The sequence below is a fragment of the Calypte anna genome, chromosome 2, assembly GCF_003957555.1.
Source record: "Calypte anna isolate BGI_N300 chromosome 2, bCalAnn1_v1.p, whole genome shotgun sequence".
Taxonomy (NCBI): Eukaryota; Metazoa; Chordata; class Aves; order Apodiformes; family Trochilidae; genus Calypte; species Calypte anna.
The window spans coordinates 122763491-122907669 of record NC_044245.1 but is presented as its reverse complement, the minus strand read 5'-3'; the positions used below and the strand labels follow the sequence as shown (position 1 = coordinate 122907669).

The 144179-nt window shown below is 41.3% G+C and overlaps 1 protein-coding gene across 4 annotated transcripts; it reads left to right on the top strand.

Annotated features, from left to right (window-relative positions):
* The first annotated feature begins 23493 nt into the window (after positions 1 to 23493).
* On the top strand, positions 23494 to 129052 carry PAG1 (phosphoprotein membrane anchor with glycosphingolipid microdomains 1). 4 transcript variants are annotated; one of them, XM_030445341.1, is made up of 9 exons: positions 23494 to 23564; positions 48945 to 49004; positions 90140 to 90201; positions 115212 to 115423; positions 117436 to 117487; positions 118031 to 118127; positions 120933 to 121528; positions 125952 to 126011; positions 127851 to 129052. In XM_030445341.1, the coding sequence occupies exons 4-9, from the start codon at positions 115299 to 115301 to the stop codon at positions 128199 to 128201; spliced, it is 1281 nt and encodes a 426-aa protein (XP_030301201.1). In that variant the 5' UTR covers positions 23494 to 23564; positions 48945 to 49004; positions 90140 to 90201; positions 115212 to 115298; the 3' UTR covers positions 128202 to 129052. The 4 variants fall into 4 exon arrangements, with proteins under 4 accessions (XP_030301201.1, XP_008491738.1, XP_030301203.1 ...); XM_030445343.1 differs by lacking the exon at positions 23494 to 23564 and adding an exon at positions 24084 to 24162; XM_030445342.1 differs by lacking the exon at positions 23494 to 23564 and adding an exon at positions 24100 to 24122.
* The last annotated feature ends 15127 nt before the right edge of the window (positions 129053 to 144179 follow it).

Here is a 144179-nt window from a genome sequence, read left to right as displayed (position 1 = left end):
TGTTCACTTATTGGCATCAGACTGCCAACCTCATGATGATTTGTAACAAATTCAACACCAGCCAGCCTGCCTGGGCTGGTGCTGCCTTCCTCCCACAGCTCCATGGAGATAACATCTTCATGTGCACAAGCTCTTCCTTTAGTCCTTGCACCTCAGGTCTGCAGAGTAAAAGGACCAGGGGTGACTGCAAAACATGAAATCAGGGAGATGTTAACAGTGGAAATTCCTCAATCTTCAGAACCATCCTCTTCAAGCTTTCCATTAGTGATGTCAGCACAGTAACTAAGAGCACTGTTGGTGAGATTTGTTAATGCCATGAAGCTGCATGTCAACATTAAAAGAGAGGAGGCTTGGATGTCCTACTGGAATTAGCAGATGAACCTCCATACTGCAGTAACAGAGATGGGATGAATTTCAATAAAATGAAAGACTATATATTTGAGGATGGCAAAAAACATGTGACTACAAGGATCTTATTGTTGCTGGCCAGAGAGAAAGACACATGTTTACCAACTGACTGGAGCATGACTATGAACCACCATGGGAAAAAATCATAAAAATCAAAGGATGTTGCAGGAAGTGTTTGTGGACATGGGGCCTTATGAAGAATCATTCTTACTGGGTGGGTCACTGGTTGTGAAAATAGGAGAAACAGGCAGGAGGGGGCAAGAGAATGGGCAATCTCTTTTAGGAGAGCAAGCTGGTAGCCTTCAACTTGGTCATCCTAATATCAGGGAGGGTAAAAGGGAGACTACACTTGTTGCCTATGATTGTACAATGGAGGTGGAAGGGGAACATTTCAGAGAAAGGACAACATTGTCACAAGCCAATGTTAGCACAGTTGATATAAATACATTTAGTCTGGGAATTAAAAGATGTTCCTCTTTTCTCAACCAGTCCTCTTTGGAGCAGCTACTAAAGCAGAGCAAGGATGACGGAAAGGAAGAAAATTTTAGGCTGTGCTTATTAAGTTCAAAAGCAGAACAGCATGACATGCCTGGCTGTGAGGGCAGGGAACAGGGCCTGGCAATCTGTGTTTCCACTGCAGTCCTTTTGCCCTAAAAGCAGCAATCTGTGCTTATGTACCTCCTTGTGCCTGAGACCTGAGGAGCACAGAGAGGCTGCAGCCTGTATCAGCTGTCTCTGTGAGCTCCCCTGGATGGCCTCCATGTCACAGCCTGCCCCAGCAGCTCCTGCCCTTTAAGAAACTTTTCCCAGCTTACATATCTTTCACATGCACCAACATCTGCATAAATGAGAAGAAAAATTTCAATTTACTGTGCCATATTATTAAAGTCAGGGCTGGCAGTGACAGAAAGGGACAGCAAGGAGGAGAACACATAACCAGAAAGATTTAGTTTGCCACGTCAGAGGGTGAAGAAGTAACACAGGAACTGCATCAAGTGCCATGTGCACCACAGGAGTAGGAACACCTGGATGTGACCTGCAAAATTTGACATGCCTGTACTACATTACAGTAGCACCAGTTTGGACATGAGGATTGGTTATGGTCAGCAGCAGGGAAAATTGCAGGCTGTTTAGCTGATTTGGCTGCAGAGACCAGGGAAGATCCTACATGGAAGCTGCAAGGAGAGAGACTTCTGGCAGTAAGGCTCATGCCAACATTGGATGGAGTTACTACAGTAAAAGCAAATAGGAAAAACAGCTCTCCCACTGGTCATCTCTCCCCATCAGAAAAGAACAAATCTCTGAAGGCATAATTAAGAAATGCCAAAAAACCAGCAAAGCCCCAAGGCTTGTCAGTATGAAGTATCATTAACTGATACAAATTGTTTGTTAAGGAGTGACTCATTTGTCACGGCTTGCACACTGCCTTGAATGAAGAAAATCTTTAAAGACAGAATAAAACCACTTGATGTAGTTGTGGAGGAGTCTCTGGAACAAGCTGCACATATGCTTTCTAGCTCGGCTTGATGCCTGCAAGAGCAAGGCTTTCATCATTCATTTTCTGATACTAGGATGGATCTGAAATGAGCAACCATCACAGTTGGCAACTGATGCCAGTTCCGGCTGGGAAGGATTTGAAAAGCTCTACCAGCAGAATAAGGGGCACGTTTATTGAACCCCGCTCTAACTGGTAGATACACAGGTCCTTCCAGAGGGCAGTGCCACAGGGGGTCTGCAGAAAAAGAGAGGGAGCAAAGGGGTGGGGGTGAAAGCCCAGGTAGGGTGGCACTGAGGGGATGCTGACTCCCATGCCCAGCAAGGAAGTTTTAAAATTTCTATTTGAGGTCCACTGAATTGAGGCAACCGGTAATGTAAGTTTTGTTACCAGCTTAAGTGAAGCAGGAGCAGGTATTTACGTGGGATTCTGCTCTGTTCTTGCCAGATTGTCACCAGGATAAACTTGCATGCATATTTCATTAATCTGGAACCTGCTGCTCCTCCTCTTTAGCTGCTAAACTAGTTTACAGAGCCTGTTTTCCCAGAAACTATTCTCTCTATAAGAGCTCTCTTTTTTTTCCTGTGAGGGATTGCTTCCTGTTTCCCAGCAGAATTAGCTGGGTCTGAAGAAAGAGAACGGGAAAGAGCAGAACAACTGAGTGGGTCCCATACCATTCCTTCTGTAGTGAGACTGCTGCAAGCAGTTACATCCTCCCCCCCTCAATCTTTGCACTGTTGTCCCCTCAACAGTGTCACCACAGGCATGGATGGAGCAGGTGGCCAGGAGGACCAGGGAAACAACCAGAATTTAAAAAAAACCTTTTCCCAGTGAGACTGTTTCTGCCACATCAGCTCACACCATCCCACTTGCTGTCATGGCCAAGGATGCCTTTTCAGTCTGTGCATGGCCACACATGCCCACCCTGCTGTCACCAGCAGTTGTGCCACCCCTCTCCCTGCCCCCAGCACTGCCCCCTCACCTCTTCTCTCTCCTTGCAGCTGGGGAATGACAGGATGATGGGCACTGGGCCATGGGAAGGAGTTGACAGAGCCCAGCCACTGTTTTTCCTTCTTAGAAAGTGGGATGGGAAGTCATGGAGAAGGCCACAAGTAAAATGGAATATAGGCTGATGTTCAGTTTAGACCCCTCAAGTGAAAAAAATATTGCAGTTTTTTGGCAGGTTAAGACAGAAGGTGGGAGTGAAAAGGTTTTTCCTCCCCTTTGCTCACTGACCCCTTTTGTGCTGTGTGTATCCACAAATATGGCACAGGAAAAAATTTGCTCTTGGGGTGAGGCAGGCGTCACACAGTGTAACTGGGACTGTGCAATAAATGACAGATTTCCACTATAGATCTCTTCTGGGTAATATGTACAAGATAATAAAGCATTTCACAGATTTGTACTTTGCTGGTTGTAAGAAATCAGCAAAAACATGTCATGGCCCAATATATTCACTTGATCTTCTTTTTGTGGGTGAGGCCAAGATGCCATTACTGGTGAGGAACAATTACTGCTGCAGAGGGGCAACTCATTTCCACCTACAGAGCTCTGTGCTGTTCTGTTAAGACAGCAGTTTGGACCTACATTGAGCATACCAGTGAGAAACATGTGTTGGTATAATCAGTCTGTATAAGGAAAACAGAAATTATTACAGCAATTTTTAAAGTAGCCAATAATATGAAAATATTACAGCTATGAAACTGCAGGTTATAATTACTGGTGCTATCTCAGTGTTATATATTCAAGAAGTTCCCTGTTCTGGACTCAATTAATGAATATTGATTTGGAGAACAGAAAAAGAACTTCTCAGTATTAAAAGCAGCTTAGCTGTGTTTAAACCAAGAGTGTTCCTTCCTTTTTTTTCTTCCTCGGCTGCATCTTTATACCCCCATCTAACAGCAGCTGTGATTTATTTTTAGCTTTTTTTCTTTGCATATTTAAAAAGGGTGTTTCCATATGGTGTGAAGCATAAGCTAGTGTAGCAATTAAGTGGCAAAGAGACTGAGCTTTACAAATCCAAACAACTCAGGAATTAATTTCTGCTACATATCAAAGACATCTACACAAAGCTCAGAGTATGCCTCTACTGTACAAGCATGCTGTAGATCCATCCATTCTGGGGACTCAGTGGAGTATTACAAACTGAATTCAAAAGGGGACATCTAGCAGTGAGTTTAAATGCCTACGACACTACAATACTAGCTCAGTGCTGCTGGATTGTCTTTTAATTCATATTAATATTGCAGAAATCAGCAATATCCTTTCAGAAGCACTGCCCTGTTCATCTAATGGAGCCTGACCCAAAGGCTACATTTGCATCTAAATACAATGATCCATGCATAAAAATTCTGGCTTTTGTTTATAAATGACAATGAGCTTTTATTTTTCTACTCAGAATAGTTCTCAGAAAAGGGAGCTCCATGTTCCAAAAGATGGTAGACAACTGGTCTCATATTGTTTGGATAAGGTAGTGATCTTGCCAGTCAAGACACATTACACATAGGAAGTTATAAAACTGTGACTATATAAATGGTTCTGTTCTGTCGTTCTGAACTAGGGAAACAGCCTTCAGTAAATAAATTATGTGGGTACAGAACAAACTCTTTTTACACTGCATCTTAATTAAGAATTAATTAACAAGTCCTCACAAAGAAATGATTTATGGGTCTTCTTCACTTTTTTGCGTTATTGTTCTAAACAAATATCTGGGGTTTCTGCTCTAGAGACACAAAAACCTTCACAACTAGAGAGCATCCTGATCTCATATTTGTGCACATTAGAATTTTAACTATAAATCACTGTATTTTTTTCATTCACATAAAACTCCTGGTTCGGGCAGTTATCTTCTGACCTCTGTGTCCTCATCAGTGGGGATGGGAAAGAAGTGCTTTACTTCACTATTCTGTTTTGCTCGTTTATGCTGGTTTAAAAGGCAGGCACTGTAAACTAGCTGAGCATCTTCTCAAGCTCAACCAAGACCACCCTAGGTCTTCTTCAAGCCTTTCCAAACAGAGCACCCCTTTACCCAGCCAATTAATAAATCAGCAGTGAAACCTGCAGAGATCTGGCCAGACACAGACACCTGCCTTCTTGACTCGTGGCACTATTTCCACCCAAGCTCCCCATGCCCTCAGCTATCACTTCTGCTTGGCCCTTCTCCAGGCTGAATTAGATACACCCAGCAGGGACAAGCTGTACCCAGCCAGAACCCCTGTGCTGCTGTCTAGCTCACAAAGGGATGGAAAGCCCAGCTGCCTGCAGTGCTGAAAAATGAGGAACATGTCTGGGAGACACCTCAGAATATGCTGAGTTTTAAGCAATTTCCCAGCATCACAGGAAATCTCTGGCATGTGGTTTACTTCATCATCCACAACCACTCCTCCTTTTCCTGTTCCTTGTGAGTACGTCTGCATTGCAGTCCCTGTTCACAGAAACACTGCCAGACTGGGTTATACTCACTCAACTCCTGCTAACTGCTGCTGTAGCAGAAAAAAAAAAAAAAAAAAAAAAAAGGCCCTGTTGCAAATTCTGCTTCAGCAGATTTTGCATGGCTTGGTGTTTTAAACTATCTGCAGTGCAATTAGTCAGAACTTTTAAAAGTGACAGTTCATGGTCTATCAACCAGGCTGAGCACCCAGGAATTCAGAGGATCAGCCATTTATTTAGAGAAGCTTATTTCAACATCTAAAAAAAGCAAAACAGTAAAATTTTGTGAATTTCTCTTTTTGAAAAGGTAATAATTATATTTGATAATTACATTCTCATGAAAAATACTGTCTTTATACTTATCTCTGCTCAAATACATTTTTGTACACAAAATGAACATCTCTAATCTTTGTTCTCTCAGTAGTTCCCAGTATCCACCTTAAAGGATAAAGGCAAATTTGTACACAGCTCTCTTCAAGGTCTCTTTCTCTGCCATGGCTCTGTTTATCCCAGGCTCTCCAGGGACCTGTTCCCTATTTTACTCTCAGCAATGCCTCTCTGGCAGTAGCAGGAATGGGAGAAACTCAAGGGAGGGAATCGGGATTTGCTACCCCAAAGTCAGGACAAGTTTTGATCAAGCTTAGACAACCCAGGACTCACTTCCCACATTGCAGGGGGAGGAACCCTACAAATTTGTCTAAGTTCTGCAGACGCTGGGGTTCCCACATAGTGCTTTCCATCTCTGGCAGATTTATTGTGTGCTGAAATTCCTCCACCACCCAGTGCTGCATCTGTGCCACAGGACAAGCAGCACAACCTCCATCCACAGCACGCTGGTGGCCTGACTCACATGCACTGACCTTTCATGCATTCAGTGTCTTCCTGACCTCCATGCAAATACAAGACATGAGCATGGTGACCCTGCAAGCATGAATTATCAGGGTACCACAAGCAGATTCCTGCTCTGCATTTAGTGTTCAGTTTGTTTTCATAGCTTGTTCTCCTCCCATCTTTCTCAATACGTGCAGTCCTTCTGGAGATCAACCACTGTGTGCAACAGTTAGAAGGGACCACTGCTCTCTTTTGTCTTTTTGTGAAAACAGGCATTATTCAGGGCCAGATGAGGACACGGAGGAGGAGGAGGTTGCTACTACACTACATGATTAGGAGCACAGCATGCGACCTGGTACAGGGTCTGGCAGGAGGACAAGGAGGAGGGGCATTCCACCCAGCTTCCTTGGTGAATCCCAGTCAAATGCACATGCATCTTCATGCCAAGGCAGATGCTACATATCAGCTACTTCAAGTACTCATGTCATCAAATAAATGATGTCCTGATGGATTAAAATCATATTTGTGACATGTATGCCTGGTAGCAACCTGTGTTACATGGTATAACTCATCGCTTCTGCTCCTTGATGATATGGCCAGAGCAGAGAAAACTGAAGATTTTTGGAGAGCAAAGGGAGCCAAATTCCTCTGCTCCTCTACCAACCTCAGCTTCCCCCATGATGTCTGTGACACTGGTACTAATGTTGCTGTTGCTATGTACCGATGGGCTTGCTAAGGAAATGAGATCTTTGGACTGCTGAGAAAGCTTTCATTGTTCATTCTTAGGTGATTAACTGCTTATATAGCTATCAAATTGCCCTCTGAGGGTGTGATAGGAAAATAAGTCCCAATGATAAAGTACACTGTCAAAATTGTCCTCATGTAGTTTTAATTACTTTGGGTGTTTGGCACAAACTCTATTCCAGCAGCCAATTATTCCACATATGTTTTATTGCAGATCTAGATATAAACATAAAATTAATTGATTCAAAATAGAGTACACTGTTTTGACAGCCATTTTTGTTAAAGAAGTGTGCTTCTAGCATTAAAGAAAGGAATGCAGCTGAAGTAATTTCTGAATGACAGCTGGAATGCAGTATTGAATAGCAATGTGCAGAGTATGTTAGATATTAAGAAAAAAAAAATTTATCATCTCTCCATGTATAGGTGGTGGCACTGTCGGGAGCTGTTCTTTCATCCTTGCAGGCACAAAATTAATATGTGAGAAATTAATTACTATGTTGTTAACACAATTTCATCTGTGGGAGAGCCTTTGCTAATGTAATAGGAAAAGCTTATCTTTTTGTGTTTTATCCATGGCTTAGTCTGAGAAGCTGAAAATTACACTCGTTCTCTGTGCACTATGCCCCTCTCCACAAAAAAAAAAAAAAAAAAAAAAAAATTCCTAAGGTAGTGATGCTAAAATACATGCCCTTGTCATAGTAGACATGTCATACCCATTCCAAATCTTGTCAACCTCTGGAGCATGGCTTCTCCTTGGTGAGGTGTAGGTTGGTCCCAAGCTACTGCCATCTTTGTTGGGTTTGTCATCTTCCAGCCTCAAAGGTAGCATCTTCCAAACATCACCCTGGACATACAAGTGACCATGTTGGGCCAGATCAAAGGTCTGTGTAACCCAGTTTCGTCTCTTAATCAGGGACCAATAGCAAGTGCCAAAGGAAGGCAGGATAGAAGGACAAGCACATAATGATATTTCTCTGAAAGTCTCTCCTAACTTCCAGTGTGTTGTGGCTCAGAGACATCCTCAGCCAGGGGTGGAATTTTATAGCCTATTAAATGTACGCAGTGGTAGGTATTTAAGAGGTAGCATGTACTTAATAACCCTGAATAGATCATTCCTCTATTCATTTATACCTGTTGTTTTTTTAACTCATGTACATTTTTATCATCCCACATTGATTTAGCAAATCATCCAGTAGTTTAAGCAGAAAATTATTTTTTTATTAGTTTTGAATTTGTTGTCTGCTACTTGCATTTCTTGTCTCTTACTTCATTTATTGAAATAAGGAATGATGCCTACTGACTTTCTTTGTGTCACTCATGACTCTGTAGACTCCATTGTTTCCCCTTTAATTTTTCTTCCCTTTCCCTTTTCCTTTCCATTTACCTCTTTTTCCCTTTCCCTTTGTCTTTCCCCTTCTTTCTATCTTCCTTTTCCCTTTTTCCCTCTGAACACCTTTTTTAGCTCTACTTTATAATTATTGACATAGAAATATCAGACCTGTGTACAGCATTCAAAATGAGGATTAACATTTTACATAATGATAACTTCTGGTTTGTTCTTTATTCCTTTCCCTAGTAATTCCTAACATTAGACTTTATTTTTTGATGTCTACTGTGTATTGAGCTGACGTTTTTTGAGAATTATTTATTCTAAAATCTCATTTGTATATCATCCAACTATTCATAACCTCTCATTGTGTACATAGAGTGGTTTTTTTCCATTTTTCTCACTTTATATTTACTTACATTGAATTTCATTTTTGTTTCATTATCCCACTTAATCATTCTGTATCTATTCAGAGTTGGCCTTTTTCTTACCTTGGGATCATCACACAAAAATATCCTACAATTCATCAGTCATCTCAGAATAATTAAGACAATCTTGAGCAGCACAAGCTCTCACAAAGATCTTCTTCAGGGCTCTATCTCCCCAGAGTGACCTCTCCCTTCTACAAAAACAATCCCTTTATTCCTAACCTTTGCTTGTTACCTTTAAAATAGTCATTTATCCAGGTGCGAATCAACATTTTCCATCCCATAATAGCTTTGGATTTAGGAGCTTATGTTATAAAGCTCTTTCAAATAGGTTTTGAAAATCTAAGCAGGACATATAAACAGTGTGAGTTGTCCAAATGCTTGTTGACTTTTTCTCATGCTCTGGTACATTCTGGAGATGTGATTTGCCTTCCCCAAATGAGTGTTTATGCTTTGTACCACATAAAACTTTCTGATGCATCCAATGATTCTGTTCTTTGGAAAAACTACTACAAATCAATTTTGGTGACCTATTGTGTAATTTCTCCACAGGCACAGCAGTGCCATCAGCATAAATCTGTGATTTTCCTTTGGGTCCCTTGCATGAGCAATGAAATAGTTGTTAAAACTGGCAGCTAAGCATTGAGCTGGACACCAGGATGTCTCACTGGCCTATGGATAGTCATTTCACAGAACAATTTTTCCAGGTTTACTGGAGATTTGCACAGGAACCTTCGAAATGACTGCAGCCACTTCAACTCCTTCGGACTTCACTATGGCCCTACTAAACATCCAGCTTCCCCCACACCCATTCTCAGATTTATGCTGGAACACACACTACTGCATTTGCTCTGGGCCTTACGTATATCACTCCCTTTTCCAGCTGAATCTGTGGGTGGGTGTGATGGCAGTGATGTGCTGGAGGGGATTTCTGCTGTGGGCAGTGGTTCAGAGCTGAGGGCTTTGAACACACCTCATGCAAGTCACAGTATCTGCAGGGCCCAAGCTCAGGCTGGGGTCATAGAGCTCTTCTACTTCCACTTCTGCAAGAAGATGCTGGGACAGTGGCTTAGTTACTCCTAGCTCACTGCATTCCATCATAATTCTATGAAGAGCAGGAACTGCTTTTTGGTTGGTCTCCTTTTATAAGCAAGAAGGAGGTAGGTCCCTGGAAAGTCCCTTCCTATAAGAAAGACCACCAGGAGCTGTGGACTGTGATATTAACACTTTCTAGACTTACCTCCATTCTCATTAATAGATCAAATGTTCTCTCTACATCTCCATAACTATAGATTTTTTAGATGTAGACAGTGATTAATTTTTTCTTTCAGGCTTTTAAGAATAACTTTCTCCACAACTCTACCAGAAATACCAGTAACTTATGGTAGTGTCTACACATCTACATTACCATTACAGTTCAGAAGGAAATCTTCTGATTGCACTCACACAGATGGTTTGGGTGTTACTCTGGAGTGGTCTTGGAGAGCATGAAATGAACTCCTTTCAGGTGAAACTAAAACAGATGATACCTAATGTGCTCCAACCACAGACTGGCATTCAAGCCATAGGACCAGAGAAGATCTGGTCCAGAAACACTCCCTGAGAGATGCAAACTTCTGGTGCCATTAACCTGCAAAAATATAGCTTCCTCAAATGGTACAGACACTGGGTCTCCAGCACCAGCTGTTTTGCTATACAAATCACTCTTACTGACTGACCACAGAGAATAGAGAAGTCAGTGGCAAATCACTAACATCTGCTGAGCTCAACTGGCTGAGAGAAGAAAGGGAAACAGAGTAGAAAGAGCCCTCATCTTCAGAGCACTGAAAAAAACCACAAAAAATGATCCTGAATTGCACCCACCCAACCACTTATTTCACACCCAAGCCTGGGCTGCCAGAACACAATCACGTGGCAGATGGTGTGGTGATGCATCTTCCTCATACTGAATGCAAGTCTGCAGCAGATGCTCAAGATCTATTCAATGCAAATGAGGTTTAGGCAGGTGGATTACCATGGACACTGTGTAGAGATTTATGTTTGCAGGCAATGATCTGATGAAACCGATGAAAACCAGGAAGCTCTGGTGAGCAGGCAGCTGTTACGGTAAAAAGAGATTTTTAAAAACACACAGACGAGGGAAAGATCAGGTAGATCTGCTTCTTGGTGACCAAGGTACACTGTAGGTGGTGGTCACTGGAGTGTTTGCTAACTGGGAAGAAAGGAGGGGAAAATCTCTGCTCAATGCAGATACACATTTTTTCCTACTTAATACCTCTAATAGAGAAGGATAAAATCCCAACAGCAATAGTGTTTACATGTATTTAGCCACATATTCAGAGGTCCATAAGAAGACTCCTATATTCTAACCTAAACCCAGTAACTGGTTGGGTGCTTCTCCCAGGCATTGCATGCACCAGCTGATGCATGTACATATAAATAACTGTACATATAAAATCCCTCCTATAACACACAGACCCCCTTTGTCTGATGCCATTCATTCTGGTAACCATTCCAGGTCAACCAGACAGGTGTCAATCAAACCAATGCCTCTCAACACAAAGCCAATCTGTCTGTGGTTGCAGGGTTTGAGCCAATTTAATTTAATTTATTAGAGTTGAAAGGAGCCTTTGCCTCTGTGACAATGGGTGAGACAGTTTGTAATGATTCTCAATTAATTGATGAATATAGAGTTGGCACTTGACAATTAACCAGACGCATTAAGGCACTAGGGGCGGAATCCCAAGAGTATTTCACAAGCATCTACATGTTTCTACAGCTTGCCTTCCTATAGATACTTCATCTGCAGCCTTTCTCAGCTGAGCAAAGCTGGAGCAGCTCAGCTGTGTCTCACAGAAGTTGACATCCTCCACTCAGATAAATAATTTTGCTGTGCAGGAGAAAGACCCAAGCCTCACCTCTGCTTTCAGTGTGAAACTCTCTATACTCAAAATACACAGTCTAATGGCAATTCTCTCATCCTATACAGTCCTATGCTACACAGACCTTTGGCAATTTCTGTACCTACACACAAGTGAGGAACAGTTAAGCATGCATTACTCACAAAAAGCCTACAATTAATTAATCATTATACACAAGGTTGTTACAAAGGAGAAAGGTTCCTCTATGGAAGCCCTTCTCTACATATTTTTCTAGCACTGAAACTTGAATTGTTTATATAGTTTGTCCTTTATGGTTGTCTGATTTACCAACCCACTTTAATTAGTTTCTCAGTGTTAATTAATACACATTTTCAACCCTTCTAATCACATTTTGCTCAAGGGTAGCTATTCTGGAGTCACAGATTTTAAGTATAAGCTGATTCAATGCATACTTTGGCATTATTCCATACAATTTTACCCTTTACCCTTTACCCTGGGAATGCACTGCTGGACATCTCTGCTGACTGAATTAGAGCATTTTCATAGGAAGAAAACCTAAGCCTGATTTAACACCTCAACATGAGAAGAAACCTAACCACATCCTTTCATAAGTTGCTTCACTGTTCAAGTTATACATTTTATTTGTAGCTTGAGCTTACCCAGTTCCAGCTTCCATCTGCTGAAAACAAAGGACTTTGTTTTCTAAACCAGTTTATTTATTTAAAATTTAAATTTAAATTTAATTTAATTTATTTATTTAAAATTATTTATTTAAAGCAGTGATATATCACTTCAGAATCTCCTCATTTACAAGCTAAGTAGACTTTTTTATAGATGTTGATATCTCTCTCACAAAAAGAAAAGCCCTGGAGAACAATTTTGATCACATTGTTCATACCTCTGCCTCTCGATGGAGTGTCCTGATGTGCAGAGTCTCCTCATCATGACAAAACCTTTTGGGGCCACCAGACCATGGCTGCCCTCACCACTCTCCCTGCTGATTGCCCCAACAACACCAGCAACAGTGCTGGTTGCTGCTGCCAACATTTTTCTGTAGTCTCTCTAACAAGGACCTTTCAAAGCCTGGATGATATTCAGCTAATGGGCACATCATTGACATGTTAATTATTGTCTATCTCCAGCTTTTTCAAGCTCTCTGTCAGTCCTCTGAAGTCACCTGTCCCACCAGGAGTGCATGGTCACCCTATCTAGGAGGCCACCTAAATTATTTGCACAATCCCTCATCTCCCCTCATCAGTCCATCTTAGACAACCTACAGTTATTTGGATGTTTCTATTCTAATTTTTAATTATTAACACATAATTTGTCCTTTTTTTTCTCACATTAGTCCAAGGGTTTGTTATTCAGTGGGAACTGTTCTGAAAGCAGCTCCATGCAATACATGTAAGCTTTAGTTAACACATTTGTCCCTGCTCTGTTCCTGGTGTTTGCTCTGTCCAAAAGGGCTTTAATATTGTTTTAAAATAGTTTACATGTTATATTATGTAGCCCAGTGTTTGAATTCATTCTGACATGCTTGATATTTGCTCTCCCTCTTTCCCTCCTTTTCCCTACCCATCTCTCTGCCTCCAGCCTACACTTTCTGCCACCCAACTATAAAGATATTTCAGAATTTCAAAAAGAGATATTTAAAAGCAACAACCCAAGGCTGAAACTAAATACAGCAGGGAAGAATGAGTTTAGGGAAACACAGTAAGTTAGAATATGCCAGGGCTTTCCTGCGGGGTTTTAACAGTGATTTTGTGTAGCTGCATAGACCTAAATCTATACATTTCATTAGCAGAATCAACACTATGAGAGGTCTGTTCTTTATCTGAATATAGATAATTGCAGATTTACCTTAGAAAGAGGGTTTAAATTAATTCCAGGTTTAAATTAATTTATAATAAGTTTTACTACATATTATTCTGTTCCCATGAAATTTTATTCTACCATCTTAAGAGTTTACAGGCTAAATTTGTATTTATATGCCTCTGGGCAACCTCAACAGATTTTGCCCTATGGTATTTAATGAAAAAGAAAATGTCATGAGGCCTTTCCCTTTAGAAATAATCAGTCGAGAAAAGATTAGTGGAGATATATTCATTCTCGGACTGACCCCTGCAGTGAGGTTAGGGGCTATATTCATCATATACATTGGGATTAACTCATTTTCTGCTGTAGAATTGCAGTTCTGTTCAAAATCTATCACCACTGACCTACTTTTCAGGTGGCTTGATGAAAGTCACTCCAAATCCATCTAGTGTCTCTGCACCATAAATTTGTAATGCTTTACTGGGATGCAGCATCTTCTTGATATGGCAAATAATACAAAGGTGAGTCACAAAATGGAATCTGGAACCTTAATGTTGGGAAAACTATGATAGTTTTTGTAATGAGCACACCCAAGGCATGAGCTGACCTGGAAGGCCCCTACTAAAATGTCCTACAGGAACTGGCCTCAAAGGGAACTCTCTGCATCCCCAAAATTGTTATCATCTTTGATGACCTCCTTCTTCTGCTCTTCACCTTTTCAGTAAGAAAGTTACTGGAAGATTCTGGGGGTTTCCAGACCCTTTATTTTCTATCTTCATGCAAAATGTCAGCTTTACTAAAACCAGGCTTACGTGTATGTGCACCAGCTACCTGCTGCACAGCACAGGCTGCCTCAGCTGAATATACTTATTCCTGAGGTTAAAATAGCACCAGCTTTCTCCAAAGCCCTTGCTTCCTGCTAAGGCAGCTTTTTGGAGAAGGCGATGCTGGAATACTTACCAACCTGAGAGGGAGGTGGTGAAAGCCCAGGACACCACTGTTTGCATTTGTGCTCCACCAACTGTGCATGTGGTAGGTTAAAGCTGTCAAGCGAGGTGGTCTGGAGACATGTCACTAGGTCTGTACACATGGACCTTTTCCTCTGAAACAAAGGAATACCTGAGACAAAGATGTGTGTGAGCTTATACGGAGGAAATCCTTAATTGCTCTCTTAAACGCAAGAACAATTTCCCAGAAGTCAAACCAAATGAGATTATTCTTTTGACCTTCTCAAGGATTTGCTTCTGATTTTATAATATCAGCCTCAGTAAAAAGTGGGACAACATTTTCTGTACCTGTGTTAGGAATTCCTGAAATATGTTATTTTACAGCAGAAGCTTGGACAGCCATAGTAACTGCTGTATCACTACCACTACACTGGTAAAATTATTTCCTGCATCACTTTAGTCCTTCTGAGGATTTGGTGAGGTTATTAGAGAACATGTTTCTACTTCCCTGCACTGGCTGTACAAGGTTGTCCAAGAAAAAAGGGCATGAACATTACATCCAGAGAGTTCAAAACCCCCACTGATTTGTCTTGCCCAGTAATTACATGAATATCTCTGTGGTATGGTTATACAATACAGCCAGTGGGGAAGGGAAGGAAAAGGATACAGGGAAGGAAAAAAGGACACAAGTTGGCAAATGTAGGAAAACAGTAGGAAACAACATATTGTTTCTTCATCAGCTCTTCTAGAACTCATCACCAGCTCAAGAACATGAGAACATGATTTAAAGTAATCTGCATTTTTATAAGTAATGCTGGGTGTTAATGGATATAAACACCAGGGTGGCACCAGCACAGCAGGGAATGAGGGAGCTGCGGGTTTCGGCTCTGGGGGGTTTGCTGCAGCCACACAGAAAGCCTCTGCCTCTGCACCCCCAGTGTTTCACAGCAACAGTGTGAAAAAAGGAACAATTCCTGCCCCTGTGGCACTGCCCCCACCATTCCCAGGCCCTGTTCAGGCTAGTGCTGTGCAGGAGTTAATCTGATGGCACAGGAGAGGTGTTAGGGGGACATGACAGAGAAGGATAACCATGGCAGATACCATCCAGATCACCTGGTTTTATGAGCAGGGAGGATTTTCCCTCTGCTATCCTACCATGCTATCTACAGACAGGGAGATCAGCTTTTACTGGAGTTGAAACATCCACTTAGCTCCCACAAAAGCACCCCAGAGAATAACTCATCATGGAGCTTGCAAGGTCACAGAGGCAGGAGTGGGCTATGCAGCCTCCAGCTTGCAAGACTTGGAAGAAAAAAGTGTCTGAAGATGTCAAAAAAAGGGATGGCATTCCAGGACTGCTCCAGCCAACATGGGATAACTGACCTCCTCTAACATGTCCCTTGGAAGTGAGCTCATGCTTCCAACCAAGGTATTAATTCGACTTATTTTCTTTTAGACTTGTCTTGCTACAACAGAAAGAAAAGAAAGGAAAAAAAAAAAAAAAAAAAAAAAAAAGAAGTAGCAGGTACCGTGGAGAGTGAATGTTGCATAGTGATATAGGGTAGTATCTGCCAGTAGTTTGAAGAGACTTCAGAAAATGGAAGATTAAATGTCTTTCCTAACATTAACGCTGTGCTAAATCAAAAGCTATACTCTCCCTGAATTTAAAATAGATTTAGCTATATAACTGAGCAGATAGCCTTTGAAACAGAAAGGCCTTTTTATCAAAAAGGAAATAGTTCCTGAGTTTGCCTGAGGCATGTTTCCTTCCAGAAGATTTGAAAAGGTGGGAAAAGAAAGTAGAAAAATCTTTCATCTGACTTATTTTAAAACACATATATTGCATTTTTGCATTTCAAATAATGACTTGCTTAAATTTTATTCTGTTATTTTTCTCTATGTAATGGATTTTGTTTGCTTCTCAATTTTAATACATTCCTGTCTTGGAGCACCTGAAGTATGCATTTAGCTCAAAACTAATTTCTGCAGTTTTAATTAATTATGATGCCTGTATTAAAAATGAACTTCAAGGTTATTTTTTTAAATCCTTTTTTCTTAGTTGTAAGAGACCAACAAGAATGGAGCTACACATAGCCACAAAAAAATAATTCTTAAGGGTCAAAATATTTGTTGGCTTGTTGTGTTTTTTTTTTCCCCAGGTCTTCCAGGCTTCTGTTCTGATTGCCTGACAATTCAAAGCCATCCAGAGAAAAGCTTAGAAGAAAAACTTTTACAGAAATAAAGGTAAAAGACTGTACAGGAGCTGAGCTTGTTGGTATCCCAGCAGTGCCCTGGCTCTGCTCAGCTCAGCTCCCTGGGGTGCTGCTGCTTTCAGAGGAGCTGATGCCTCAGTTGTCATTGTCCCCACCTGTAGACCTGGTGATGGCACTTCTTGTAGGGTGGATGGTCACAAGCCTGACCCCATACCCAAACAGCATTTAGCATGCCATGTAAGTCTGAACCTTCAGTTTCTCCTCCGGCTTCCTGGCAGGGGGGAGTGGGAAAGGTCGGCTGCTTTAGGCTGTAATCCTTCAAACCTCTTCCTAAATGCAGTCAGCCGTAAAAAGAAGTCATACATTGGTGAAGCGTTTGTCATTCAAATTGAGCATTTGGCAGGACTCCTTTTACTCCCCAGGACGGGACCCCTCCCTTTCTCAGACCATGAGCTAGTGAGAAAGCCCCCGTACTTTGCCATTTGGGGTGGGAAGGGGCTGTAGTGCAACATCCAGTAATTCCAGATCCTAGAGCAGGATACTTTTCACCTTGAGAAATGCAATTCACCTCCTGCACCACCACAGCTGTTGTTCTGGACTATATCTTCAGCCCTTCTCCTTCCTGCTCTCCATGTATTTCTGGTGTCTTTGTGAGTAGTAATTAATCATTCTCAGCCTAAAGGCAAAGAAATTTTTCTAGCCTTTACAAGAATCAACCTTTTACCTCGGTGTGTGACAGTGGCAATTGTACTTACTTACAATAATTTGTCTGGGGTCTTTTGCGTGGTTTCGGTTGGTTGGTTTTTGTTGGGGTTTTTTTTGGTTTTGGGTTTGTTTGTTTGTTTTTTTGGCAAGAAGCGACTTTGAGCTTTAATGGCCGTGGTATGTTCAGGTTCATTACACTTGGCAGGTGGGCTATTAATTGAAATGAGCATTAGTGAATTTTGGAAAATCTTTTTTACTCAGTTCCTCAGGCAGGTTTTGATTTGCTTCCAAATGCTTGCTCTGTGGTCAGGCTGGACATTTGTAATGGGCTCCTCTGTAGTAATGGCTTGGATTTCTTGATGGTGTTTTTTGGTGTGTTTTTAAAAATCACTTCAGCTTCTCTAGACATGATGCAGCAGCATATCCCTTCATGGGAAAATGGTCCTGTATTCATGAAAGCCAGCAATGCGTCCTCAACTTTGCTGCAGCAAGCTTAAATTGTGTGGTTATCACATATTTAATACAAAGAGCAGGAGCTCAGATAGGCTAAGTAATTTGTAGGTTCAAGCATGATGCTTGTGACTGTCATTAGAAGCCATCCTACTAATTACATTCAGATGGGTTTGGGTCACATTCCTGTACTATATTGTTTCTCTTGGAAAATGAAAGCTGTGATCCTACGTGTTCTTGAATGGCAGTTAAAAAAATATTGATAGGGGATTATATCACAGAAGTCTTAAACATCTAATTTAAGGAAAAAAAAGCAGTTTGTTACTGTAAATGTAGATTGTCATTATTTTTAATACTAACAACCAATTATCTGACTAATCCATATCCAGATTTTTCATACTTGTGAAAAAACCCCTGATTTTGATGTGTTTTTCTGAACCAAAATATTTTCCCAATCAGTTACAGTAATTAGTTTTAATTTATTATTTTTGTTCTCTTTTCCAACCATCTTTTACAAGCAATGCCGGAGATGAATCATTAGTACCACTTCTCCAGTTTTCCATCATCATGCTGAAAGTCTGATAGATGCAAGTCAGTTTAAGGGTGCAAGTTTGTTCTTTAGTCCCACTCACACTCTTTTCAAAGTAAAGCACTGAAAATGTAATGAGTGGAGAAATAAAGAACAACCAAGTGCTCGCGGATGGCAATACTGAAGCACTGTCAGCTAAAATCCTGCCATGAACACCTGCTCACTCCCTCTAAAAATAAATTGCTGGACTGTGTCACCAGAAGTGATGAGTCTAAAAAATCTCGTATGTCAGGACAACAGTATTCCTGGATAGAAACTGTGCACGGAAAAGTGCTGGACAGATGTATTGCAGATCCCTCTCTGCTCCTTTTAGCTGTGCCCCTGAAGAGTAATTGCAGCCCCATCGTGGCACTCTGAGGCTGGCAAAGGGAGTCAGAACCCACAGCCAGGGAGTCCCAGAGCCCACCCCATGGTGGGGAAGTCCAATCTTTTGTCGAGGCTTATTGTGAATACAGGTGCTGTTCAGCAGATAGGGCAGATTTTTGGTGTTCTTCCCCTCTCCCCTGATGGGAAGCATGGAAATGAGCATCCCCCCATGGTGGCATCACCAGGAATCACTTTGTCCATCTAATAGTTTTCTGTACTTTGGAGAAAACCTAGGCCAAATGTTTTGTCAGAAGACAGCTTACTCACCTGCAAGGCCTCATTATTAAGCAGGAAACCAAACTAAAAATGACTGTCTCAGAAAAATCAGCCACGCTAGGAGCTATTTCTTTGACAGAACTATTTTATGCTCCTCAACCATAATGTGATTTGTCATTGATTTCAGAGATGCAGCATGTAGCCATCCAGGCTCTCATAGGATTTGTTTGGCCTGTAAGAAAATTCTATTAGATTATTTAATCTGTCCCTTTGCCAGTGGCAGCTTCTTACTGATGTGCTCCTTGAATGGAAGCAATGCTTTTGTACCAGCCCCCATACTTCCTTTAAAGTCCCCTTTCTATTCCTAGTGGCTTGATTTCCAGAGGTGATGGTGCCCTCAGGTCCTTTTGCCCCTTAAGGAAGTAGGACTGATCAGTCTAAAGAAGACTGCTCAGACCATTTGAAAACCAGGCCAGCAACATATATATCAGAGCAGTAATTTTAATCTTTGTGGGCAGCTCAGGACAATTACATAAGATGCTGTTATAAGTGAGGACAAAGACCACAGAAGATAAAGTGGGTGAATGAGAGGCCAGGAATGAGGCTGGGCTGGCACAAAGAAAGAAACACGTCAGCCTATTCAACATTATCTTTTTCTGTATGCAAGCAGAGGTGGAACTGAAGAAGAATGAGCACCATGGGTGAGGGACACTGGAAGGGCTGGTTTAACCCACAGTATTTTTCTGTGTTAGTCACCCATGGGAAATTCACACTTTTGTAGTTCAACGAGGCATTCTCTTTATAACAGGTTTGCTTGTACTATACAGAAATTATAATTAGGGAATATACCTCAATGTAGCTTCAGAAGATGCTTCAGTTTCCCCAAACCACAGAACCCTGCAGAACAAGATCTCAGAATCCCCCTATTACTTACTAAAACTTCTTTAATGACTATATCTACATGAATAAGAGAGGTGGAACCAGGACCATGCTATATATAATATAGAGTAGGAGTTAATTTGGGGATTGCAGCGAACTGCAGAGCTGCCTGCTCCCACAGAGTTTGTGCATTCCTGGGATAACATGTATAAATTAACCTCTAAAGTTGCACCTCTGAGCACCTAAGCATATCCAATGGCTTTGTCTTGCCATAAGGGGGAAGTCTTGTTCCTTTTCCTCCTTATCTTTCTCTTCTAACCCAGACCCCTTCCCATTCAAAGACCCTGCCTCCTCACTTGTGGTGGCTCTGGAAATTATTTGACCTGCCTGTGAGATGATTCAACTCACCGACCCAGCAAAAAACTAGGCAGCTATTTCCTTCTGAGACACATATCTGCTAACAGCAGAACACATTTCTGAACAGCAGTGGAGAGCAAAGAGCTTCATTCATCCACAGGTAGCAGAGCTGATAAAAGAGAAATTACGGGATCACACAGCTGGGAACAAGACCTCCTCATTTTGGTGGAGGGGAAGTGCTGACTTAGTGCATAGCATCCTGTGAAACCAAAGGTGTCTAAATTTAAGCACCTAAATGCATTTCAGACAGCTCAAAATGCAGTTCAGTAAAGCCACCTGCTTTGCACAAGCACAGCTGAGGTCAACCCAGTGCATCAGGAGCATAATGCCTCCTGCAGCTCCTACAAGCCCCTCTGCCTACCCCACCACTCCTTCCCACACCAGCCAGCCGGGTATCCAGGGAATTTGTATGCCTTCATCCAGAGCTGGGCTGGGAACTGATCCAGCTGAAAAAGAACTCCTTTATCCAGCTCACTAACAAAGAGTTGTGCCGGTGTGATGCAGGGCCCAAGGGCTGAAGAAGAGACAGGGATGGGTTATTTCAGCCAGGGTCAGAGTGAAGCCTGCACATGTCCAGCTGCACCTTGTAGCTGCTCTCCCAAAATATTACAGGTCAAGGGCTGTGACCTCCAGCTGCTTATATGCTTTTTGCCTTGTCTATTACTGTATTAGCCTGCTGCCTAGCACCGCTAACTAGTACCAACACCAGCCTTTTGGGCTTAAATCAGGTGCTTGATGTTTCCTGGTTCTTGAATGGAAAAAAAAAAATTAAAAGAAAAGCAATGAAAGTGCCTGAGATGGAGGGTGCATTGCTACTATGTATATACATTATTTTTATGCTATTAACATATCATTATCATTGTGAAGTTGCGTAACACAGGCTGCTAGGTTTCAGCTGTCCTTCCTCTCCTGGTCATTTATGCAATTTTTACATTCCTTTATTGCATTTTGGCTCAACAGTAAGGCCCCCGTGGCCGAAATCACATCATTCACATATCAGCACAACGCCTCAGATAATGGAGCTCCAGCAGCCGTGGGGCCTTTGGGAATGCCTGCCACAGAAATGACAGGAGGGAATAGTTTCACTCTTGTGGAGTGCAGAATTAATCAGGCCTAAGAGTACTTGATTTCTGCTAGCCTTTTTGAAGGACTTCATCTCTGCCTCTTGCCTACCCAGTTCCTTTGCCTCCACCTCTGCCAGCTATCTGTTGGCTTTAAGCCCCACACCTGTCCCTCCATTTTGACTCCATGGCTGATCTGTCCCTTTTGTCAAGAGATCTCAGGTTGCCTTCATTCCTTCATTCATCTGCCCTTTCCTTCCTGATTTTTGCCTGTGTGCTGAATAGGGCAGCAAATAAAGGTTAGTTAATGAAGAAACCTCACTTTCCCTAATTATTGTTTAAAAGCGAGACATATCATAACTTTCTTCTCAAATACAGAGGAAGGTAAACAGCATTTGGAACCAAAGGGTAACAGGAAGAGAGGAGGTGGGAGAGAAGAAGAGGCAAAGGAGAACTGCCCCTCTCCTTAGAAGTTTTCCTTGTTTACATTTGAACAGGAGTATAGGTTAAAATGAGAATATACATTGTTACATTACACTCTTTTTATACCACATGTAGTGACTCATTCAAAATCAAGTATATGGTTTTGGTTTAGCTTATGTTTTTTGGAAGGTTTTTTCAACTAATTAAATCCAAATAAACTAGTTTAAGTATCTGCACTATGTTTAAAGAGATGGAAAGTTCCTATGTGTTTAAGTGTACTGGCATGTTTTGTGCCTCCCTTGTGAAGACTCAAGGAAAACTGCATTTTGCTGATGACATCAAATTGTGCCAAAATACATAGCTGAAGGGGAGCAGCTGCTAGAACATTGGTTCCAAGTCATTTTGGACCTACACACTACTGTTAGCCTCCAACATTGCCTAGGAATCACGATGTGAAAATACAATGAAGGCACCAAATTGCTATGATGGCCTACCAGGGCTTTATGGGACAGCTGTGATCTTTGAGCAGAACTGGGGAACCATTGGTCTAGAATGATGAAGGTCAGATGTAGTAAAAAGTTCTGATTAAAGACTCCACATAGCAGATCTTCATTGACTATACAATGACAAGAAACCAACACAATTGGAGGGGAAAGAGTTAAAGTCATCCAGATAGTTGAGTTCATTGCACAGTCACCATGTGGGATGTGGATGCAGATGTGAGGGGTTTCACAAAGCCTGCTTGTTACTAATGGGAGGATTTGATGGGAACTGTCTGCAAGAAGGATGGGCAAAGGAAACCAGAGAACAAAGTCTGAGAAAAACATCATTAGGTCAGCTACAACGTGCCAGTATAGTGGCAAGTGAGGAACAGAGAAGAAAAGCAACACCAGATTGGTAAAATGACAATCATCAGCTGGCTGTTACACAAGCTGGCAGGCTACATGGTAGAATAATACGCATTTTGTTGCAGGGGCCATGTGAACAAACTGAGATGGGCTGGACTCTGCTAAACATGGACTGTGTCTCTCAGTGAAGACAGAAGTTGTTGGACAAAGAGCTTAAAGAAGGCTTGGAAGGAAAAAAAAAAAAAAAAAGCAAGCAAATCAACAGAAAAGCCCAACAGCTGGCAATACTGGAAGATGATGTGAAGAAAGGATCATCTCTGAGGATTAACTGGATGGATGCGCATGGAGATTATAAACTGAGCTATAATCTTGCCAAAGATTAGGTGAAGATCAAAATGCTGATGGTAATGCTGTATTTGGATTATTAAAGCCAAACAAAAACAGCACTTTCCTTTATAGGTAAATCTTTGCTTGGTAAGCACCAAATGCAGATTCAGGCTCAAACCTTGAGCCAGCCATGTATGCTAGTTGTGTTTTACTGTAGAATAGGATATGGGGTTTGAACTTGTTCTCAAAAAGAAACTCACTGGGTGTTAGGTCAGTCCTTACATCTGGGTGGAAACTTGCGGTAATTGTGCAATTTCTCTAAAAAGTCCCCAGAGATCTAGGTTCAGCATTTTGCCTTTGCAGCGTTTCCTGCCTTTGAACTTACAGTGCCTTTCACTTGAAGTCCTTGCACTTCCCTATATCATGTAAAATACTGTTCTTTCACTGGAAGACCTCGGTATAACATTAAAAAACCACCAATAACTATGCAGATGTCCCTACTGTCATATCACCTGTCCTAATTAGTCACACTCACTTAACGGGAAAAGAAAAACCCAAAATAATAGGACTCCCGTACTCTCCTTTTTCCCTCCTTTTCCAGACTGGCTACCGTAGCACCCTCCAGCTGAGAAGCAAGGAGACCGGGCGCCCATGTGCAGCAGTCAGGGGAGGCGGCGGCTCCGGCAAGCTGCGGCGTCCGCCGACCCCAGCCCTCCGGGAGTAGCCGAGACCCCCACCGCCGGTGCCGGCGGCAGCGCTGCAAGGTGGGCAACCCGGCACCGACTGCCATCTCCGTGCACCCCCCCTCCCCGCAGCATCAGGCCTCCGCGGAGCAAGGGGGTGCGGCGGCACTGCCCCGCGCAGCCTCCGCAAAGGGGTGCGGCGGTGCGCGGTGGGGGGGGGGGGAAGAACGCGCAAGGGCTGCGGTGCGCCGGGAGGGGAGGAGAGGAGAGAGGGGGCGCGCAGGGGTTGCGGTGCGCGGTGGGGGCTGATGCCCTGCCTGTCCGCGGCGCCGCCGCCGCATCGGTCGCTTCTCGGCGCCGGTGGCCGGGACATGCGCACTGCCGCGCACTCGCCCGCGCCGCGCTCCGCGGCCGCGCTGTGTCCCTCTCAGCCACCTCCCCTCGACCCTCCCGCAGGGCGGAGGAGGGGGAGGGAGAGAGGGAGGGAAGGAGGAGGAGGGAGAAAAGAGAGACGCGCCGCAACTTGCTGCTGCTCCTCCCCTCGTCTCTGCCCGGCCCCTGCGGGCTCCGCTTCGCGGGCAGCGCTCCGCGGGAGGCAGCATCTCCCGGCGCGCCTCTCCGCGGGGCCGGCGCCTCCCGGTGAGTTGTGGGGCGGTATAGGAAGTTGCTGTATCTGTCGGTTTGTTTGCTTTTTTGTTTGTTGGGGTTTTTTTGGGGGGGAGAGGAAGGGGGTGGTGGTGTTTATGTGCGTCTGCTGTCGCTGCGGGCGCGGGTCCCTGCGCGGCTGCGGGAGGCTGGTGGCGAGGCCGCCGCAGAGCTGCGGGGCTCGGATCGGCGCCCACCGCAGGGCTGCTCCTTTCTCGCCGGGGTCCCTTTTGCGGTGACGGCGGCCATTTAGGGGGTAATTTGTCCGGGAGCGGTCACAGGTGCAGGGCAGGAGCCGGGGCGGGAAGGAGCCGGGGTTGTTGTGCGTTTGCCCGGGCGCAGTGCGCCGGCATCCCGCGGCGGCGGGGTTCTCCGCGCATCCCGGGTCCGGCGAGTCAGTCCCTTGACTATATTTTAATTCAAATCCTATTACATAGTGACAGACTCCAGTTTGTTTCCCAGTGGCATCTGCTCTTGGTCTTGGAAACTCCTTAAGAGGAAGGAATCACCAGGAGAGAGAGCAGGGACTGGTGCTCAAAGCGTCGCGAAGAGAGATGCAAGCGCGAATTAGTCCTAGCACATCATTGGCCGCGTGTGCTGCTCGGAGCACTTACTTTAGTGCTGGTACGAGGGGGGAAATAACCCGAACAAAACCTGGCAAACGGTCATACCAAAAAGTTGTGTAGCTTGAATGGTACAAACGCTAATGGACCCAGTTATCTGAATAAACAAACGTAGTGATTTATAGGTGTCTGAACTATAATGCTTTGAATGATCGAGCTCTTTAACCTTTCTTTTTAATCTGTCTCTCGGAGTTTGGTTTTAAGGAGAGTAATACATCATTTGTAGCGCTGAATACTTGAGTTGATTACATTTGTAAAAGGAATGGCCTTTGAAATAGTATTGAGCCATTAAGCACCAAATGCAGGAAAAGAGAGAAAGAGCAAAGATAAAATTTTGGTAGAAAATATTTTCTCACTTCCAAGCAGCCATGCTCAATTAACTTTGTGCAGAGTACTTGTTATATTAACTTAAACTTAAAAAAAAATAAGCGCAGTGTGTAGAAACAGAAGCAAATCCTCCCTAGTCCTCTTGAAGGCAGTCTGTGTTGCAGTTGAATGCTGATCAGAGCAGTGTGTTAAGAGGCAAGCACTGCTAAAGATAACCAGTAGGTAAATTGAAGTACTTTGGGTTTGCATTTGTTTCTTGCAGAGAATACAGAAGCAGAAATTTCAAGTTTCGGGGTTTCTTATTTGGAACATCTTCAGAAGTTTTGCTCTGATAAATATACCTATATGTGAGGCTTCATTGTAGCAAAAGTGCCTTCCCTTCCTGGGGGAGTGATTAATTCAGGTGTCGATTGTAGTGGGAGGAGCCATTCTTGCTCCTGAAGCTCGACGAGTTGCTGGTCTCTTCCAGGACTCCAGCCACCACACAGCGCTTCCAGGGTAGAAGTGTAGCGGGAAGAGCCTTTCTTGCTCCAGAGGCTCGACAAGCTGCTGGCCTCTCCATGCCTCGCACCAGAGTGAGCTGAGCTCCCCTCTGTGGGTGTGTGTCCCACCTTTATTGGTCCCCTGATCTTGCTCATGCCCAATAGGGGCCTGTCCTAATCAGACACAGGTGGACTCACACCCACTCACTGGCAATTCGAGGCACCTGGTTTATCTTATTTCTCTACAGTCAATATATTTAACAAGGGCCAAATTCTGCAACACATGGAACATCTCCTGTGAGGGGACAGTGTCTTTTGCCTCATTGAAAAACAGTTGTGAATACAGTATACAAAACATCTTGCAGGCCTGAAGTGCAAAAGCAGTTTTACCTTTAACAAGTATTTGAAGACAGGATTTTATTAACATAAAATCAGTATTCAAGTCAGCAGTGGGGATTTGCAACTTTTGAGTGAGAAGCTGCTCTGAAGGCAGCACACTGCTGATATGAGTAAAGGTTGTAGGACATGGCGCTCAGCAAGCTCACCTCTCTTTTGTTCAGTTTCTTTTATAAAAAGTAATTAAATGAAGAAAAAAAAACATCATCCATTGCATTTTAAGGTGCTATCTTCATAAGTCTTCATCATCAGGCATGATGTGCTTTTAGATCACGTATGGTATACAAATGACTGCTACTAGGTAATTTAAGATCTCCATTTATCCTGCTATTAAAGTTACAGGATTTCTGGATTCCAGGACCTAAATAAGAAATGCTCAATAATCTAGAGCTAATTTATATTTTAAGAAGTACTGTTCTGAGGAGTCCACAAGAAATGCAATTGAGTTTTCCATACTGGCTATGCAATGGCGTTAGTGAAGCAATACTCTTCCCTGGGGCAGTGATGATTTCATTAACACACAGAGGAGTTAAATCTGTTTATCAGCTCATTGATGCTGATGGTATAGTACTGTAGAGTTCAATGGCTGGAACAGGACACAGTTCTGGGGCCCTGGCTATACAGCCTGTAGCCTGCAGGCAGGCTGCCCTTGATGATTGCAGCCCATCCCTGCATCCCAAGGATGCTGTCAGTTGCAGGGCTTGTGTTGTGCTTAACGATGCCAAAGAACTTGTGTTCTGGTGAGAGAAATTCAGGACAGTTTCTTCCTTGGGAAAATGGTGTGTTTCTAAACATTAGTATCATCAGATAGTGTTTACATTGGTGGAAACATGGGAAGGGCAAGCTGTGCATGCTCACTTATGTAACACTGCTAGTAATGAAGTCTAGACTAGGAAATCACTGTGCATTCAAGTGGGCTCTTGGAGGCCCTGTAAAATCCTGCTGCGTAGGTGGGGAAGCTAAAGCCTGAAGATTCAACTGCAGATTTCCTGAGGGTTGTTGAGGTGTCCTTGGTTGCTGTTTCCCCTATCTTCATCACGGTATCCCTCACACTCTGAACTGCTGTGCAGTGTTGCAGCTACTCCATAGGTCTGCCATGGGCATGGTATGTATGCTGCATCTAGCTCACTTTGCCCTTGGCTCCTCACTTGCCAAAACCCCTGTGTGCCATGTAGGCAGGGTTGACCTGCTGAAGAACTGGATTAAATACCACCCTGAAGGTGCTCAGTGATCAGTTGGGCCCCCAGGCTGCAACCCCCTCTGCAGTGTTGCTTTGCCTTTCTTCCTTGGTGAAGTGGCTTTTTCCAATACTGTTTCTTGGAGTGGTGAGGACAAGCTGTATGAGTTGGGACCTCCAAAGGTTGCTCCTGCAAAGGGGCACCAAGCACAGCTCTCAGGTGAAGATGATGAGAGATGAGAGGCGTTCCTTGGTTTGGTGGCTGTGATATAACCAAGTTTTAATTAAAGCAGTGGCAGTAGATTATTGGGGCAGATAAATACTGCCTTGTTACAGCCCTCTTGGGTCGTATGTAAGCAGTATTCGTTTTAGAAAGGATGAATGAACAGTCAGTGTGAAGGATAAAGATCAGCATTGTTAATCACTCTGTAAGTCTTCCGTGGGAAAGTGTAAACTCACGAGGGAGGATACTGTCCATAAATGTCATTTAAATATTTACATTACTTGAGGAAAAAAAATTGATATTAAAGTACCAAGTCATGTTTGGTACTTTAACATGATAGCTAGGACTAGTACAGCTGGGATTGGTCAGTGGTGGGCTGTATTTCTATGTAATACTTTGCTAGTAGTTATGAAGAGCTCTTATTCAACACCACTATGAAAAAAAAAATTAATTGCTCATGTCAAAGTGCAGATTAAAAAAAATTTAGAAACTTGAGAGACTACATCTGCTTAAACTCTTGGGCTTGAAGCATGGTAAACTATTCACTTCTGATTTCCTTGGGTAAGTAGTGTGCCAGCCACCATTATTTGGGCTAGGGGCATAGTGTGATTGATCATCCACTTGTAGTTGGTGGCTGTTTATAAGTCTGCAGGGTGAAAAAGAATGAATCCATGTAGAAAAGAGTGTCCGTCCCCTCCCCATAAATAACTGGAAATGGTACAAAATGTTCCTGTGCTGATCCTTGATTTCGTAATTCTCACAAAAGTTTCTTTTGTCTTTTTCCAGCTCACAGAATGTGATACAGCCCTTGAAAAAATATCTGTGTGCTTTCATGTAAATGTGATGAGTATGAGCCTTTGAAAACATATCTTAGCTGATGCTGATGAATAAACAAACTTGGCCAGAGTAAATCTTTTCATCTAACTTCAAGAGCCACACTGTAATGAAGTAAATATGGATGTACTTAATGGGTTCCTTTCATCCAGATACATAACAAACCCTCCAAAGTAATGCAAACGAATTGAAAATGGATTTTTTAAAGTGGTTTTTTTTTAGGTATTGGAGAAATTTAGTCTTAGCTAGGCTAGGATGGGAGTGGAGTTTAGTCTTGGAGGCATGCAGGTGCTGGCCTAAACAGGAAGGGGCAGAGAGAATGCCAGATAACCCTGGCTCTTCCCCTGCAGTTGTTCTTCAAAAAAGCCAGACAGTGCTTGTCCCACATGTGCTTTAAACTGTGCTATTTGACGAACTTCCACCCAGACTCGTCCCTTTTGAAGGCAGCTTGCAGATGAGGCTTTGAGAGGCAGGGAAACCTGCAGAGACTGCTGCCTGCTCCGCCTGGGCCACAGCCTGGCTCTGCACCTTGTTGCTAAGCCCTCCAGGTAGCACCTCCAAATTTGGGATGTCTGGCAGCCTGGGCATCTTGTGCCACCACTTTGCCTGATGTCAGCCTGCCTGGGGGGATTCCTTCACAGGGCACTTCCTGGCAGTGCCACATTCTGGTTGCTGGGTTCACAGAGTGCGTGAATTGGGTGTTAAAGGCGGCCTCAGGGCCACTGTGACGGGTTGTAGACATAATCATTGAAGTATGACACTGGTGGTGGTGTTGACTTTGGCAGCATCTTCTTGGTTGGAAGCTGTGGGAAAGAGGAGCTCAAAGCACAGTTCTGCAGATCTGGACTTCTACTGTGCGACAGTGGGTTTGGTTTCATTTCTAGACGTTCAGGATGACTTCTTTCAATGGTAGCATTTGTAAACAGTTTAAAAACTTGTAGGGGAAGGTGAGTCTAGCAAATACAACTGTTTGGTTTTACACTCCTTGCTTTGAGGAGAAGACCCATGTTTGCATTTCACAGAAGGAGCCTTTGGATTCTCTCTTTGAAAAACACAATATTGTTATGAAACAATTTTACTTTAACAACAAGTGCTTTGTTTGAAAAGGATAAACCCTGCTTTGGAGAAGATGACCATAATTTTGTCTTTACTTAAAGGGAAAAGTTCAGGTCCATTTCATTCCACAATGGAATGAAAATTCCATTCGAGGCTGGGCCATATGCTTATAAAAGTTTGAATATTAGAGTATTTAGACAACTATGTCATCGTAATTACAGAAATTCTTCAGTATGAGCTTTTTCTTTGCTGAGGTCTTGATGAGAGGGAAATGCTATAAAGAATGATTTCTGAGAGTGTTGGAGGAATTGTGGGGAAGAGCTTTAAATCCAGCAGACTTGTACTTCAAAAAACACAAAGTGATTTACTAAAGTTCAGATTTGACTCCCTATTTGACATCTCAAATACTCAGGCATCAATTTAGCTCTGGTTGTGTTGTGCCACGTGTACAGAAGTGAAACATTAAAAACTGTTCAGCTTCGGATATGTTCATCTGGGGATTTACCCATAAATAATTGATAACCCCCTGAAACAAAATCTCTTCATTACTCCATGGACTGCTTACCTCTTCTCTCCTGTGCTCATTGTTCTTGCAGCCATGGGGGAAAAAGGAGGCACTGCTTTAATGAAGGTGTATGTCAGACTCCATTGCTGCATTCAAAAGGTCACCCAGCTAAACAGCAGCAGTGAAACGCGTGACAAAAGACAAACATTTTATTGTCCTATGGAGATAGGTGGCATTCCAGTGTTTTACAGGAACCGCTTAGCTGCTGGGTTTAAGACTTCTTTTCATCCTAGCATAGGAGCAGTGCTTATGATGAATTAATAAATCAATGAAAATTTTGCATCTGGTGCATGGCAGGGTAGAACGCCAAATTAAGGGCTGTTTGATGTGCAGTACCAATTACAACTGTGATACTTGGGCTTGATCTTTTAAGATTTTACTGCTGTTAAGTATCTTCTCTAAGCCTGTAGACTGCAACGGGCAGCTCTTTGTAAGCAGTGGTTTCTCATTTGAGCAAGGGCTTGTGTGATTGAGTTCTTATTTACTAGACATTGAATTTAGTGGTGAATCTTCTGTCCTGAAAAAAAGAAGAGCTATTCTGCTACCCACTGACTTAATAAAGTGATTTGTTTGATCGAACAAAATCTCATTTTAATGGAAAAAGTGCCTCAATGTAAGATCAGTTCATCTTTCTGATGGCTTGATTGCTTTAGAGTTAATAGCCAGGTTCTGTAACAGTCTTTAAAGGTCCTAATACTTGCTTGCAGTTTAATAGCCCTAACTACTGCTAATGTACAGGGAATGTTCAAATCACATCATTGAGAGAGAACCCTAACAAATCATACAGCTATTTTAATGTGAGGTTTCAGATGTAACTCATGTTTAATTGAAAGGTGAATGCTGCAAAGGCTTTGTCAGCCTGCTGTACAGATGACAGCACTTTCTGTAGAGTACCTGTAAGTCCCAGAACTCTGATCCCAGCTTTCAGCTTCAGGATTCATAGCTCAAACTCTTCCTGTTCTATCTGGCAGATGTGTGCATCTGTGGTGTTGTGTCATCTCAAAAATACTGGGTTTAGTTTAAAAAAAAAATAATCCAAAATAAAAATAGCAGTCACGTTCTGCCTGGTGTTGGAGAAAAGGGGTCCTTCGCTCCTTCATCTGTAAACCAAAAGATTAAGCTTGTTTATCAGGGATTAACAGAGCTCTCTTCTGTTAATTCATAGTGGTGTAGTCCAAGTGCCTGATTCTACATCAGTGGAAAATCCATTATCAATCAAATTTTGCAGCTGAAGCCAAAGGGATTAGAAGCTTGTTGTTGGAAGTGATTGAAGGAAAGAAAGACCTGGATATGCTTGTTGCCACATGGCAGTGATCCACCACTTGGGTGTGGCCACAAAAAATGGCAAAGGAGTATATTTGGTTACCTTAGGCAAGCTATTTGCTGAGGTGTATGAAAGGGTTAGTGCCACTGTACAGGGATGTAGAGCAGCCTTACCCAGGGCGCTGCTGGTAGCCTTTGTTATTCACATGGAAGCAAGAAAACTTTCAAAATGAAAGAGGTACACAGAGAAAGCTGACCTAAAGGTCTCTTCTAGGGACTGTGCCATGGTGGGTGAGAGTTAATGAGGTCAGATGTGTAATGGGAGCAGGAGTTGGGAAGAGCACTGAAAGGGGGACGCAGATTTGGGGATGTACAGTGCTGTCTTACCTACCCCCGTTCCAGCTGACAGCCGTGGACCTTGGTTTAGGAAACTGGAGTGAAAGATGCAGGAAGAAACTGCTGAAGAAATTGCTCAAGAGTTTTGATGGTGTTGAGAGTGACATCCTAGCAAACTGCATTGCATGGAGAAGTTTCTTCCTTTATTAGTAGTTGCTTTTCTTTCTAGTAGAATGTGTAGATCAATGTTCAGACTGCTAGAGCCTGGAAACTTAAGAAAACCTGCAGTTCCACACTTACTTAAGCAAGGCATATTCACCAAGCATATTCCAAAATATAATTACACTTTCTTTTGAAATGCTGTCATAGAGCTTAGTTTAAAAGTAGCTCTGATCCAGAGCCTAGTTGTGAAGAAAAGCGTGGTCTCCGTGACCTCTGCTGCAGTGTTTGGTAGGTACTTTTCCAGGGATGGAAGTTAATACATCACAAAAAAAACCCCTATTCAGAGTAAAAGTTATACTTTTTATGATGATGTGGTAAATGTATTTTTCTTATCTGTTATAACAGAAAAGATTGTGTCATTTAGTTTGACAGTTACAGAGATTAAATTAATTACATTTTCCTTTACTCTTGTTAAATGCAAAATAATTGAGCGCATATCATGGAAGGTTGGGGCTCTCTTGTTTGTAGCTTCATCATTTATTAATCCCACACATTAGATGAGAGGCTTTATAGATTTGCTTGCCTAAGGAAAAAGAAGAAAATATATGAAGGCTAAACTAGCTATGTGTATTCTGTCTCACACTTTGAGGTACTGTCAAGTACTGCCTCATTTTTAGTACAGTTTGTAAGAAAGGAGATCAATTTCCCCTCAGAATGGTAAATTGTGATTTAAGGCTTAAGTAGGCTAAAGAAGCTTGTATTTGGATAGGCAAGGTTGCTTCTGCAGTTCTTCCCCCTCACACTCCTCATGTAGGGATACAACATTGTTATTGAGCAAGCAAAATAGACTACAGCTGATCACACATAAAAAGGTTTGTTTTGACAGTATCTTGACCATCTTAATTGGCTGTCCTAGTTACAGGAGGAAGCTGTTTGTGATGCATGCCTGCCTCTAAGTTAGCCTTTTCAGGTAGTAATATTGGCCTTATACAGGCATCAGTGCAATAACAGCTCAGTGGTGGCAGAAGTGCTCTTCTTTCTTACCTTTATGTAGCTGGAGGGGATTTGAAAATTGGATATTTCTCTCTGTCTCTGCAGATCCAAGTAGCTCTGACACTGCCAGCCATGGATTAGTGAAATAAATCCCTCACGTTCGTAGTGAAGTGGAAAGTATAAAGAGCATTTTCTGCTTTTTTTTTCCCTTTTAATGTGTCATTTGCTAGCTGGCACAGTGACCTCTATTTCATGACTCTCGTGATGTGACTTGTCACAGAGCTTTTCTATGAGGATTAATTCATCACTCAAGGGAATAGTAGCATGTGGCATTATGCATGTGGGCCCCATGTAAACAGTTACATATAGACCACCTATAATTAATCTTTACTTCAACTATTATATATTAATGCAGTTTGATTTTTATTTTTTTAATGTGATTTTTTTTTCCTTTTTGTTATCTCTTTTTTTTTTTTTAACTATGTCCTTGGAAGTCAAATGAGATGCGTTCATTTAGTCACCTTCTAGTGTTGCCAGTATAGTTGAATTTGGGAAAAAATAATCATGGCAATATAGTATGTGTAATTTGCCAAAGCACTAGGAAATGATTTTATGGTAGTTATGTAGAGGTATGGTACAACAGTCCAGTTTTCCAAGGTATCGTGGTAGACAGTCTGTCAAGTCTTTTAAATTGTTGTTCCAGTCAGTTATAATAACTGAAGTGAAAGCAAGAATTAACTTTCTTTTTATTTTTTTCTCTCTCCCCATTCTTAACATGAAGCTGTAGTTTCATACTCTTGATTATTGTTTCAATATCAGTTGTATATTTTAATTTGTGTGAGTGAACCCCAAAGCCCTTTACCAAGTTGTGACCCTGTCTTCAGTTCTGCCTAACACATCCATCTCATTTCTGGAGAGCATGTACACCAGGAATTAATTAGCATTAACAGTTGGATAAATGGTAGGGAAAGAATTGGTGTCTGTGTCTGGTTATGAGAGTGTGTTATGTCATTATCAGTAACCATGAACTGATGTGTGCTGGTTTCCAGGTGATTTCTGTTATCATCCTCCTCCTCCTCAACAGGTTTGGTTAAAAACATCCCTAGAAAAGTGCTGAAGAAAGCAGACTAGCTCAGAAGCAGAGAGTTGATTTCCCACCAAAATGGGAGGTCATTATTATGAGGAAATGAGTTGAATTGTTTACTTGGCAAAGCAAGCAGGCAGCTAGTAACTCAGCATTTTTGTGTTCCCCATATATTTAGCATTCAGGCACAACATGCACAACCAGTGTGCTCTGCTTGGTTCCACTTCTCACATCAATGCCGGTAGCTGGCCCAGGGAGGGAAGCCTGGTCTGTGAAACAAAGCCTTGGGCCCCAAACTCCACTGAGGTGGCACTGACAGACCTACCTGGCCATGTCCTTATTTCCATCACCTGCAGAGATGTTGGCATGGTAGGACAGGTGCCATAGCGTGGGGCAGTGAGAGTCTTCTCTTAGGGGGTTCCTGGAGGCAGGCAACCTGGGGTTTTATCTCAAGCTGTGGACCACGGAGTCTGGAGCATTGGAATCATCCAGCACCACAGGACATGGCTCCGTGCAGAAGTGAGGTGGCTCAGGGAGCTAATTGTAGCTACTCCAGAACACCAAAGCCCTGGAAGTTTGGACCTCAATGTTGGGAACATGGGAAACTGTGAAGCCCTGGTTGATTATGTCACTCTTTGTTTCTTCCAGCTGTGGGAATTCCTGAAATATTACTTCTTGGACAGGGGTAAAATTAGCATGGTTTGCTAGTTTTAATTAGCAGGAAATAATATCTTATTCAGGAAGTAGTAACAAAGAAAACTTGTGTGGGCTTGGTTTTCTGACCTAGGCAGGAATGATACATTGTAGAGCTGTCATCCCTAGGATGGAGAATTTCAAAGTCTTTGGACTTTCTCTGTTCCACCTGGCATGATGTGTGCCTTGCTCCACAGAGCAGTTGTATGTTCTATATAAAGTATTAACCTGTATAATTAGCTAGTCTGGTGTATAAGAAAAATAAATAAATAAAAAACCAATCCTAAATCCTCAGAAATTTCTGTGCATTAGCTGTCTGTCAGTAAGTAGTAATTGATTTTCTGAGGTGTAACTCTGAAATATTAGTGTTCATCATAAAATAAAAATCATACTCCCTGCAATTCATCAACACCTGACACTTAGAAAGATGGAATTCAGAGAAAATAAGTGTGAAGATTGCTGTATGTAAATTACCAGAGCCAGAAGATTTATATCTTTTAAACACCTAGCTGCTGGTTTTATTAACACTCCAATACCTGTGGTGTGTGTTTGTATTAGCCTGATTTTATGCAGATAGGAGCGAGCTCATGCAAATAATAATAATAATAATAATAATAATAATAATAATAATAATAATAGTGCTATGAAGTCAGTCACAAGCTGAAAAGTGAGGTTTTGGTGGCAGGGAGAAGCACAGTGCTGCTTTCTCTTCCTGGATCTGGTGTTTCAGTTCAGCAGTAGAGGAACATTGTGGCTGAAGGGTGTGCACTGCAACTTTCAGCTTGCCTTTTCCTCACTCCTTCATGATCTTCTCCAGTGGATTTTTGCCCCTCAGCCCTGGTGGTGCTGGCTGCTTGATACGGGAAAGGTTTAACTTCCAAAAGCAAAGTCTGGCAATTTGGTTCATGTTGAGCTTTAAATTAGGGGATGGTGATAAAGATTGCAAAGTGGAGTTTGCAGGAGGGTGTAGCCAACACGGGAGTGAGGATCTTGGGTCATTTACATGCTGCTAAGAGTCTGACTTCTGTTGAGGCAGCTGTACCGTGGCTGACCCCAGCTGGTCAGAGCCATGTCTAGGGGATGCCACCTTCTGTTCTCTTACAGAGAGCAGCTAGGATTTATGCCACATCCAGAATTTGAGCATGTGAATTGGAGGTACCAGGAGCAAGGAGAAGTGCGGAGTCCTGCCTCTGAGGAGGAAAAATCCCAAGAAGCATCATGTGTTAGGAGTCTATTGGGAAGCAGCTTTGGAAAAAAGGACTTTGGGGTCCTGGTGGATACAATGTTGAGCATGAGCCAGCAGTGTGCCCTTGTGGCAAAGGAGGTGAGTGGTGTCCCGGGCTGCATTAGAAGAAGTGTTGCCAGCAGGTGGAAGAATGCCATCTTGCCCCTCTGTTCAGCACTGATGAGGCCACACCTGGAGTGCTGGGTCCAGTTCTGGGATCCCCAGTACAACGGAGACATGGATACCGAAAGGAGTCCCACAAAGGGTCATTAAGATGGTTAAGGGACTGGAGCATCCTTTGTATAAGGAGGGGCTGAGAGGTCTGTGGCTGAGCCTACAGAAGAGAAGGCTCAGGGAGATCTCATCAGTGTCTATAAATACCTGAGGGGAGGGTATGAAGAGGACAGAGACAGGCTCTTTTCAATGATACCCCATTGAAGGACCAGAGGCAATGAGCAAAAACTGAAACATGAGGGGTTTCCTCTGAACATCGGGGGACACTTTTTCACTGTGCGGGTGACCAAGCACTAGCAGGGGTTGACTAGAGCAGAGGTAAAGTCTTCATTCTTGGAGATACTCAAAAGCCACCTGGACATGGTCCTTGGCAATCAGATGTAGAAGTCCTTGCTTGAGCAGGGAGGTTGGAGCAGGTGACCTGCAGAGTTCCCTTCCCACCTCATTCTGTGATCCTGTGACAGCACTAACTCCACACTTAAGTACCTGTGCTGGATGGGTGGGAGCAGCACTTCTGTGCCACCTTTGCAGACAGAGAGAGAGCCTGTTCTAAAATAACTTTTATCTAGTTTGTTCTTTAAAAATATTCTCCATTATCACTGAAAAAAAGGATAGCAGAATATTCTTGGTGCCTTATGTCTGCTTCTCAGTTCACTCCCACTGTGTCACCTTCAGTTTTTAAAACAGAAAAACACTTACATGCTTCCTGGAGTATACATTGAGGGCACAGGATCCGTCATTATCTCCTGTTTCTGCAGGATGTGTACAAAAAGCCAATTATTTCACCACTGTTCTGGTCACATATGTCAAAAATAAGGAAAAATCTCATTCTTTGCAGTGATTTGGACAAATAACACTTATTCTGCAAGCCTCTTGTCTTGATTTTTCTAAGTATTTCCTTTCCTTTAAAGCCTGGTTCTTACTAGCTCTGTCTCCGAGCCTTTTTTAGCTAGCCTGGTGTCCCATGTGCCTCCATGGAATAGCAGATGAGGTGCTGAGCTTAGCTGTCCTACTAATAGGCCTTAAGCAGTTTCATATCCAAGAGTCAAGGCAGCAGAATTTTATCAGCACCAGCCCACAGAGTGGGCTTTTGTTACAAGCCACACCGTGCCAGTGCCAAGTACCACGTGCCAGTCCAGGTGTCATCCTCCTGGCAAGCGAACAGCTGTCTGGAAACAAACCTCATCAAATGTACTGCTTCTTGTGCATGTGGGAGCAGTGGGGGTGTTATCAGTGACCTTTGCCTTCTCATTTTGGCTTGCAGACTGATTTTATATTAATTACAGGCATAGTTTTAATACTTATCCATAGTGCAGTAGCTGCAGAGTTATCCTTTGACTGTTGATGTCCAGTTTGGTTTTGTCCCCTGACTCTCTGTTTGCAAAATAAAGACCGAAGTGTTTTTCATAAAAATTTGTTTCCTGTTCATCATTTTTGATAATTCACAGAGCCTGGTCCAAGATACGTGGGTTCTGTTTTCTCAGTCTAAATATTGTTGTGCTAGTGCAATTCTTGGAGACCATAGGAGGCTTTCTAGGTCAGGGATAAAGCTTTTTTGAGGTGGAAGAGGTGCGGTCTTAACACTTGTTTTTTGATTTTTCCAAATCAGAATGAGTGATCCCCTTCTTAGGAGAGGGTGACATCCAAGGGATGTGTGTGCAGATCCTCCCCATTTAATGACATGCACGAGAGATTGGGTCTGCTTAAGTTTTGAATATGCTTGCAATATTAGAGTCTTCAAAAGAGACAGCTGTATGTGTGATAGAGTAGTGAAGACCTTAGTGAGCTGTAAACTTTCTTCTTTGAATACTTAACCTGGAAGGTGGATGTAGACTTAGGTAGGAACATGTTTAACCAAGGCAGATATTCCTTCCTAGAGAAACGAGATCTTGTTCTTTGTTTTTGGTACCTAAAATCTCCATCGTGGGAAGCAAAAATGCTTGGGAAATTTGGAACTCACGGCATTTCAATTCATTTAAAATATTTAAAAATATTTAGGAAGGTTCAGAAGCAAACTTTATTGTTGACCAAAATGTTGTGAAGTTGACAGGCCAAATTTTACATGAACAATATGAGAATATTTATAACTAAAAATGGAGATTTCTTATGACTTTGGAATTTGCATGTTCATGTCTTGTTTTGGATTGAGAGTGATTATACATGCAAATCCCTGGTGCAGAGAAGTTATGGCAGGGATGAAATGACACTTGGTGCTAGATTTTCTCTTTATTATGCAAGAAGTATGTTTGGTTTTACTTTTGCCCATATAAATCATGTCACTCCTAAAACTGAGTAGAAATAGTCAGGTATTTACATCTTTCTATTGCAGCTAATTGATATGAGTCAGTAATGCTGACTCATATGTAGCAGCAATATGTAGCTAATAAGATAAATCAAGGGGGGTTTGTGTGTTGTGTATTTTGTTTGCCTTATAATGTATGTGTAGCCTGAGCAGTGAACTAAAAAACTACCATACTACTCTCCCATTGCTTTTAGACAAACTCACCATTTGCAATATAAAGAACAGAGATACCAAAACTTTGAAGAGTTTCAGAAAAGGTCTGACTTAACACGTGCATACATCTATCTGTTAACTTTTTAGACACCTTTTCCATGCCTGAAAGAGAAGGTCGGAGGGAGAAACTTGGCATGGGAGGCTGCTTAAACATATTGTAAAAGTCACGTAACACATCTGTATATTAGCAAGCAGAATCACTGGTCTGCTGAAAGCACAAAGGTTGGGAGTTACTCAGACTACAAAGATATCCTCAAGCATATGGGTGCCTGCCCCTAAGAACTGCAACAAAAAACATCCAGGCAGACAGTGTTGAATTAAATGCAAACTGAGCCTGAAGATCTGAAAAGATCCCCAAAGGTCTTTGAAGAGCAAAGAGTCTTCAACATGAAAGTAAATGATGAACTGCACATCTATCAAAAGGTGGGCGTCTGGACTGATGGGCATGGAGGGTCACCAGGCAGGACATCAGGAAAATGAAAAGCTATTTGGATTGGTCATTGCAGGGGAATTTGGGCAGGTGCTGCATTGGGTAATGAAGATCAGAAAGTGTTAAACTGCTGACGTGTTCCAACAGATGTGCTGAGTGAAGCTGGAGAACTGAAAACGAAGGTGTCACCCTGTATTGTTCAGAGCCTGGCCAGCCCTCTGAAGAGGCAATGCTGCTGACAGAGTACACCATGTGTATGGATGGTGCTACTGTGATTTGTGAATCTGAGCACTGAATTTCTCTTAAAAAATCCTGAAATATTTGTTGGATAGCAAGTAGTGATTTTAAGCTGTCAGTGACAGTCCTGGGAGAGTGTGAGCTCCCAGGGGGACAGTTTCACTCCTCAGCCCACTCCAGCTCCCTCCTTTTGCCTTCTGCTGCTTCACTCCTAGGTGGTTGGGCACAGCAATCCTCCTGCCTTCAGTCCCTGCCCTCCTGTCTGCAAGCTCACAACTAACTCCACCATCTTAAGTTCACCCTCTTCCTTGCTGAGATTTTCTTCTTCAGCTTCCTTCTGATTTGTGAAAGTGGAAAAAATAATGGGGGAAATGGGTGCTTGGCCTTTTGGATATTTCATGAGAAGGCTGTATTTATTTATAAATAATTTATGACTTGGAAGCTACACGCTTTCTCCTCAGGTTATATGTCTTGTATAACTGAACTGTATGATGTGCCTTAAATTGCCCATCTGCTGTGCATGGTGAATCTCTGTACCGTGCTGTTTCTCTTCTCCTGCATGGCCTTCACTCGTGGAGAAGAGATTTGCATAAAATGATTTCTTCATGTAAATGTGATCGAGCGACAGCTCCAGCATCTTGTTATAACACATGTACCAATCCCCTTGAATCGGGCTGGAGTCAACCTTGGTAATTGAATCTATTTGTTTGTTGGTATAGTTTTGGGAATCGGCGGGGAACAGGATGTGTGTCCTCATGTGCTTTTACTGCAGCCTTTGTAGTCTTACCTTATATTAAGGTTTCTTTGGAAAAATAAAAAAAACAGGCGTGTTGTTAAAGCTGAAGTGGGGGCTGGAGCAAGAGCTGGGGTTTGAATGGGGCTCTCTGGGGACACCCCAGTTATCTGTGATGGCCCAGAGCCAGGCAGATGGCCTCTGTGGGGACAGCCTGCCCAGGTCCTGCACAACTGGCATAATTAAAATGGTGTGTAAGCCAGAAAGATATTTGGTTGGTGTTGTTCAGGCTATGATGTAGGTCTGCCAGGGGTCTGTCAGATGCTGGGGTGCATGAAGCCCCTTCCCAAGACCAGAACAACTAAAGCACCTCATAGACCTTACCTGCACCCCTCTGCTCCCAGGGTTTTAACCTTGATTTGTATTTTTTTTTGCCCCGATTGCTATTGTTGGCTGAACTTCTTCATTCACGGTCTCCTCTGGCCTCACTTTCTGTGCTCTCTTTGTCTTCTCCTTCTGTTCTTTCAGCTCCTTTTGTATCCATCTTGTCCCAGCTTCTGAGATCTTCCTGGCACCACCTTGTCTCCCATTTACCTGAAGCATGAATAAACAAGGCCATGAGACACAGGCCAGTCATCCCCTTTGCTTTGTAATGTATGCATATGGATGCCCTAACCCGCTCCCCTGTCTCTCATCTTTCTGTCCTTTTCTACAGCAGTCTCCAGAGGAAGGGATTATCTTTTGGTGTGTATTTAGTGTGTTGATGCTGCCACAGTATGAATAGCATTGACTAATGGCAGACATATTTTGAAAAATTTGAGCTGTATTGTAGTGTTCTGCTGGGCTAGTAATGCCCAACAAATTACCACATGGCCGAGCTTGTCATCACTGTCAGTAAAATGTTTTCCTGCATTCAGGTTGTCAGTGCATACTTTTATATTTTTGGAGTTGGAAGGAAAGATAAAATACAGTTGGTCTGGTATCTATTAATTAATTATTTAATGCTTTTTACACAGATGTTAATGTGTTTTGAATGATGGTTTATGGGAAAGATCTGCTAATTTATGTAACAGTGATAGTATTTTGATCAGGTATGTAGTAAATGCAGACGTTAGGGGGTATTTTGGTTTTGAAGGCTTTTCCATCTTTCTATAATTACCAGATAGAGAATATGAACTTGCCAGATTCAACATGCTAATGATTACCTTCCAGCTTTTAGAGAGACAGAAATTATACACTAGCAGTGTCTGAACAAGATTCTGCTTTGGTAGTGTAATAAACCATACAATACTATACTCTCTTGCCATTACATAAACATCCATGAATATGTCCCTGGTCTTTCAATATAGAAAATAATTAAGATGAAGCTAAATTTACTTTAGGAGTATTCAAATGGCTGTTGATGGCTTGGGAATGCCAGGTTATCGATAGCAGATAAACTGCCTTGCTGTTGTCTGATGCTTTGCAGGGGTCCCTCATCAATCATGTTCTGATAAAAGGTAAATGTTCTTACTGTTCAGTTTTACTCCTTTTAAATGGCTTTTTTTGAACTCGCTCTGAACTGTACTGCCTGATTAAAGGCAAGTATGCTGAAATGGTAGCATGCAGTGATCCTCCCCTGTGCTCTCTCTCCTCCCCCAGCAGCTTTGTGCTGGCCAGTGCTGAGCCATCAGAACAAAGGTAGGAGCTGTGTTTGGGTAATACTCTTAAATATATACATATGTTCAGTGCCTTGCAGTTGGCTCTAAATTAATAGGGAAAAGAGCACTTTGGCTGTTGTGCTGCCAACCAATTTATTAGTTTCATCTTGCTGTATCTCACTTTGAAGGAAATAATTATTGCTTTTAATAGTGTGGGTTTTATACTGCGCAGTGTTTGGAGTAAGAGGCTCAAGTTCTGCACTTCTTTCAAGATGCATAATATAGTAAATTCTTGTTGGATATCTTCTTTTATCATAAGTTTCAGCATCTGTAACAGCTGGGCTTCCCTAGCTAAAGTGGGGACTGAAAAAAAACCCAGCATTGCCTGGGGCTTCAAGGGTGATATAGGCACAGAACCATCAGTTCACAAGTAAGTGGAATACCAGGAAATCAGCTTTTATTTTATTAGATGACTGCTGATTGTTCTTTTGCCTTTCCTATATCTCCTCCTGCTCAGAGATCTTCCCTTGAACTTGCTTTAGCTGATGTTATGAAATCAGAGTTTATTGGAACAACTGCACCAGGCAGTGGTGAAGTCTCCCACATACGCTTTTTTTCCCAGTAGCTAAGAGACTGCTGTTGACATCTAAGTCTATTGCTGAGTTGTTTTAAAAGCTACTTCCGTACTGGGTCATGGGAAAGGTTTTCAGTGCAGTATTTTACCCTGATGCAGCTATAACTCTAGCAGGAGCCATCAGCAGCATAACTTCTGCAGCTTTTTCAATAAGGAAATAAATCTCACAGACATTTTTTCCTGGGCTGTGCACTCCAGTTCCATAAATTAAAATGCAGAAAGAGAATACAGCATAAGGAGGGTGGTTGTGTACCTATCAGTTACCATGGAAATAATTAAGGGCACATGTAGACTATTGGACCCAGGAGAACTTGGATCTGGGTATACACTGCATGTGACCCATCAGAATGAGGCTGAGGCAGGTGTCCCTGCCTTCTTGACTCACTCCTTCCTTTGCAGCATAGTTTCTGCAGGAACAGCACCTGGGTGTAGGCTTCAAAGGGAGCCCCACACACCTGGGGAGGGCTGTAGTGACAGGAGTGCCTGACTGAGATAGGCAGGTTTTAAACCTTTGTTCACTTAAGCAGTTGTTTTTTCTCCTTAAGTCAGAAGCACCAAAAAGATCTGGCCACCCATCCTGCTTGCCTTGCATGCAGATCACCAGCCTTGTCCAGGTCATATCCAGCAGAAGCTGAAGGCCATTTATCCCACCCCTCTGGTTGTACCTGGAGAGCACTAGCTATGCTGGAAGCAGTGCAAGGATGGGAGAAGTCAGCACCCTGCAGAGCTGTAGCTGAGTCCTTACAGCCTCAGACAGATGCTGGGTGTGAGGTTATGGGGCAGGTCAGTCTGGTTTTCTGTGGGGAGTAAGGACTCCCTGTGGCAGACCCTAGAGTGGTTGGCATGTCTGAAGAAGAAAGTCTGAACAAAATCTACAGCTTATGTAGGCTGATATCATATAATTAACAGGCACAGAACATTATCATTTTGTATTTTGAAGAAACTATCCTGTAACATTTTATTACTCTCCATTTTATTACTCTACAGCTTTGTGCTATTGATCACAGCAGAGGAGAGAAATTAGGTGAAGCAGAAGATATGTTCTAACCCAGTTATCCCAAATGCGTCTATTCTACAGTGGTTGCACATCTGCATTTCTTCACAGTCTTGGCTCTGAAGGGGAATATAATCTAGTGGTACAGACTCTTCTGTTTAGTTCTGCCAAAAAGTCTCTTCTGACCTTCTGCTTTTGATTAGACTTGTTACTTTCTACTTCTATATTATCTGTCATTTCCTAAGCCTTTTTCTTGCCTCTTTTCTTCACTCTTACAGATCTCCTAGATGTATTTTCCCCTGCAGCCCCTTTTCACATTCTAGCAATCTATACATTTTCTTCTTCTGCCCAAAAGGACTTACATTGCTTTTCTGTCATTGGCTTCACTCCTCATTGTTGCCAGTCTCCCATGCAACCTCTCAGGTCTCTTCTGCTGCCTTTTTATATCTGTCATTCTATCTCTGCCAAGCTGGTGCCAATCTCTACTGGTACCAGCTGCATGTCGGATGAGTCTTATCTCACTCTGTTTTCATCAAATAATTCCCGATCTTGCTCTCCTTTTTCACCTATTTTTTCTCCTTAGCTTTTGCCTAGAATGAGTCTCTCACCCTCCTTCATCCAACTTTTTTCCCTGACTCACCAGCCAAATTTCCTTGCTTATTCTTACCCATCATCTTCTCTGCATATCTCTTGGTCCCAATTTTCCCCACTTTTCCTTACTCTTCTCCTATTTCCTAATTCTTGTCCCTGTTTTCACAGGATTTACCTTGCCTATTTCAGAACACAGTAGAAAGCACCTCTCTGACATAAAGCTTTTTAGTAGACATGGCAAGTCCCTGCTTCAAAGGGTAAAAGATTCTTGAGCTTCTCAAAGAGTGCCAACACCTTGTAATTTGGGCAGTGAAAAGTACTCTTCTTTTGCTTCATTTTCAGAAACATGCATCGTTTTAATGAAGATACCTCAAATTACACCTAGGTTGAGGCTGCATTTTTTAACAATTGAAAATTACTCTGAAAAAGGTGAAATGCCGGGCAGCTGTAATAAGCAGCACTGCTGCCGGCCTTACCTCTGGTACTTACCATCAGAAAATGCCATTACAGCCTTCCAAGTCCTTTTTTTCAACATGTTGGCAAGCAATTTACTCTTGTGAAAAATGAGTATAATGCTTCAGATTTTACAAGGCTCTCAGTAGAATCAGTTGTCCAAGGAGGAGATGCATAAGCTGCTGCTTGCCTCGCTGGTTTGTAAGAGTTGAGGACTGAGAGTCCCACTTTGGAGCTGGGTATTGTTTGAGTCTGTTGAGGGCAGTACTCTGTGTGTGTTTGTGTGTGTATACATCTCTTAATCATTTTTGCTCCAAGGCTAGATCTATATACGTAAATTAGAAAAGGTAAAAGACACCTCACATATTACCCTGTATCACTGTAGCCTTCCTGTTTTATAAGAAGGCTCAGATTGGGATGCTGATATGCAGAAGAGGGTTGGCAATACTGCAGAAAATTCACAACTGTTGAAGTTGATCTTTGGATCTCTAATTAATAAACTTGGAAAGCAGTTCCACCTTATATTGTACAATGTCTGTCTGTCATGTTGTACTTTTTCCCAGATAATGAAAGGAAGATGTGATCCCCGGTGAGTTAATAATTCTTTCATGTAGGGAAAAAAGTGAAAGGAAAAATGAGCTGCATAAGATTTTCCCGTGACATTTAAAGTCTAAATCCAAGTTTGAGTAATTTATCTTTGGGTATTTGTAGGAGAGAGAGCAGGAGAATATGAATGATTGCATCTCAGTTATGTCTGAGCTTTCTGATAGATCAAGTGAATTTTTGGTGACTCCATATGGCTGGAAGATCTGTCTGTGTGATCTCTTCTCTGGCAGATGGAAGATAGCACTAGGAGGAGTCCTTTGATTACCAAAGCATGGGAATTACTCCAGTGCAGTATCACCCTGAGACACCACTTTCTTTCAGAGTGATAGATAATGTTTCTGAGATTTTAGAGTTCATTTCCTACTGCTGCACTGAACTTCTGTGCAGCAGATTTTCGTTGGCTGTATTAAACCTATCCACTTTCTGTGTCTGTTGCCAGTGAAGAAAGGAATTAAAATATGGAGTACCAGTGTAGAGAACATGGCAGACACAAAGGGATCAGAGGAAGAGGATGTATGTATCAACTTCATTAATATTTCTTTTGCAATTTGCTTGCATTCTTGGAGTTTCTATGAACTACTTTTTGAAACATGTAAAAGATGACAAGCTAACACTGAATGAAATCTTTCCTGCATGTAGAGGTTCTTTCTCAAGCACGTGCTTTTGCAGAATACCATTGTGCAGCCTCCTCTGTCGGGACTTCCCTTTGCTACATGCAGGTGTTGCATGTGAACCTGCCCTCAGTCCTGTAGCTAGACCTTCCTTTAATTTGTAGGAATAACATTCAGCTTATTCTTGTGAATATGAGGAGTTAACTAAAGGAGTCAACATAACCCTGCTGTGGATTGCCTGCCCCTTTGGCTTGTTACCTCCATGTATCTGTCAGAAGGCAGCTGTAAGAGTCCTTGCTTGGAGGGAGGACAAGAAAGACCAGTGCAGCCGCTGCAACCCAGTTTCCTCGGGTGCCTGGGGAAATGTGTGCTGGGGATGACAGCGTCTGCCCTTTTCTGCACTGGAGCATGTTCCGGTCCGTAGGAGGAAGATCCACTTGCCACAAGGCACTTTTAGGGGGTTTTGCTGTTTCCAGCAGATGTGACTGGAGCTCTGTGTTTATTCTTCAGAAAGTGCTTGTTTCTCATCTGCTTTTCCCTACAGGTACACATCATGTAAAAATCAATGTAGAAACAGCTTTTACCAGCTGTTTGCTGGTGAAAGGCCCAGATGGAATGTCCCGTGAGGAGTGGCTAAGGACTCTGGGTTTGTCTAGTTTGGAGAAAAGGAGTCTGCGGGGCAACCTTATTGCTCTTTGCAGCTTACTGAGCAGGGGAAGCAGAGAAGAAGGTGATCCCTTCTCTCTGGTATCCAGTGATAGGAAATACGGGAATGGTTCAGAGCTGCACCATTGGAGGTTTAGACAGCTTTCTGCCTTTTCCAACTTATCCGTGGTTATCCTTCCAGAGAAGAGTGGAGTTAGTAGCCTGACTCACACCTCCATCCAAATTCATAAAGATTTGTAGCAGCCAGCTTAGCTGATAGGAAATACTCATGTAAGGTGTATCAATGTCCATCCATGTGGTTCCTTATGTTGAACTTGCACTTTTAACCACATAACTACTGAAGTCTCATCTGTGACCTTAACTTGGGGTTTTTAAGCAGTCAGTGCTTCGTTCCTCAGAAGCCTGGGGCAGATCAGGGAGAGTCAGGTTTTGGATGGGGTTTCTGAAGTGAGATGAAGAATTACTTCCCATGGAGCTTCCCTGCATAATTCACAGGTACATCTTGGTATCCATGTGATCACTGCTTGTTTCATTTCACCTGTTGCTCAGTCTTGGTTTTCAGCATGAAATTCTTAATCATAGCTCATGTTGTATCTTCAGGAAATGCCATTTCAGTGTTCTCACTGTTGGTATTTCACTATCTTTAGATGGTTGCCAGCACCAAACAATACAGAGGAGACACTGTAAACATCTGAGGTTCCAAATGTAAAAACCTCAAGATCCTGTTAGAAGGAAGTTAGGGCAGCAGCTGGGTTACTCTGTAAGCTTTGATTAAAATGAACATGTTTACTGCTTTTTAAATATTTTCTTTAAATATTGATTTTAATATTTATGAAACTTTTCCTGTCTTAAGTAACATCTGTAAACTGACTTTTAGATTAATACCCTAAGATGGCTGTATGTAGCTGGCATGTGATTAATACGTTTAATGGAGTTTCAGTCTTGAATGTGAGTCCTTTGGCAGTCCTGATTTTTCTGCCTCTCCTATTCATGTTGGCTGAGATGCTTTCTGGGGTTTTTTTGGGTTTTTTTTTCATAGTTGATAGCATGATAGCATTATTATTTTTTTTTTCTCAATTAACCTGATAAATTGTTATAGCAAGACTGCAGCAGCAGCCAAAGCACTGATGCTTTCTAATGGCACACTTTACCTCTCTTCTGTTATCACTGCCCATTTCATTATTTGCAAGTTGATTACAGCTGCATTTCTCAGGGGCTATGAAATATTCAGGAGCCTGGACTAGCTTGGGGAAAAATTAAAGTCTTTGCAGCTGAACACCTGCCCTCTAAGTCAAAGAGGAACCAAAAACTTCTTGTGTTTCAAACTGATGGGACAATTCCTTCTTTGGTTTAGCTTTCCCAGAACAGTGACTAGAGATACATGCTAATTAAAAATAGCTGCTTTGGTTTGGGGGGGGAATAATAAGAATAAATATACAACTACTGCATTTCTGCCCTACTTGCTTGGCTACAGTAAAGAAGGAAAAAAGTGTTGGTGTAATTGGTTGCCTGTGTGCCAGTGTGAGGCTCTTGGCATTCTGGGTGGAGTGGGTAAAAAAGCTCTCTGTTAAGGGCAAAAATTAACATTACCAGTTGTGTTCTCACACTTCATGTCTCTGAAGGGCAAGCCAGCAATGATTGACTGAAATGTGCAATATTTTAGCAAGCAGGAAACAGATAAGATTTTTATAAACAGGATATTTCATTAAAGTAAAGAAACAATTGCTTTGACCTTGACACTGAATGAGTAAGGCCAGCATTGTGATAATTGAGAATGTAGCTAAGCAACAGTTCTCCAGGAGCTTGCACTGCTTTATTTTTAGTAGACTACACCACTAAGGGGGGGGGCTGGATGGGGGGTGGCCTGAATAGGCATGGCAAGTGGTTACTGCTTACAGAAAGGAAATTATTTGTATCTTCATGCAAAAAGTTTGAGTTGTACTATATGCTTACACCACTTTTAATTTGGGTTTATGTCAAAAGAGAGTAATTGAATCAGTATATACTTCTGTGGTCTGAGCAAGCAGATAGCCTGACAGTAGCTCTGATTTCTTAAGCTGCTTTACAGACTCGAGTCTCTCCTGAAAATTAATGGTATTTTCAGGAATGGTATCTTCTTTTGGTGATAATTATATTTCCTAATCTTACTAGTTAGCACTATGCAGCCTAATTTATTTATCACTCTAACTTTAAACCAAAGTAGGCTTACAGTGCTATAGCAAGGCAGTTCCCTACAAAGATAATGGTGTAAGACCCTTTAAATCTGAAATAAGCATCCAGGCAAAGGAAGGTACATTCTCTTAGCTGAGTCAGTTTACAAACTGCATTAAGTTTAATTTTTCATGCAGGCAAAGGAGAGAAAAACAGTTTGAGATTTTTGACATTTTTATTGTGTAGGCATTGTAGGATTGATTGCAACCACATGGCTGTTCTGTTGTCCCATAACTGAAAGTATAAGTCACAAGTTTGGTGCTAATGGGAAGTCTGCAACTTCTTTACCTCTTTCAGTTCTTGGTGAATCTCTCACCACTGACTTGGATGCTCTTTTTTTAAATACCAAACCAGTACAATTACTAAGTAACAGTGAGTTTCTGCTTATAAAACCCAAGCAGTTGCATCATTTCTCTGAAGATATTGTCAAGGCATGGGTATGAATTACCCTGACTTTACATGTATAGTAACAGAGGTCCTTTTTAAGGAGCCTTTAATTTTTCTTTGGTCTTTGAAATTCATTATTATTGACAACATTACAGAGATGGGAGATTAAAAGCATCCTGATTCTCAGCCTAACTTCTTTATCAGATCTTTGACAGTCAAAAGATGGTAAACAGACAAAAATAATTAAAAGGAGTTTAAAGCCTGTTATTTACTCTCAAGTATTTTAAATACAAGAAGGAATAATTTTTCTAAAATACTTTTATCTCGATATGATTGTAAATTTGAAGAAAGAGTATAATGTATATTTTTGGCTATATTATTGTGGTGTGGCATAATTGAATTCACAATTGTGAATTTATTTTTTTTTTCCCCTAGGAGGAAACATTTGTCAATACTGTGTACCACTTGAACAACAAGCTCTACAGAGACTCCAAGGTAATTATTTATGCAACTGCCTTATGTTTCCTTTGGTGGTCAGCTTGGCTTTAGTTCAGTTTCCTGAAGACCCCTGTAATTTATGAAGGTGTCAGTGCTGAGCAATTAAACAGGGTAGAAGCGATGTTACACATAGCTTTTACAGAAGCTGTTCTTGATCCTTGATGTGCTGTGTGACCTTGCCAGTGTGGGTGTATAAAATAAAGACCTGGTACATTTTGGAAATGCAGTTGTTCTCCTGCTTTAAAAAGCAGCAGTACCAGTCCCAGCTGAAAGATAAAATCAGACAGATGTGGGTTTGCATATGGTCATTTAGTAAGTCTTTTCTTACCCCTAGGCAGCCCAGTCTTGTATCTGGTTGTCTTCCTGGAGCTGTGCAAGAATCACCATGTGCTCTGCAGCACTGGCACAGGTTTCCTGTCCCAGGTTGTGGGAGTTTTCAGTCAGTGGATCCCTTCTGGTGAAGCAGAGTGACTGCCTCATCACAATTCACCATCTTTGCTCACTTTGCTAAGTTTTTAAAAGTTGTTTCAAATTGCTGTAGATGCCACAGATCTATACATTTCATTTGTTTGTTTCAAAGCCTGTTTTCAAAGCATAGCAAATGAGGTCTCCATGGGTATGGACAGAAACTAAATAACAAAACAGACAGCTGTGGGTTCCTCTTTCATGTTCAAGTCATACAGCTATCCCACTGTTGGGGGCAGAGAAAAGAATCCTGTGGTTAGGAAGTTAGTCTGGGCTTGCAGTCTGCAGAGCATATCCGGTACCTTTGCATAAGGACCCATGAGATCAAGTTGTCAGTATGCTGACTGGTTTCAGTTGTATTAATTTCCTGGAGTTCCGATGAGATTTGAGCAACATCAAATTTATATTGCGTTGCCACTTAAATAATTAACATCTCCCGACACCTGGCAGATGGTGAATTTTCAAGCACTGCAGTTATTTTTATTCGAAGTATCATGGCCCTTGCTGGGTGGCTGTTTCTAATAACTGAGAAGCTTTGGCTGTGTGTAATGCAGGCAGTTTGTGGTCAAGTTGAGAAATGCTGGGAAGATTTTGAGTCATTTTCCTGCTGCAGTGGTAGCCTTGACACTTTCCAGGGAATCAGGGCTTCTGTGTATCGAGTATGTCCAGTGAAGACCACTGTCTTTAGTCATTTCCTACTAATAATACCACAAACAAAAAACTTGCAAGGTAACTACATTGACCATGTACATTGTTGCATGTTCCTAGCTTTTCCTAAAGGAAAGTTGGTTTACTCAGACAAGCTTGCTGGGTTAACTCTTCCTTTGTAGGAACTGAGTGTGCATCTCTGGTAACATATTTGGTTACTACAGCTTGTCTGACCAGGCAGCCCATGAGCTACAGTGACTGGTTGTATGAGTTTGTTTAGATATACCTCAGGTCCCTCTCTTAGTCTCTTTTGGTTATCTGCTAATTTTAAAGAAATACTTCAATCCTGAATCTTGAGCCCCGCGAGAGATGCATAAATATAACTGACATACAATTTGTAGAAGTACTGCTTCTTGGTAGTGTTTGTCTTTAAAATGAACATGAAAATCTAAAAGCTTACAGATAAAGTTAATGTAAAATCAACTTAATACCAGTCATGTGTCTGAAATCCTACCTTGTGGAAACCAGGGGACTGTGATATTTGTCTTTAAATCTGCCAAAGTTAAAAGTGTTTTCATTCTGAGCTCTATTTCTCTATAAAAGATATTCAGATCTGAAAATGAAACACCTCTGAAAAGTGAGGGGGATTTTTTCCTCTCTCTTCCATGTTAACTAGATCATAATTTTTGACATTCTGTTTGCAATAAAAATGTGTTTATGACTGATATGTGTCTAAAGGACTTGGATAACCTGAACAAAAATTGTAATAGACGTTGTAAGCTGGTTATCATGCCATATAATCCTCTCTTGGTGTTAGATGGTGATACACTGTCATCTGAATACAACTGTAGGTCCAGGAAATTATCTTTCCATTTGAAAGAAGGAGGGAATTTTAAAGCAAGAAAAAGAAGAATCTTCCACTGAGGTTGTAGAGTCTTATAAGAATATGGATGTACTTGTCTGATCCTAATTATAGTACAACCCAGAAACAGCTGTTTGGCCTTGAGTGAGGCTGGAAGGTGAGGACAGGAGCCTTTCAATCAGCTGTTTTGAATGGAGGAATAGTATCAAACCTCAGCCTGGTTGCATGGGATTTTTGACTGTAAAAGCAAACAACCCCTCCATGGGTCACTTGACAGGGATGGCTTAGAAAATGACTGAAGGAAGTACCTTCAGGTGGAGGTGGGGAAGGCAAGGCTGCTGATGGTTTCTGAGTGTGGAACCACATCTCCAGGCACTGCTTGCACAAATGGGTCTTCTCCCTGAGGTTGGTATTGCTCTGCCACATCAAGGTAGAGAGGTTACAGCAAGTGTCGGTTTGAGGAAGCATAATTGTTAAATTTAAATGGCATAAAAATCATAAGAAAACGTGAGTCAGGTGGTCATTAATCAAGTGTCAAAGGTCAAGCAGTCCTGTCACCCTAGGGTTTGCAGAAATAGGTGTTGTGTGGTCATTTTGCTAGAATGAGAGAGGAATGGTAGTTTCCTGTGATAAGTGTTGTGGGTTGAGGGACCTGTGAGGGGTGAGGAACAGGGCAAGGGTCTCTTGCACAAGTCTTTGTAGCAGATAAGCTGAGGTGGTTGCAGGTCCTCCACGGAAAACCTACATCTAAAAAGGGATATACGAGCCTGGTTTGATATGTGGCAGCCACTGTTGGGCTTCGCAGTGGTCTGCTGTGTTCCCTCTGTCTCTGCTCCAGGTTTTCTGGCCTGTTGTTGGCATGGCACAGGCATGAGGTGAGTGGCTGAAGGAAAATGTATGAGCTAGTGGGCCAGGTGCTCGTAGTGGGAGAGGGAGGGCTTGCCAATAGCCAAGTTCTCATGAAAACTGGTGAAGCATCATCAGGAGCCTGACCATGCCTGCAGGCAGGAAAGCAGCAGGAAGGGATGAAGAGGTGAATCTCTTTGAGTGGCTGCAGTGCATGGGGCACATGGTTTGGGGCTTAAAATTGACAGCCTACCTGTGTTGGAAGTCACTCATGAATCTAGAGATCATCTAGTCCAACATCCCTGCCAAAGCAGGATCACCTAGGATCACTTCACTTTCTTTGAGATGGTAAAAAGCTTTTTCTATCTGTCGATGCTAATGGGCTTCATTACAGTGGCTTGCCTGAGCCTCAAGACATCTCTTATTTCTGCCACCGTCAGTGGTAGCTTCTGCACCTCTGCAGCTTTTCTTCCCAGAGATGTCAAGTTTTCCCTCTGCTTTCCTTAGATTGCCCTTCCAGATGGCCAGCCCTCCTGTAGGAGTAAGCACCCCCAGGCAAGGGCACTCAGCTGCAGCTCCTCTCTCTGAAAGGGTCATAAATACATGAAGTTTGTGCTTTTCATTATGCTGAATGTAACAGGAGGAGCTGCCTTGTCAGCATGCTCCCAAGGGGAAGATCTGCACTAAAAGGTCTACATAACATGGGGGAGCAGGGAAAAAAAACCCTTTGAGAGCAATGTCCTGGGCTGGATGTTGGTGACTTGAGGTCAGCAATCTCGGAGGTCATCTGTGGGTCTGACTGTAGCTTGGTGTCTTGCCTTTATCTCTTCATTTTCTTCCTCATGTGCTGTTTGTGTGACTGTGCTGCTGAGCCTGGATGCCCATGGCTGTCATGAGGGCTGCTGGCAGTAAGCACCAGCACCCTGTTCCAAATTAACCCAGCTACCTCCTTACGCTGTTTGAGTATGAGGTCAGTGTTTGCCATGATGGGAAGGTGACATTTTTGAAGAGGATCTGTGAGACTTTGGACTTGGTGAGTGGAGAAGGAGGGTGATGTACCGTCAGCAGTGGCTGAATGCTGTTGCCTGGCACTGCCCCAGATTTCGAGGTGCTGGGATGCACACAGGGGGAAGGAAGGAGCTGCGGGAGTCAAGCTTGGTGCAGGTCCACCTTCAATAAAGTGTGGGAAAGCAACCAAGTAGTAATTCCTGTGGTGCTGGTGGCTATATGGTGTGCTTATGGTGACCCACTCTTCTTGGACATAATGTCAAGGAATTAAAGAACCACCTCATGACAGGAGTTAAGGTTTTATTTAGACCCATCCTGTAGAAGTGGAGCTATTCAGATATTTCTGCAGTGGGTTTGCATCTACGGGGCTGCAGTGGTGAGCGGCTGAACTAGAAGTGCACCGACTCAAAAAATAGGCTTGTGTTGTAGGAGTGACTACGGTGATTACAGAGCTGCATGAATGAATTATTTACCTTGTTCTTGGTTTATTTTTGATTCCAGGCCCACTGAAAAAAAAAAAGAAAAGACAAAAAAAAAAAAGACAATGTTATTAAAATAAAAAAAACCAAGTCAGTTGCAATGACAGCTTTACTATGCAGATTTGCACCTAAACTACACTAAGAGGAACAGAGTAAAAAATTAGTTGCTACCATATTTCTGTAACATGAATATTTGAAATTTGTAGACAAGCCACTTTGCAATCAGAGTATCTATTCACATTTTAGGAGAAGAATATTACTGTCCTTCAAATAGGATGCACAGTGGCATAGTAGTAGTGCTTTCTTAATAACCCTCTTTTGAGCTCAGTTTGGAAAAGCATTCGTTTTGTTATTAAAATTGCTCCACATATTTGAGGCAGCTGAACAACTGCCTAACACGTGCTAGACACATATTGATTTTTTTGTCTTAGCCCAACGTCTCCCCTGGGTGTCATATAATTTATTCATAAAGCAGAAATGATGTCTGACAGGCAGTTAGAGGGGTGTAGAGCTGTAGTCCAGAAACAATGTGAAAAGCTTTGAAAGGACCCCAAGAAATCAATGTGCTGATGCTAAAGAGCAGCCTTTTAATTCTGAGCACACGTTCTTGCAGTTGTTCAGTGTGGAAAAGGAAATTTAAATAACAAATAGTTACTATTAAAACTGCAAGCCTAATTTTTCATTCATCTTTACTCCAATTATCTGAGCCAAGGTGGAAGTAGGCACTGAAAGCAGCTATCCAAGCCCAGACACCTCTCAGCCATAAAGCAGGCTTGCTGCTCAAGCCCTGAGTTGCACATTTGTATGTAGATTTCTGTTGGAAGTAAGATATTATCAATAAAGTCTTAAAACCTGAATGTTGTTCCAAAAGCCAGACATTCCTGAAATGTGCATGATTCATAACCACTTACTCTAATTGAGTGTTAGATGGATGGCTGTACAGCAGATTAAAATAATTAATAGCTGGTATTTTTAGAATGTGAGTTGAAATATTTTTATAAGCTAGACCTGTGTGGAAAAAATTAGGCAAAAGGAGATTTGTTTTCATTCAAAACTATATCACAACATACTATCAAGCAGTATTTGCTGGGGGAAGGTGCATTTTATTTCCAAAAAAGTTTTGCCTACTGAAAATAAAAATTTTAGGAAAATTTTTATCTGACCTTATACTTCTCTCAGTGAGGTAAATTAATTATTAAGGTATTATATCTGAGGTATTATATTTGAAATGAGAGAGACATCCGAATATCTTGTATAATCAGGCCACTGTGGAATTTGTTTTTTGTTATTTAAAGCACAGATAACACAGTTGAAAAAAATAGCACATCATCATGTAATTAAATATTTCATCTTAGTGTATGAGCACAGGGGAGGTGAATTAAATATGTTTTGGCATTTCTTGACTTTATAGTACTTGACTTTGAACCTGAATGTTCTTTGATACAGAGTTGAGAATTTCAAAATCGCCTTGCATATTTTGAGGGGGGGAGGGAAAATATAAGATAATAATTAATTTGTACTCTTTAGATATAAAAGTTACTGTCTTTCTCTTGGTTAATAAGAAGGTCATGTTATCTACAGTGAAACAAAGGCACACACTGACCTCATGAACCTAAGAAGTTAACATGCATTCCCTAAATTTGGTTTGTGGAACACCTCATAGTTGCTTTCTCCAGGGAAGGCTTTGACTTCTTCAATCATGAAACAGCACAATAAATGCAATTTTAAGTCACTCAACTGGGACAGCATAATCTGCTTCCATCCAGAATAAGTAAGAGTGCCTGAAGCATGAAGTGCCTTTTTCAGAAGGAAGAGGTATGACTTTAGAAAGAAGGGAAAATTCAATATCTCAATATTGAATTCAATATTCAATATTGGTATCTTCTAAGAAATCAAATGTAGAAAATTTCATATTTAGTGTTCTGGCATATGAAGATGGCATTGCAGAAGCACTACAGTTTTTTCACAAGCCTATCTTTCATGGATTTGAAAATCTAATTTCATTGGACTTAACCTGCAAAAAATTTAGCAAAAATGCCATTTTCCTGGGCCATTGTACATGTTGAAATGAGCACAGATTTTATGATTGCTATCTGATGAAAGCATGAAGTAATGAAAATAGTAAATTCTCAAAAATGGATGTATTTTGTTTTGCTCTTGACAATGCTTTTGAATTCTGCTGTAATCTTGCAAGAGTTACAAGTAAGCACGTTTTTACAAGTGTTTAATAACAAATGTATGGCATAGCATTAAGGATGTCTGAATGTTAAATAGTGACTTTAAAAGTCACTTCTCCAAACTGTTAAATTACAGATCTAATAATAATTCTTTTAATCTATTTAGATAGCTGGTAGCTAGTCAGTTAATGAAGTTTGTTCATCCAAAGCTGAATTGCATCTCTCTGCCTCTATGAACTCTATTAATTTAGTTCTGTCATTACTGTTGTCAGGAACATAACTCTGTGCTTTTGACAGCAGAAGAATACCCACCGCTAGATAAAGCACTAGAAGATGAATACATGCATTTTCTGCTTCACCAGCCTGGAGTGCTTTTCAGGACACTAGGACAGTAGATATCTACACCAGAGCTGGTCACCTAAGGTTTTCCTCTAGGTACCTTTAAGACATGATGCATTTAATGTGTTTTAGAGGCTAATATTGTTGTATGGGAAGTTGCATCTTATAAGAGCCTTACAGGCTTTCTTTGTGGTGTTGATCCTTATCAGGTTCAACATAGTGAAGAGCACTAGGTGAAAAATGAAAAATAAGCCGGATTTTGATAGACATTTAATTGTCAAGGTTTATCCTAATGCAGCACAGCAAAAAGAGTTTCCCTTATTTTGTGATGATGTTGTGTTCCAAAAATTGCTTTCTTCTGATGCTTTCTGGTACATTTGATGAAAATTGGTTGATTTTGAAAGGACTGTTATAAAGGTCATGTATGGGAAGATTATGTCTGCTGCCTTTTTCTATTTTTTATTTCTTTTTCCTCCTAAACAATATTTACCTGATGCCAATGTGTCATTGGCGAAACACCTTAACTCACGAAAGAAAACAGGTATTTGCAAAAGCTCAGGAAGAGTTCATCTCCTGGGTCAGTTGGATAAAAGGCACCACTGTTGTTGAGATTGTCATCTGCTAAAGGACACAGGAGTTTTAAGATCAAGGTTTGTTACTGAGCTCAAATGGACCCTAGTTACCCTGCTCTCTTAATTTTGTAAAATGGCTGAGGTAACAAGGTGACAGAAAAAATACCATCTGAAATATTTTCTACCAGAAATAGCAAGTACATTACTTTATACAAGACCAACTTCGTTGTGGAACACAGAAATTTCCAACTGTTGCATAGATATTTTAGGAGACACTAGAAGACAGTAACTCTTTCTACAACTAACTTGGCTAATGATATCCGGGGCTTAAAAATCAGCTGTGAAGGATGTTGAATATGGCATATTTCTTCCTCCAGATCTGTCTGTGGATTGAGAGGTGTTTTGGAGCCAGCCCTAGGAATATCTGTAGTCATGAAGCACTGTCTAGCATAGTCCACATATAGTTTGTGTAGCTTTTATCTTTTTCAAACCTGCTGCAGAATTTTTTTTTTCCTCTGAGCATTTATGTAATATTCACTTCTCTCTCCTATAATAATGGTAGTAAGGAGCATTCTGGTTTCATACCCAGAGGCCCTCTGGCCCATCTGTCTACACATCAGGGGGAGGGGATAAAGCTGTGACCACTAGAGATCACCTAGGGGTGGCATGGTGATGCCAGGGGTGAAACTGATAGCTCAGCACAAGAGAAGTTTTTACCCCACTAAAGACAGAGGCACTAACAGATGCCCTTGGCCTGAAAGAGCATCACAGACCAACAGGAAGGCGTGTGTACACATAGATATAAGCCCTGCCAGTAAGGCTGCTTCCAAGGGGGCACATCTCAAATGCCTCAAACAAACAAAGCATGGGAATAAACAAGATGAGTTACACATCTGCCTGCCTGCAGGGCTGTGATGGTTCTGGTATCACTGAGATGTGGTGGGATGGATCCTGTGACTGGAGTCTGGAGATGGCTGGGTATAAACTCTTTAGAAAGCACAGAAAGGGCAAAAGAGTTGGGGAGGGTGTTGCTCTCTGCATCACTGATCAGCTGGAGTCCATGGAGCTCTGCCTGGGGATGGATGAGGAGCTGCCAGCCTGTGGCTCAGGATTAAAGGAAAGTCAGGGACAAGTGATATCATAGAAAGGGTCTGCTACAGGCCACCCAACCAGGATGACCAAGTGGATAAAGCCCTCTTTAGAGACATAGGAGCTGCTTTGCACTTGCAAGCCATGGTCCTTATGGCAAATTTTAATCATGCCAACATCTGCTGGAGGGGCAACACTGCAAAGCACCAGCACTACAGGAAGTTCCTTGAGCACATTGATGACAACTTCCTCTTCCAAATGGTAGAGGAACCAACCAGAAATGGAGCTTTGCTAGACCTTGTTCTCACCAAAAGAGATGGGCTGGTGAGTGATGTAAAACTTAATGGGAAACTAGGCTTCACTATAGACACTATAGAATTCAAGATCCTTAGAGCAGGGAGGAAAGTGCACAGTCAACTGATGGCACTTGATTTTAAAAGGGCAGACTTTAGTCTCTTCAAGGATCTGCTTACCAGGGTTGAATGGGATAAAGACCTGGATGGGAAGGGAGCCCAGGAAAGTTGGTCCATATTCAAGTTGGTCCATATGCATTACTCCTGCATGCCTGGCATGAATGTGTCCCAGTGAAGAGAAAGGCAGGCTGGAGTGCCAGGAGGCTGTCATGGAGGAGCAAGGAACTCCTGAAAGGGGTAAAAACAAAGTTTACAGAGGATGGAAGTAAGGACAGATAACCTAGGAGAAGTACAGAGAAGTATTCAGAGAAGCAAGAGATCAGGTTAGGAAAGCAAAAGCACAGAGAGAATTAGATCTGGCAAGGGGGGTTAAGCACAACAGGAAAAATCTCTGTAGCTATGTCAATGATAATAGGAAGACTAGGGAAAATGTGAGCCCACTCCAGAAGGAAACAGGAGAGCTGGTTACTCAAGATGTGGAGAAGGCTGAGATACTCAATGACTACTTTGCCTCTGTCCTCACCAGAAAGGACTCTGGTCACAACCTCCATGTCACAAAAGCCGAAGGCAGGGACTGAGAAAAGAAAGATGCTCCCAGTGTAGATGAAGAGCAGGTTTGAGATTACCTAAAGAGCCTTTAGGTGAACAAGGCCATGGGACCTGGTGGGATTCACCCACAGCTCCTTAAAGAACTGGCAGATGAATTTGCAAAGCCACTGTCCATCATATTTGGAAAGTCATGGCAGTCTGGTGAAGTTCCCACTGATTGGAAAAGGAGAAACATAACCCCCATTTTCAAAAATGGAAAACAAGAAGACCCAGGGAACTCCAGGCCAGTCACTATCACCTCTGTACCTGGCAAGATCATGGAGCAGATCCTTCTGAAGGCTCTGCTAAAGCAAGCAGATCTCAAAGGGGTAATTGGTAATGGCCAACACAGGTTCACTAAGGACACGCCCTGCCTGACTAATTTGGTAGCCTTTTATGATGGGGTCACAGCCTCAGTGGACAAAGGCAGAGCAACAGATGTCATCTATCTGGACCTATGCAAAGCATTCAACACTGTCACACAGGACATTCAGATCCCTAAACTGGAATGACATAGATTTGATGGATGGACCACTCATTGGGTAAGGAACTAGATGGCTGGTCACACCCAAAGAATTGTGATCAGTGACTCAATGTCCAAATGGAGATGTGTGACAAGGGATGTTCCTCAAGGGTCAGTACTCGGCCCAGTGCTGTTTAACATCTTTGAATGCGACATGGGCAGTGAAATCAAATGCACCCTCAGTAAGTTTGCTGATGACACCGAAGTGTGTGGTGAAGTCAACATGCTAGAGGGGAGGGATGCCATCCAGAGGGACTGTGACAGGCTGGACAAGTGAACTTGTGCAAACTGCACGTTCCACAAGGCCAAGTGCAAGGTCCTGCACCTGGGTCAAGACAATCCCATGCATGAATACAGGCTGGGAGGAGAAAGGATTGCAGACAGCCCTGAGGAGAAGGACGTGGACGTTGTGGTGGACCAGAAGCCCAACATAAGCTGTCAGCTCAGAAAGTCAGCTGGGTCCTGGGCTGCATCAAAAGATGCACAGACAGCAGGTTGAGGGGGTGATTCTTCCCCTCTGCTCTGCTCTTGTGAGACCCCACCTGGAGTACTGTGTCCAGTTCTGGAGTCCCCAGCATAAGAAGGACATAGAGCTTCTGAAATGTGTTCAGAGGAGAGACACTAAAATGATCAGAGGGCTGGAGCACCTCCCTATGAAGCCAGGCTGAGGAAGTTGGAGTTGTTCAGCCTGGAGAAAAGGAGGCTCTGAGGTGACCTTATAGCAACCTTCCAATATCTGATGGGGGCCTAGAAGAAAGCTGAGGTAGGGCTTTTTACACAGGTGTGTAGTGAGAGGACAAAGGCCAATGGTTTAAAACTTGAAGAGGGGAGATTTAGGTTAGACATTAGGAAGAAATTCTTTAATATGAGGGTGGTGAGACATTGGCACAGGCTGCCCAAGGAAATTGTGGCTGCGCCTTGCTGAAAGTGTTCAAGGCCAGGTTGGATGGGGCCTTGAGCCACCTGGTCTGGTGGGAGGTGTCCCTGCCCTTGCAGGAGGGGGTGGAACTAGATGATCTTTAGGGTCGCTTCCAACCCAAACCATTCTATGATTCCATGATCCCTTCATTTCTCCTGCAATATCAACTTCATCATTAGCCTGCTGTGAATGAATCCTCAACAGCATCTGTGGGCTTTATTTGTTGCTACTGCTGAAGTTAAGGATGAGCTGTAGGCAGACATCAATGCACTTAACCTCATTTTCTCCTTTTAAATCCCTTCTTAAAGTCTTCTCTGCCATAATCCCTAGGAAAAAAAAATAGGTTAGTGATGTGTTCCAGCCACTGCCCCTTGTGTTGACTGATGCTGCCTCTTTGTTTCATCCTGCTTTCTTGTCAGCCATCCATACCCACTACTGCCTTTTCTTTTAATATGTTTAAATTTGACTCTCAGAGGCAAGAGCTCTCTTTTTTGCTCTCTCTGAGCACAGACTCCAGCATACCTGTATCCTGGCCTGGGACTCCTAGATGCTACCTTAACTCAAGGAAGAGAAAATAACTGTGATGATTCAGTGCTTCACAACTTGCATAGGCTTTTTCACAGCACCACGTGAGGAAAATGAAAGTTGTCATCAAATGGCAAAGGTAAAAAAAAATATTACGTAAGCACTTAATAGGAATGTTCTCAAAACTTCTGTTACTTTTGAATGCCTGAGCTGAAGTACAGATATGAGGGCTTGTGTTCCTTAGTATTTAGTATCAGATTTCTCAGCCCTTCCATTTGCAGGTGTGTGTTCAGCAATATTGCAGATCAGGAGCTTGGGAGGTGTGAATATGGATGGGATGTTTGCTCAGGCTTTTCCCAAGGTCTCGTACCACGGTGACTTTACACCTTGCATATGACAGAACAACAGCAACACAATCCTGTGGGCTGGCAATACACAGAAAATCAGTAAGATAAGAGCCCCTCCCTACACAAGACACTTGTCTTCGTATACCTTTAGACCATCAGCTTTCACATGAGGGCATGCTGCAAGGACAGGCTGAGGCAGGACTGCAGGTGTTAGGGGCTGTGCTTTTGGAGAAGTGTCTGAAGTGTCTGTCTTGCTGCAGGCAGAGGTGTGAGCTCCACACCATGCAGTGGCTGCTGGGAGAGCATCAGCCTTGGGCAGAAATGGGTGGGTTTGTACCGGGGCCACAGAATGTTCCTCCACACCTACAGAAGGTTCATCTACCCCTGCAAAGCTGCCCATTGCAATGGCACTCTGTAGGGCAGCCACTGGGCTACTCTCTGCTGTACCCAGATCATCTGTTCAGTTTAAGCAACCATGAAATGGTAGCAGCTTGGCTTGGTAGTGATGTTGCTTTCAGTGCTGTGACTGAAACCTGCTGAATTCTTTCCCAGTTATTCTGTATGTGGTACAACTTAACTGCTGCTTGGGAGTTTAGGTTGGCTCTGGGTAATCAGTGAAATATAATAGTTCTTCTAAAGGAAACACTGAGCACTCTGTGCCTTGATACCACCAGGAATGGATGTAAGCTTGGGCTTTCAACCTTACCTCTGCATGTTCTTATGCCAGTGTATTAAGAGACTGTATCTTGTCTGAAGCCATCAAAACCTATTAACTCTGTACCTTTATGGCTATCCATTGCACAAAGAAAGCTGCAGATGTACCACTGAATCCTAAATTTCTCCAGAGATACCAATGGACTTCCTTCAGAGTTAGCGAAGCTGCAGTCTGCAATGTGCTTTGAGGTAACTGAAAAAGAAAATCAGGTACATCAGTCCTATCAATATACCATTGCAATGTTTCTATTTAGAGGCCCTTTCAGCAGGCCTTGGCAAATGATTGCCTTAAAGCTTTTAATGTTTGCTCAGTTTCTAGCACTGCAGGAGTCTGAGCAACATTTTCGGTTCATATACACTGCGTATACTCTTGGCATGTATTCCTGAAGTCCACATCAGGCAGAAATCCTTCTTGAACTGAATGGGCTTTTTGCCTGAAACAGTCTCTCATTCTAAGTCAATTAGCAGTAGCAGACTAAACTATAAATTATTTTTTGCTCTGGGCACATTCCCTAATAATTACCCTTCACTAGTAAGTACTTCATATCAGTGAGATACAAGAGCTTTTAATTCTTTAAATTCAGCCACTATCTTTTATTTGGAAGAGGAGTCTGGTTTGTTTTTATGGCAAGAGAGATAACTCTTAAAACCAAATCTGAGTGTATAATTAGGACACTGCCTTATGAAATTTCTACCTTATAAGCTGTAAAATTTCTATATTCTTCCCCACTGAGCACTTTCTGCCTATAGAGATTAGGTTGGCCAAGTTTAGGAGGGCTGGGATCTTTTTTTAATGCTTTTATTTTCTACATATGCATTAATACTGAGAAGAGGATGATTCATGCTAGACTAAATTTTGGTATGGGTTTAATTTCACCAGGATTCAGGGTAGTGAAATGTGCTGCATGGCAGCTGGCACAACAACATTCTTAATCAAGTAATAGATTCCAGCTGGTGGGGAGTCTACTGAGTTCTGAAGCAGACGTGACTTAATGCAGATCTTCCTCATTTCTTCAATAACATGAGTTACCTTTGCATATTCAGCAAATGTAAATGGAGGAGGGGAAGTGATGGAAGGCAAATTTGTAGGTTTGCTAGAAAAAGCCCTAATCATTATAATTTCATAAGGGAAGTTAAAACAGGGAGAATATGGGTTTTTGTGTTCTGAGTGATAAATTATCTTGAACTCCTCACATGTCATTAAATGATTTCTGGTTTGCAGGTGTGCTTGTGATTACAAGATTCATTTTTTATATTCTGTCATTGAATTTGATGTTCTATAGCTACCTACTACTGTCACTGTAACCAGGACTTATTCTTGTGTTAGTTGCCAGTGTCTGTGCTGTACTTACCTGGGTAGGTTACAGTGTGATGCTGTGAGCAATTATCCCCAGAAGCAAAGTGAGGGTCTTTCTTGTGTCACCAAACTGACACTTTTTTTCAGACAGTCCTTTTTAGGTAATGTCTTTTCTTCCCCTCTCACTGGAAGTGTGAAGATTTTGATAGGAATCAGATAATGAGAATCCTTTTGGTAGGCAGAGCTGAAACAATGTAATTCTGCTGCAAAGCCAAATGTAATGGTACTGGTAGGGTCAGTGGATATTGGAAAACATCAACAAGTGCTGTATTTTTTAAAAATTGTCTTGCTAGCTTCTGTCTCATGATCTAAGCTCAGCAAATAGCCAGAACAAGCAACATATTCATCACTTAATGCTCATGGGGGCACCGTTCATGCTGTTAAGATAAATGTCAAATGCCAAGAAAAAAACATACATGGGTTAAGGCTTTCTATTCTCCTGGTTTTCTCCCCATTGGAAGCTGAAGGTGATATGCTAGCTAGTTGTCTTTGTTATTTTCCTGGTGAGTGTTACTTGCCGAGCCAAGGTGGAGTTCAGCATCTCCCCCCAGAATCAGCAGGGTCTATGAAGGAGCCAGGTATCCTGCTGTCTTGTCCACAGCTGAGAAGCATGAACCTTTGAGGAGCTAATAACTCCCATCTCATCAGCTGGAGCCGCAGAGATTTGCTATTTCACACAATCCATCCTGAAAGAAAATAGAGTATGAAAAAGCATGTCTGATGGGAGGAGACCCTTTCTGAGCTGAGTGATCCTTGGTCCCTCCCAGTCCCCCTGAGGTCACTTGTTTCAATCAGGGGCTGCTGTTTGATAGCAAGATGAAAGACACTGGAAGCAATCAGACAGACTTCTTTGTGGCATCTGCTTGAAAGTGCTACGAGGTAAGTTTTCTCTGAAAAAAAAATGGTGTTATTTTTACTTTATCTGTACATTCAGAATTTCATCCTCAGAAAAAGACCTCTGGAAGAAGAATACTAAGGAGTATTTTTATATAGATGGCTGCAATTAGCATAAATCTGTTAATCCTGACTAGCAAGAGAGTATTGATTGCAGTGCTTTTGCACAACTTTCTGACAAGATGGAAAAATGATGAGAGAAAAACAAAGCCAAATTGATATAATTTCAAGAGTTGTCTTGGAAATAAGAATAGTCACATAGCTTCACTTTATTGCCTATATCATTTCCATGGTGTTTTGTAGTTACAGTCTGTTTCTGACAACATTACAGCATATATTGGAGACCTTTAGTGTTAGGTTTGGTTTTACCATGTCAGTCACCTTGTTCCTCATGTCATTTGTTGATGCTGTGAAGTTAAAAATGGTTCTGAATGTGGACAGTGCACAAAGTTATCTGAGATGTGTCAGATGCTGGTAGGAGTTTAAAGAAGATAACTTAGGTAAGCTTTTATGTTGAATGTTATGAAAAGTTCATGTTTAGCTCCTGTTGTGCATTGGTAGTTCAGGGAGATGCACTGGAAGCCTGGTTGCTTATGTCTGTGACTGGTCAAACCCTCAGATATTTTGGTGCAAACCACTAGTTTTAAAACTTGATTTTTTTCATACAGCAATAAAAGTAGGATTTTGGAAATGTTAATGAAACAAGATGGAGAAATATTCATACTAGGGCAGCCAAGTGTGTTTTGGCAAGACACTTTGCTGTAGCACCAGGAAACCAGCCTCAGGTCTCTTGTCTGACACATCCTGAACAAATCCTGTTTAATGCAGGCAGTCAGCGGCTTTTAGTCAGGAACATGTTTCTCCACTTTCTCTTGCTCTCTCTGTTCTTCTGGAAATCTTGATCCACATCTGGGATATATTTCTAACATCAGCTTTGTCTTAGGAAGTGACATATTACTGCCAAACATTTCAATTGCCTTCTGTTTGAACCCAAATTTGATAAATTTAGAGCCAGCTTCGGTGATTTAAACTAGCCTGGGTGAGCAGGGCATATATTCTTATTTTCAGATTGACCCAATGAGTTAGCAGGCTTTATATTCTCTATGGGGTATGCTGATGCACATCACACAGTTGAGGTTGTGAGGAGCAAGTAGAAGATACAGGTTTGTCTACAGCCTTATTGGCTGGAATGGCAGTACACTGGTTTTCAGTTCTGTGTATTGAGGTTCATGTACCACTTGCAAAGATTTGCCCAACAATCTGTTGGTTTTAATGAAGTTGTGTCAGATTTGTGGGATTCATTTCAGTGAAAACTGGTAAGTGAAGGGTAACATGCTACAGTACTGGTGGTGTAGTTTAAGCAAGTAGCTATTTCAGAGCTGATTTAGTCTACTTATGAAATAATCTAATAAATATTTAATGATTTGTTCGATTTCTTCTAAACAAATACTGGTGCCTGTAGATGCTAATTACTTACTAAAGCCCTTTGCTTTGCTTGGACAGAGTTATATTTGTGTTGAAGTGTTTGTTGTATTCATGCCAAAAAACAACCAAAAAACCTCATTAAGATCTGATCCTTAAAACGTGTGTGTGCTTAACTTGACTGCTCAAATAATGTTGCTTTGGCAGTGTTGTTTTCAATACTTTGATCATGAAATAACTCATGTAAGAGCTGGGGGGTATGTGGGGGAGTAAATGCAGAGGAAGTGTTGATCTGTATAAACAGTCACCAATGAGTACAAGTTGCACCCTTCCCTGGAGGCATAAAACTACATTTCTGCCAGGCTGATGAGTCAAATGAAGTTGCTCACCAAAGACACTTACTGTCTTGAGATCTGGTTTGGTGCTGCCATCTTAGCCCAAACTCAGCCTTCAGAGAGAGTGTTTCCATATTTTCCTGTGCACAGAAACCCTCTGGAGGCTGCTCCCTGATGTTCAGGCTCTTCCTCCTGTTCACCATATGTTATCTGCAATACCTTTGGCTCACTTCCCTCAGGTAGACTAGGGGATAGTACAAAGACATTTATGAAGGTAAAGAAGAATATGAGTAGAGTATCTTTAAAAATAACAGAAGCTAATTTGTTTGCCCAGTGGAAGAGGAATGTTTACTACATAGCAAGGAAGAAAAAGTACTTTACCTTCAGGCCTTACTAAGTAGAAAAAATTCCTGTAACCCAAAGCTGATTGGAGCTCCTGAATCTCTCATTTAAGATACCAGCGACTACTCAACAAATTTTTGGGGTATGGAAGAAGAGTCCAGGGATCCAGCAGGGGGTGTGCTAAAGCATGATTAAAGAAAAGTATGGGAATAAAAATAAAAAGTCGTGTAAAATTCATAAAGAGGGGGGAAATGCAATCAGCAAAAAGATGACAAAGGTAGATCATTTCTGTGATGGTTGCTCCAGAAGGATGCCTGGCAAACACTTCCACCTGATAGCACTTCATATGCATTTCTGCCTGGCCAGGATCTCACTTGTAATTGCCACAGGGTTTTTTAATTTCTTCTGTGTGGAGTTCTTCCTGCCTGGGTTTCCATGTTTATTTTCTCAAAGGAGAAAAAAAAAATTCAGGCTGCTCAAATATTCTAAGAAGAAGAGCCAGCCGTTTATTTAAGCTGGGTCTCAATATGCAGAAAGTTGCCTCCAAAAGAAAATGCTAATGTTTGGCTTTAGGCTTTCCTGGGAACACAAATAAAATGTTGTTTATTTTTTGTCTTTGGAGATTTTGTAGGTGTTTTTATTTCTTTCTTGTTCTTTTAAGCCTTTTTTTGCTACTCATCTAGCATCTCACATAACTTTGATATTTATCTTTGCAATAGAGTAATTTACATGAAGATACGCAGGGCTTTGAGAGTGTATTCTTTACCAGCAGACAGAATAGAAAGTTAAAAATCATCTATTTTCCATTCCCTGTCTGCTTTGCAGGGCATGTTGAAAGAGGCATATGCTGCTGCATGTGTGATGAGGCTGATTCTGTCTTTGCTTTAATGGAGTTGTTCATACTAAGCTTACATCCCGATGAATTAAATGAGAAATTTTGGTTCACAAAAATCTCTTTGTGAGATTTCTGTATTACAGCACTGACTCCTTGCTCAAAGCTCTATGAAGTTCACCCAGCCCCACGTTCACCCTAGCCTGATGCTGCTGTTCCCTGTTTCTGGAGAATAATCCAAGGGGTGCTAGGGGTGATTGAATGCTTCAGGAGGCTGTAGCACTGCTTTGGGTGCAGCCTTGCTGGGGAATTAGTATCAAGTCTGGATAAAGCACCAAAAACCTATGTAGCTCAGACTGTGCCAGAGTTCTGTTTCCTGAGGGCTCCTGGTGGTACTCCGAGTAGCTTTGTTCATCATGGGCTTATGGAAACAGCATAGCTGTAAAGGTGATTTTCTGAGTTGAGTAGGTTCACAGAATCACAGAATGGAAGGGGTTGGAAGGGAGGACCTCTGAAGACTGTCTAGTCCAACTCGCCTGCTAGAGCAGGATCATTTAGAGTAGATCACACAGGAGCACACCCAGATGGGTTTTGGGTGTCTTCAGAGGTGGAGACTCCACAACCTCTGTGGGCAGCCTGTTCCAGTGCTCTGTTACCCCCTCACAGTTAAGAAGTTTTTCCTTATGTTTGAAAGGTTGAACCTCCTGTGTTCCAGTTTGTGACCACTGTACCTTATCCTGTCACCAGACACCACTGAGAAGAGTCTGGTACCATTATTCTGACACCCAGTCTTTAGATATTCAGCTTTGACTCCACAACCATTGCAGATGGTCCTAAGCCAGGGATATTGCTGAGGGTGGGCTGTGGCCAACCACAGGGTCATTTTGTCAGTCCACAGCTGAGCCTCAGTGAATAGCACTGAAGGATTTCTTTTTAATGGGCACGTTAAACACGGGTCAAATTTAATTTTAGTATAATCATTTAAAGTAATTTCTGATACAAGTGATTTGCTGGCAAATGAGATGTTAGGTCTACTGAAGTTTGGGGCTCATCCAAGTTTCTATTCCTCTTAAATGCAACTGGTCCTAGTGATGGTTCAGCTGTACTGCAATGTAGATGAGTTGTTCTGATTGTGATGGTGAGTGCAATAGCTGCAAACCTTGTACATTAATAACAGAATGTGCCTGCCATCATCTCCTCAAAAAAAAAAACAAAAAAACCTGAAACCCCAGTGTGTTTTGCTGTTACTTTCATCCACTGCAAGTGAAGCCTCCTTTAAGCAAACACTTATCTCAAGATTTCTTTGTGGGTATTCTAGTGCACAATATAGTGTCACTGTTGAGTATCTGAGAATATCCCAAAAATTTCATTTAAAAGAGTAACAGAAAACTAGCAAAAAAAAGTAAATTGTCATCAAAGAAACTAAAACTTGGAATAAAAATGCCTATAAAAAAAGTGTATCATTTTATACAGCAATCACAGTGTAAGAAACATTGTGGTAAAATTTCCCAGTTCATATAGTTCACTGTACATGGTTAGGTTCACAAAGATACTTTTCTCAACTTTACTAGAGCAGGGACAGTAAAATTCCTGTAGAACCTAAACGTGTTGTGCATATAGTAGAAATATCCATCATGAGATTATATTGCATTGAGACTCATGATGACCTGACTTTTCTTTTTACTTCGATTTTCCCCTGACTTGTAGTTACTGAAATCCCCAAAGATTACAGGGGCAGAATGCCTAAAAGTACTTTTTAGCACTTGGCAGCAGGGCTCTGACAGTGTTACACACATATTTGAAGCATGCTAGCAATTTCAAGAATAATGCTGTACACAGTGCAGAGGCTTTACAGAAGAGAGAAATGGAGATTTTGTGGTTTATGATGGAGAGACTTTGAAATAACAGCTTCAAAAATTAGGGTGTATATCATTTAAAAATCTTTTTTGGTTTTGCTATAAATTTGACGGCAAGGTTTTGTTGAAATGAGCTCTTGTGATCTGCAAGGAAGAAAATCAGTCAGCATGCACCTTATCATTTTTCTTGCTTTGGTAGGGATGCAATTAAATTAATTCTGAAAGGTCACAGTGTGGGGTTTACATTAACCTCACACTAAGACTGTATATGATAACTGCCACTGAGAACAAGTTAATAAAGGTATCAGTTGGAGATGTACGTTTGTTGTCTTTTCTTCAAATGTATCTGCATACATACATGCTTCTAATTACATCTTTGTGCATAGTATTAGTGGATATCTAGAACGTTTGCAATGCTGCTAATTAGCTTGTGGGGTAGTGTACAGTGGAGTATTATAGAGTTCCACAGTTGGTGGTTGAAAACTCTTACACTCAGTTGTTGAAGTTAATCTGAATGCAGGTATATGTCCATGAGACAAAGCCTTGTTTCGTTTCCAGACACTGATGATGTTTAAAACAGCAGCTGTAAAAATGTGTTTTAATTCCAAAGTGCCGTTGAGTTTCTGAATGCCATTTGCATTACACGCATTTGCTCCAGATGAGAAAATTAAATTCCTTATTGAGAACCAGAGAAGGCCTTTGGTGATGAAGAGAATCTTGGCCTTTTTAACCTTTTAAGTTTAGTTTACAGGGAGGTATTTGATTTTAGGTTTGATTTCGGAGGACTCTTTAAAGGGGTACCACGTATTTCCATATTTGCTATAAAAAAAGCCCAACAGTACCGTGTGACACTGAGAACAGCAATGCAGTACCAGGGACAAGTTAGAGAAATGTAATATCCAGTATTTCTTTTCCAGAGACTTGCAGTGAGAGGTCGTCAAATTTTACTTCTTAAACCATTTCTGCGCCTCCCTGGAAAGACATTTATTGTTCTATGAGATTGCAGAATTTCTAATGACTGTACTGAACAATGGGGCATGAGAATGAGATATATAAAATTTATACTTCAAATTATGAGACAGAGCCGGGGGAAGTGAATTTGGGCAAATAGCAGCCTGTTAGGCTAATCTCTGGAGTATGAAATATTTTAGAGTAAATTTTGAACAAGACGTCAGGGTAGCAAACAGAAAATGTGATAAAATAAAAAATTTATTAATAAGTGTTTTGTGCCAAGGCTAGCTGTTTCATCTTCTCCAGTTCTGCTGCTGAAGAAAGTCAATATCTGTAATCCTTCTCAATTTTGATAAAAAAGTGTGAACGTGATACCTACATAGAGATTTATCAGTATGGCAAGAGAAAAAGGAGATTTATAGAAGAAATTTTAAATGGGTAGAGAATTTAATAAAGAAGAAATGGTAATATTAGTCTTGAAAGAAAAGTGTTGAGCCAAAGAGAAGCTGCTAATTAAGTTCCTCAAAGGAGGTGAAATGTGTTTAATATCTTCCTATCATTGTCACAAATAAGCTGAAGTGCACTTATGAATTTGCAGATGACTCAGAGGTAAGAGTCACTGACATCTCAGGAGAGGATTGTAATGTCATACATAAAGGATTAGGTTTTCTTCCAAGTTGCTGTAACAGATATGGCATGAGATGTAATTGTGCTTAGTGTAAAAGTGCAAGGTTGTGCTTTCAGAGAGCAATCACCTGCATTTAGTTTGTGAGCTGTAAACTCATCATCTGAAAACCAGGTATTAGGTCATTTAGGACCAGGATCTATGGCCTATTGTAGATCTAGGGTTCTAAGACCTAAAATATCTAGGATCAAGCAGTCAGTGTGATGCTTCTGTTAATTAGATGAATAGATGCCAAGAGATTAGTGTGTGAGGTATTTCTGGCAGGGGAAAAAAAGCATTAGCAACATATCTTGAAGATCTGACAAAGCACAGCAAGAATAGTGTGCGCCATTCATGTTAAGGAAAGATGAGTTCATCCTGGAGCAGGCTCACAGAGGGGCTGGCAGGGTGATTGAGAGGATGATGGATCATGTGTTGTACCAGAAGGCACTGTAAAAACCTTGGCTTGGTCACAGAGTAAAGCAGAGGCTGAGATTGTGCTGTCATCAGAAGGGTGAATACACCAGGGACGTACACACCAGGGAGTGAAGTGAGTTAAATTTTAGGTTAAATGTCAGAATGGGCACCAGAAAAGTAAACAGGCAATGGTTAAAGTGAGGCCAGGCAACAGCAAATAGTCCTCAGTTATCTGAGGTTTGTGACCAGCCTTTTCTTGTTGCAGCAGAGGTAATAAGAGAGAGGAGCTCTAGGGTGGAGTTTCCTCAGCTGACGGCAAGGGACTTGGGAGTTTTCTCTCAGTATTATGTTCCTGTGTTTATTTAAGGTGTTTCTCTTGAGGATTGGAATGTTCACGTGCGTCTCTGTGTGTGAATGCTTTAATTAAATTTCTTGCTGCTTCCGTGTGTTTGAAGCCTCCCCCGGTGGAGTTTGTGCCTGTGTACTGCAGGCAGTGTAAAAGAAGATGTGTTCTTGGGCACACGGCTGCACCACAGCAGAAAAGGGGAGCTGCAAACCCTGCGTGTCTTGAAGGGACAGTCATCAGCTGCATCCATTCATCCCAGGTCCTGTGCTATTGTGGGAATGTCCTGAGTTTCTGCTCCTTTTTTGGTAAGTAGTGACAGGCTTTGGATAGGCTTTAGACAGGAAGATTCCCAGCAGTTACAAGAAGATTTGGGTTTGGAGTGAGGTTTAGTTAGCCAGGATGGAGGTGAGAGAGACAAGTCCTGAATCAGTGCAGTGAGTGCTGCATCCTCTGTTTATCTGGTTGCCTTCCCAAAGGCAGGCTGGAGCTCTTAAATTGACTCTTTGGTCATGTAGACTTTGTGCTTCAGGCACACTACAGGCAAGTACCATCTCTGCTGTACCACCTTCCAGTGGTGTGTGCTGCCAAAAGCAGGCATGTAGGTACCCCCAGATACTGTAGTTGTGCCATCAGTACTCTAAGCAAAGCGTGGCTTTGCTGCTGCTTAAATACTGACACTGGGAAAAGACAGATTTTTCACCTTGGACAGGTGAAAGATAGAGCTTGGACATAAATCCACATAGAGAGTGGTTTGGTGGGCCAGGGGCCAGACAGCAGCTGTATGAGCAGGCCCAGGATGTGGCAGCTCTGTGCCAGGACCACTTTTGTGATGCTCTGATCACTGCTGATGCTGTTCTCCATTCTTGTCACTACTTGTGTTCTGTCCTTGTATGTGGTCCTCTGAGACTGGTTATGCTGTGTGGATTTCAGGAGAAAGCATGTGTCACCATTTCTGTTCTTCCTAATCTTGAAAAAGCAGAAATTTTCACAGGAAATCCAGAGGTTTTGTCTTTTCATATGCTAATATGAAATATTAGCATAAGAGGAGGCTCAGAGGAGACCTCATCACTCTCTACAACTACCTGAAAGGAGGGTGTAGCCAGGTGGGGGTTGGTCTTTTTTCCCAGGCAACTCTCAGCAAGACAAGAGGGCACAGTCTCAAGTTGTGCCAAGGGAGGTTTAGGTTGGATATTAGAAAGAATTTCTTTACAGAGAGGGTGATCAGGCATTGGAATGAGCTGCCCAGGGACGTAGTGGATTCTCTGTCCCTGGAGATATTTAAAAAGACACTGGATGTGGCACTCAGTGCCATAGTCTTGTAACTGCAGTGGTAGTGGATCAAGGGTTGGACTTAATGATCTCTGAGGTCCCTCCCAACTCAGCCAGTTCTATGATTCTATGATAATACTAATGTTTCCTTCACTGACATGCAAGCAAAGGGTGGAGATGACAGTTTATTCCACTTAGGGCACATGAAGCTTGCTTTTTGGAGTGGCCATCACAATGGTTATCTTTAGTGGGGTCATATCCTGAAGTACCTGCTTCATTTTTTTCCCCTAAAGATTCTCACCCCATTTCCATGCTTACATGATTTACCCATGACACGAATAACTATTTCTCCCAGATACATTAAACGGATTAAGTTCTCATGGCTGAAGCAGGTTTGGTGCATATTTTTAGGGAAGAACAGGACAGATTTCAGTGTTGTGCTTCCAAGAATTTTACTTGCTGATTTACTTCGTAAGATTGTGTCAGACATGCAGCATGGCAAGCCAACAAATGTGAGAATTGAGGGTGACTTGATGCTACAAACAAGGATGTGTGATTTCCCCCTTCCCTTCCTTCGTCTAGTTCTGTTTAATAGTGACAGAAATGGCACATCTCCTGCCTTTATGTGAGTACAGCTTCTGCATTTCTGCAGTGAACCCAGAAAAGTTTGATCAGGGTTTTGCCCAAGGGGACAGAGGAAGCTGTGGCACTATCCACCAAACCCACTGCTTCCCTGAGAGAAAGCTGCTTCATAGTCCAATGAGCAAAAGAATTCATTTTATTTTTAGTGGCTTAAAGACCTCAGGGACTACACTGTGTAATTTTCTGATGGATGATGCCTTAAAATTGTAGAGCAGCTGTATCAATTTTTATGTAGCAGTATGATGAGGGTTCAAGAGTACTACTTAGCAGTGTTGAACTTTAACTTGGATGCTGAGGTTCACAGGTTTATTCACTCAATATCTCTTGAATTTAGTACAGGTGATATTACAGCCTTATTACTTCTTGAGGAAAGCAGGAAGAAATACAAACTGGCTTGTTCAAACATGGAGATGAAGTGATGATGGTCCTCATAAACTCATTACACAAGATGGCACAAAAGTTCACATCCTAATTATCATTGCAGTTAAAATGTCATGTGGGAACTATTCTGTTAAAGGGAATAAGGGAATACTTTCAGTCAGGGGCTACGTTATTTTTGTATTATCACTATCAGCACCATGACTCTGCCAAATGAAAATATGTATCCAGACATTACGTGGTCTTCTGCTTTTCACAGTTCATTTTTTCTGTCTATGGATGAGTGCAACTTCCTTCACCATGATTTGGAACTTCTTAATGGTGTCAACAAAGAAATGTCCATTTGCACACTGTTAAAAGATAAATTTGTGGTTATTCCTACCCTTGAGGTGGGAGAGGATATGAGAAGATTGAATTACAGAAGATTGATTTCTGCTTCTCGTGTCAAAGGGAAATCTGTTTCTAATCTGGTTTGAGATCAGAATTCATAGTGACCATCTGTGTGAAAATCTTACCCATAATAATTTATTCTAAATAAAATCTGGCTCAAAATCTCACTTTTTTGTTTCTTAGGGTTTTTTTCTTCCTTAATAAAGTTTCCTAGTCTGACATCTCAGGGTAGAGCATCTGCTTCAGAGATGTCTTTGGAGGGTCTGAGTTGTTATGCCTTACTTTTTTTAACAATTCATAATTTCATCATGCTGTCTTCTACAGCAAGGTAGAAGTCCCCACCTGCTGTGAGCATTTATAATATAGATGTCTGGTTTGGTCTGACTTAAAGATTAGAGATATAACCACACTTTACTCCTTAATATGAATGTCTTTGTTCATAATTTGGCCTGAAATTAAAAAAAAAAAAAATGGAAATTCAAATTTTCATTATTCACAATTTTGACAGGTTTGTTCTACTAGAAGTGGTTGTGTCTCACATTTCAGCCTACTGAAAAGATTACAGCAGTCAGAGAGAGGGATGGTGGATGGTAGTATTTAGAAGGTCAAATCTGAGTTTAAATTTTTCATTATCTTTGACAGCCTGTTTAGAAATCCAGTAGGTTTCATCCCAGATGTTCAGTAGGTCTCAACAAATATATTTATTGGAATTTGCAAATGCTTCATGCTTAGGCTGCCTTCTATCCCCACATAAACATTTTTCTGATGGACATTCAAATAATTATCCTTTATTCACATTAATATTTAAACATGAATACAATTTTCAAACATTCACATTACATTATTTAATGTACTTACATGAATGCAATATATTGACATTAATCTCAACTGAATAATCTCACTGAAGCTCTCCATTAGGTTAAGGGTGGTATCAGAGAGGAGCAGTGTTCCCAAAGCTCTTTGACCTGGTTCCCTGCAAGAAAGCAGTTTAGAAGCCAAACAAGGAGATGAAAATAACTTTCACAGCTGTGACAGTCCAACATATGTTACTACTTTGTGTGAAAATGAGCAGAGACAATTTAAACTCTGTGTTTGGCTGATTAGTCTTGTGGTGTCTTTTCTTTGACAATAAAGATGCCATTGGCAAAAACCTATCCAGAAAGGATGGAGAGGGTATTCCTGCAGAGACTGCCTGGTAAATTGTGATGCTTCTGGCATGCAGATAGTTGTAGCAGATGTTTCCAATTAACTGTAATAATGCTGAAAAATAAATTAACTTTCTTCAGGATTTCTTTGATGAATATTGATGTGGCAGTGGTCTGCTCAGCCTGGAAGGGCTCACAGTGTTGGTGCTCAGGCTGGAGAAAAAAAAAAAAAAAGTGCTGATTTGGCTCAGAAAGGTCTGTGTCCTTGTGTGGAGGGAAATAGAGGAGAAAGTTTTTGTCTGTATTTCCTGGCTTTTCTTCTCTGGTCAGCCTCAAGGGCCTGGTCCCAAGGCAGTGCCTGGGGATGGTGGCAATGGCAACACCCATCCATGAGGCATCGTGGCAGGATGCTGTGTCCAGGAGGGACGTCAGTTTCTACAGGCCAGTGTGTATGGTTTTTTTCAGCCCTGTGTGAACCTAGTGCTGAAACTGAAGGATCTTTTCCTTTGAGTGCTGGCACCTCTGAGGAGAACTGAGGCTTGTAAGCTCCTCAGGGGTCCGGCAGCTCTCCACAAGGAGCTGCACACTTTGCTCAGACACATTTCCAGCCATGTATGGGATGTATGGAGATCCAGAGCTTGGGTTGGTTGTGCTATGGAAGACTAGAGTGGGCACGGAGGTTTCTGATCTGGATCAGGGCCTCTTGCTTGCTGTCCACAAGCATATGGGAAGCTGTGTTTTTTGTTTTTTTGTTTGTTTGTTTTTAAAAAAGGCAAACACTCTTTCTTAACTGTACACAGTTTGATGTGGCTTTATCTTAACATAATTAGGTTTCGTGTCTGATCAGTATTGTTTTATGTTCTTCCTTACAAGTGTATTTTTTTGTACTTGTAGCTAAATCTTAAGAATTTTTAATTTAAACCTGATGATTTAAATAATTTTTGATTGTTTTTTATTTTTTTGAAGCACAACAGTGTTTTTGACAGATGTTGCTACTATTCCATCCTTAGCTCTGTTGTAAGACATATCTTTGTTCTGATTTAAGCTAATTCTACTTACACTCTTAAACTATTATATTATATTTTTAATTTTTCACTTGTATGGTACTTTTTGGCAGTGATTACTAGCAACACTAATGCCACTTCTTTGTTTTTATTTTTGCTCCTTTCAAAAGTCAAGCCACAAATGAGATTGTTTGAATTCAGCATCCCACTGTTTTAAGATTCCCAGCACAGGCTCCATGAGAAAATGTGAAAGCTTGTGGAGCTCCTGAACGTTCACCAGACAGAAGCACTGGAGAAAAGAAACTGGTGTAAGATTTCTTAACTTTGTTCCAGTAGAAAGATACTAATTCCTGTTTCAGGGCACTTCTTCCTAAACTGCGTCTGGAAGGCTGCTCAACAAAGAGCTCCAGCTTGACAAATCTCAGGTGGCCATACAGCCTAGCCACTAAGGGCATTAATCTCACTGCTTGTTATTTTAGCACAGATACCCATCTAACCTGGTTATCCTGAGTTTCCTCCGCTTTCCAGAGGCTCAAAGGTCCAACTTTCTCTTTCCCAACTGCCAGATGCTCCTGCAATGCTCTGGGGAGCGTGGGGCTATCAGAAGTGTTTGCACACTGATGATGGAGAAAAGATGTTGAATAGCCAGAGTAAGGCATTCTCAAGCAACACAATGGTGCTGCCTCCTTATCCATTTTCCACATTTGTTTCTCTGAAGGCTTCTCATCTGTAGCCTTTGCGAGGTGGTCCTTCTTCTGATGCCAAAGACTCAAGGTCCTAATTCAGAGCAGGGACCAACCTAGCCATGGGGAACAACATGTCTCAGCTGGTGTTGCTGTCCCAATGGAATGGCTGTTAGCTTGAAAAGCCACCAGGAATTAATCTTTCCATTAGTTCCCATTTATCACTCCTGGCCTTTGATGTGCTGAGGGTATTAGTGTGGTTGCAATGCAAACCCAATGCAAACCCCAGCCTGCTGCTGTCCTTTGACATGAGCCTTCAGTTACTCCATGCCACTTTTTTTTAGCATCTAGGAACTCAGCCTTGCTGAGTCCGTGTTATGTTTCTTTAGAGAAAGCGCAACTGACTGTGTATAAACTTAAACCATTTCATTTCCCAGTGCTTTATTTCACATCATCCGTTTTCGTTAGAGAATTGCGTGTTTAAGAGACAAAAAGTTTAACACTATCAAATAGCCCCTAAAAAAGGCTTTTTAAAGGGGAATAGTTCGCAAAGCAAACTTCCTCCCTAGTTTTCACCACTCTGGAGTGTCTTTAATTTACTGCGGTCTAATTTACTGCAAAGATGGAGGGCTTGGGCTTTTGCACTCATCTTTTTTACATTAAGGCAGAACTGAGGCTAGGAGGATGTTGCTGTGTCAGTGTAATCACATGTGTAACTCTTTTAAGGCTAGCACCAAAATAAGAATGAGACATGACAAGCAGACTTCAGCAAATGGAAATGATAAAGCTGAAAATAAAATAATGGAGAAATGGTTCCTATGAACTCCATCTGTATTGAAAAAGACTGTGTCAAGAGCAGGGTTTAAATTTTTTTGGCTGTGCATTTGTATGGGACAGAATGTAGTTAAAACAATTGTGGTAGAAGCATCATCCTAAGCCAGTGGGTGTCTGGAGAAATAAAGGACTGACATGGCCTGGAGGCCCATGGGAGGTGAGGCCATGGTTCTTCTGCACACTGGATCAGGTTCTGGCCTTTCCTGCCTCTGTGAAGCCAAAGCTTTTCCAATTATTTCAGCAGGGCAACATTGCAGTAGGCAGTAATGGGATTTAAAGTGGCAAACGTGATGGGAATGCAGTCTTTCAGATTGTTTGCAGTGGTTTTCACCATCCATTTTAACCAGTTCTTGACCAGTGTGCAGCAAGAACAAAGCCGTGGTCAGCTGAAATGATTCTCTAGACATTTTGAGAGGTTCTTTTGCAGTGTATCTGAAGCGTTAATGGGAGAAGCATACCTCGGAGATTTGTTAATGCAGTGATGGATCAAGTAGGTGATACCTGGTGCTGTGAGTAGTTCTGCTGATGCTGCTGGCAGGAGAGGGCTGGAGAAGCTGGTCGGGGAAGGACATTGATGCAGCTGCAGCAAAAGGGTGGCTGAAGAGCAGAAGCACCAAGCAGAAGCTGGAGATGGGAGGTCACAGATATCAGTGGACTTTGACTGGTCTTGTTTTCTGTCTGTTAACAGTGGGTTTGTTCATGCAGTATATGCACCTTATCCAGAGGCATAAATTGAGTTAGTCTTATGTTCTCCCCCATGCTGTCATAGAACCCCAAATACCACCATATTTTACTTTTTTTAAAATAAGCTATTTGCATTTATTATGCCATCAAGGGGCCAAAGCATCTGACACTTCCTGGGCTGACTGAAAACATTAAATTAATGCAAAGAATCATCTCCTATTTAAATGATCAGATCTCTATATTCACATATTTGCATGGAGCTTTTCTTGTTCATAAGTTTATGAAACACAAGCCAAATAAGTTTGGTTTGTTTGTTGTGGTATTTGTTTAATCAGAATTTCGAATTAATGGAAATTCTGAGCTTAAAAATAAAACAAGAACCCTAAAATTAAAATTAACCTAACAGACTCCCACCCAAAACTCTAACAAAAAAGCAGCTTAATAAAGAGAGGCAAGGAGATTTCTGAGAGTGTGTAATAATCTTTGAAGGCATATCTGCCAGCCCAGTTATATCACCATGCTTATAGGATATCTTGGAAAAGATACGTATATGCTCGTGTTTCATGTTTTTAATATTTATGGTTCAATTGTGAGGGAGATACACCTGTAAGGTAACCTGCTCTTATTTGAGTTTATTTTCTCTATGTTCTATAAAATTAAAAAAAAAAAAAAAAAGTTTAAAAACCACAGGATTCCCACATTAGTTGGTTTGACTAGGATTATCAGATGTGTTCCAGAGGCAGGGAATAGGGATTGTTTTCCCAGGGGACGATTTCCAAGTTGGTGTTCCTTGGAGATATCTCTGAGTAAAAATTCAGGCTCTGACTTACTGTGAGTTCTGGTGTCTTGTGCAGAAGGGATGCTATGAGTTACCCTGAAAATACGTTTTTAAATTGATGGGGAAAAAGAGAAGTGATACTTTGTTTTTCCTCAGGTAGTAAAAGCAAAGATGAGGAGGGTACAATTAGCATTTTTTTGACATTATTCCTGAAACACTTGAGTGGAGGTGTGGCTTAAACAGACATGTGTGATTAATTTGTTTTCTCTGTCCCACTGATTTTGATGAAGTATTCCTCTGTGTATTGCTTGCACTGTGTAAGGCACACTCATCTCCCCAGCTGCTCCCCAACTTAAGCAGCACTTTGCTTCCTGGATTCCCACAGCATCAGCAAGTGATCCTGTCTGAAGTTAAGATGCTCTCCATCATCGTGGGGCTGTTGCTGATGTCTCGGAGGCAGCAGAGTTCCCAGGGGGAAGTGCACAGCTGGATGCAGCTGCTCCAGCACCTTCCTCAAGGAGGGAGCAATGTGCATTAAAAAGGAGAAAATCTGTAATAAAATCCATTAACAACTGTTAGGAAGGAATGAAGCTAGGGAAGATGAATTTCAGTAGAAGAAAAATGTTCATTCAAATCCACCTTCTGTATTGCAGTAACTGACAGCTACAAATCAGGGTGACCTCTCTTCCCCAGGCCATGCTGGGTGGCAGGGCAGTAGAGGTGGGGAGCCCCAGGCTTGCTCCCCACTCCAACATGGCACAGAGCATCCCAAAAAAGCTTCCTGGCTGTGGTGGAGGTGCTGGCAGTACTGCCCCCCTGGCTGCCTGTCACCTGCTTTCTCTGCACTCAAGGGAAGGGAGGTCTGTGAAAGCCAAGCTCTGAGTATGGGGGTGGAGGGTGCATGCTTTGGGCAGGGAGGGGAAGCACATGTGGGCTTTTTTGCATGTTCATCTCTTCACAAGCTTAACAGAAAATGTTTTTCTCACATCACTGTCTGGCTGCTTTGGTGTGGGAAAAAAACACATGCTGAAACTCATACGATTCCCATGGTTTTAATGCAAATACTGAACAAGAATTTCAGGATTTGGTCAAGTGTGTGTGTGGGGGGGGTTGTCTAAGGGAAGGCTAATGGCGCTCTGCGGTGTGCAATTACATCTTCTGGCAAAGCTTGCTTGATTAACCAAATCCCCCTTCTTATCTTGTTTCTAGGATTTTATGCTAGCATCTCTATTAGTTCAGTAAGTTGGCACAGGCAATACTGTTGGGTTCTGCTGACCCACTGGCTGTCTCAGCAACCTCTGTAAAAAGAAGAGGTCGCGTTCAAAGATGCAAAAAGCCCTCATCGTCCACAGGTTTTTTCAGGATTCCTTAAACATTATGTTGAATTCCTGCTGGCAGTGATTTAAAGGGTTATTTTCCAAAGACAGAGACATACAAGTGTTCTGGGGAGTCCTCCTTATCCAGACACTGGTCAGAGTGGTGATGCTCTGCACTCTGTTCATCAGTCCACTCTCTCTGCCACCTCCCACACATGGGAGGAAGATGGTAGGTGATGGCACACAAATGGCAGGTAGCTGCAAAACTCATAGAATCATTCAGTTTAGAAAAGCCCTTTAAGATCATCAAGTCTAATCATAAACCTGACACTGCCAACTCCACCACTAAACTTTGTCTCTAAGTGCCACATCTGCATGTCTTTTAAATACCTCCAGGAGTGGTGAAATGAAGGAATCATGGTAGATGATGGTTTGGGGGTAGTGGTGGTCTGTCTCAGCAGCTTTGATTTGGCATTGCCTGCTTTATTGAGCTGGGGTTCTGTAGAGGCTTACTTTATAATTACAGGGTAGAGTCTCCATTGCAGTTATTGGCTTTCACATTTCAAAGGCTGGTTGAGTGCTGAGTTGAGTGCTCAAAGGATGAGCCTCTGCTTGCTGGCTGTGACTGATTCCAGATGCTCAAGATAGTTTTCATGATCTTAGAAGTTATTAAGAAAAAAACCAAAAAAAACCCCAACCCAAACAAACAAACAACTACAAAACAAACAAACAAACAAAAAACAAGAATGAAAACTAGCTTTTGTCACAGCTGTGTTGTGTGACCAGGGCAAAATGTTTATGGACAGATAGAAGAAGGGAGGAAAGAGCACTTTTGGTTTATTGTCATTTTTTTGCCTTTTCACTGTAATCACTGCTGCTGTGAGCAAGTGGAAAAGGGGTTGAATATTCTGCTTTAGTGGCTTTCTGCAGTGTGGATGAGCTTTTCTGAATTGAAACTTGTCTAAATACTTCAAGTATATTTCTGATTGCTCAGTTTAACTGAAGAAAAAAAAAAAACAAACCCAAAGCGGTTTCAGAGAGCTCCCCTGGTGTCCAGGCACCTTGGGCTTACTGGACCACTTCACCCTGAGAAGTGTTTGCTTCAGATGTGCCATGGAGTTGAAAGTATACTCGAGAAACAGGGCAGGTTCCAGTTTCTCAGCACCCTTGCATAAGCCTGACTTTATCAGACACTTGTGAGGTTTGTTCTGTTTAATTGCTCCCAAAATTCTTTCAGTCCAGTCTCATGAACCAAGCTTAGGAGAGGCTTCCAAACACATGCTAATCCATCCATGGTGAATGTGTCCAAGGGAGACTAAAGAATTTAAGGACAATATAATATTAGATACAAAAACAGGTCTGATCTCTTACTTAACGTGCAGTCCAGTCAAAAAAACAAAATCCCAAGAAAACGGGAGCAGAAAGAAGCTAGAAACATCTTCTCTTACTGATCTGTTGTTCATCTGCTTCAGGAGCTCTATGAATTTGAGGTTCCAGCAGTTTCTTTCTTTAGGCTGTTTGCTGGGCTTTTTTTTTTTTTAATTTTATACCATTAGCATAGGTGAAACTTCAGGCAATATTGCTTGATTTCAGGCTAGTGCCACACAAAGCAGTTGCACAGGCACAGTCCTCTGTTTTGTCCTGTGGGTACTTAGGAGGGTACTTAGGACCACAAACAGCCGTGGTTGCATTTAAAATATTTGACATAATTAACCAACTTTATGTTTTGAAGGGGACTGTGGTTGCTTACCATGTTTTTCCTGCTTTTTAAACCAGTTTTCACTGTGAAAGATGTAGTGATCATCAAAGAGACCAAGAACTGTTAGCTGACAGTCTACATTCCATTCTGGTTTGCCTGAAATTAATTGTCCAGTACCAAAGGATCTCTCAGTTCATTGTGGTTAAATCAAAGGTTCTAAAAATGGCTTCTTTTTTTTTTCTCTCTCTCTCTCTTTTTTTTTTTTTTTTTTAATGTGAGTAGATAAATGCTACTGACATCTTTATCACTGATTCAGTACTTAAATATGCATCTAGCAGTTTCCACAGAGCAGTAGCTCTGGTAAGAGGGCTTGTATAGTTTGTGAAAATAATAATAGTTTGCTTCTATGGAGAAAATGACATCTTAATAATTACTTTTCATAAAATGCTATTTGCTGAATACAAAAAAAATCTCTTGTGATTTTGCTGATTATGATGCTACCACTTCTGGTAGCAAAACTGGGATTATAGGTCTGATGGGATCAGGATGCAGAGACCCAAGTCAGCTGTAGGAGGCAGGATGCAGAGTAGTCATGGCTGCTGATGAAATAGGGACACAAATATCCTTCTCAGCTACTCTATTGCACCTTGTCAACAAATAGCAGGAGGACGTCATTCTTTGTCATGTGAATTTACTCTTTTCTCTTGGATTCATGATTGCCAAATGAAATTCTCTAATCATAATTAGATTTAAATCTTCTGGTGGCTGTTTTGCCAATTAGTATGGTGTCACATTTTCAGAACCTCTCTCTGCTAGTATTCTACAGTCTGGCCAATTATTTTGAGCACACTTTAATCAGATTCTATGTGGAGGTTTTTTATAAAAAAATAATTATATTCCCATGTGCATTTACAGATTAGCAATTCGATTTAGATAATCAGATCTTGTCCATATATCCAAATAATTCAAGAGAGTTTCTCCTGGTTAGCTATGACAACATAGGATAATGGATTTGCACAATTTTTTAACCAAATCTGAAAACATTCAAATGTCATAAGAAAGAAAGCACTTTGACCTGAAATTTAATTAAGGAGTAGAAAATAGGAAGAGTTGGAGGATGCAGGAGAAGACTAAACAAAAAAGAAAATCCCTGGTCATTCATGACTTTGCTCCTGTTAGATGGTATAAAGAGAATTCTATTGACATAGGATAGTTGGGCCTTATAAATGGAATACATTTGACAGTTATGAAGAGTGGAAAATGAGAACTTAGTAATGTGATTTCTTTCTTCATTTTTTATAAAAATGAGCAAGCTGCAGGGAAGAATAAAAAGCAAACTGAAGTCAAAGGAAGGACATTTGTAGCTAGCCATGTACTAATGGGTAGCATTAGGAAATCATATATAAGTATTTAGACTTGACTGTAGCAGATTATCTGCTCTAAGCAAGCCCAAATTTATCTGTTGGCTGAAAAAATAAAAAGTGGGCATACTTGTTATACAAACAGAAACCAAAAATCCAGGCTCAAGTGCTTGAAAACTGCCGAAAGCAGATGAGGTGGAAGTTTCAGTGCCATTATCAGTGCTAGATATGTAGAAAGAAAAGAAGTAAATTTGCAGATGACATCAGGTGTTCTTATAAATATACTTTGCTGAATCTATACTGGTTTATAATTACTGTAATTCTTCAAACTAACTGCCATTAAAAAAATAGTTAAGAAAATTATTTGCATTCTTGCAATGCCTAATATGAAATTCAATTATATTGGTACACTTCCGATCTTTGTAAGGCTTTGCCTTAACTAAGAAGGGTCTTTAGACACATGATAGGTATGCCAAATTAAAATCTACCATATGTGACCATATGTTTTCTGTGGCTTGCGTAGATGGATTCTACACCTCAGCTACTTAAGAGTTTTTAGCAGAGAACAGGTCAGAAACCCAAATGGTCTGTATCCAGGTAAAATACATCAGTAAGACAGATTGCTTAAAATGAAATGCTGCCCTCTGCAGCAGTGGGTGCAGTCTGGCGTGTGTGTGTGCCTTCAGCATGTGTAGGAGCTATTCAAGTACCTCTTAGGTTTGAGAAGCTCCCAGCCAGAGTGAAAAGGTGATGCTTGATTAAGTGCAGTTATATGTTTAGTCCCTGGATCTCCTGTAGGCAGAAAGAACCTGGTGCCACCCAGCATTGGGTTCAGACACATGGAAGGACCTGATGAGGTGCTCATGCCAGTGCTGTGTGGTGCTAAAAGTCAAAGTAAATCCTAATAGTGTGTGAAGGAGTAGCAGTGACAAATTTGAATGGAAAAACTGTAACTAAAGGAGACCTAGAGTAAACAGAGTAAGTCAAATTGGTTTTCATCAACAGCTAATCTAAATTTAACTAAGATCTCAAAGGTTAAGGCTTCATTATCACCTCGCGCAGGCTGAACACATCTGTCTTTGGTTGACACAATGCCTATTTAGAGAAGTTATTTATGAGTATAATTCTTATCTGTGTGAGTAGAGATGTTCATAATTTGCTTAAAGATGTTTGCTTTGTATTTGTGAAGATTGAATTTGCTATCAGGGTATTACAGTAGCACTAAGTTGTAGCATTTTTCATTGAAGAAAGAAACTCTTGGTCTTGTGTTTTCCGAAAACTGAATATTGTATCCCTCAGTCTCTTTGTTCTAGATGGAAAGTAGGAGTGTGACCGTGTGTGTCTTATAAAAAGTCTGTAAGCAAACTAGATATTCAGAGTAGCAGCATAATAGGAAATTTACTAATCCTTCTGCAACTCAGAAGACACATCCTGCACTTTACTGTCCCTGCCAGAGTATGCAGTGTTCCTTTCTCTTGCATGTTTTTTACAGAAAAGATCTCAAAAACTTTTCATTCTGTGGTTCCTTATTCCATCTCTCCACCGAATGACAAAAGTCTTGCCACCTAAACTGCCATGAGCAGTATCTTCCTCTTTATGTACTTTTTTAAGGCTAAGAAGGTGTGAGATAGGGGTGTACACCATTGTAGATGGATGGTGTACAACCAAAGGTATTAGAAGCTAATGGAACTATGGGGGGTTACAAGAGTGAAAATGAGGTTATCTTCTGTACTTCTGAAATATGTGTGAGAACAGTCTGGAAGTATTTCTTTTCCATGTGACACTAAAAAAAAAAATGGCCAAATCTTTATATGCCATAGATGTGGGGGAGAAAAAAAGACAATAAGGCCTTTAAAAATCAAATAGGATCACAAAGATCCAGAGTGAGAAGGACCTCCAAGAAAAAAAACTTAAGCTGTGTCATATAAACCACATATGTAAATGATAAATCTCTATACATCTGCTGACCAATGTAAATATTTTGAATTCCAGTTCTCACATTTGAGTTTGTGTACAAAATGAGCCCTTAAGTAAAATCTAGAGGTGCAAATTGTTAGAGATGAAATGAAATGGTACAGGCAAGCTGTAGCACTCTCCTCTGCTCCAGACCCAAGATTTCCAGGAGGAGTAACCATCATTAATGTTCTCAATTACCTCCAAGCCAAAGTATTGCATTAAGCAGCCTATTGATGTTATATTGTGGTATAATGCTGCACAGAAAAGGCAGAAAATGCTATGAGAAGAGTAATGCCAGGGAATGATTTATAAAGAATAGAAACTTAGGAGAAGCAGAAAAGGGAGGAGAAATAAAGGTGGCCTGTAGGACATTGCTCTTGATTATACTTGACCTGTTTTAGTTGAAGTATTCTGCTTGCCTCTAGCAACAAGCATTTCCTAATGTATTTTATCATTAGACATTGCATCCTTTACTAATTATTGACTAGTGTGTGTAGGCTGGCTACCCTGCAGTTCTTGTGCAGGACATTCTCTTGCCTAAGTAACAGTCTCAGTACTTTATTTTTTAAAGGGTAGAAGTATGTGGATTTTTGTGACTACTTAATGTAATTCTGCAGAGCAAAAAAGAGAAACTGGAAGCTACTCTGAAATACATTTTAGATATTACGATCTTCTATCAAATAACATCTGATTTTGTTTATTGCCATGGAGTCATCTGACTGCTGCTATAAAGCAATCCTGATCCTTCTTAAGTCCATTTGGCAAGGTGCTTAAGACAAATAACTTGATCTTATTAATAGATAAAAGGAAGAAGTTTCCTTAAGAACTGTTATAAAATAATATAATTAGAAGAGGTGGTTGTTCATTTACAGCTGAATTTTGAGTATGAGATTCAGAGTTTTACAGGGCTGTTACTATCCACTGGCACTGCCATGCAGTTTTCCTGAAAATGATGTTGGAGCAGCGGAACGCTTTGAAACAAGTTTTTCTAAAAATGTTTATAAGTTCCATCTAGAAATCTTCCTCTTATTTTGTTGTCTCATGCTAAAAACTCATTAAGCTGCCTTAATTTGGAAGTGGCACATCTGTAATTGTTACTCTAGCTAGCCCTTGCCAGTTCCCAAAAAATTTCACAGCAAAAATGAGCCTCAAGGGGTGGGGCACCAGCGATTGCTGCCTGGCTCCACTGACGATCTTCAAACCTGACCTGGTGGGACCTCTTAATAGGGTGAGAGAGGGCCCCTGGGGCCAGTAAGTCACCAATTAATGCTAATTGCATGGGAAATTATTGTAATGCTGCGATGGTTCATCAGGGACCTGGAATGAGTTCATAGCTGTGCTGCACCCTAGGGCTGCCTGTCCCTTGGTGTTTGCTTCTAGAAGAAAATGCATTGTTGCTTGCTGCTCTGTTCAGTTGCAGTGGTTTAATATCTCAATTATAATTAATATGGAAGAATCTGAAATAGCTCTCATCGAGCTTGGCTTGGGAGTGTTTGAGTTAAACTGTAAAATTACAATTGGTTTCAGAAGGTATCATCACCAGCTCCTCTGGAAGGAGGCCACAGGGTTTATTGTTTTACGAAAGGAGAGAAAACAAACCTGAAGTTCTGTGAAATGTGTGCAACATGGAGGACGTGTTAGTCCTTTCAAAACAAGAAAAATACAGGAGTCTGGTTTTAAAAGGGTTTTCTGCTTTGCCTCTCTGATTTCCAAGGGGAGCTTCGCAGAAAACTGGGATTTAAGATGCTGCTGTCATCTTCGCTTCCTGGTGATGGCTGTAAACATCTGCTCGGGATGTCATTCACTGTCTCATCCTACAGTGGCTCGTTAAGATTATGAAGCATCGTGCCTTCTTGAAAATTAAACCAGTAATGCCATGGGGAGAGACCCAACAGCCAGCGTGCTCGGAGGCTCCCCGGAGTGTGGTTTTGGAGCAGTCGCCGCGTCCGTGGTCCATTCCAGGGATAGCTCCTTAGCAAGGAAGGAGCTTCCCCAGGGGGTGTGGGAGGGCAAGAGGTGGCAGGTGGGATAGGTAAGGCACGCTGCGGGGTCGTCGCGCTGCGATTTCGCCTCTCAGTCCTGCTCTCGAAAAGGCAGACAGGGCTTCAACTGTGTTTTGTGCAACTCCTCCCCTGTTTCGGCTGCTTGCTCACACAGCCACCCACGGATCTGGAAGGAAAAAGCGCGAAGCGGGACCGGGAGCACTCACACCACCGCACGTTTCGCCTCCTCCCCGAGGCACCGGGGTTGCCTGTCCTGCGCCGGCACCGTCTTCCCCCTCCTGAACGTGGGGAAGCGCAAGTCTCAGCGTTTTGCTCCCAGCCGTTCTCCTCAGCCCCTACTTCAAGAAGAAGAATTTTTTTTAAAAAAGTGTGGGTCTGTAGACGAGCGTGCCTTTGTGCCAGCCTTCCTTGGGCGGGCTGACAGAGGCTGCATTGTTCGCAGGCTGTGGCCGCCTTGGCAGCCGGAGGAGGTGGGGGTCTGCGCCGCGCATACGGAATCCACCGGCGGCCGAGGACAGGGGCGAGAAACTCTTAGGGCTGCATTAACAGGAGGGAGTCTCAGACACCCCTCACCCATCCTCGATGGCTTTTCTTGGTGTCTTCTGCACAATGCAAACGGGGGCCGGCACAAAGAGGAGTTCTTAACCAGAGGTAGGGGTTTTAGCTTCATCCTAGCACGGTAGTGGTTGCTGCTGTTCGGTTGTTCGTGCAAATTCTGGGTGATAAAAGCAGAGGAGAAGTTGTGAAGTCTGCTGTACTCCTCGGGAGAGTAAAGCTTCGTGGTGGCATCGTGCTGCAGCTGAGGGTTACTGAAGTTATTCCTTTCCCCAGTATGCAGGTTTAGTTTGCCTTTCAAGTAATGAGAAGATCTGTATGTATTCCCATCAAAGGAAGAGAAGACCATTTAATCTCCTTCTCCAGCTTTCTGACTTTTTAAACCAGAAATGACTATGTGTATGTAATATTAAATTGATTTTACTAATAAAAATACATTAATGTGTAGCCATTAGGCAAGGTAAGTCTTTCTATTACCAGAGACAGTTCCTCTGCCCTGCAGGTACTCTCTGGGGTAGAAAACAGCCTGTACAGTGGTAAAAAAATAACATTTGTTCCACATGCCTCAGCAGAAAGAAAAATTGTTGTTGCGTTTATTTTCTCAGCCTCTTTGTAATAAGTAAGATTGCACAGACTTTGCCAAACAGATTTTATGTCATGGAGATTCTTCTCCTGTGTTCTTATTAATTCAGTGATTTTTTTAGTTTTTAACTTACAGTTATTTTTCTAGTTCTGAAGTAAAGATAAATTTTGTCCAAGCATGTCTCCAGGTCTCTTTGCTGTTTTTCTTGCTGTCTGTCCCTTGTAATGGTTAAGTGTATTTTTGAGAGTTTGTACTGCTATTTGAGGGTGATAATGAACTTAAAAGTGCATTCCTTGTAGCTGTGGGTTCATGTTGTGTGCCCAGACTGATGCATTTTCAGGGTTGTGCTTGGGTTCCTCAAGCACAGCTCCAGATTTGGCTATTTAATGTCACAAGTGGCTTTTGAAACATACGAGGTAATGGAGGGGGAAGAGAGGTAGCGTAGTGGTGATTTTTTTCTAAAGGGAAATAAAACAGAGGAGGGTGTCTTTAGTGCTCTGGAGGACCTTGCTCTCTTCTGCCAGCATGTGCATGTAGCAGCACTGTTTCTCTTGTGTAATTCAGGAGAACACAGCTCGTACCTCCTGTTTTGCCCGGTGGCGTGTAGCAGCCCCAGAGGACACACAGTGCCTTTGTGCTTCTGTTCAGTTTTAATCTTTAGGGAGCAAATGTTTCGAAGAATAAACACATTGCCTTGTAGGAGGAACTCTGGAAAACATCCTGCTGGTGGCAGCGGCAGCCGCTGCCCATCGTGCTGGATGTCACCCTGCCAAAACTGGTGGGGTTTTGCTAGCCAGCCAGCCAGGGCCAGGAGCTGCAAGCTGGGGAAGCTTTGGCAAACCATGAGGCAGCTGTATAGCTGCTCGCTCAGAATGAGTTACCTGGGTTTATCCTGGCCCTCAGCCTTCGTGCCATTTCCTTTGTGCTGGTGTGTCTGCTCTGCTTATCAGTCCACATGCAGACCCCCCCATGCTGCTCGGTGCTGGGGCCACGTTGGGCACCTCATGGGGAGGCAGTGAGCCTGTTTCCTGCCCTCACAGGGGCTTTGCCCATGTGCCCCTCCTCCCTGAAAGAGGGGTCCTCGGCCAGACAACATGACTTGGGGGGGTGAGGCTGGACCACGTGTCTTGCCAGTGGGGCATCAACATCTTAACAGTGCTCTGTTAAGCTCATCAGGAGGACACCTTCCAGACAACACCTGCTACACTGTAAAGAAGGATATTTTAAAGGAATAATAAGCATGTGTAGACCCATTTATTATTTTTTTTAATCTGTTAAATGAGAGATATTTATGGTCATTACTCCCAGGAGAGCGAGAAGTAAGACCCTAGATTACATTCTGTGCATCTGAATGATTTTCTTGTGCTTGCCAGGGACCAGAAGTGTGGAAGTACCAAATCAGAGTTTGCCTTCAGAGACAAATAAGTAGAACCAGAATAATAAAAGTGAATGCTTTACAATAGGCATTCTTATCAAGAAATAAAAATACATGTAGATATACGTGGGTTTGCCTTAAATCAAAATGGGGCATTTATTGTTCTGTGTGCACTGGCTTGCAGTGGTTTACAGCTTCTTACTTTACTTTTACTGCTCTCTTCTAACTGACAAACACAAAGTTTCATTCGTTGTTCATTTAATAAAGTGGAGCAAATCCCTCTCCCACCCATAAAATTATCCTGTTTAAAGTTTGTTTGCTAAATGCTTCATGCCTCATTTATAGAGTGACTTTTACAACCCATTTCCTCTGGAGTATATGACACTAAGTGGACATGGTCAATTTAAAATAGATAGCTTTTGCTTACACAGCTTTCATCTATTGTATATGTTTCTGTAAACAAAAAGATGCAGCCGAATTTGTGGTGGACGACAGGCAGTGCCTTTGCAAATAACTTCTTAACTGGCCCTTCATCGTTTCTTTTCAGCACAGATTTTGCTTCCTCACTGGAAGAGCCTGTATGAAGATCTGCGTGGAGGGTGCTGTAAGGTAAGGAATATCCCCACTGGTAACTGGCTTTTTTAGGTTCTTCCCAATTTTGCATTTCTATGGGGCTCCCACGTGACAAGTTGCTTCATTCTGCATCTGATTTCTTCTCAGAAGGACTTGCATATGGTGGTTCTTCTGGTAGTAAAAGTACACGAGCAAAACGTTTACTGTGCAGATGATGATGTCTTAAGTCATGTTGAATTTGACTACTATGTGAAGTGTATATGCTTATTCTTTCTCTCCTGCGAGCCTCAAACAGTCCCTTTAGGGAAAGGATCATGCTGTGTCCCTGGTGTACCTTGTGGTGCAGCAGGTCCCTGTTCAGCATCACCTACAGTATTCTATTCAACTTTGAAGTTTTAAGAAGGAGAGTCCAGTGTGTTTTCTGATTCCTGCAAATACCAAAACTCTGTGTCCTTCCCTTTTCCTTGGCAGGAGAAGGGTCAACTTTACTTCTCAACTTCTCTCTTATTATGCTGGGTTGCAGCCTCCATCATATCCACACCTCTTAAACACATGGTGCTGGAAGCTTTTATCTGCAGGCAGTCTGGTGAGCAGCAAGCAGCATCATTCTTACCTCCTCTCCCACAACCTTTAGTGTATTAGTCTACCTCAAACCCCAAGTGAGATTATAAACAGCCAATAGAGGAAGAATCTATTTGAAATGCAGAATGACTAGAAATTATCTAGTTTTTCTGATTTGAGGGCCTAAAAGACAGGCTTTGATGCTATGGTGGGCAAATTACACAGCCCGTGTGGCTACTACAGAGTCCAGCAGTGTTAGTGAAGGGTGGCTGTGCTGCTGGTTTCCTTAATCTGCTTGTTTAGAGACACTCAGAATATTCATCTTGATCATCTGTTTCCGCTGCATAGTAGGTACAGAAGGAAATACCACAGAGAGCCCTGTCAATGGGAAAAGGCATCATTTGAATGTGCAATGTAAATATTTTAACTAACCAAATGTAAACACTGATTTTTGCCTTTAGGATGGGAAAAGACTGTCAGAGTCAAAAATGAGCTGACATAAGAGTGACCCTGCATAGATGAGATACAAAATTGTGTTCACACATTTTGGTAATCAAAACAGAGCCCTTAATGAATTGCCTAGTGTGAAAGGAATTACAAACACAAATGAGCCTGACACAAGGCAATCGAAGTTGCTGCTGGATTAACATTAGAAGGAAGGACTTTCAGGATTCATGGAAATCTGAGGTCCATGTGTAGGATGATGTGAAGATGAGAGTCGTGAGATGGTAAGAGCTGGAGAAAGGCTGGAGACCCTGAATGAGAATTTAAAGTCTTAATTATGCTCTGAATATCCATGCTTCTTGATGCCTCTGGTTCACTGTGCCAGGACAGTTAATTCAGAAGTTTCCAATGGTTATAAGATAGTAGAAGCAACAAAGATACTAGACAGAAAGAAGCACCTTATCTTACTTGCATGTATGCTCTAGGGCTTGCAGCTGGTGGGTTCAAAGGAAAGCAGAAATCTTAGGGAGCTCAGAACTGTCCCTTGTTAGCTCTGCTTGCACTGGCTTCATAAAGGCTTGAAGACTTAGGGTCTAAGTGGTACTTGAGATAAACCAGAAACTGGATTTAACTTATAGTGCTGAGTATTGTCCTGAAAAAAGTTCTAGAGCATAGAGTCCATATTGCTCCAGATGGCGCTTGACTTTATTGTGTAGTAGATGCTACAAAGAAGAGACTCTAAATGGTCTTTGGGTGTTCATCAGATTGCTAAGCAGAAGAAACACGTGAAGAGTATTTAATGGAATATATGTTCTAGCTTGTGGATAGTTAATATCAGAAGAGGAAGAAACAACATGGAGGATTTGAGTAGACTCCATGGATTGCAGGAAGCTGGTAGGATCTTGTTTCTGTAGGCACAGGTCTATGTAAATGCCCAAGCAAGTAAGTGTTCATTACTGGAATAGCTGAGGGGTTTTTAAAGTTGATTTTTGCTTGTATTACCAACAATGGGCCATACATTATAATCTGCCTCCCATTTGCTACTTCTTTGTTCTAACAGCTGGAAATTTACATTTACACATAGGCCTCAGAGCTAAAAATGTCATTCCCTAGGTTAAAAACTCATACTAATTTTTGTCATTCTCCTTGTTAGGAAGGGACAACTAGAAACACAGGGATAAGACAAATTGGAAGGGTAATCCCCAGATGATAAATGCTTTCAGTCAGAGTACAGATTAATCATGCATAATGTAACCTAAGAGTGTCGTTGTCTGACATTGCTGCAGCATTGTAGCTGTAGCCACATAAGCAAATGTAATAAAAGTACCTAAAAAAAGGGAGAAAAAAACAAATACTTAAGTCATCAGAGAGAAATACAATAGCATTTTTTCAGTACAGAGGAAATTAAGAGCCTTTTTTGTGTGTATGAGAAGTCTTTTGTATAGATTAGTGTTAGCCTTGAATAAACCTTATCTTTCTAGAAAATCAATAATTGTATGCAATAAATTCATGTAAGCACTCTCTTGAATATAAGTAATCCAAGTCTTCTTTACCTCCCAGACAGACAAATGTATCAATTTACATGGGAAAACATAAATACATTCAAAAGAGCTTTATTTTTTCCCCTTAAGGAGTAGAAAGCTCTGATAAAGTGCTGTATTGTGGGATTTTGTGGCTTTTGTTTGGTTTTGGGGTTTTTTGTTCTTTTCTTTTTTGTGGATTGTTCTTTTGTTTGGTTGGTTTTGGGTTTTTTGGTTTTTTGCGTTTTTGTTGGTTGTTTGGTTGTTTTATTTTTTTTCCCCCAAAAAGGATCTAAAATGGCTTGGTTTAGCACAGGAGAAAAGGTAGAAAAGGATTACTTTGTTCATAGCATTTTTTTTCTAAAAGCAAACAGCATTAGTTGAAGAAGGGTTTTAGATAGCTGGTAAGAGATAGTGAATTTAAGAGGAGGGAAGAGAAATGCAGTTGAAAAATGTTTGGAATGACTGTGTAAACTTCAGGGAGAGAGGGAATTAGATAAAAGAATCTGTGAGAGTGGGAATAATAATGTGAAGGGGAACAGACTGTGCTGGTAAGATCTTTTGGCCTAGGTTTTGAAAAGAATTCAGAATATGATCTGCAATCTCTGTCTTTGTTTGGGAGGGGGAATGGGAGTTTTTCCATTTACGGTAAAGTGGAGTACTAATGTCGTTGCCCCAGCTGTTAAAATACTTTAAAATCTACTTCAAAATGATTATTTATTTCTGTGTTAAAGTATAGACCATTGTGGTCAGATGAAAGAGAGAAATTGGAATCAGTCCCAAAAAGTGAGGTGAAAGTATAATTTATGCTTCCCTGAGAGGGGATGGGACTTACAGTCCAGTCAGGCTCATTCTCACTCAGTTCAGTGAGAGACTGTTTTTTATGGAACTTCTTTGGATATAGGTGTAAGGAAAAAAATCTCAAGGTTCACTGCAAGGGGTACTTGGAAGCCTCCATCAAAGTCAGGAATAAACAGGATTAATGATTTTGAGTTTGAAAGTGCCACCTGAGGGTGGCTTTGCAAAGCACATGAGGACCATGGCATGCCAAGCATCTCTGGCATACTCTTGAGAACCAGCTTGTGTAAGGCAGAGTTTCTGTGGAAGGTGAGTGGGCTTCGTAGGATCTCCTGTGCCTACAGCTTCCTCTGAAGCCACTTTTTCATCATGGTACGGAGTAATCTGTGATCTTTGCCTACTTGGTAATTTCTATATAACATAACAATAGGGCAAGGGACAATGGTTATAAACTGGAGCATAGGAGGTTCTGTATAAATATAAGGTAGAATTTTTTCACTATGAGGGTGACAGGGCACTGGAACAGCCTGCCCAGGGAGGTTGTGGGGTCTCTTTCCCTGGACACATTCAAAGCCCACTGGGATGCATTTCTGTGTGACCTGCTGTAGGTGACCCTGCTTTGGCAGGAGGAGTTGGACTAGATGATCTTTCGAGGTCCGTTCCAACCCCTTATTTTCTATGATTCTATGATCTTCAAATTCATATCTACATATCACCTCTTCCAGATGAAATGCAATAACTTTCAGCACTGTGTAAATTTGCCCATGAGATACTGTAGGTCCTTGGTAGTGTGGGACAATCCTCTGTCATCAGACAAACTCAGTTTCTTAGTTCTGCTATTGTGGCACAGCCAGTTCCATCTTAGAATGTGTCAATTAAGGAGAGTATGCTCTAATAATATTTTACATTTACACAGCACCTGTCATCCCAGAGTACTTTATAAATCATGTATATTCAGCACCATTGACCTTTCACAGTCCCTTGAGAGCAGGAGAGCAAGCCTTTTACAAAAGCAGTACAAACCACCGGAATTTTTTTCTATATAGGACTGAGGGGAACCAATTAACTACAGAATGAATTACATGTTTCTTAAGCTACAGCTTCAATTTTTAAAAACCTTTACTGAAAATTACCTCAGGATAAGGTGCGTGATTATACATTTTGTGTACATCATGAACAAAGAGTTAATTCCTCTTTCCAAGACTGGACTCCTGGAAACATTTCACTCTTTCCTCATAAAAGCTTCATCACCTCTAAATCTTGGTTGTCATTTCACCTGTAAACTGTCTCCTTTTGCTTCAGGGTCTGCCCAAAATCCTATAGTCTGCATTCCTCTTCAGCTGCAGAGCATTGTCCCATCTCAGTGTGAGAGAAACAGCAAAACAGATACAGCAAAACAGAAAACCTATTTTATTGCTTTTGAGGGATTTAAATTTAGCTTATCACCTGGGATATCAAGCTAAAGAAATTCAGTGTGGCTACACGCTGGGACAGCATATGCAGAAGAGACATGAGCGAGGACAAAGGAACAAGGAGGAGGACAACAGCAATGAATTAATCTTCCTAGTATTCAGTGCCCCTTCCCTTAAGCAGACAGTCTGAAGCCTACTGAGATCTGTTTCCATCTGTCCCTGCAGCACGGGAGCCATGGGGAATGGCAGTGATCAGTGAGGGAGCATGTGAGGTCTTTGGTTTGCCCAGGGCATCCTTCTTGTATTGTGCAAAGGCTCAGCTTATGTGCAGGACTATCTCAGCAAGGTGAGATTCCCTCTGTATACTTTAAGGAAAAACTGCAGGGGAGATGCTGTCCTTATTTTTAAAGAAGAAAATAAGTGCCCAGCCAGTTCTAGCACAGTATTTGCCAAGCCAGCCATTCTGGAGCTTAATTCAGGCTGTATTTAATTTGTTGTTTTAAACAGAAGGACAACAACATTTCTATTTTATTTGTAAAATTCAGCAATGGATTACAAAACCACAGTTAACTGTGAATGCCGTGGGTGGTAACCCAGTTAACAATAGATTAAAAGAATCTTTAGGGTTTCTGTGTATTGTTTTGCCATTTATCTCTCTTTGTAGCTTGCCTGAGTTTAATGTAGTTTATTCCATTTAGGAGCATTACTGAGACAAACCCCATTAAAGTAGGCATTATAGTCCTTGTTTTGTTTAGCACTCAAGGCCACTAGATAATGATGCTTAAAAAAAAAAATCACGTATTTCTCTCATGCTCATAAGCACTGGGATCACCACCAACCTTCCTATGACAGTGTAAGTGGTTTTTTTTTTCTTTAAATCCCAGAGCCAGTTTTGAATGTATTTAATATGGTTTGTGACATTTGAAATGTAACATTCATCTGAAAAAAACAAAACAAAACAAAAAACAGTCCATGTTCTTGCAGTGCTTCTACTTCCAAGAAATCAGATCTTTGTATGTAAGACTTGGGATCAAAAACTATCATTACTAGCTAGTGGTTTGCAAAGCTATTTTATTGGAACAATTTTATTTCGGTTTATTAAGTGGTGAGTCTTTCTAGACATTCAGCTGTGTACATGTTCTACTCAAGCAACACTGAGCAAAGAAAGGCGTTCACACTACTTGTACCAAGATAGAGACCAATATAGGACCACTTCAGTTCTGGACTGATATGGGCAATTAAAATAATTTCCTCTCATCACATGTGAAGCAGTGACATGTAATTCTAGGACAAAGCCTTTCAGTACCTCTTCCCAGCACTCATCTGCACTCAGAGGATGTGCAGCTGCTAATAGATGCTAATGTCTTTTGAGAGTGAATGGACATTTTAGGACATGTTATTAACTCTGTGCAAATGGAGGCATTTTCCATCCCAGTGTGCAGACATGACCTTACACGTTGTTCCTTTTACAGGTTTTAGGTTAACAACCAAAAAGAAAAGCTACAAAAATTATGGATGTGATGACTTGGGCTTGACATCTTGAAGGATGGGAAATGTCTGTAATTACACACTCTGGGCATAGGGACCAAACTCTCACCTTACAGGCTTGTGAAGTTGCACAGCTCTAAGGACAGAAGGCTGGCCAGGACAATTCACCTTCCTAATAACACCAATGACTCATTTTACCAGTATTGCTGTGTTTTACCTACTGTAGATGAAGTCCAGTGTACCTGAAAAGAGGCATTTGCCCTACTCTATGATTTTTATTCTTTCAGAACAAAGCCACTTGCCAGCTCCAGGTGCGAGAGCCCAGGGGTCTCCTGAGGTCCTCTGAGATGCTCATCAAAGCCTCAGAACAGGCTGAATGCATGTTTTCATTAACTCCTTTCTATGTAGAGATACAAATTGCTGTTTTCTTTTGTCTTTTCCTCCTGAAGAGAAAAAAAAATGTAGCATATGGAGCCTTATCAACAACTTGCTTGGTTTTATGACTCTTCTATGTTACTACTGACAATACATTTCTGTGGCCATGTTCCCCAGCCCCTTCTCCAGCATTTGGGGGACAAATGGCCAGGAGTGCCAAATTTAGAACATGTTAGCAATTTTTGTCATACTGTTTCTCCATATTTGTTATTTCTACCACTACAAACCACAAGCACAGAAGCCCTTTTCTCTCTTTTATTGTATTGCAGCCTGAGCCACTTAATCTGAATTCCTTGGGTTTGGGCATTTTTTGATGAGTTTTGCTCAGTAGAGCATCCAGTTCTGTTCAGTTCCTACGATTTGTTTTGTCTAGCCTTGCCCAATGTAGATAACTAATGCAGCAGTTAAAATATCATGTTAGTGCTTTATATCAGGGATGAAACCCTGCTTCTTGTTCCACATGAATATTCACTTCAGAGTGGTATAACACTGGATTTAGTATTCAACTCATCACTGGACTGACTTGATTTGATCTGTTATTATTTTTACCTAGATGGTCGCAGCAGTTAAATTAAAAGCCATTTCCCATTTTCTAAACAACAGAAGTGAACTAGATCTCTGGAAGATATTATCTTAATGAAATGCATTAAAAATATGTAAAGCCTCACTTGCGAATTCCTGATAAACGGAGAATAAATTCCCTCAGATCCTTATTTATTTAATTTATATGGCATTATAACTATGAATGAGGCTTTACAAAACCACAGGAACACAATCTGTGCCCTAAAGAGATTGTTGCTGACATTAGACACAACATATATCCAGTGGCTTCAACAGACAAAGCAGGATTACACCAAATAAAAATTATTCATATTGTGCAGGTATATTGTATAGGTTGCAAGCTTGTAATAATACAGTTTGGAAAAGACCTGTTTGTCACCCTTGAATGTAGTGATTAATAACAAACTCTGGAATACAGCCATCGTTAGCGTTTGCTGGTTAAAACCAGAAAACCTGAGACACTACTGACTAATCATTGCTTTCCTTAGGGCAATTTAATTCAAGAGGTGGATTGAATGGGGACAAAATGCTAAGATATTCACAGCAACTGAACTGAAATAAGCAGTGGTATATTTGACTTTCCAGATGCTGTGACTTCCAAGGGTCTTCACTCTGTTTTCAGACCTTTTTTTGAGACCAATGATTGTTGGAGACGGTGAGGGAAAACTAATGCAACCAATATGGTCGATAAACAAGCTTCAACTTTATTGCACAGTAACTTTTACTTGTACAGTGTTTCTGTGACCATGTCCCCGCCACCACACACCAACACAACGTATTATTGGACACCCAGTGTGTTTACCTGTAGCACAGCGAATCCCTGGTGCAGGTAGCACAGGATTATGGGCCGATTGAATTGGTTCCTCAAACATGGGGATGGGCACGGCAAAGGGGTCACACCCCCTACCTTTTCAGGAGCATTCGAGAGCATTCTACAACAAATGATGTTGCTTGCCTTCCATGCTTGATTACCTGATAAAATAGTCAGGTGAGGGAGGCTCTAATGGGACTTCCACACTTTCTTCACCCTTCATTGTGGGTATACAGTAGATAATATTTCTCTAATTTATTATTATCTTACTCCATACATGTAGAGCTCTTTTTCTACTATTTAGTCACAAGTACCTGTGTAATTTTTTTTCTTTCCCTGGCAGTAAGCCATACTAGTGCAGTACATGGTTTTTTGAGTGTTACTCAGCAGAAGAGGCTGCTATCCTCATGTAAATACTGCATGTACCTGAATCAAAACCTCAGGCACTATTTTGACATTTGAATATCTAGACCTTTGATTTAATGGGACCTTAGAGAACGAGCAAAGGTTTGGTCACTATTTCTAGAGCTCTGCTAACGTAGAGTTCAGTTCATTCTCTCTCTGGAAGAGAGGACCAGAAAAGATGCTGGCAGACAGAGTAACATGGGATGGGCAAGGGACAGGAGCTGGACCCTCCCCACCTTCCAAGCCCCTCGGATATGCAGGGTTTGGATTTTTTCATCTCAGCAATTTGCTTGGATATTAAAGGAAGTTAGTACACTTGCTCACCTACCCCACAGGATTCTGGTGTGGCTAATTAGTCAATATTTGCACAGCTCTATGAAAACACTTTAGAAGTGCCAATTATGAACTATAATTATCTCATGAAGATGATTTGGAGTCCATGTTTGCATGTTGATTCAGGCCATGAGAGTAAGCTTGTCAAATAACAGCTCTTATTTAAATGCTTTACCTATTCCTTATCTCTTTTTGTGTGGGTTTTTTAAGGATTATGAGAAACATTAGTTTACCCTCAGGAAAGACCAGGTCTAACTGTTTTTAATAATGAGTTATGTGCTTAGTCACAGTAGGTAAATTTACAAACCAAGCAGGACACACTCAGGGATCGATTTTGTCTGTTCAGCAGATGGTTTTACACAACAGGCATCAGGACCAGACTGCTGAGACTTTAAAGCAACTACTTCTAAGTAACATTTCCATAAGCCTGTTAATCAAGTGGCAATTCCTGTTTTAAACTCTACAGAGCCCCTACTTTATTTATATCCCATCTATTTACAGAAATATATTACATTTACTCTGGGAAGAGACTCAGTCTCAGCAGATTTACACTGAAGGCTGATAGTTAAGTCTCAACTTTCTTTCACTAAATAGTAACTAATGCTTAGCACTAACTGCAGGACACTTCAGCTATTTTTCTGTAGCACACCAGTATTAAGGACAAAGTGAGAATTGCCACAAAAGAAGTCTATGACTTGACTTAGAATTTTTGAAATTGCTGGAAAGTTTCTGTTGAATACTTTTGTGTTTTTCTTAAGGGCTTTGCGTTTTCTTGGAGCTTTATAAATGTTGCTGGTCTCTAACAGGGTAATAAAAGGCTTTATTAGTTATTCTACTTTTATGTAAATTTGCTGGGAAAAGAGTTGTCTCTAATGCAGGTTTAATATTTTAGGATGTGGATGTATGTGTTAATGTTGCATTAAGTGAAAAGAAACCTAGAATTGCATGTAATTCCATAGTGGGGACACCATTGTGCCTGCAGTTATTATATAAGGGCTACTGGGAACAGAATTGGAGCAGAAATTGCCTGCATACCTATCACTTTGCAGTAACATAAAAATTTAATGGGGAAAAATTACTGGGAAACGAACACTTTGTTTAAAAATGTTCATGAAGAGAGAAGAGTGTATTTTTTTTCCTGAATATGGGTCTTTTGGTGGTTGTTTGCTAATCTTGTGCTTACACATGCATTCTGTAGCTAAGTAGGGACTTTTAATGTAATGTTGATGTGAGCCCACGCATTGATGCTCCAGCAGAGGGATCTTAAATATTCATACAACTAAATTCATGTGATTTTATTTGCTTCTTTTCTTCTCTACCCAGAGTCCTAAGTGCCATCAGATAATAATTATAAGATATAATCAAATGTTACAAGGTCTGTGGTAGTTTCTGAAAATCTGGACATTCATCTTTTGTCCTGCCAGGTAGAAGGAGTGTGGTGAACTGGTGGTGTTCTGCATGGAGAAAAGTGTTTTTCTGGTACTAAACAACAATGTTTCATTCCTGTAGAAATTGTTAAGGATTTCTGGGAAGGATTTAGCACTAAAAGCTTTCAGTTTTGTGTAGCAAAGGATTGTAGAGGAAAACACTTGTGTCTGTGTAATGATTAAGCACAACTGTATGAGATTGAAGTGCAAATGAAAGCTCCGAAATTTAGGCAAGTACATGCAAAGCACCTTCAGACCCTCTTGCAGTCAGTGGTGATCAGGGCCCCTGTCAGTTGCCCACCCAGAAGCAGCTCATGCAATTTGAGAGGTTCTGGGTCATTGTTCTTAGTCTCTAATCAGTGTTTTAGAATCATGGGATTTCTGTAGGTCCAGTGCTATGTCTGCCAACCACATCCAGCTTCAGGTTTCAACTGCTTAAAGAGAGGGCATTGAATGCTGTTTTAAATGCCACAGGCTATGCCTCTTGGCCTCCAGCTGCCTCTCCAGACTGGCACAAAGCTTCTGCAGTTCCTGTATCAAGCTGTTCATTTCCATGCATAGACATCCAGATAGCTTGGATGTCCTCAAACAACTCAAGTGATCCTAGCTGCCAGTATTTAGGCAACTGAATAGCTTCTCCATGGGCCAGTCAGCTGCATCCCTTGCCAGCCTTCCTTGCCTGGTAGAGCCTGGAACTCAGACACGTCAGTCACTCATAGACATTTGGGCATCTTGCACCTCTCATGATGGGTAGCTGACTCCTACCTGTCACGTCACACTTGAGACATTTCACTGGGCCTGCAGTGCACCTGGGTCTTTGTTGATAGAAAATGAAGAAACTTTGGAAGAGCTGAGAGAAAGAAAGGAGGGAAAACTGTAGTTGCTGCCTGTATTATTGCAGTGCTGTGCTCTGTTACTCAGCACTGTGGGTTTGACCCATGGTCTCCCAGTCCTCCAGTGTCATCTGCAGAGCCACAGAACAGCAATGTGGGCAATCAAGCCAAGTCAGAAAGCTGCACCAGGGAGAAATCAGTGTTCCTGAGGCTTGATCACTTGGCAGTACTAGCACAGTGGAATAAATTTGGAGTCCAGAAATGAATCAAATTACTGTCCTTCTGAGGCAGCAGTAGATAACTGCCTTGTTTTCCCCATCCATTTGGAAGGAACTTTGAATTTTCAGTCATCATTTTGCCTTTTCCTTGTTTTCCCTTTGCTTGTGTTTGCCAGCAGGGCTGCCTTTGCCTATTAGCAGTTGTGTACCAGCTGCTGCAATTTTTCTTTTTTTGGCAGTTTGCGTGCAGATTTTGCTTGCTTCTTTGCCCCAAACCATTTTGGTACACGTCAGCGTTTTATCTGTTTGCAGGCACAAGGGAATGATCGGAGCCATGGTCTATTTGGGTCAGTGCATGCCCCTGTGTAACCATTTCAAAATTAAGGATTTTCTAAGAATAAATTATCCCTCACGAATCTAGGTTCTCCTTTTTGCTCACATATTATCTATTAGCTCCTTTCTGATATTTTTAGGCTGTGAAACTGGGGTAAAGAGAGTGATGAGGCTTTGTTGTTTTTGCTTTCTTCCAGCTAAACTCAGTCTTGCATTTCTCCTGTTGGTTGAATAACTCACAGAAACAGAGAGCAAAGCAAGTAGTTTAGCAGCTGCCCCAAAGTAAGGTCTGTGGTTGTGTCACAAGTCAACTGAAAATTTAAAAAGGGTTCTCCAAGAGGATGGAATGGTTGTTTTTCTGAAATAAGAGCATCAGTTTGATATTGTGTCCAAGTAAATTCAGAGCTGGATGACCTCTTCTCTTCAGGCACTTAGCCTGCTGTTCATCACAATTGAGAAAATCTTTTTAAAAAATGGAAAAATTAATATACTATTGCTGCCATCAAATTCACCTGTGTTTCAGCTTTCAGTAACTAATGGTCAGCCTCCTGATGTGTGAGTGGTTTCTCTGAAAACAGTTTGGTTCTGCAGAATCTGATTGCTTTACAATAAAACTGTCACCCTAAGCGATGGAAAAGGATAAAAAGAGGTTTGTTTGCCATATAGTGTTAGGTTTTCCTTTAAAATGAGCCATGTTCAGGATGGTATTACAGCAAGCCTGAGCATGGAAGATTTCTCAAGAAATGAAGATAAAGTGGATGAACCCCAGAGTGCTTGGTGAAGGAAAATCAGACCTGAACAGGGCATTGTAATAGTGATGTGATGGTAAATTGTAAAAGTCGATTAACTGTTGAAATGGCTGGGGGACAGGGCAGAGGGGATGTTGTAGCTAATTATGTTCTTGAGATGATGCCTAATATTCATATATATGTTAGTGTCTTGGATGTTACTTACTGTTATTTATCACGGTTGTAGGCAAGCACTCCTATTACTTAATTCCTGTTGTTTCATCCTCTTTCTAAGAGTGTGTTTTCATGTATTTCTTTGTATTTCTGACATTCCCTGCCTTTTCTCATCACTTGGGCATCCTAATCATAACCAAAGTAATGAATAGTTGTTAATACCAGTGCAAGCCATTTTATAAGGAGTTTGACTAGTATATTGTTAAACAAAAACAGTTTAGGGAGGAGGAGGTGCTAAGCAAAAAATGGTGCCCAGGATGAGATATACTCAGTTAGTGGAAAGAGTGGCAGTGCCCTGCTTAGAAGAACTAAGCCTTGAGGTGGGTATAGAATTGAATACAGCTCAGGGGGCCATGGGAGCTGTTGGAGGTGAACTGTGGCAGCACCAGCACAGCCTCCAGAAAGAAAGAGGAGGTGGCTGTGGCAGGAGGAATGGGACTCTGAGGGTGGATGAAGGTACAGAAGGAGGCAAGGCAACAGACATGGAGGCTTCCTGGCCATGCAGTGTGGAGGCAGCGGGTGCTTTTGTGTGTGTGTGTGTGTGTGTGTGTGTGTGCAAAGTGTGATCTCATCTGCAGAGCTGAGGTTTTGAGCTTGCTGTCTGCTCATCCCCTCATAACATCACCAGTGTAAGACTGCTCTTCTTACCTAGTCTGCCTTGACTGCCTCTCCTGTCCCTGGAGAGCAGTTATCCTGTATCCAGTATTGGTTTACATCAAATTCCAGTCTTATCCTTCTCCCTTGTCTTCAAAACCTTAACAAGACCAGGTTCTCTGGGGAAAAAGTAATGATTTCAGTCAGCACAAAACTGAAGCCTGGAAGAAGAAAGCCAGGCTGGTTGTCAGTTTCATGAAGGGATGCAATGCTCTGCTTCTCCTGCCTACCAGCAGTTGCTTCTCTGTCGTCATGCTTTGGCAGCTCTGAAGTCTAAGTAGTAGCAAAACTTTTTGCAGGAGGCATGATGAGTCTCTCTGCAGTGCTGCACATTGGTGCTAATGATAGAGGGGAACATGGGAAAACACAGAGGCAGGGCAAGTCTGGAAGCATTAGTGATGCTTAAATAGCAGAAAAACTGATGCCAACAGGCAGCAAAAGGAACAGACTGGAGGAAGGAGGGGAAAAGGATATTTTTTTAGTCATTTGTTATTCATCAAATTCAAGTGTACAAGCTACAGGCTAAATGCTGTCTTCTGATTCTTGCTTAGGTGCAAGAGGAGTGTATTTTTATTAGGGCTCATGTTTTATTCATGTTGAGGAAATGTGATGTTTTTATCAAGTTCAGATTGCAAAGTGGTCATTAGTAGGTGACATTCAGACTAGAGATTTCCCTTGAAACAAGATAAGAAAGTAGTTACTTTCTGAAGTCTGTTTCCCTTCACAGATATTTTCCAACCATTAAATATCTAGCAGTCAGGAGAAGGAGACCAAAACCATGGCAGGCAAACTGCATTTGCTGGATATGTAAATGCAATATGCATACATAGCTTTATGGAGTGGGTTTTTTTCCCCACAGTGTATAAACCAAACATCTCAATTAAATCAAGAAGGGGAAGACCTGGTTTTCATTAGCTGTGAAGACGTTCAGAATTACATTAGTTGCAGTTCATTAGATCTTATAATCGTATTTTCTGTGTGTCATGATGAGGGAATGAGGGGTTTGGGTGTGCGTGGGGGAGAACCCAGCTCGTAGATCATTCCCACAGGACCCATGATCAGTTTCTGCTGCCTCGGATTCAAGCCCAGAGCTTTTTATTTTCCTCTCCCCAGCAAGAGGGCAGGCAGGTAAAAATTCACCATGTGACAGAATGTTGGTGTAGGGTGCAGGAAGCAGTTGGGTTTATTTTGCCTCTCCACCAGACACTGCTCCAGCTGGCAAGAGGGGCAGCGCCTGCACCTCACTGGGGAGGTGAAGCTGCAGGATGTGCTGGTGCTCATTTGCCCCAAGTTCTGCTCCCAGTGAAGAGGACAAAATAGCATGATAATTTTTCTCAGAAAGAAATTGCAATGAAATGGTGCAGCAGTCTGAGGGTATGAAAAGACCTAGTTTGATCTGTCAGTACAGCTCTCACCACGTAAAGGATTAGCCACATTTTCTGTTCTGATGTGTCAACCACACACACTTGAAGGAGTGCTTCTGAAAACTTTTCTCCGCAGTGCATCTGCTTTTGTTTGTGATTTATAGGTATCTCCTCTCTTAATTCGAGGCATCTGAAAATTCATGGAACTGTGAAAAGAGACTCGTGACCATCTTTAAAGGTCATACCTGGTCTCACCTTTTTGAAGGTATTTCTTTCTTCACAGGCAGAAGTTAGGTCTTTACTGACCATACAGGCAACCAGGCTCCATTACTTTTAGATGACTAAAGTTAAATCCTTCACTCAAGGACTACATGGTCGCAGTGCCAAATCAAAGGAGAAACAAAGATGAAGCGCTGTCTGAGGACAGTGTCTGTCCCAGGTGTTTGGGATCAGTTCTCATCTCTGCCAAAGCACTCCTCAAAAACTGCTGAATCTTTCTTTGTCTTGGACATTTTTTTCGTGAAAAGGTGGTTATTTACACAGGGATTCTCTCACATGATGTCATGGTCTTATCCAGGTAAAATATAAACTCTTAAGGAGAGAATGTCTCCAGCAATGAAGGCTCTGCACACATGCACCAAATATTTAAGAAAAGCTGACATTCTTAATAAAATACAAATGCTAAAATGTTAAAAAGTCAGTTCATTGAACAGTTAGAGTGAATAATGAAAACTTTAAGCTTGAAATAGCTCTTTACCTTTGCAAAGCACATTATGAGTTGAACACTGTTTTCTTAAACTTGGTCTGTCACTTAGTTAAACAACTGACTCTGCCTGCCTTGCTGTAAGATATTACATTCTCACTAATTCCTTTTACTTCAGTATTATTTAATCTTAAATATAACAAACCCTTCAGATGTAATTTGTGCTCTACCTCCAAAGACCATCACTTAGCTTCCCTGCAACACTTCGATCTTCCGGAGCTTTAGATTATATGCTCTTGCGAGCATTCAGTAATTTGGGGTTTTTAGATGTAAAATTATTTTTGCCTAGGTATTTCAAAATTGGAATGACTTTGGTGTGCCTAGTTTTTGAGTGGTATCAGTCATGGCTCATAAAAAGGCTGCTATGTCCTGACAGTTTGACACAAGGCATTTTTTGACATTCTCAGTAAAGGTAGAGGTAGTCTTACTATAAATAAAACTTTGGCCTTCTCCTGTGATGAGAAGAGAGGTGAGATCTCTCAAGTGGGATCGTGTAGATAGCATCCGGGTGAGTAGAAGCCTGTTTTTAGAGATATAAACATAAAAAGTTAAACCCTAGTGTAAATAGGAGTCTTGTGGGTTTTTTTTAAAAAAAGGTCCTACTTCTACTTTAGCAGCATTTTTCATTGGTGACAATCAGAGCATTGTGTTTTGCTGCTGCATATTTTGCAATCTTTTGTATTTGTATAAGTTCAAGGTCCTTTGGAAACTGGAATAGCCTCTGGAAAAGTACTGTCTATCTCTTACACTTCATGAGCCTCATTCAAACACCAGATTAAGAATATATATGATTGCCATGGATTTTAGAAGTCTTTTAGGTCAAATGACAAGGACAACCTCCATGTGTGTCCCCTTCCCAGGTCTGGTAAAATTTCTCTGTTTCCATTATTATTACCTGAGTTTACAAAAGGATTGCTTGTAATGTTGCACTGCAAAGACTGAAAGGGGACTTGGCATGGTAGAATTATATAAGCAGCAAAGAGCAAATAAACAGGCTGTGTTTAACATGAAATGGCATCTAGTTCCAGGAAAAGCAAAGCTATCAGGAATAGTTGTGTCAGAGCTGGAAAACACAAAGGCAGCTTTCATTTCTATATGCTCCAAAGTATGTAGTAACTGTGGTCTAATTACCCCACTGCAGCCAGAAAGCAAGATGGGATATTGTGGGGGTGTGGGAAAGAGAATAATGTGCTACAATTAAGCTGTAATCTTTGGCATGGTCACTTGTCAGATAAAGCTTTTCTGCTGTCAGAATCGAGACAGTCATTATTTGGCTGCTAAAGCCAGAGGAAAATATGTGGTGGTGTTCCTGGAAGCTGTTTCACAGAGACTTCATTATTGGTTTCTTCCTCAGCAGCTGGCCAAGCCCAGCTGATGCTCTGCATTTACAAGCTGTGTCTGCATCTCTCCTCTTTTCCCTGCTTGTGTTGTGGGCTTTTGTACTGCTGGTAATGAAACAGGAGTAACATTATTATCCACCGTGGAATGAATTTGTGAGCTTTAAGTTACTGGTTTAAAACTCTATTTGCTTAAGACCTGATTTATAATGGAAGATACCTTTGGTGGAAATGTGCAAGTGTGTGGTTTATAGACAGAAAGGCCCTCGTGAAGATGGCAAATAAATGTGCTAGCTACGTGACAAGTTTGGTGCATAAACATGCATATGTATTAACCCTGGGATTCAGACTGTGTTTCACTGGGACGTAATAATCTTCACATGCAATTTTGCTCACTTTTGTTTGAAAATCCAGTTTTACGGTCTGCTAGGAAAACCTCACTAGTGATACCACTTATTTGCTGAAAGTCTCCACCATTTTAATAGAAACTACTCCACTGCCTTGGAGCAAGCTCTTGAATTTTCATTCTCAGTTGTTTGTACTACTGTCCAGATTCTTCCCAGTTTCCCAAATGTCTTTCTGAGGAGGAGAGGCAGCCTGCAATGAGGACTTGTGTGGAATTGCTAAAATGCTATCAGGAGTAGAGAGGAAAGGGTGGAAGGATAAGTCAAGTCAACGCTGAATATGTTGACCTTGAGGTGACATGGTCTGACAAGGCATGAATGAATTGATTGGAGTGTGAATGCAGATTGTGATGTGGATCAGCATTTACTGCTGCAAAGGCCTTATTAAATTTTTCTGCAATGCCATAGATGGATGTTTTCAGAGACACTTTAATTCTCTCCAGGCAATGTTAAGACTTAGAAGGGGTTAGAAGTGACCAGTGGTTTGGGACTCTTGGTTTTGTCCTATATCTGTTTTTGCATTATAGAGCACACACATCCTTTGATAAGCCAGCTGTGGTTTCTGTAAAAGTAGATACAGTGGGGAATTAGTTCAGAACCTCATTATTCTGCTGCTTCACAAAGCAGAAACCTGAACTATTTTGAAGGCTTATGGCACACACAGTCTCTGCAAAGCTTGTCTGACAGCCAGCAGCTGCAGTGCAGTCCGTGTCAGTAATTCCTTCCAGCATCAGACTTTCAGGACCAGGCCTTAATTATGTGCACATCTGGTCTCCTGCAGCAGTTCTTCACTGCTTGGAATAAGACCTGTCTGTTTTTAGCTGTTCTTGTTAAGTGGGTGCTGCCAAGCCAAGCGGCTCAAAACACAATTGCACCAGAAGAGCTTTAATCTGTCATAGGAAAGGATTTGTCCTGATTTAGTGCATGGGACTCCCAAAATGAAATGCAGGAAGTGCCTGTTGAGGAAGTTGATCTTGGTCTTCAGGTTTGCATAGTTCAGTACTAGATCTGTTTATAAAAAGCTCAAAGCTGAAAGAAGGCAACACAGATGTAAAAAAAAAATAAATTAATATATATTGATCTTAAAACTACTTTGCAGTGCATTTGGAGAAACTACACAATCCTGATCCTGGTGGCACTGTGGTGTTAGAAGAGGTTACGCTAAGCAGAACCTCAGACCAGGCAGCAGTCCTGTCGTCTGTTATTTCCAGAAACACTTAATAGCAATTGCTTTTATGCATCTTTCACCAATTTAAAGCAAGAGTAATTTTTGTGTATTCATTCTGTTCCACAGTATCATCTATTTTAATGTAGCAATGCCTGCAATTTATCTGAATTTTCTTTTTGATAGAATTTCAACATCTTTGTTTTGAATTTATTGTGTACTCATTACATACTAGGTACTCTCTCAATAAAGAGAGGAGCTGGAATGGGTAGGAAGCTGGGCACGTCCTGTGGTGCAGAAATACTGAGAGAAACAGCTCTAGCACAGGAGGATCAAGATCAAAAGGACCCAGTGTTACCAGCTGCTCAGTCTGGGATAGGAAGGATCTGGTTTAACCAGGTGAGAAAAGCCTGAAGCATAATTTTGACTGCACTCAAATGGCATTTACCCTAACTAATCTCAAACACAGCCCAGGAATTAGCTCTGGTCAGGAACCAGTCCTGGCAGACAATTGAATACAACAACTATTCTGTGGCAAATAAGAAAGTTTTACAGTCTGGGTTCAGGCTGTGCCATGCCAGCTGGCTGCAGTACAAGACTTCATCCCCAACATGTTTAACTTACTGCTGTGGATGTAACCTTAGTGATCAGAGCACAACTACCATCAGCTTCTGCAGGCAGGACTTGCAGCAGGAGATACCTGTAAAAAGTTTGTCCCAGTTGTTTTGCCCACACAGGGACAAATGTAGCCCTGATGGTGTCACAAAATTTGGGTGTAGTGCTGTATCAGGTTATGCTGTCAGGAATTCACCAGCTGTGCTGAGCTACAGAAAGGAGTCTCAGGAGGTGTCTCCAGTTGCTCGGCCGTTAAAGCATGGTGAGACCACATGGTGGAAAAGGTCAGAAAACAGTTTGAATTTCAAATCCAGAGGTTTAGAGAAGGGGTCTTTGGGTGAAGGAAGGGTGCCTTGAGTTTGTTTTAAGCCAGTTCATGATAATGCTACACTTAAGCTTCTGTCAGGAGCACGAATGGCATTTTCCTGCCAGTGGCATGGTATTTCCATGTATGCAGGAAACAGTCCTGGCATGGAAAAAGGGGTTCTGGAATGAGTAAAGTGCATCTGTCATGTCCTTCTTCTTCTCTAAATGAAGTGTCTAGTTTTCTGTGAACTCTTGTAGATGCAGCAGTTGTGGTAATGAATTCCCTTCTTTCAGGTGTTATCCTTAGGGTGGTGTGGGGATATCACTTTAAAAGAACGTGCTTCATCTTTGGGCTCTTGGAGATAACACTGCACCTGCTGATGCCTGAGCTGAGCCTAAAGTTGCCAGAGAGGGTTTTGTGTAAGTAAGGTAACAGGACCTCATCTTCAGGATGCCAGCTTCCTAGAAAAAGTCTGTCCTCAAGATTTGGAGGAACCGGAAATAAAAGGATCTATGTGTAGATCACAGCTCAGAACTGTTTCTACCATGGCCTGTTTGTTGTTGCCCAGGTTTCTGGTCTGCATTAGTGTTTGAGTGACAGCTTTTGTAGCTGGATGTTGACAAGAGGACATGGTTTCATACGTCTCAGCCCCTGTCTCAGGTTGTGGTTCCACATATCTTGTACTTCATCATCTTCTGGTTTAATGCATCTCTCCAGGGGCTTGCTACCACAGAGCAATGAAAATTTTCTGTAAAAGTTACATCCTTCTTCCCTGCTTTCCCCTCTCCCTCCCAGGTCTGCACTGTTAAGGTGCAGGGGATCCTCCAGGCTGTGATCTGACCCATCCAGTTTGCAGTTTAGCAGCAGGCACAGGGAGCAGGAGAGGGAAGGAGAAGGGAGCAGGAGGAGACCAAGAGGCTGAGGAGGAGCCCTGTTACCTGAAGCTGAGCACAGAAATGAGCATGTGAAGCTCCTGGGCAGTGCCCCTGCCTGCTGAGACCAACCTGGCAGCCTAGGACAGGGAGTCTTGATCCCACAGCCCTCCCCAAATCCCTCCTGTCCTGTCGCATTTGGCTTCTCACATTCAAAGCCGCTCAGTTGTCAAAACAATTTCTTCCCTTGCCTACGCTCCATCTATAATTCATTAAGAAAAGCAGAGAGGTGGAGCTGTCTGCTTTTCCCGCTCGTTCCCCTCTGGAAAGCGTGGGCTGAGTGTGGTTTGCAGCAGGACCTGAATAAGTGGATGTAAACCCCAGAAGCCCAAAGGGAAGGCAGTGGGAGAGTGACACTCTGCCATATCCTACTGGGCCTCCTGGACCACCAGGCATGGCATCTGCTTCTTGCAAAGCAGATCCCATACACATTGCAGCGTAAGATGAGGCAGATCTTTACTTTAAAAACAGAGGCCAGATCCTGGACCCAAAGTGCACTGGATCTGTCCATTCCCAGGCTTCAATGGAGTTTGGGTCTCAATCCAAGCTTTTTCCTCACTAGTTGAAATTGTCACTCCATGTGCTCCCTAAAATTGTCTGTGCTTATATGCTCAAAACTCCTTCATCACTGAGACATTTTTTATTCTTCCGTTTGGCAAAAAAATTTGCACTTGCACGTCTTGCAGTCCTCTCACCACTGACTCAGACTGAACTGCCTCAGCTCTGCTTTATCCCTGCAACAGCTGCATGAAAAATAGCACATTATTCACTGTGAAATTGCGAGTCATGCAACGAAATATCCGTCTTTCTGAAACCACAAATGTAATTGGGCATTAAAGTGCAATTTTGAGGAAATGGCTACAGGCGTTAGTTGTTATATAGGTTTCACTAATTGCAAATATCGATGTCTAAAATGCAAGAGAAAGTTCCCACAAGGAGACATTTTATTCAATATAGTCTAAGGATTAGTTTTCTTAACTGATAGTGGCTTTGGAATGTGAACCCAAGCTCTTGTTTGCATTTTACCTTAGATGAAATTTAAGGAGTGATCTTATCTAGGTGTTCCAGACCTGTCTCTATTGGTTGTTATTTTAGAGTTCATCATCACCAGGAACTGGTGTGGAGATTTCTGTGGAAAGGATACAATGAAAGAAATCTTCCTCTTAAATGATCTTCACATAGAAAAAGAACAGCTCAGTGCAATTGACTGCTGTTGTCTCTCAGCAGCACCTCACTGTGAGGTTAAACAATTCAAGTCTTACAGCTTTTCAAGGGTAGTGGTAGGACTGGTTTTGAGCCCAGCAGGGTGAAGACCCCATGTAAACTCCCTCTTTAGCAGCAGGGTTTACATTCAGAAGCACCCTCAGAAGAGCCACAAATCCCCGAACAGACCATTCACCAGAGGGCAGCACAATATCACTTTTTACTGGGAAAGCAGGCATTAACCATGTCAGCTAAGAGCTTTTTGAAGTGAGCTGCTTGTTGTTGTACAGTCATGTTCACAGATAAGTTTCTCTTTCAGCTAGCCTCTGAAGCAGCTCCAAAAGTCATTATATTAAGTATAAATTAACGTTTGAGTGTCCAGGCATTCACCAAGTGGAAGCAGAGGCAGTCCAGACAGTTGTAGTTTTGATGTATCTCCCTGCCAGCTTCTGTTCCCAGCTGCTCAGGCAAGCTGATGGGTAATTGTCCAGCTTCAACTATTTCAGAAGTTCCTCTGTGTTAAAGGCACCAGCCCAAGTAATTACTGTATGAGCCTCATCTTTTTGGTGGCATTAAACAGTAGAAGTAAGCCCTCTGATGACCCTTCATGAGAAGGGTTCACAGCAGATGAATGCAAGCATGCTTTTTTTGTGTTATAAATGTATTTACTTCTGGTTTTCCTGCATGCCAAGCAGTTTTACATCCTCTAGCTCTAATGCCAAATTCTTGCCATCCAAGGAGCTCAGAGGAGTCTCTGGTCTCATCTTGCCTGCTCAGCTTCCCTCATGAGGGGCTTCATCTGTTGTTAATCTGTTGCAATTTATGACTTTTATTCTGCTTGCAGAGCTGTCTCCAGCAGTTGCCTCCACTGGTCCAAGTGCCACTGTACTTTTCTGACCTGTTTTGACCTCTTTCTCTGAACTTACAGTCAAAGCTTTGGTATTTGATTTCTTGCTCTTTTGCTGTGGAATAACTACATCTGACCTCGGTCGTTCTCTTTGCTCCATTTGGCTTCTGCCTGGTGGGATGTTTCCTGTCTAGCTTCAGTCTTGCACTTCACTTCAGACACTCACATGTAGCTCTCTCTGGAATCTCTCCCTCTGTTCTCATTCCTTTTTAACCTCAATCTCAGTTCATCCCAACCCTGTACCACAGTCTCCAAACATGCAGCTTTTCCCCATGCATCATTACCTTCCTATAACTCAAATACTATCTTTATTTAAATGCCAGAAGCCTTACGGATATATGTGTAGAATAAAAGATTAACTTTTCTTACTGTATTGGCTTTTGTTACATTACTTAGTCTTCTGAGAGGAGTGTAGTATTGTTCTTCAGAGTAGGTATAAAAACATGAACTTAGTAGTAGAAATACTTAAATTATATCTTTTGACACAACCTTGTGTCTGCTTAAAAAATAAACAAGCATGTGATTCTGTTTTAAGACAAAAAGAAAAATATTTTTAAATCCCTATTCTTATAGTTTCTTTGCTCAGTATTTGAAATAAAGAGAAAAAAGAAAAAAGGTTTCTTTTTCATTTACCTTTTCTCTTTTTATGTCATGGGAAAACTAAGGAAGAAAAGACAACAAAAATGCAGGGGGAAAAAGATGTGTTTTGATTTTCTTTTTCTTTCACATTGCATATTCATGTTATCCTTTTTCCAGGGAAGGAATAAAATTTGTTTTTTCTGAAGACAAAAGCATGTGGAGGGGAAAAAAGTGAAAAATCTTCTAATACTACTTTTTTTAAAAAAAGCTTTAAAAGGGTAGAAAATATCCTTGAAAATTCTTTAAAAATAAGAGTTGAAAAGAAAAATATTTTCTATTTAAAACACTTAACAAAGGTTTGGATCTAGTTTAGGCAGCCAGTGCCATGTGCTTTATAGTGTTTTCTGAATGAGGACTATCCATCACTTCTACAGGAATCCATCCTGGTGCACAGTACCCTTGCACCTCAATTAGAGAGTTCCTTGTGGACATTACAACAAATTTTCTCCTGCCTAAATCTGGTTCAGCTTCTCTCAAGATCTCTCCATTCCACAGTCAGTGATATGACTGTGGCTCAGTGTAAAGATAACCTGAGTTTTGCTTTAAAACAGGGACAAAGCAGGGCTGTGTCAGAGTCACATTTGTAACATTCATTATTTTTAGAGTTGTCTGCCATTGCTTTTAAATGTTTAATTTTTCAAGCACTACTGCATTGTTTGGCAATAGTTGGCCCCAAAGAGCAGGGGCTCTTGGTGTTGGTGCTACCAGTAAGCACCAGTAAGGTATTTCTGTTTGTTGGCAAGGTGTGTGATGTCTGCTCTTCCTATCCTGTGTATTTATGGGTTTAGAGAAGTTACAGATTATTTGGCTTTCTTATAACTTGGCCCACCTAGAAATATTTAACTACCCTTTGAAGTTTGTCTTTTCAGGATTGGCAACTCTTTCCATCTTGCATTTGTTTCCCATTTGAAGTGATTGCAATGCTATTAATATGTAAAAGAGAAAAAATAATAATTAAAAAAAAAAAACTTCTCTCCACCATGGATAAAATAATAAGAATTAGGTTTTTTTGTAAGGTGTCCAGAAGTCTGATTCTACATGGTAGAAACAAATTAGTCCATTTTATGTAGGAACAGAAATATTACTTGTAAGAGCTACCCCAGTCAAGTTTCTTCTGCTTATGGACCAGAGGAAAAAAATTTACATATTTAATATATTTTAAAAATAGGCAAATATATGCATAAAATTAAAGTAAGTCTTAATGGTTTTAGACATTGTTCAGTCTTACATTTGTGCTACTTTTTCATTTCCAGAAAATAAGTGCTCATTTCTTAGCCATTGCATTTTATTTCAGTGTTTACCAATCTTGAAGTCTGGCTGAAGGCCTGTAAATAGACTTTGCATAACCTATTCTTAAATTACAGAGAAATTGATATCTTCAGCAGTGCAGAATGAAATACTTCCTTTTATTATTGCCATCACATACATTTTGCATCAATGTATTGCATTAAAGCTAGACATAAAATTTTAGAATATACTGCATACCAAAACTTATAAATACCACTTACCCAAGATGTTCCACTAGGAGCTGTGGTGCTATAGCAAAACTTGTGTTCATACAAGCTCTTAAAAACCACTCTGTCTGCTTTTCTCATTAGTTTTTATCTTACACTCAGGTGGAAAGAAGCAACAAGAAAAAGTCCAGTTACGCTCCAGACATACTACTAAGAAAATAAACATTTCACATGGGAATGAGATTAGATCTGATCTGCTGCAGGAAAGGTTTTTGGGTATTGCTTTGAAAGACTTCCCTGTGTTTTTTGTCACTGAAGTTTATGCACTGAATCCCATACTGGCAGGAGATGCTGGGAGGGAAGGAGGTGAATGCCTGCTGTAGCTCTCCTTTTGGGTTGTTTACTTTGCAGAAGTTGTTGGTTTTGAAAGCTCACTTTTCAGTGAAGTTAAAAAATATTGCCACAAAATAAACTTAGAGTGAATTTATAAGGATTTTCCTCAAAATATGGGTACAGAGACACTGTACTAACTTTTATTTGTGTTGATTATGTAGATAGGTAACAGTTTGCATTAATGCTGGACAAGGTTTGTTCTGTGTCACCATCAGAAATAGAGTTGAAAATCTCTTTGACTGGCTGGCTTGTACTTGAAACCCTTTTTTATAAGATCTGGATTTGAAAATCTCTCCAGATTTGTAGCTGTCAGTTTCATTATCATCAAAATTTGTATTAACCTCTAAAGGTGTTTTTTCTTTCTGCAGAAACAGAAGGTGGATGCAGCACAGATGCCAGCCCTCTCCAAGGAGTAACTTCTTCATCCCCAAGTATCACCAGCTCCTCCTGGTACCATGGGGCCAGAGGGTGGTTTCTTAGGCAGCGGACAGGTCCACATCATCCTGTGGGGAAGTTTGGCAGCTGTGACAACACTCTTGTTCCTCACCTTCCTCATCCTCCTCTGCTCCAGCTGCAACAGGTGAGGCTCAGGAGCTCAGCAAGCAGCTACAGTTCTTGAATCGAATAGTGGAGGGGCTGAAATGGCTTTACTAATAACTGGTGAGCAAGAAATACTGAGAGCTTAAGTACAGAAATAAAAGAAGCACTGTACAAAATCTTTTTTCAGAGAAAACCTACATTTTAATAGTTCTATTCATTCTAAAAGCTGAAATGTTATTTTTTTTTTTTCTGTGAAGGAAAAAATACTGTTGTGTTTGCTAGGTTCTTTCTCCTCAGATGGATCCCAGAGTGCAGGTGGACACTGAGTATTAGCAGATCACAATGCTAACCTGGTGCTGAGAAAATTGGTAGGCCAAACAGGACCAAGAAAATAGATAGAAAAGAAAGGAAAATGATTTCTGGGTGTTACAACTTTGCTTTGGCCAATCCTGAAGACTAGGGAGTTGATCATACCATTCAAACCAAAATTAGTAAGAATCAAACAGTGATAATAATTAGTATCTCGTTCTCATACCTTATCCTTATTTTCTTCTCTGTAAGAAGCTGGTGGCACAATGGAGAGCGGCACCACTGTGGTCCATATCACTACATTTTGCCAGTGTAGCTCAGTCAGATCTATGAGGGGAAAAAAACACCACTATCCATAACTCAGTACAACAGCAAAATCTTTATTTCGGACCCTTATGCCTATAGGACCATGTTCTTTCAGCCATTCAACATTTCAAGCACTGAGGAAGCTGTACAGCCATAAAATATGCTATATTGATATAAGTTGTATCTACAGTAGAAGGCCCTGGTTTCTACCAGGATTTCCCTAATGCTCATGTTGTGAAAAAAGTCATGGGGAATAGCAGCCCCCGTAAGCTGGTTGAAACCCTGAAAAGTGTAAGCTTGGACTTCCAATTGCATGTGATCAAGGAGAAATGTTTTTGTAAGCTGTTAAGTGACATTACAGTACCTTCCTATTGTCACAGTTTCCTATAATACTTGAGTAAAAAAGTAGAAGTAGGTATTGTTTCCATTTTTTAGAAGCATAAAACTTATTTTAAAAATCCTAAAGGCCATAAAAGTGGGATTTAGGTACCACATTTTGTCTTGTAACACTTCTGTACTTGAAGCTTCTCTGGAAATATGTTTTAAAATAACAGAGTCAAACCACTGAGTATGTCTTTGCAGTTACAGGGATACCTTGTCAAGCAATCTGGTAATGCTCTTTGTTGTTAGTCTGAACACAGCATCTATTATTTCAGGTCATTCTGTAGGGCAGCTGTTTATGCATAAATGCAGTTATGCAAAATTTCTTCCTACAAAGAAGCACAGATTTCATATTGACAATATTTTCTCATCTTTTTCCTTGTCTTTTCATTTAGGGGAAGGATTGTTATTATTTTAAACTCAGTTTATGACAGTATTTTACAATAAGAATTTTATTTCCAAAAGTGGTAAAAACTGGAAACATGTTCCATATTTTGAGTCCTGTAAAGTGCCCAGTGAAACAGCATTCATTTTAAAATTAAGGCCTCTGCTGCTATGAAATTTGTAGGTTGTTTTGGAACTGCTCATGTTTATTATTAATTATAAGTAGTATCCTGAGTGGGATTAGGATGGATTTTGTGAGCTTTTGCTAATTCTTCATAGGATAAACACCTTTTGCTGGCACAGTGCAGGGAACTCTCTAGGACATCTGTCACCAAAATCTGTATCTCATGTATCTTTGAGCATTTCAGATATGATTAAGTTGAGGATAATAATATTTTATCACCAGTTATTCCTTACTGTGATCAACACTGAATGAGTGAAAGGTTTGTGTGTGTTTGTTGATGTGCAAATATGTTCATCACCACCCTAGCTCAACAGTGACCTTACACAGGTAATCTTAGCTGTCCCTGTGATAATTTTCAGTTCTTGTATTTTCAGTATTACTGTGAATCACAGTTTTGTTCCCTGCAGGTGTGTAAGGTGTGTATTGATGATTGGCATCTGTACATTAATATCATCACTAGTAACAGTTCATATGTCTTTTTCACTAAGGGAGAAGAAGGCCAAATATCAGAATGGGGATCATGAAAATCTGATGAATGTGGTAAGCATTTCTGATGATTGGTGTCTGTCTTGTGGTTGGTTTGTACCAAGCTCCTTGTGGAAAAAAAATGCAAACTGGAAAACAGCTCAGGAATTCAGAGGTGGTTGAGCAAAAGAAGCATTGAAAGTTGCAGAACCGGAAGAGGATGAGAATTTTTGTAAGCCCCAGTAACCTGTACTTTCTGAATGCTCTTCCTGCCACCACTGTACTCCAAATCTCCCACCTTGCCTTCACTCTGTTTGCACAGGAGCATTGGGCCCTTTGTCATCTTCCATCTTCTCACGGGTTGAAGCCATGAGTAATGCCTCTTACCATAATGGTAGGACAGGAGATGACTCCAGACATTCTTGCTTTTATTTGTTTCACCATCTGTAAACGCAGGCATCTAAATCTTCGAGTATAGTCAGCATGGTTTGACTCTCCTGCCAATAATACCTGTGAGTCAGAGCTCCTGAGATCAGAAAAAAACTCTGTCACTTACCTATTTATGCAAACACTTACTCTAACTCAACAGTGATTAGATATCACTGATTTGTGTTGCAGCCTTCTGACAAGGAGGTGTTCAGCCACTCCATCACAAGTTCAGCTACAGAGCCCCCTCCAAGCACCGAGCAGAACGGGGCCCTCAGCAACGGCGAGGGTGAGTAGTGCAGCCCCTGGGGTGGGATGATGAGCAGCACTGTCCCCTTGCTACCACCTTAGTTGCACAGTGCAACTTAGGTTTTTAGCTGTTGGCCTTCCAAGCACACAGTTGTGCTTTTTATCTGAATACTCTGCATTTCCCTCTGCTCACCTCTGGAGTGGCTGGCCATGCAGCTCTCTGGAGGGTGGTCAGTCCTCTCCACACAGAACATAATTCACATAAAACTTATGATCAAGTTAAAGAATGCAGTGAGCACACTTTACTTTCTGCAAGTCAGTACCCCATCCCATGGAGATGTTTGCATTGTAGGCGGCATCTCTACTTCCCTGCCAGGGGTGCTCTGGCACAACCCTACAGCCTGACTTCCAGTCCTCCATGGCAGCCAACACTGGGAAGATGCTAAGGTCTGGGCTACAATGCTTCACCTCCAGACTGACCACGCCATCAGGCGAAGACTGCTGCAGAACTTACCCAGTTATGGAGTTGGGATGTGACATGTCCAAAAGATGCAGTTGTACCTTAGAGCTTCACTCCTGGAGGCTGTGAGAATATTTCAGCTCCTCCTCCAGGGACTTTGACTTTGAATCATACTCCCATGCTGTGCAAGGCCGTCACTTTTATTTTTGTATCCTAGAAAACACGCAACATAAATAGGCTTTCTTTTTTTTTCTGTGTGTGTGTGTTAGTCTTTGCTTTGCTGAGCACCCGAAATGATTCACAGTGAAGTCTCACTGGAAAATATTTTGCCCAGCTGCACCTAAAAATAATCCTGGTCTCAGCTCAGAGCTGCCAGGAGCCAACTGTTGTCTCCATGCTAGGCTCTGACACCTTGGGTTGTGCTCTTCATCTCCTGCCTCCTCATCTCACTGTGCAGCCAAAGACTAAGCTGTGCAGACTTTATCCCTCAGAGACAAGTATCCAAGGGAATTTTTAAACTTTGTTTTTGCAGCTAATCAGTGCTTCCATCCATGGGCTTGTTGCGTATGTAGGTGTGTGGCTCACCAGGGGATGGATGTGTGAAGCCCTGCAGAAGGGAAGCTTTTCTCTTTGCCATGAGTCACCACACATGCAGCTGTCAAAGCTGCTACTAAAAGGCATGCTGTCAACCAGTGTTTTCCAGACTATCTGATGTTACACAGTTTACCCTCAGCTTGTAAACTACAACCACTCTGAAGAACAGGAACCGGTGTGCTTCAATTTCTTATTTATACTTTAGGCATTCTTCTCATTAATAGTTCTTTCTTTTGCTGTTTCTGCTTGCCTTTTGAGCCAGGGCAGGGCTATGGAAGCAACATCATCAAATGTTTGGTTTTTTTCTTTTACCCAACCTGCCAGTTTTGTGTTATCTATGCCAGCCCCTTTCTGTGTCACTACCCATAACCACAGGAGCATGGTAATGTGAGCTCTCATTAATTCTGGCTATAGTCCCCTCCCAGGCTGAATGGGTGAGTGCTCTAAGGGGCCTGTGGCAGTGCTCTGCGGAGCACAAAAATCCCTGAGAGCAAGAATCAGAAGGAGAAAACATGTTCCAGCTTTTCCAGGCTGGTTCCTGATGTTCCTCAGGAAGCCTGCAGGCATCCTGGATAGTAACCAGGACACCTTGAGTCCTAGTTGGGATGCAATAGGACACTTCCTCCTGCTCCACCTATTCCTCCCTGATGGTATGCAGGAACCAAGTGAATTAAGAAGGATGGTTTCCTTTTCTTCTCCTTCTGTCTCCCATTCCAACAGCAATTATCTTCTCACAACACCTGTTCCATCCTGAGTTTTGCTGTCACGATAGAGCCCCCGGTGATGCTGACTGCGTGGGTCTGCATGCCCTGAACACCAGAGAGAGCAATGTCTGTGACAGCCACCAAGTCAAGGGGTCTGATTGCTTCACCAGCACCTTGTCATCACCTCAAACACACTGAAGGAAGTGGAAGAATATGCTGATTTTGCTAAGGGAGTACCACAGGAACTGTACAAAGAAAACTAAACCTGTTCAGAAGCGGGTTTTCAAAGAAATAATGTCACATAATGTTACATACCATATTTACTACCTGAAACACGTCTGCTTGTGCCCATGTACACACAGATAGCTGTGCAGTGTAAGATGAGAAGTCCCTCAGATTTCAGTGCTTTATATTTTCCAGTGACAGCGACAGGTGACCCGCTTCAGGGATTTAAAATACCATGTTCTGCCTACCACTATGTTCTGAAGTCTAGTGTTCTGTGCATGTGGCCAGCTCGTTAGTAGGTTGTCAGCCTACATTATGTGCTGCTAGACTTAAGAGAAGGATGGCACAGCTTCTCAGTGAGGAGCTTCTGGTGTGGTGTGGGATTTAGATGAGAGTTTGGCCACTAAGGTATGGGCAGGGTAGGGAGGAAGAAGACTTTCCTTTCTGATTCCAAAAAGCAGGAAAATCAAACAAGGTTGTATTTAAATGCATTTGGTTTGAGGCTTCCCACCAGCATTACCCATCTGAGACTACTGAGGAGTGTGTGAGCAGTCAGTATAACCAAGTACAGCTGAACATCTGTGTGTACCCACCCATCCACTGCTCTGCCCTGAATGCTGTTGCTATATAATGTGACTTGGGGATGCATAAGGTATTTTAAGATGTTGTGACAAAACATATTAACAGCAGAGTGCAGAAATCTCTGTAACTGAAACCTTTTGATAAACAAAAAGCATGATGACCACTAGACATTTCCAAGCATTAATACCATTTATCCTTTGCAATGAGACCAAAGTGGTCTGTAGAGTAGCAACTCACACTCACACATTTGTTTTAAATTCTGCTTTGTAATTTTCTTTAGTACTCTCAGAGGACAGTACGACTGCCTGTATCCAGCCTTATGAAGAAGTACAGACGTCTGTCTCTGATCTGCTAGATCAACAGGATAGTCTCGGAAAGTCTATAAAATGTCACCAGAGCCGGGAACTACCCAGTATTCCCCCTAACACCACCATGGAAACCATCATCACAGCTAGAAATGCAGAAAATGATCAAGGTCTTGGAATGGAAGGGCCTTACGAAGTCTTGAAAGACAGTTCCTCGCAGGAGAACATAGTTGAAGACTGCTTGTATGAAACTGTGAAGGAGATTAAAGATGTTGGAGCGGTGGCCAGCACAGAAGGGAACTGTAACAGCAAAGCAAAGGCTTCACTGGCAGTTTCTGAAGGTCAGAATCAGATTCCTGAATGCAGAATTGAATCAGCAGAATATGCATCTGTTGACCGAAACAAAAAAAGTCGCCAAAGTGCTAATTCAGAAAGCCCTCTTGACAACACACCAGATGTAGAGGATGAGCTTCCCCCTCCAGTACCCATGAAACTTCTTGATGAAAATGAGAATGTACAAGAAAAAGAAGTACAGGAGGAAGTGACGGAAGGAGCAAGTAAACCAGAGAAGGTAAATACTGCAAATACTTGTCCTTTTTAAGCAGCAAAATAAGGATAGGGAACATATGGAGGGAAAGAGTATTTTATTTTATTGTAAAAAAAAAACAAAAAACAAAGAAAGCCAAGGAAATTAAAAAAAACACAAAATGATACAAGACTTTAAAATATGAAAATAAAAAAATGTACAATATAGTCTTTGCATTGTAGGCATGTACTCATTCTATTGCCTGTTTTGGATTGTTGCAGTATTCACTTCATAAAGCTTTTCCTAAATATCCAAAGGAGGATAATATTGCATAAGAGGCCTCTGCTTCTTTGTTTAGTGTCATTATACTTATAGGAGCTATTACAGTAGGTATCCAGTACCACTCCCAGCATCTCCATCTTGTTCAGAGTCCTCTTATTTTTTTCTAATGAAACCACAGTCCAGAAAAAGGAGAGGGAGGCATTCTTGGTGGATGCCCTGACTTTAGATGTGATGCCTTTGTTGGCCACCTTGACTTACCTGTGACAGTGTTAGACATGCTTAAAGCCACTCATCTCTTCTCTCTCCATAGGAGAGAGGGACAGAAAAAGAGAGATTCCAACTGTAGGCTTTAATATTTGCCAAATTCTATGTATCACACATAAACAGACTAATTAATTTCTACCTGCCAAAACCAATCTGTTTTCTCAGAAGCTTATTCTTTTTCCCAGCCCAAGGATAAGGTAGTGGTGAGGTCCTTGAAAAACAGAATTCTGACATTTTCAACAAGTTATTTTCCCATTTCTAGTTTTTCACAGGAATTAATTTTAAGGATACTTTCAGATCATTGCAGTTTTCACAAACTGTTGAGTTTGCAGTTTGCAGAACTAGTTTAGATAACTTACTATCAATTGAGAATGAAAGAACTGTGGTTTTAGCAGATAAATATGATTTTGGTGTCTGAGTCATTAAACATTAGGTATTGATGAAAATTTTAAAAAAATCCTTAGGATGTGATGTGACATTTTAATGTAAACATTTAACTGAAAAATCATAGCAGAGCTGAGGTATTGCTACTTGTTTCAGGTTGTTCTTTTATTTGGAGTATTTCAGTAATCCAGTCAGAGGGCAGAAAAATACCTTGTTAATCATGTAGCTTACAAAACACAATTGAGTCAAAATTAATAAATTGAAGACTACTGGTAATATAAAATTGTTTTTCTGGATTCTTCTGTTTGCTCTTCTCACAATTAACAAGCTCATTAAGTAAAAAATTAAGTTGTGACTGTCAACAGTAATCCACTGACACTCTCCCCTCCCAAATTCAGGCCATATGTAATTTCTACTTAAACTTTTAGAGAAACAGCTTTCTGTAACAGTGACATTTTTCCTACCAGGTGTGAAAAGACTTGCAGAAAACCATTGTGTTTCCCAGGCACCAGTACAAGGGAAAAAGCGTTTGCTGCTCTGTAGCTCCCTGGCACACTGTGTACACAGTGTCAGTAACTGCAAGGAGTGGGAATTGATTAAAATGGTTCAGGTTTTGAAGGATTAATCAAGAGATGACACATGCAGTCCCCTAAGTGCCAGAAAAGAAGGTGTTTGTCTAATTAAAATTTATTCAGAGGTAAAGCCGTCCGGAGCTAAAGCCTCGGCAGCGTCAGATCATTCCCATGTTGGCTGCTAGGGACATGCATTATGCATTGGAGCATGTGCCTGTCCTGTCCTTGAGAGCTACAGCTGCAGCAGAGTTGGAAATGGTAATGGATGGAATATATAAATGTCATTATTGTTAGCACTGTGTGGGGAGGTGGTTGCAGGATTGGTTTTCTGTTGGGGTGATTCTGATTTTTCCCCTCTGTTTTGCTGCTTCAAACAATGCAGAGCAATGCCTGTTTTTTCCAATCTGGCAGCCAAAACCAAGATGTTTATGGAAATGTATGTTACAGTGATAACTCTGTCAGTTAAACACCCTTTTTCCTTCCTCTCTTATGAGGCTGCTTAGCTGCCTTCCTTAACATGAGATCCATATCCAAAATTTTTCAACCTTCTGGCCTGACTGATGAAGGGAGAGGTTGGTCGGAAGTCATGTCAGCCTCATTGCAATATAGGCTTTGCTTTAGTAGGGCACCAAGAAGAGACAGGCAGGGAGGCTGCTTGTGTGACCAAGACTTCTGCCAGCTAGCTGACAGAGAACAGACCATATCCAGGCTGTTTCAGTCTCACCCTGTAAAAGGGCAGCCAGGAAGATGCCCAGCTTGTAAAGCATTCTTACTTGAGAGAGAGCTGGGTGGACTGAGCTGGAGACTGTTCCTGTATATAACAGCATGAAAAGGATGATAAAGGATCCTTTCAAGAGACAGATGTGCAGTAAGTGGATGTAGATTCACTATCTAAATTTGTTACTGGCTGTGACCCATCCAAATCCTTTGGAAGGTTTTTTTGGTGGAAAAAGACATCTTCAGTAGCTTGAGACTTGTATCATCAGGAAAAATGTGGGTGTAGTCCTCCTAGTAACACTGGAGAGGCAGAACTTTTTTTCCTTTTTAATTAAAAGAAAAAGAGTACAGATCTTTTTTTCACCCAGATGTTTCCAGAATGAGCACTGGTAGAAATGTTCTCTCTGTGTATATCTGGCTGCAGCCATCTGATTTCAGACTTGTGCAGTATGAAGATGGGCAAAGTATCTTCAAAATCCACCAGAGGAGAATGGTCGTCTTCTTGTGCCCGAGTCAGGAGCAGCAGCTAAGCCAAAAAGCAAATGGCAAATAAAGATACTTGCTTACTTGTGTTGCTGCTGTTGAGGATTCAAGCAGGATTTATAATATTGCAAGGTAAAAAAATGTTTAGGAGCAAGTTTGGGTTTTTTTTCCGTTTCTAAGATGACAATATCCTTCCGAACTGATGTGCCACAGGTTTCATATTTAGCAGGAGCACTTGGTCCCAGGGAAACAAGAACAAGGATTGCCAACACCCTGGGGTTTTTGTCAGTACTCAAGTAGGAAACTGACACATGGTGCTTATAGACACGCTGATGAGGGAAAATAAATTCACTGAAGAATTTTGCAAGCCCATATTTGTTTTAATGTGTGAAGATGAAATTAGTAACTTCCTCTTCAAGACACAAAAATATCCTGCAAATAAGAAAGACTAAACAGAGCTAATGTAGTGAAGCAGCAGTAGTGAAGGGCCAGACTACATTTGAACTTCTCATTTTGTTTTTTTTTTCTGTTGTTAGTAAACAAAGGTTAAAGAGTGTATCCTCCAGGTGGTAGGAAAGAATCAAGGGAATTGTGAGGCGTGAGGGAAGGCCCCTGGGAGCAGCAGGCAAACTGCACTGCACTCTGGATCAGGACCTTCAGCAGAAGTACCCCAGAGATTTGAAGCTTGGTATTTACCAGAAGTAGAAACACCAAGAAAAACTGAAGTTGGAAAGCATCTGTAGTAATGAACCTTTGTGGAAAACAAACAAGCAAAAAAGAAGTCTTGTATGTCTATTATGTGCCTGGATTTATTTGATTGACTGTGCTAAAAATAGCTCAAGTTCTCCACTTGGGCTGCTCTAGAGGAATTCTGAAGTATTTTAGGTGGAGAACTTGTGTGAAGCTCCAGAGTGTAGTTTGTTTCAAACAGTGCTGGAAGGCTTCCTCTGAATCACTATGGAGGAGTCCAGTAAAACCTTCTCACCTCAGGGGAAAGGAATGGCACAGCCACTGTGAGGTAACCAGAGTCTTCATTGCCATATGGGTCCTAAGGCATTTTTCATAAGAGCAAAATGCTTTTCAGCCAGTATTTCATGACCTAAGTTCTCCATGATGCTTTACGTGCTTGAAGGGAGACTTGGTACCAAACCAAGCCCTCCATCCTTCAAGTAACTTCACTGTGTGAACAGGATTGAGTTGAGCTGCCCATCTCAGGGTGGGTCACAGCAGTTCTGCTCCATGCCCATGGTCTGAGTGGCACTGCTGCTGCATTTCGAGGGCAGGAGGATGTGGTGCCTCCCTTGCAGCACTTCAGGATCCACTGAATGATGGCCAACAATGGTCAGGAAGGTGTCGGTTGAGGATTTCTCTTTCATCATCTAGAAGCGTATCTGAAAATCCTGTGGAAGGCCAACTAGTCTGTCACAACAGCTGACTTTTAATTGTTCAAAAGTCTTTGCAAACTCTTTCTTGCTTCATTAGAAGTGTAAAGGCAGAGATACAGCATCATTTTACCACATCATTTTAACCATTTTCAAGTCAGGATGAGAGCAGATATATTAAAAAGTTCTACTAACCTCAGGGCTGTTATTTCCAGAGATGTATTCTGGATATTAGGGATATTAGCTATGTAAAATTGAACTAGTGAGCAAATGACCATAAAATATAATGTATTGATTGTAATGGGAGAGTTTTATTATAGGCTTCGCACAGATGACTGGTAATGAGCTTTTGTTCTTTTTTTTTTTTTTTGTCCTTTTTTACAGCGGCTTAGCTCAATGTCTTACAAGTCTCGAGAGGAAGATCCATCCCTTACAGAAGATGAGGTAAGTTACTTGCATGAAATTCAATAACTAACTAGAGACATTTTTTCAGGCAAAAATTAGCATAAACTCTGCATGACTAAGCAGGATTGAAGAAAGGTGAAATTTGTCTGAAGGGAAAATGAAAGCTGAAGTTTCTCTGCACAGAGTTTGTACTGCTACATTCCTAAAATCAGAAGTATTCTAGTATATGGCTATATCAGGTCAATAGCTTAAAAATGTTGTCTGAAAATAATGGAAGGCCATTATTAGAGCAGCCTCTTGCTTTGGATGATGAGCTCTACTTATATACAAAAATAATCAGCAGCTTTTGAAATAGGCTCAGCCTTCCCCATGTAAAGTTTTTGGGGTCTGGGAAATAAAGGGAATCATAATAGGAGCACTGGAACATAAACTGTTCTTTAAAAGTCTGTTAGTCAAATAAATTGAGGAGATTGAAACAAAGACAGAAAAGTTAAACAGAAACAAGGTTGCTTGTGATCATCTCCAGTACTCCCATGCAATTTATAAATACGTTCTCCAGACATAAAAGTAAACACAAACTTGGCAGTGAGCTGAGTGAGCTAATGCTTTCTGCTGGGAGAAGTGCACCCAGACATTAATGAGTAAATTGATCCTTGAACTGAGTTCATGTAATTTAATGCTGGAAAGGGCTGAAGTATGGATGAGCAGAAAAAACATTTTTTGTTTGGTTAGCTAAAACAATTATAAATTAAGTATTGCCATCTGCAATGGGATGTCTGTCTTGATAAAAAAAACTTGGAACTTCTAGTTCATCTGCATCAGTCAGTGTTACATAATGGTAATGGAGATTATCATGCCAATCTGATAGTGTAATTGGATTGATACAAATCCAGGGTATAAAGACTTTAAATATAACAGAAGAGCAATGTCGCAATTGTGATACTAGCTAGGTACCAGAGAAACAGTGCAGGGAATTTCAGCTGCCTGCCCTGTGCAAGGGGTGGTATCCACTTGGGCTTGGAGAGGGAGTCAGGAGCAGCTCCCTGTGCTCAGCACCAGCCCAGTGAGCCCTCAGTAGAGGGACATGGAGTGGACGTGGTTCTCTGCTCCACCTCTTCATTAAGGGCCACCTTTGTGTACTTGATTAATCATACCACTTCCCAGAGGGGATTTTTAGAGCTAGGAGACTCTGGCTCCCTCTTCTGTGTTTATAGTAACTGAGTGGTTTCAGTCTCTAATCTTAAATTCTGATACCCAGTGGCTGAGATGCAGCTCCGCCTTGTAGGCAGAGTTTAGGCAACAAAACAGAGGTTGTCTATCAAGATCAGCCCTGACTGCTTGCTTTTTTCTGGTGTGAGTAGTTTGTCTTCTGAGTTCTAATGTTCTCTTCACGAGCTGGTACCTCCTTGGTCCTGCCTATAAACACAGTAAGAATAACTACTCTCTTACTGAGGTGTCTTTAAAAGCAGAAAAGCTGCTACCATTAAAAATAATAAAAATTTTAAAGACCCCAAGGATCAGACAGCACCCTTCTCCTACTAAGCCTGATCATTCCTTTGATGCCTGTCTCCTCGTTGAGCCAAGCTGGCTTCAGGACCATAGCAAAACTTGCAAGAGCTCTTTCTCACAAACCCATTCCCATTTGTTTCAGGTCTAATTTGCAAGATGTATGTTCAAAGAATCTATACATTTACAAACTTCTTGCATAAAGCATTTTTTTGAATGAAAATAATTTTATAAATGAATGTCAGAAAAGAAAGTATTTGTAAGATTATTTTTTTTTTGTAAGAAAGAGCATCCTTAGGGTGGAAGGGGTACAGACTGGCAACCAAGCTTTATGCCATGCTTAAATACTGAGGAAGTGTCTCCTTTTCCTAGATCTCAGCCATGTACTCATCAGTGAGTAAGCCGGGACAGGCCATCAAGGCACTGGATTCTCCTTACACCTGCATTCAAGAAATTACATCCCAGAGGTCCCCATCTATTTGCAGTGGCCTCTATGCAACTGTGAAGGACTTTGAAAACCCCCTAAATAATACCACTGTGCCTCAATCAGCAGACAGACCAAACGGGGAGCTGGAGCCTGACTATGAAGCTATCCAGTCAGTGATCCAAGAAGAAGACAGGACCTTGTCTGTGCCTCACACAAACCACACTGCTCTTTCTGGAGAGAATGACTATGAGAGCATAGGGGACTTGCAGCACCACAGGGATTTCACCAGACTTTAACTACTCTGACAGGCAGATTTCTCCACTCGTGTTTTCAAAGGAACATGCGAAACGTGGGAAGAGAAGTTATTCTCATTTTGAGGAACAAAGCTGAGTAGAGAACAAAAGTTGAGAAGCAGCAGCACACGTTTCAGCCAGGGTGTGACACCTGCAAGGTCATTCTGGGTGGTGGTTGGAGGCTCACGGGAAAGGGTACACCAGGACCATGTAAAGGTTTGTTTACTGTTAGCTCCAAGACAAACAGAATTTGGGAAGGAGTGCCATGCTTGGAGTGCCAATAGGATTCCATACCAAAAAGACAGCCTATAACAATGCTAGCTTTTCGTTTTCAGATACTATTCTCTGTCATTTGCTTCAAAATGTTTTTCAAGCATTACTCAAGTTTGGGCATCCACATTGTTGAGCAAATCACGGATCATTGTACCTCAACTCAGACTTACTTTGCAGAGCTGGGGAGGGTGTGCTCACTTCTGTGTCTTTTTGGGGAGCTTTGTTCATATTCATTGCAACTGAAGTGCAAGCAGCAGCACTTCACAAGGGACCTACTCCAAATGTACTTGAATTAAATCTGTAGGATTTTTCTTTTTTTATGTCAAGGGCTGTAAAATATCACTTGCAATATTTGAGATGTGTACAGATATTTGTAGGGGTTTGGTTTGGTTATTTGTGAAATACTGCTATAAAATGGCAAGTGTCACCCTTAGCTTTCTTGCTCGGTTCCCATACATACACACACACACCTACACGTACACCAGAGAGTTGTCATGTTTCAAAAAGTTACACAAATGAATGTTTTGGCATGTTTAGTCTAACCTTTAAATAGTCTTCAGTGCATTTTTTAAGAATTTTGCTCCTTTTCAAGACTTAAAACATTTTAATATGTTTGTGTAATTCATTATATAGGAAAATTTATGTACTGTGTTGAGTGGATGATATTTCTTATTTTTACAACATATTTATCTTCGAAGTTTTTGTACATTATCCTGATACAAGGAATCCCATTCTTTGTTTGGGCTCTATATGGTTTTCCTTTAAATTTTTTTCCATTATTTTTTTTAATGTAAATGAATAATTTGTTGGGGGGGTTTTTTGGTTTTGGGGGTTTTTTTGTCTTCTTGAGCAGGGATGTGGAACATGCCTTGCTGTTTTTAAGCTCAAAATAATGAAGTCCATGTAAAGGAACACTGCCAAAGGGCAAAAAAGAAGAGGCAGCAGAGACAGTGGGATTTGGTTTAGGATATCCACTGGTGCTCGATGTTTCTCACTAACAGAAGCAAGAAGGCAGCCAAGAACTTGGGGCTCTGACAAGCAGTTTGAAAATCACAGGCTTTTCAAAGACACCAAGTTATTCTGTTACTATTTAAAGCAAAGTACAGTGCTTGGGTGAAATACATAGGTACTGGGTTGGTATTCTTGTTTTCTTCAAGAATAAGCCAACAGTAGAGAACTGGGACTGCGTGATACACATCTGTGCACAGTTATATGTACACATGTGCATATATCTCCATGTATATAAGCATACACATGTCATTTGGACACAAGTATAAGTTATAGTCCAAACTAGGTACCATTCAAATACGTTCACATACATAGTATCCAGCATGTGCTTGAAGAGTAGTTTATTACTTCAAAATAAAAAGTACATAAAACGAAGTTGGTTTATTCCATGGTAGCAAAAATAGGTTTAGTTTCAGCTCGGTACTGGGTCTTGATAAACCAGATTGAGTCCTTTTCAGATCAGTGGCCAGTGCTCAACATTACTTGGTACTGTAAAGGGCAAACACAGATCTGGTTACAGACATTTATTAGAAATCACTTCATGACTGAAGGAAGTGTACTGATTGGTGTGTTTTGCCTAGAAGTAGTACAGCTCTGAGGAGCAGTACAAGTGTGCAGTCAGACTGCCCACGGAGTGATTCAAACTTCATGGATTCTGACCTCATTTGACAGTGCAGCACACCTGATCTATATCTCTTCTCCTTTAAGGAGAAGTAGTTCAGACCAGTCTACACCCATCTTCTTGTTGACCATGCTGCTATGCTTCCACAGCTGCAGCAACCTTTTTGCTTTCACTCTGTTGGAGTGCTTTTTAAAGCTGATGTTTTTCTTCCTTTCTGGAGCTTTTCCCTCAAAAAAGAGTTTCTATATCTGTTCCCTTGAATGTGAATTCATGAATTTCATCTTTGACTGTTCTCTCCTTCTACTTCACATTGTTTAGGCCAAAGATAAGATGCATCATGTTTCATAAGGTCTGGTTTGCTTGGTCTGGAGAATTTCTGAAGTCTTTAACCATGTGTTGCTGTCTCTTCCTTGCTCAGGGGTACAAGTTTATATATGTAGTCCTCAGTCTGGCTTCTGCAACTTAGTGGTAAGCAGACCTCAACTCATAAAGTTCCCAAGCACATGTCAAGGTGTAGTTATCCCCTAAGGATTGTCTTACAACTGCTTTTGGAGAAGCAGTCACAACATGAGGTTTTGTCAGGTTCACCAGATTCAATTTCCAGACCAGGTAAGAGGTAATATCAGAATAGCACTGAACTCCTGATTGTAAAATTTTAAGGTGCAAAAGAAGAAAATCAAACCTGACTTTAGAAGTGCCCCTGTCAAGATCAGCACAAAGGAAGGAGGGGCCATGCCTGATTGCTCATTGCAGGCCTTTCAGAGCAGGGTCAGGAGTGTTGGTTTTGAGGAAGGGATGTGAGACTCAGCTCCTTCCTTTCTTTCCCCTGTTCTGACAGCTGCTTCTTGAGACCCTCAGACTAAGACCTTCAGATTTCCATTTTTCATAGTCAAACACGCACACACACACCCTCTTTTTTTCTTTTGTTTCTATTTTTAACCTTCCTTATAGAGCCTTGCACTGGGAGGTCAGATGATAGATTGCTTCTTGCAGGATGTGTACCTGCTCTCAGCCCTTGAGACCCCCAGACATTGGACTCTCGAGACCTGCAAAAAGGAATTACTCTCCTGAACTCACAGGGGAGTCCGTAACTCCCCTACAATCACCATTATATAATCTAATGCTAAAGAAGAATGTTTTAGAATTCAATCCAAGATTCTTAAGTGAATAAATGCATCTCTTGACAAAGAATCAAGTGTCTGTTTTAGTTCCCAGAAGTAAGATCTGTTTCTTTACAGCTGTTGCCAATGCTTCCTTTTCAGTAATACATTGGATAGAAAGATTTTTCCAACAGTAGTTCCCATACAGATTAATCTGACTGTGATGGGAGTCTCCTCTGCTTGTTTCTTCATTGCTATTTTGTCCTCTTTCACCATATTCTTAAATAAAATGTCGACATCCAAAATGAAGTCTTTGTTACCTTGTGATTTTATTGGAGGGAGCTTCATGGTCTGTTTCTTTGACTGTGTTTTGGCACAACTATAAAATAAGATCTCACAACAAATTGCCACAGTAAGGCCAAGACAAGCTGCAATGTGTATATAACTGCACTAGGGTAAAGGTCTGGTTTAAGTGCCAGAAAGGGGAAATGCAGTTTGGATGTCGCTTCTGTGAATCTCTGTCTCCTGTGGAAGTTGCCTAAACCAGTGCCAATCCCATATATAAACCCATCATCTCTTTTGACCATGATGAGTGCAGAATTGCTTTCCCAGTCACAGAGAGAAATAGATTCTTTACAGATACTTGTAGCACACGTGTGTACCTAATTACCGTGGTTAGATCAGTCATAGTGCCTTTTTTACTGAGTAGCTAATGCTTCCATACTCTTTTCCATACTGTGCTTGCTTAATTCAAAAGTACAAAGTGACAATCCCAGCATTTACTTGTCTAAGTTGGAAACAGCTTTATTGAGACACGTTAAATATATTTGACCTCAATTAGTCCTACAATAGCAATAGTCTCTCATAAACATCCTCTAAGAAGCTGAGTAATGTAGCTATGATGACTATGCTTTGCAATAAGAATTATCAGGCTTTGTTTGAAGAAACAGCATTTCTCAACAGTGAGCATTCAGGGAGGTGGTGGTCTTTGTCCATGTCAACTGTGAAAAATTAGTTGCTTCAGTCTGTCTATTAATCTAAATTGCAGGCTTTCTTACATGTAGCAGGATTGAAGGGGTGAGGGATAAGTAAGGGTGGGGATTCATATTCACGGGGCACCCGGAGCTGGACCATCCTCACCATAGCAGTGGCTGAGGACCAGCTGCCTCGTGCTCTACGCCCTCATCAATCGTGCCTTCATCGGGAATCCATCCTGCAGGGATTCTTCTGGGCTGTGTGCTTCTCCGTGGCTCCCTGAACAGCTCCTGTCTACTGTCTTGATCACAATTCTGTATATGCGGTGCTCTCTGTTCAACCTTCCAATGGTGCTTTTATAAGATGCTGGATAAATGTTTTCAGTGTGCTTTCTGAAAGCTGACATGTAAAGCTGGGACATGGCTTGCTCTCTAGTATTGCCTCCTGCCCAGAACTTAGCATTAATTGTGTTGCTCTGACTTCAAAAGGCTGACAGTGCTGCCCTGTCTCTTCTTGACCTCCCACACAACCAGAACTGAATCATCACATGGAACAAGCCTAGGCTGGGCCACAGGGCTGGGCAGCCCTTCAGGCCAAGTGCCTGGCCTTGAAAGTCCCAGACATGATTCTCATCTGTGTAGTGTGGGATTGGAAACAGCACAGAGCCCAGCTGAACGACTTTTTTCTGTCTCCTATTGTGCATGTACATTTGTTTGCAATATGACTGTAACAAATCTGCTTCTGTAACAAACATCTTAGTTTGGGCCACACTTGTGCTGTTAAGCAAACTACCTGTTATTTCAGAGTAGTAGGATTTATGTAGGCTGGAACATGCCTGAATAAGGCTGTTATGTGTCTCACAAGTAATTTGGTGTGTGAAGTCTGCTGCAAAACAGGAGCATGTACGAAGATGCTCAGCCTGAAGGATGCTTTTGTGGTGGTGTGCTGAAGACTTCCAGGACAGGTCTCTTCCTGGATGCAGGGACCATAATTGCTGATAATAGGATTTCATACTCTGTTGCTGAAAGTGATTTGTAGCATCTCTTCAGGGATTTTCATGGCTGAACAGATCAACATTTGTTGAGGGTTACGCTGAACATAAATGCTATGGATGTAACATCACAGAGATGAGAACACAGGTTTCCCTTTCTTCAAGGAGAGAGAACCCCCCTTGGTTGGGTCAGTACAGCAGATCCCTGGCTTACAAAAGGTATTAAACAGCAAAAGTATTAAACAAACAAATCAGTTGTCTATATGGTAATTTTCTAGGTGTGCATTAGGTTATCACATACATGAGACATTGTTCTTTTCCTGTGGCCAACAGAAGGATGAAAGCTTATTTGTACTACAAGGTTCCTATTGATGAATTGACAAACTTGCTTTACATGTAAGTCAAAGATCAGTAAGAGTGTCTACATAATGTTGATGTATTTAAGTTAACTCTAAATGATCCAGCTCTGGTGCTGTAAGCAGAACCACTAGAACAATGCAATGCTCTGTTTGGTCTGACCTGCTCCTATAGCTAACCACAATTTCTGTTGCAAATGCATAGATTGACTTTGTGCTGCATACCCACTGGTCTGTGCCCAGTCTATAGATAACATAAAACTTACAGTTCTGTTTTTTCAGGCTGTGACGTTCTGGTTCTAGGGGTCTTCAGTTTCAAACTGTCAAGGACAGTCGCTACAAACATGATAGCAAAGTGCCTAAAAAATAAAGATGCTTCTGTAAAAGCAAAGATTCTCCCTGTTACTGCACAGCAACTTCTTTGCTGCATGTTGTTCTCTCTTGCCATACACATTCCTAAATATTGGATTTCATTTGTGATGTTCATGTGTTGTTACAATAGCACAATCTGACAAAGTTTCTGCCTCTGCAAGTTCATTGTCTAATTTTAACGAGTGTGTGTTTGTTAGAGAAAATATGAAGTGAGATTCTTTGTTCAGTTATGTTACTCCATGTAACACGCAGCTGTTACCTCTCATAGTTTATGATGATGCAACAATTTGTTCAGGTGATTTACAAAGTACCTGTCACTTGACTTCAAAAGGCTTCGTTTGAGATTTCAGAATGCTTCCCATTACTACAAGACAAAGTTACCAACTCCTTTCACTTTAATCTTGTAATGTTGGGGGGGTTTTGACTTCCTTATGTTTACAAAGAGACTCTCATATTTCGACTCTCAGTTGGATTTGGACCACTCACAGTACTGCTCCTCCCCACCATGTTCAGTCATCACCATCTGAGAATCCCTTTTGTCCTTGATTAAATACAGCAGCTTTCCAGGGGTCACAAAAACTGCATCACATAACACTTGGGAATGGGACTTTTTTAATGCGCCTGGACTTAAGTCAGATGTTTTGGGGAAAGCACATCCTGTCCTGCAGACTTCTGTGGAGGTCTTCACTTTGTTTCCAGGCAAGAAGTTCAGTAGCTTGCTAACACTCAACTGACATGGAAAAAATGCATGTGAGAGGTGAACTGGTGCAATGTTTAAATATATTAGTAAAAAACACCTAAGAGCACAAGAACCTTCTTACACATCTGAGGATGCTGGAATTTGATTTTATCTCTGAGGCTACTAGAGAAAGGTCACATAACCAGTCTCCTCAGAACATCCTACCAGCAGACAAGTCTTTGAATGAGCATCTGAATCACTCTGGTGGTTCCTGAGTTTCCACTCATAGCACCATCATCATTTCCAGCATCACCTGTCTCTACTCTGGAGACAACTACATTGGGAATGGCCTTTTGCTTCACAGTTCTGAGCTCTTTAGCTTAAGAAAGGAGGATGTAAGCTGCTTCTCCATACTCTGATTAGCCTTTCTAGATCAAAGTGGGCTAAGTGCCCACCTGCACACCCAGCAAAGAGCAGTTAACTGGTGGAGCAAGACAGATATAGCCCCTCACAGCAGTTGGGAGGAGAGAGGTAAAAGGAACAATAGCTATGTTTTATTTGCACTTCACTCATGTCTCAGACTACCTGTTTAGAAAGATTTTTGCAGTAGAAGAGGTTACAATTAAGGGTAAAGTTGCCAAGAATGTCACAGGAAATGGATAGAATTGTTTATTTTTCTCAGTGTTCCCTACACCCAAAGAGGGAGGGGCAAGTCCTCTGGCCTACCATGGTGCAGTTCACTGATCTTGTACCAAGCTTCCTTATCAATAGGAGTGAAATGAATAAATCAATGCATGGTTTTGTTCTATTGTAAACCTAGAATAGACAAATGTAGATGCTCTAATCTGAGTACCATGTGCAGATCTGGACTTGCACAGATGGTTTTTAGCAAAAAAAAAAACAGCAAACTGGATGATTTCATTTAAATAGAAGTATTTGTATAAGAAGGGTGCAGGATTGGACCATAAGAGTTTAGAAGAAGCTTGATTTGGTGCTAGGTGTTTTTGTTTGTATTTTCAGTGAAATATATATTTTCTTTTTTTTATGTTAGTGAATTTATATGACTTCCATAGGAACAAAAAAAAAGTAGTCTGGTATATGGATAATCTTTAATAGCTAATAGTAAAATCATGCCTCAGTAGGAGCCACTTTATAATGGGTGCTATAGGAGCTTCAATATAAAATATACAGAACATTGCATACTTAGAATATAGTGGATAAGTATTTGTAATTACAGACACTTTCATTTATTTTATCTGCTGTTCATTAATGGAGAAAAATATTTATTACTGGAATGTTTTTTCAGCAATGTTCTATCATGTAATGTTCTAGCAACAACCTGTGTTTTCTGGACAGCCATTTGATTCTTTGGTCAGAACTGCAAAACATCCTCAAACCAGTATGAGCTTCTGAAAAGAGAGGATCAGAACTTCTCAGATTTGTGTGTATATAGTTAAATACACTGTGTATTTCAGATCTGTAGGCAGTGACAGCAGTTCAAAGAAATGACTGTTCTATGTAAACCTGGAGTCAGTGCATGCAGACTTTGGAGGTGTCACTAGCTGGGGCTTATTTGCTACAACGAAGGGTTATTTGGCTTGCTACATGTTTGAAATAAATATAGTTTTATTAATACCACTGAAGACACTGAAATACTGTAGTTTTGCAGGATGTATGTTCCATAAATAGTAGCTTGGCTGTAATTGCAGGGCTTATCCTACTGCTAGAACAGTTCAGATCCAACACTAAGTTGCATTTTGTAAATGGATAAATAATGAAATTCCTCTCAATATTTTATAGTAGTATACACAAGTCGATAGAATTTAGTCATACCATTCTCCCAAGAATCTTCATCTGATGTTTCTATTCAGCTTTTGGCTGCTAAAAGCACAGTAGGTAATTATGGCTATTTATTGTAAATGTAGACAAGTTTTATGTAAATATTTCAGGGGGGGAGAAAATGCTACATAAACTTATGAGGCAGTTACCTATAAGTAAGAACATAGGTCAATAATACACAGTTTTTATTTATGTACAGTAGTATTCTAATATTCACTTGTTTATATGAAGAAAAAAAATCTTAAGATTCTGTACTGTATTCTCTGAAAGCTTTTAAAAGAGGCTCTGCCATTTTTCTCATGAATATATTTGCAAATAACTTTCAAATCTATTGGAAATCCATGTAAATTATGTCAAATGGAAACGTGTTACATTGCAATGAGATTAGTTGAATTAAAAAATTGTGGCAAAATTCCTTGGATTGAAATCTATATATAAATTCAATAGCCAGACAGAATAAAACACAGTAAATAAACTTTGTCTTTTGTTTTGAATTTGTGCTTCTTTTTGTTGTTTCCTTAAGAAATATTTTATTCTGTCCTTATAGTCATTTTTTCCCACAGGTCGTAAAATCTGCATTATTTGATAGAAATGTGCTTATTCTGGGCATTTTGTGCTGATTTCATTATCTGACAAGTATTATTAAGTCTTCTTTGTGTTATACAGCACCGTACTCCTCCCAAAGGCACAATCCTGTCATGATTCAAGCATGCACACAACAGCACTAATTCTAAGTTGTCTCTAGACTAAAGGAGAAACTCCCATGAATATAGTGGCACAATGCACTTTAATGCAGGTACAAATATTGGATTTGAGCCTTTTAAAGTTGTGCAGCTTTCAGCATTTTTAAAGGGTGCAATTACCAGCCTTAGGGATTATCTATTGAAATTGCCATGGCATTCAGTTCCCTTTTCCTTGCAAAAGATGCTCTCCAGGTGAATTGCCCGAGTCATTTGCTGCACTGCTCTGTCAATGGCAAGACTCTTCATGTGTGTAGGAATACTTTGAGAACATCACAGAGGGAGCTGAATTAGGACCAGAGCTGAATACATAACACAGATCCTGCCTGTAAATCTAACAGAAGAAAATGTTTAAGCATGCTACTGGAGCAAGGCTTCTTTGTACTCGAGAGCATGAGGCTGAAATGGTACCTCACCTGCTAGGGCTTGTATCCTCTGTAAATTGCACCTTCCCCCTCATTATCTTTAATTACAGATAAGAGCAGCTCTACCTGTTTAATACAAAGTAGTTACTGATTAACAGGCTCCTGGAAAATTCACAGTGCAGCCACAGATAATCTGTGCTGAGCTGGAAGCTGAAAAATTAGACTGAGATAGACAAATGGTATCTGTTCACTGTTAAGCTAATGGCTCCTTAATGTTTCATCTGGGTAAGTACACTTTAATACTTAGAGATAAAAGGTTATAGGTCAAATAAGGGACCTGTATAAATAAGGAAAATTGAATGTGAAAAATCATTTAGGATCTGATAGTTTAAAAGAAGATTGATTTTATTCGTGGATTACGAAGCTGCAAAATATGTAACTTGATATAATTTTTTGTATAAATTGATTTGTTTAATACTACTCAATACAGGCCCTTCTGAAAAATATGCATTACTATTATCAAGAAAACTATCACAGATACAATTTGTTTTTCGTTCTTCATTCTAAACAGTTGCTATGAGCCATAAAATAATTCTATTGCAATGTCTAGTTTAAGATTTCAGGCCAACCATTTGCAATTATAAATGTGGGTGAAATATTGAACAATTTGTGCAGATTCTGGCTAATCATGTAGCTGCATACACACTCAGGAACAGAAAGTATGAGCATCTTTGTTCTCCACTGATCTTTGGCATGGCTTAGAAGGAAAGCATTAAGCTAAGAGAAGCTTGGTGTGCAGTCAAGAGTATACTGCAGTGACACCTGGTGTTTAAAATAGAATTATTCCCTGCAAAATGTGACTCAGTTTTTTCTTAATTGGGCACATATTCACTCAAAGACTCACAGCTCAGACAGTGTTCACAGAGCATACTATTATATAGAACTAGAAAGCACTGGAGCTAAAGAGTGGTTTGACATCACTTGGCAGAAAATGTACCTGACAGATTAGTTTCAAAAGCCCCAAATTGCAGTGGCATGATCTTTCATGAATGGCTGTTCTTCCTCCCACTCCAGTTGATGAGATACTTTATCACTACCTCTTCTCAGCTGGTTATTACACAGATGACATTGACCCTTCATATAACTCATACAACTGGAATTTCCATGCAGCTTTTGTGGAAGGACTGATAGGCAAAAGGAGAGAACTGCCAGTTCAGGCAGAAACCAGAGATCCCATGAGAGTCATGGTGCTAGAAAGCATATTAAGAGTTATGAATGATACTTCTGAAATAGTCCCTGCCAAAGAGCTTAGTGGTCAATAAGCTACAGTGCCTTCAGCATCTTTGAGGGTCTTCACTGGCCTCCCAGTATGTCCATGTCTGTCTTGTGCTGGTGATCCCAGAACAGGACCCAGCACTCCAGGTGTGTATGGCCTCAACAGTGGCCTCTTTTTTTGCAAAGCTGCTTTTCAGATGGGCAGCCCTAGCATGTACCGGGGTCTGGGGTTGTTTGTCCCTAGAAGTAAGACTTCACATTTCACCTTGGTGAACTTCAGGAGGTTCCTGTTGGCTCATTGCTCTAGCCTGTATATAGTTGCATCCCTTCCAGATGGCAACATGACTTCTGATATATCAGCCACTCCTCTCTGTTTTGTGTCATCTGCAAACTACTCCAAATCACCCGCCTGTCTTTCATGTGCCTGAAACATATTTCCAGGATTAATTGTTCCACCATCTTCCCATGGATCAAGGTGAGGCTGATCAGCATGTAGTTCCCTGGGGACTCCTTCAGTTTATTTTTGGTAGGAGTGACATTTGCTTTCCCCCAGTCTTCATGCACCTCTCCAGGTCACCACGATTGTTTGAAGATAATCAGCAGTGGCCTTGCAATGACATCAGCCAGCTCTCTCAGCACTTTTGGGTGTATCCCACTGGGGCTCATGGACTCACATATGTCCGCCTTTTCTTTAGTTTTTCTGTAACCTGATCTTCTTCTATCAAGGGTATGTCTTCCTTGTTCCAAACTTTCCCTCTGCATGCACATCCTTGGATTGCTGAAGTCTGGTCTTACTGGTAAAGACTGAGGTGAAAAAGGCATTCAATACCTCAGCCCTTTCATGTCCTTTGTCATCAGGGCCCCTGACACCTTCAGCAACAAGCTCATGTTTTCCCCAGTCTTCCTTTTGCCTCTGATATACTTGGAGAAGCCCTTCTTGTTACCTTTGACATCCCTCACCAGATTTAATTCCTGTTGATCCTTGGCTTTCTAAACTGTGACCCTGCACATATGGGGAGTGTCTCTATATTCTTCACAGGGTACCTTTCCGTGCTTCCAGCTTCTGTATGCTTTCTTTTTCTGTTTGAGTTTTGCGAGGATCTCCTTGCAGCTCCCAGTCTTTTTTTCTGACTTCCTGCCCCTTAGGATGGATTGCTCTTGACCTTAGAGGAGGTGAGGATTAAATATCCATAAGCTTTCTTGGACCCCTCTTTCCTCCAAGGCCTTATCCCATTGAACCCTTTCAAGCAGATAGTATCCAGCCACTTCATTTCCCAAATAAGTGGATCCTTGTCGAAAAATAGTACCATGACCTTGTTTTCAACCATTTAGTGTTTTATCAAGTGTGGTTTGTTTTCCCCACATAAACTGTCAGTGAGTTTAAAGAATATAAATAGCAATAAACTGTAAAAGTATGTTAAGGTATTTGCAAATCTAGAGCTTCTTTCCCTCCAAATTTTGCAGTGTAGGTAACACGTCAGGTACATGATTGAAAGATGTTGATTGCCACATCCTTGTGAAGTTTCTGTAGATGACACTAAAAATACAGCTAAGTGGAAAGATGACAAGGATCCTGTCCTTTGTAATTATCAACTAAAACAAAACAAAAAACTTTAACGTCATTATGGAGGATACTTGTGAGAGCGTTATAGCTCCAGATGCTTAACACGAAATGTTACATGCCTGAGTTGATGGATTCAGAAATGAAATTCATGAATTCTCCATGTTGTGGCAGAAATAAAAAGCTTGCCATTAAGCTGCCAGTAATTTCCTAACTCATTTCTGTACCTGATGAACAGATTTTGTAGCAAAAGGATGAGAAAACAGCCAATTCCCAAAGTCCATGGGCTTGGATAGCTTTAGTCTACTTACTGTTTATAAAAATACACATCTGCTTGTAATAACAGCTGCTAGTGAACAACTTCTGTTCCTGCCCATTTTATTGTGAGCAATATTTGTGCTGCAGGGGATGTAGCTCTCACTCCACTGAACACAAAAGAAAGTGTGAAGCCCAAAGACAATTTTGGATAAGCATGGCCATCCAGAGAGATTGCCAAGTCTGTTCCTAATGGGAAGAAGGTTGATACCGCAGGGTACAAGAAACTATTGTTTGTGCCTGATGGGGTGGAAGAGCCAGGAGGAGAAAGAAAAGGATGGGAAACAGAATACAGTCAGGATTAATTTTCATTTCTAAGATTCAAAATCTACAACTAAAATGCCAGTCTTGGGTTCTGGCAGATATGCAGGGCAGCAAGCATTCTCCATATAGATGTCTCAGAGTTCTGGGAGGGTTTATGTTCAAAACAGTGACTTCAGAATTCAATAACCCTGGCAAATGTTAAGAGGAAAGCTTTGGCATGTGTGAAAGATCTCATAAAGAGGGGCGAGAGGGACTGCTGCCAGAAGATCTCTGTTTTGAATCCAGTTTCTCTCTGTTTCAATGCTTGTTCATTAAAGCTGCTTCCCTACACCTGGAAAAGAGAGACAAAGGACAGGGAGAGGATGAAGCTATCAATTTTGAACAACTGTTCACTACTTGCTTTGACACCCCTAGGATTCTGGCGGCACATTCCTAAGTGAAATAATTACAGACTATGCCTCCTGACTTGAATTTGGTTTGGGCAGTAACAAAGGCTTTTTTTTTTGGCAATTGGGCTTAATCTACAAACTGAAAACAATGTTCAGTGTTTCTTAAAAACAAACAATGTTCTTATTGTTTGCTAAGGCTTGTTTTTGAGGTAGTTTTTTTTGTTTGGGGTTTGTTTTTTGCTTTTTTGGTTTTTTGGGGTTTTTGTCCTCTGGTGCTATTTTGAGTTCTAGCATGTCTATTGTACACAGGCTGGAGCACTCATTCTGGCTGTTTACAACAATTTCCCTCGTGTTGCCAGGCTTTTCTTCTATAAAGCATAATTTTGGAGGCACCGAACAAAACAAGCCACAATGTAAATAAACTGAATATGTGTGAAAAATGTTGGCGCAGCATCTCTTGGAATTGTCTCTAGCCCTAAAACCATCATGAGAGTGTGAAACACTCATGACAAGCAAAAAGAACAGTAGGTACCTACTTGTGTCCAGTGCTAAGGGATTGTTTAATTTGTGCAAATCTGGAATTTAAAAGATTTCCCTCATTTCAGTGTCTTTAGGATAGGCTCTGGTGGTTATCCCATTTTACTCTGGCTACTCTGAACTCACCACAGTCACAGCTCTTGTTGCCACTGATGTGACTGAGACCACTGATTGCAGAGCTTGGGGAGACCTTTTTGGTTGCTGTAGCTGGAAACTGGTTTTGTGGGGCAGCCATGCCTGGCTGGCCACATCTGGGAACTAATAGGGGATAGAATCACTCTGTACCATTGTGCTTTCATGTTCTCCACAAAAGGCCTACCTAGCTCTCTTGATGCACACCTGGGAGTACCTTATGGTCATAGGACAAGCCCAGTTGTTTGCTGACTTTATTTAAACTTTCTTGGGAGAGAGTTAAGCAACACACCATCTCACTGTGATGTGGGTCCCCTGAAGAAACAAGCAAAGAGTGAAGCAATGGGGTGTGCTCTTGTTATCAGTTACCTCACCCTCAAAGACAGCTTTGTAGATGGCTACAGCACAGCATACACCAGCCACATAATCTACATAATGTGTAGATGTGGCATCTCAGGATATGGTTTAGGTGGTGGGTTGACAGTTGGACGTGATGACCTTAGAGGTCCTTTCCAAACTTAATAATTCTATGCTTCCATGAAAAGGGCTGCTACTTACTGGATGCATTATCCTGATCAGTGTCTAAGTCTTCTTATCTAGTGGGTATCTCAACAGAAAGTTTCATATGTGCAGAAAATTAGGGATATGTTTAACACAAAAGAATGAAAAACATTGCACAAAAACAAATAAACAAAAAACATTTTAAAAAACCCCACACCTTAACACACTGAAGCATACAGTTGTACTGTAAATTCTCTCTGCCAGCTTCATAACCTAAAGCAGGTGTCAGCAGACCAGAGCTTGTGTCATTTTCCTTCTCACAGTTAGAGCTGTCACATGCTTGTCCCTGCAAGCTTGGGGACAGACACAGAAATCCTCACTGATGACTCACTTGTTGTCATAACCTCACTGGTATAAAAGTTAGGCAAGAAACACAGCTCTTGTGAATGGGTGTCTAATCTCCTCTACACAGTAACACATGCACCATCTCAGTGTTAAAGAACAATCTGACAAGATATTTCACCACAAAGGGACAAGAACACTGTCACATACTTAAGTGTGAGGAAAGTTGTTTCCAAGTCATCATCACAACAAAATGACAAAGGCAGATAATAAATAGGCTTATGAATTTCTCACAAGGTGGATGCCACTGTCCCCCAGGTACAAGCTGCCCCAACTTGAACATGCACTCAGATTTGGGAGCAGTTTTGGAATGCCCAGAAGTATTCATTGCTGGAATTACTTCCTCCTGAATCTGAAATAATTAGGCTGGCCCAAAAAATTATTAAGTAACTCAGAAATGGTAACTCAGTTTTGGTAGACTGTCTGATCACACACACCATCACAGAAAGGAAGAACCTTAGATACCTTTCTATCTACCATTTGCTTAAGAGATGGTTACAAACACTGAACAGTTTTCTGATGAGCTGGTAAAAAACTTTGTCCAGAACCTCTGAGAGCCAGCAGTGCATCTCAGATCACCTCAAGAATGAGGTCAGCAGCACTGTGACACCTAATGTTAGAAAGAATTAGGGCTGCTGCCAGTGGGATTTCCCACACAGAATATGTACACATGCTATGTAGAACACAGACAAGATAAATTCAAAACTTCACAGGCATCTCAAATTTTCTGGAAAGCTGCAACAGAGCTCGTGTTTCCTAGAGGTGTCAGAGACATTATATGAATTGCATGGCTGATCTGCCCATCTGCTAGATATAGCTGACTTTCACCAAAAGAAGAGGGATTTTTTTTTCAGCTTAAATCAGTGTGGACTCTTCAGTGCATGTTTGCTCAACTTAGTCCAGTTTCTTCACCATAATTCTACTCATCTCCTCAAATTCACGCTGTAATTTATTTTCAATATGCACTCTTCCACTTCTTTGGAAACCTAAGGAGGTAGTTTGTCAAGGAAGTTTAAGAAGGAACTGCAATGAACTTCAAGGAAGCCATTGGCTTGCCAACCTGAGGATTGCAAAAGGGAAGAAGAAATTGATTCCTCTTCCTTCCCCATTTTCTTTACACCTAAATCTAAAAAAACCCAAAACAAACAAACAAAACTCCAAAACAAACAAATTTTTAACTACAGTGAGATGTTGATTTTAAGTGTATCACTGAATCATTCTCCAATTTTTGTACAAGCTACCTAAATGGCAGTGACACAGTATTAGAACTTTATATCTCCAAGCA

Excerpts from the sequence above, each read along its gene's own strand:
- PAG1 (XM_008493516.2), top strand. The coding sequence starts at position 115,299 with ATGGGGCCAGAGGGTGGTTTCTTAGGCAGCGGACAGGTCCACATCATC. Across the intron at positions 117,488-118,030 it reads ATGAAAATCTGATGAATGTG|CCTTCTGACAAGGAGGTGTT; the intron begins GTAAGCATTTCT and ends TTTGTGTTGCAG. Across the intron at positions 126,012-127,850 it reads CATCCCTTACAGAAGATGAG|ATCTCAGCCATGTACTCATC; the intron begins GTAAGTTACTTG and ends TCCTTTTCCTAG.